Source organism: Rhamphochromis longiceps, linkage group LG6 (genome assembly GCF_057381845.1).
Source record: "Rhamphochromis longiceps isolate RC_006_pf linkage group LG6, R_longiceps_female_GT1.1, whole genome shotgun sequence".
In the NCBI taxonomy this organism is placed as follows: Eukaryota; Metazoa; Chordata; class Actinopteri; order Cichliformes; family Cichlidae; genus Rhamphochromis; species Rhamphochromis longiceps.
This window is the reverse complement of record NC_140562.1, coordinates 32947197-33091375: the sequence shown is the minus strand read 5'-3', so window position 1 is coordinate 33091375 and position 144179 is coordinate 32947197. Positions and strand designations below refer to the sequence as shown.

The window sequence follows — 144179 nt, the reverse complement described above, 5'->3', positions numbered from 1 at the left end:
CTGTGCCTTCTCGGCTGACTCTGTATGGCTACAAGTGTTTTTGTTGTGCTGCATCTCTTTCCCCACTGCGCTCTACCGGGGCGGAGTCATGACGGCTCCAGCCCCTGGCTCGGACACCTGCAAACAATCATCTCATCCACTTCTTAAGGCGGCTGCTGAGAGTGCTTCTTCGCTGGATTATTGTGTAACACTCGTCAGTGTCATCGCCAATCTGAGCTTTTTCCCGAGTTTCTTTCGTGCCGCAACTTACCTGTTTTTCCTCCCTGTGTCAGATTTCTCGCCAGCCTGAGGACCGCCGTTTGGTGAGCTAAAAGCCGGAGTCCGAGCTACCTGAGCTTCAGTGAAGGATTGTGTACATAGCCATCCCCTTCCCGTGCCTGTGTTCCCCGGAGACCCTCTTCCTGTGCCCCCTCACCTGTATATATCCGCACCTGGTGTCTGTGTGTAAATAAATTGTGAACTTAAGTGACGGTCTGCCTCCGAGTCTCTCCTGATCCTGACACGTGGGGAGATGGGGAAATAGGACCCAACCGCCGGACTATTCAGTGCAACAGTGTTTATTTACAAGGTGGTGAAGTAAACAACAATAAATCCCCAGTTTCCCAGACTCCCGTGTAGTGTCTTCTTCCCAAAAGTCCCCGTGTAGTGCTCTCTGCCCCAGTGTCCCTGCACTCCCCGTGCTCACTGCTCCTTCTCGTCCCACACTCCTCCTGAGGGGAAAACAATAGAGGCAGCCGTTACACACTTGTCCCAGCGGGCATACACTCACACTTGACTATGCTTGAAGATTGACGTGTAGTCAAACGCAATAATCCAGCGTCGGTGGAAGCTCCATCGCTCATCTAAATAGCTCCCCCGATGAGCCCAGATGAGGAGCAGGTGTGCGGCAAGAACTTCGGGTGTGGCCAGCCCTCAAGTCAGGCCACGCCCCCAGGGCTGAAGGTGCCTGTAACTTGGCCACAGAAGAAAGGCAACACACACACACACCTGCCTACATACAGATGTGCACAGGGGCAGTGCAGACAACACACCAAATAATAATAACAACAACAATAATAATAATAATAATAATAATAATAACAACAACAACAACAACAACAGTCATAGTCCCCACTGCCCACGGACCCCGAGTCCCCAGAGCCGGGTCCGTGACACTTGCACAAAGTTTAGGGGTGTGTCTGTGGGAATTTTTGATCATTCTTCCAGAAGTGCATTTGTGAGGTCAGACACAGAGATATTGAACGAGAAGGCATCATTTGAACAGGTTTTCAGTTATTTTTTGTTGTTTTTTAGTTATATTCCTTTAGTTTCATTTAATTTTACCAGAAAAGATCAGCTTATCCTTACAGGAAAAATCAGCACATGCCAATGTCGTGGCATTTTCACTCAAATGCGCAGCAGGAGAGAGCGCCGGAGCTCGGCGAGCCGCAGCAGGAGAGAGCGCCGAACTGAGACTGGATTGACTGGAGAGATCGGGCAACCTCTGGACATTGCAGTGTCAGCAACAGCGAGGAAAACGCCCACAACGGTGAACGGAGCAAGTGAGACAGCAAACTAAATGGGGCCTAAGAGAACACCGACCGCTGAGGAAATTGAGGACATCAAAAAGTCACTGGACTTTTTAACTGAAGAAACATCAGCTATCAAGCTACAGCAGAAATATATCCTGGACATTGTCGAGGAGATAAGGTCGCTTCGCAATCAGAATGCAGAGAAGCAGAAACGGATTGTCTATCTGGAGAGCAGGGTCGTGGACCTGGAGCAATACACCAGAATGAACGATGTGATCATCACAGGGCTACAAATAAAACCCCAGTCATATGCTCGGGCTGTGACTGCTGACAGCAAAGAGGAGCATGGAGAACTGGATGTTAGCTCTGCAGAGCAACAGGTAGCTGGTTTCTTGCAGTCAAAAGGGATCGACCTGGACTGTAATAACATCGAGGCATGCCACCCTTTGCCCAGGAGAAACGCTAGTGATAAACCAGCTGTCATCATAAGATTTGTAAACAGGAAACACAAGAATGCACTGCTGAAGCAGGGGAGAAAACTAAAGGGATCGAACGTCTACATGAATGACCATCTAACCAAATACAACGCTGACATGGCTAAGAAAGCACGACACCTAAAGAAACTGGATAAAATTCAAAATACCTGGACTGCAAACTGTAAAATATTTATTAAACTCAACGGCACACCGGAGGAAGCCAAAGTGCTGGTCATCAAATGCATCCAGGATCTGGAAAAATATTAACAAGTCACATGACTACAAATGCAAGGAGCTGAACAAACAATCTACATCCATCAAAGCAGGTAATAGAAGATAACAACGGAAGCTAAAGCACAACATATTAAATCATGAAACAATCAATTAATTTAACATCTGGGAATTATACACTGCTATCACAGAGGATTGCTAATCATGAGAATCTGGAGTTAAATTCACCACAAAACACGGAATACAATACACACTTCACAGAGCAGGACATTGATCCAGAATTGAACTTTTTTAACATCAGAAACACCTGCTGCTATTATACTGAAGAACAATTCAATAAAACTGTCAAGGCTGACTGCAAAATGTCCATAATCCACTTTAACAGTAGAAGTTTATATGCCAATTTTCACAAAATAAGGGAATATTTAAGCAAATTTGCACATCCATTCAGTGTGATTGCAGTATCTGAGACGTGGATTAATATGGAGAAAGGAGTGGACTTTGAAATAGACGGATATGAATTAAATTTTATGAACAGAAAGAATAAGAATGGTGGGGGTGTGGCTTTGTTTGTGGACAAAAATTTAAAATACAGGGTGGTGGGAAAAAATGATAACATATTAGGCTACGTTCACACTGCAGGCGAAAGCGCATCAAATCCGATTTTTTTGACCCTATGCGACCCATATCCGATCATGCTATGACAGTGTGAACGGCGCAAATCCGATATTTTCAAATCCGATCTGGGTCACTTTCGTATATGGTACTGAATCCGATACATATCCGATGTTTTAGAAAGCGACTGCTGTTTGAACGGTCAAGTCGCATTAAATCCGCCTTTTACGTCACCGACACAAGACTGAAGCCAATTATCAGCGCCAGAGAAGCGCCCGAGAAGACATCGTGAACGCTTCCTGGCCATCCAGTGTAGATGTCAGTGAAACTGTTGGGAAGACAACGTAAACATTTTATTTGTACTGTATAATCTGCAGATTCTGACAGAAATCTGCAGCTATCCTTTGAAGCACCGCTCCTCTCTTAAACAGCAATAAGGATCATTATTAGGTTATTTACATTATTATGTAAATAACAAAATAACTTAAAGCAAAAATTGGGAAACGTGAAGTCCAAAGTCTTTATATTAAGGGCCATCAGTCAAACAATACTGTTGCTCTGGGTCTAAACAGAGCGCGTTGTGTGTGACATCTTCTTTTGCGCATGCGGGCCGCTTTGAGCGTTCACACTAGAGCGCGTTTGCTGTCGCATTTTATTTGTAGTGTGAACGAGCAGGCAAAAAAATCGGATTTGATCAAAAAATCGGAATTGAGCATTAAGACCTGCAGTGTGAACGCAGCCTTAGAGTGTGTAACTGTAGTGTTTTCAACGAGGATGTTGGTGACACCGAGTTAAACCACAAATGAAGACCCTGGAGTTTAGTTGCAGCTTGTTTAATTGTCTCCATGAACATGTGGTGAAAACTGAAATGACAGAAAATAAACTCCATCTCAACAGACAGAAGCATGTTTACATCAATAAAGTGCATTACTCTCACTAAAACATTCATGTTAGCAAAATATACATTAATATCCAAAGTTATCTATATAAACTGTCATATAAAGTAACTTACGGCGTTCCACCCTGATAATTCGGAGAAGATGGCATTTGATTACATCTCCATACTGCCTTTAGCATGAGGAGCCTGTTTCTCAGCAAAACCGAGCGCTTGACCAAAACCGGAAGTGCTTGACCGGAAACGGAAGTGCCCCGCCAGAACAGGAAATACATTTTAGCGATATTTTCCTTTTAACTAAAACGTATGTAAAGCATGAATTATTCATTTTAACAACACATATTAATTTTTTAATGGCAAATCTTTTTAGAATTATTTATTTCAAACTTATGAACCCACTTATTCAGAGAAATGCCTTAAGGGCAACACAGTAACAATAGAAATTAGTATGGAAAAAAAGAAAAATGTCATTGTAAGTTGTATATGTAGAACACCAGGTTCTAATATTGAAATATTTAAGGAGTGGGTAGATAAAACATTTATTAGGACAAATCAAAAAGTTATGTTCATTTGTGGGGATTTCAACATAGACCTATTAAATCCAAACAAACATACTATGACAGATGAGTTTATTAATACAAAGTATAGCATGGGACTCTGTCCAGTGATCACTAAACCCAGCAGGATTACAGCACAGTCAGTAACCTTAATAGACAATATATTTACTAATGAAATAGAAAACAGATCTATAAGTGGTCTCCTAATTAATGACATCAGTGATCATCTACCTGTTTTTGTAGTGTATAACAGCAATTACAGGAAGGTCAAACAGGAAAATACAACAAAATACAAACGAGTGAGAACAGAGGAGTCCATAAATGCATTTAAAAGTGATTTACTTAAGCAAGAATGGGAGATGCTGTATAAGGAAAAAAATATTGATAAAGCTTATGAGATTTTTTTAGGAAAATTTAAACTGTTATATGATAGTCGTTACCCAGTAAAGAAATATAGTAAAAAACAAAAATATGCAGCGTGCCCATGGATCACAAAAGGATTACAAAATGCATGTAAAAAGAAAAATACCTTATATAGAGAATTTATAACGAACAGAAGTACAGAAGTTGAAAATAAATACAAGAAATATAAAAATAAATTAACTAGTATTTTGAGGTCATGTAAAAAGGAATATTATGAGAAATTATTAAATATGAATAAAAATAATATTAAAGGGATTTGGAAAACATTAAATACCATCATTAAAAATGGTTCTAGGCAGTCAAATTATCCTTCGTATTTCGCTAATAATGATAGAAATATTACTAACATGAGTGATGTGGTTAATGAGTTCAATAAATTATTTGTAAGTGTTGGGCCAGACTTGGCTGATACAATTCCTGATATAACAGATTCTGCAGAGAAAGAAACTAAACTCATTGACTGTAATCCTCATTCAATGTTTTTAACGGTGGTAGAAGAAAAGGAAATCATTGATATTTTTGGGAAATTACAAACAAAAAATTCTACAGACTCTAATGACATTGATATGGAAATCGTTAAGAAAGTGATAGATGGCATCTCCAAACCCTTAAAACACATTTGCAATTTGTCTCTACAAACTGGTGCATTCCCAACACAAATGAAAACAGCTAAAGTAATACCACTGTTTAAAAATGGAGATAGACACCAATTCACAAATTATAGGCCTGTTTCTCTACTTTCACAATTTTCAAAAATACTGGAAAAAGTTTTCATTAATAGACTTGACAAATTTATAGATAAACACAAAATAATAATGGACAGTCAGTATGGTTTCAGAACAAATAGATCAACATCTATGGCATTAATGGAACTAATTGAAAATATCACCAACAATATAGATCAAAGACAAAGCATAGTTAGTGTTTTCATTGACCTAAAAAAAGCTTTTGACACAATTAATCATGAAATATTACTTGATAAACTGGAGTACTATGGCATTAGAGGAGTGGTGCTAGAGTGGGTCAGGAGTTATTTGAGAGACAGGCAACAATTTGTGAAGATTGGTGAATATCAATCAGAGTGCCTGGACATTGTTTGCGGAGTTCCACAGGGGTCAGTATTGGGACCAAAGCTGTTTATCCTCTACATCAATGATATATGTAAAACATCTGATATATTACAGTTTATTTTATTTGCAGATGATACAAATATTTTTTGTGCTGGAGAGGATTCACAGCAGTTTTTGGAAATTGTCACACAAGAAATGATTAAACTGAAAACATGGTTTGACAGAAACACGTTATCACTAAATTTGAAAAAAAAAATACATTTATGTTATTTGGAAATTGTAAAAAAGATGCCGGAGCAAAATTGTTAATAAACAATGTTGAAGTAGAGCAAGTTTCTGATACAAAATTTCTGGGTGTGATAATAGATAACAAAATCTGCTGGAAACCTCACATAAAGCATATACAAGCTAAACTGTCAAGAAGCATCTCTGTACTGAGTAAAGTTAAAAAATTTTTGCCTTCCAAATCACTCCGGGTACTTTACTGTTCACTTATATTGCCATTTTTGGAATACTGTGTGGAAATCTGGGGAAATACATACAAAACTTCACTTCAACCACTATGTAAAATTCAGAAAAAAGCAATCAGGATGATTACTAAAGCAGGATTTAGAGACCATACTAACATCATGTTCTTGAAATTAAAAATTCTGAAGTTTATGGATCTCATAAAATATAAAACTGCAAAAATTATGTACAAAGCCAGATACAATATGTTACCAGGAAATGTACAGAGGATGTTTTTTTGACAGAGAAGGGGACTATGAATTGAGGGGAAAATTAAATCTGAAGACTCTTAAAGCACGGCCAAAGGTTAAAACCTTTTGTGTTACTATTTATGGGGTACTGTGGACCTACAGCAATGTTCAAGCATTAGTCAGTTTATAAAGATGTTTCGAAAACTGCTTTTGGAAGAATATGAAACTGATAAAGTTGATCACCCATTGTATATATAACTATACTAAATTGTATCTAAATTATATCTATCACTGTAGCTATGTTTATACATGTTCTCCTTGTTTATTGTGTGGGGTAAGTGATGATGGGAATTAGGTGAATAGTGGGATTCAATAGAATGTTGAGCATGGGGTAGGGATTAATAAGTATGTTATACTTCTTCCTACTCCATTTCAGACCTAATAATTGTCATTTCATGTCATTTAGACTTTGTTTTATTTTATTTATTTTATTTTTTGTTGTTTTATCTGAGCACATACGTGTGTGTATTTACATATATATTCGTATTTGTAAATGCAAGTATGTGTACTTGTGTATATATTGGTTTTTTCTGTATATGTCTGAAATAAAGATACAATACAATACAATACAATTTCACTCAAATTAATGGCCAAACACATTAACAGATATTAAAAGTAAAAATTTCTTACATAAAACACAAGATACATACATTTCTTTTTTTACAGTGATTATGGCTTCTTTTTTTCCTGGTATTTACTTTACATTTTACGGTCAGTTCTTTACGACATGTGATTCCAAGCTTATTGTTTCTTTTCTGTTGGCATGTTTTGCTCATAATTGCACCTTTCAAAAATTGCCAAAGAAGGTTTTGCACACCTTAGCCATATGCATGTTTTCTGCATGTGTTTCTGCAGTGTTTTCAAACACAATAAAACGTGAAATATTTTATGATTAACTTATTTAGCTTAATACTATGTACATTGTTTCCTCTCACCCTGACTTATACTCCTATGGTTGCTAGAGGCCATTTTCTCAGTAACCTTATTGTTGTGATGTGGTTTAGTACAGGTGTTGTTATGGATTCAAATATTGGGGATGGATACAAGAGGAAAAACCACAATAACAACACTGGTCCGGCCGGGTTGAGTCAAACAATGATTTTAATGATCACACGCGTGGGAGATGGACACCGTACGCAGACAGCATCAGATCTCAAAATGGTGGAGCATTGATCAACCTCTTATAGCCTCTAGTGGCCCCCACCTAATCATAAAAGCCTAAACATTCACATTCTTTCTCTCACACGGCGCCTAAGCTACGACCTTGGCTCCCTGTTTATCTGCTCCTGCTGAGATGGGGCAGAAAACTCCAGTATGTTCTGTTCTCTTCTAATCAGACAAATAAGGCAATGACTTTCTGCGAACAGTATTTCTTATAACTCAGCAGTATAATGCATCATAAAACAATATCATTCATTCACAATAAATCAGCAGTCTAATGTAATGCAAATCAGTTTAACAAATGCAATAGTTATCACCTTCTAATTCAGGAGAATAATGCAAACTAAAACCACATAATAATTCACAATCTTTAATTAGGGGTCTAACATGGCATAAAATAATATTATAATCCCACAGTGTTCAACAGTCTACCAAACAGGTTGTTATTTTATTGGAGTGTTTTTTCTGCTATTTTCTTACTAGTTTATAATGGTATGCAGTCATAAAAGTTGACGGCATGTTTTTCTCTGTACTTTCTGAGATGCCTAGAAATTTACTGGATGCTTGTTCTTATCTGAACTTCGGAACAACTAAACAATTTAATTTAATGGCACTACCGCACGCTGTCCTACTTAATGATGCATCAATCATTTCATTGATCACTTTATTGATCACAATTAAAATAGAATCAAATTCAATAAAAGGACTAGATTTTATAATCCCTGATATTGCATTCCATCAAATGGAGAAAGTCTTGAGGGGCGGCTGCAATGAGAAAAGGCAGCCCGGAAGCTTTACAAGCAGGACGCATCATCAGTTGTGTGCCTAAACTTCACAGGGTGTTTTGGCCTTTTATCACAAATTATTCTACCAATTTTTATTTTCAATTTCTTTTTAAATTCCTTGGTTAGGTAGATTAGAAATCTGATCGAGATTATAATATTTAATTCAAATATAAAACTTTTAAAGACGCATCATCAGTAGTGGACCTTGGATTCATTGTGTCACAGCCAGACCGTATGGAGCGTGAGTTGAAGAAATGAAAGCAGACACAGGAGAACAGAATTTGAACAAACAAAAAGCAAGCCTTTATTGGGCTGAAACACAAGAAACAAAAACAATGTGAGATGCCCGTGGGGCGAAACTAAACTAAACATAAGCTGGGCAAAGCCAAATACGTGACAAAGCAGTGACTAGAGTGTGAGACTGTGAAACAAGTAAGATTGCCATGATAGCTATGAGGCTATGACGATAACTATGACACTATGAGAGCTGAGACAAGAGGTACCAAAACTGGGTGATAAGAACAGAATTCCTGACAACGACTGAATGACAACACATATACTAAATACACACACAGGAGGTGATCAGGGGCAGTGGAAACACATGGGAAAACAGCTGACACAAATGAACGTCATGACACCTTGGGGAACGTGAAACTAAAACAATAAACATAGAACACAAGACCTCTTCGAAATAAAATAGGAAACAAGGAGAGATGTAGACATGACCCAGGCTTGACAACATGGAAACACACAGATAGGAAATCCATGACCTGACACAGAAGACCTAGGAGAAACATAAACTAAACTCAAGTTCTAGCCTTAACATCCTTTCACATGAGAAATCACAAATACAGAAAGGAACACATTAGGGTGTTTCGGCCATTATCACTAGACACCCTCATCCAAAGATAACCCTGTTGAGGTTGATCAGACTCTGCAGTTTGTCTCTGGCATATGTAAAATATTCTTATTAATCAATTTTTATTAGTATTATTAAACTTTTATTCCTTTTTAAATTTCCTTTTATATTTGTCTTTTGTTTTCTATTTCAAAGCGATAGAAAAGGTGATAGACAGAAGCAAGAGAGAAAAGAGACAAGAGAGAGGAGAACCAGAAGGGGGGCATCTGATCTGGCATCCCACACCTCCCCACCAGATCGGGCTGTAAGCTCTACCTCCCCATTGCATTCCAGAAAAGGGAAAAAGAACAGAGGGGAGAAGAATAGAATTTTTTTCTTTTTACATTCCTCCATTAGGTTTCACTATCATGAGGTTAACTGCAAAAGTCCCCAGGAGACCCTGAGACAGCTGTATCAGTGAACCAGGGTTCTGGTTTTTCACTGTAAAAATTCTGGTGTTAGGTTTTCTACCCTTTTGACACCCTCTGCTGAGGCCAGCCCACCACATGTTGACTGCCTTAGTGGCCTAATGACAGTTATGAAACTATTTGTTTACACTGCAAGCCATTGTCAGTTAAATCGTATACAGGGAGTGCAGAATTATTAGGCAAATGAGTATTTTGTCCACATCATCCTCTTCATGCATGTTGTCTTACTCCAAGCTGTATAGGCTCGAAAGCCTACTACCAATTAAGCATATTAGGTGATGTGCATCTCTGTAATGAGAAGGGGTGTGGTCTAATGACATCAACACCCTATATCAGGTGTGCATAATTATTAGGCAACGTCCTTTCCTTTGGCAAAATGGGTCAAAAGAAGGGCTTGACAGGCTCAGAAAAGTCAAAAATAGTGAGATATCTTGCAGAGGGATGCAGCAGTCTCAAAATTGCAAAGCTTCTGAAGCGTGATCATCGAACAATCAAGCGTTTCATTCAAAATAGTCAACAGGGTCGCAAGAAGCGTGTGGAAAAACCAAGGCGCAAAATAACTGCCCACGAACTGAGAAAAGTCAAGCGTGCAGCTGCCAAGATGCCACTTGCCACCAGTTTGGCCATATTTCAGAGCTGCAACATGACTGGAGCGCCCAAAAGCACAAGGTGTGCAATACTCAGAGACATGGCCAAGGTAAGAAAGGCTGAAAGACGACCACCACTGAACAAGACACACAAGCTGAAATGTCAAGACTGGGCCAAGAAATATCTCAACACTGGTTTTTCTAAGGTTTTATGGACTGATGAAATGAGAGTGAGTCTTGATGGGCCAGATGGATGGGCCTGTGGCTGGATTGGTAAAGGGCAGAGAGCTCCAGTCCGACTCAGACGCCAGCAAGGTGGAGGTGGAGTACTGGTTTGGGGTGGTATCATCAAAGATGAGCTTGTGGGGCCTTTTCGGGTTGAGGATGGAGTCAAGCTCAACTCCCAGTCCTACTGCCAGTTTCTGGAAGACACCTTCTTCAAGCAGTGGTACAGGAAGAAGTCTGCATCCTTCAAGAAAAACATGATTTTCATGCAGGACAATGCTCCATCACACGCGTCCAAGTACTCCACAGCGTGGCTGGCAAGAAAGGGTATAAAAGAAGAAAAACTAATGACATGGCCACCTTGTTCACCTGATCTGAACCCCATTGAGAACCTGTGGTCCATCATCAAATGTGAGATTTACAAGGAGGGAAAACAGTACACCTCTCTGAACAGTGTCTGGGAGGCTGTGGTTGCTGCTGCACGCAATGTTGATGGTGAACAGATCAAAACACTGACAGAATCCATGGATGGCAGGCTTTTGAGTGTCCTTGCAAAGAAAGGTGGCTGTATTGGTCGCTGATTTGTTTTTGTTTGGTTTTTGAATGTCAGAAATGTATATTTGTGAATGTGGAGACGTTATATTGGTTTCACTGGTAAAAATAAATAATTGAAATGGGTATATATTTGTTTTTTGTTAAGTTGCCTAATAATTATGCACAGTAATAGTCACCTGCACACACAGATATCCCCCTAAAATAGCTAAAACTAAAAACAAACTAAAAACTACTTCCAAAAACATTCAGCTTTGATATTAATGTGTTTTTTGGGTTCATTGAGAACATGGTTGTTGTTCAATAATAAAATTATTCCTCAAAAATACAACTTGCCTAATAATTCTGCACTCCCTGTAGAAGTGTATCCATACAGTCTGAACATAGCAAATTTGATTACCTTTTAAATGTTGAGTATCTAACATAATCTGAAATAATAAGAAAAAGAAGAATAGCTATCATTAGTGTTAATTTATCAAGTTGTCTGTGAGGGCCTCCAGCTCGCACTGGAACAGTTCGCAGCCGAGTGTGAAGCAGCGGGAATGAGGATCAGCACCTCCAAATCTGAGGCCATGGTTCTCAGCCGGAAAAGGGTGGAGTGCCCACTCCGGGTCGGGGATGAGTTCCTGCCCCAAGTGGAGGAGTTCAAGTATCTCGGGGTCTTGTTCGCGAGTGATGGGAGAAGCGAGCCGGAGATCGACAGACAGATTGGGGCTGCAGCTGCAGTAATGCAGACGCTGCACTGGTCCGTCATTGTGAAGAGGGAGCTGAGTGTAAAAGCGAAGCTCTCAATTTACCGGTCGATCTACGTCCCTACCCTCACCTATGGCCACGAGCTGTGGGTAGTGACCGAAAGAACGAGATCGCGGATACAATCGGCAGAAATGACCTTCCTCCGAAGGGTGGCTGGCCTCTCCCTTAGAGATAGGGTGAGAAGTTCGGCCATCCGGGAGGGGCTCAGAGTAGAGCCGCTGCTGCTCCACATCGAAAGGAGCCAGTTGAGGTGGTTCGGGCATCTGACAAGGATGCCCCCTGGGCGCCTCCTGGGTGAGGTGTTCCAGGCATGTCCCACCGGGAGACCCAGGACACGCTGGAGAGATTATATCTCTCGGCTGGCCTGGGAACACCTTGGTGTTCCCCCGGATAAGCTGGAGGAGGTGGCTGGGGAGAGGGAGGTCTGGGCCTCTTTGCTTAGGCTGCTGCCCCCTTGACCCGGCCTCGGATAAAGCGGATGAAGATGGATGGATGGATGGATGTCTGTGAAGGTTCTCAGTCATCCAGGTCATTGTAGTCTAAGGAGCTTGGAAAGAAAGGCATCTGGACTTCTTTAAGTTTCAAGAAACTTAAAGAAGTTTTTTTTTTTATTATTTTTTAATTCACAGAAGTAAAACATTCTAACTATGCCAATGTCATGAGTTTAATAAATAAACATGTCAAAGAGCTTTAAGGGAAGAATGGAGACATAGACACATCCCATATATTAGCAAAGGAATTACAGTGATTTACAGCAAAAACACATGCCAAACATGCCATCATCAGCACAGTCAACGGTAAGTAACGTCTACATCACGTAAGCAAATGATCAAACACGTAAAAAAATACTTTAGGGAAAGAATGAGGATATAGAAGTGTTCCTTATAAAAGTAAGCCATCAAAGACAAACACACACTGATGCACACTGCACACGCAAACGTCTGCTACAGTCTTATTCAAGAAACTGGACTGGCTGCTACCAAAACAATCAAAACTCTGTGGTATGTGTTTAACAGTATTCTTTTGTATATAAAAAACATTAATTTATTGTTACTGTAATATTAAAAAAAAAAGATAATTAATAATCCATGGTAGTTAACAGATTAAATGTGGGAAAATGGTGAATTTGGCCAAACTATTAGTGACTTGTATTGGGCATCTTAGAGTAGTCTTAGAGTAAATTGGCACAATTACTGCTGGCTAACTGTTGTTTGAACCTTAAGAGCCCTTAGGTGCACATTTGGGAAACTAGGTGAAGGTTAAGTTTAAGATCTTCTTTCCCTTTTTATTGTTGTCTATTTGTTTGCATATGTCTTTTGTGTCTCTATTCAGGGTCTTGGGTTATTTTATATTATTTGTCTTCCTTTTTCTTTTTTCCTTTTTTTGCCTGGTTCCTCCAGGATTTTTTTTTTACTATACTTTATAATATTCTTTTTCTTCGTCCTTATGGATAATTAATAAAAAAAAACAAAAGGCAATGATACATTCATGTATGACAGTGACTCATTAATGTAATAAACTCATTAATTAATTAACCTATTAGTAGGGATGGGTATTGATAAGATTTTCACGATTCCGATTCCATTTTCGATTCTGTTTAACAGTTCGATTCTTTATTGATTCTCTTATCGATTCTTTTTTTAAAAAGGAGAACACTAAGGTCGATTAGCTTAGAACTTTGTTTTATATCTTCTCTTTGAACAAGATAGAAATTTAGGAGTAACATGGCCTTACAAACCCAGCAGTGATATCTTAAGAGATCCACAGCCTACGGCTCTTCAATGGGGTGTCACAGGGTCCCCAGGAAAAAAAAGTGTAACTGTAAAACAATAAAATAAATATTCTTCTGTAGCAATAACAAAGTATAACATAAATTATTCTGTAGCAATTACACAAGAATATCCAGTAATGTCCCTGCCTACAATTAAACACATTCACTTACCGAAAATCGGGGGCATCTGCTGTGGTAAATGGGTGCAAGCCTTTTACCACAAACTTAGTCACTGCTCGGTGACATTCGCCTATCCTAACATAATGTGCACTGTTAGTTGATTATTTACCTGCCGCATTAATGGGAGAGGACGTGCAAACGTTACCGCTGCTGGGTTGAGATTCACGAGTCCGGAGCGGAATTAAAAACACGATATTCATTTAAGGTCATCGTGTGTTTTGTGAGCAAATGCTTTTTGCATATTCGTAGTGTTTCCTCCCTTAAATGAAATATCTACTTTGCAAGTATTGCAAGTTGCCCTGTTGTCATCCGTTCTCGTGAAGTATAACCAAACTTTTGAGCGTTTGAGCCGCCATGTTTCCTCCCAGGTAAATGACACTCAGCAACGTGGTGACGTCATTCGGGGCGACTAGAATCGATAAGGAAATCGTTTGCAAAAATGGCAAACAATTCCAGGGAACTGAAACAGTGGGAACTGGTTCTCAACAAGAACCGGTTTTCGATACCCATCCCTACCTATTAGTCAGTTACTTCACAAATTAGTACATGCAAATAGATGCAGAAAATGTTGAGTTGTTGATAAACTAACTGTAACAGAGGGGGAGCAGATTAAAACTGAGAATAGGTGGATGGAATAAGATAAGAAAGAAAAACAAAAGAGGGTTCCTTAGGTGAGATGAATAAAAGCTAGTGGCTATAAAGATGATTTTTTTTTTTTTTAATAAATCAGAGTGTTCCTAAATTTGGTTAATTTTTACTTTTTACTCATAAAGTTTTAAACCAGCAGCTTGCAGTGACTTTTAAGGTGAGATGTTGGTTTAAGCAGTCACTCAGTTTCAGATTGAACATTTTAAATATCTGTTTGATAACTTGAGCATGCAGTTTGTCTATTGTTTCAGTTACATATAGCATTGCTTTGTTGCATTTCCACAGAGGACCGCACTTCAGTGATATTGTGGACGATGTTAACTTTATCAGTAACTGTATAAGTTGAATAAATACTCTGTGTGGATATCAAGTTATTTTAATTTTAAGAGAGCAAATTCACCCTATAGCTGTCAGCGATCATGCTCCTGTATCTTTAACACTAATGAACAAGAATAATACTATGCCAAGTAAAAACTGGATACATCACTACTTAAAGATGAAGACTTTATTAAATATTTTAAAAAAGAATGGACTTCATATTTAGACTATAATGACACTCCCGGAACATCAGCTTCTGTTCTATGGGAAGTAGGGAAAGCTGTGATGAGAGGTAAAATAATTTATTTCTCATCACATAAAAAGAAAGAAGAAAACAAAAATATTCTGGAATTAGAAAAAAACATCAAATCCCTAGAAGAAGCCTACGCGTAGAGCTGGGCGATATATCGAGTTTTTAAAAAATATCGATATATTTTCATACGAGATATAAGATGTGACAATATCGTTTATATCGATATAGTCTATGTTACGTTATAATTATACTTGTGGAGCCGCAAGTTTGCCTCTCTTTCGTCCATTTTTGTCTCTATGCTGCGTTACTGGGCCTCACCTCTCCTTCACTGAGCACAACTCCCCCTCCCCTATAGCTTCACCTGCAGGCAACGACAAGATGAACACGGCAAATCTCCGTTAATGAGTTACCGCGGATCGCCCCGTGCGTGGGGCTGGACGGCGTCGACGTGTTAGCGAGCTAACCACGCTAACGACCTAAAATCCTTTCATTTTCTCAAAACTCGACAGTGCACCTTATGTGCAATCTGTCAAAAAATGTTTTAGTACGACTTTGGTGAGCTACGGAGCCGCACCGCTTGATGGATTGTCGGAGCATTACGGCTACCGTAATGGAGCCTCGCGGAGTAATAAGTATTGTGCTTCAAGGTAATATTACTGTATTGTGTGTATATAAGGACCATAAATGGCACCTGTTAAGAGACACGGTTACAAAGAGGATTTCAAACTCCAGGCTGTCAGTCATGCAGTAGAACTTGGGAACAGAGCAGCCGTGAAATCTGTCTGTCTTTGTTATTATGCTCAGCGTCTTTTAGTTTACATTTTGACTGCACAATTGTGAGCTTTTTGTTGTGCACAAAAACAACATTGCGTTCTTTTATTTATGGAGCATTACTATTTAATAAATGCTAATAATTTATTTTTGAGTAATTTCTTCATGTACATCTATGCTATATGTTAATAAAAGTGCCTGATTGACATCTGGGACACAGCTTTGACTAAACTCTCTTTTTGTTCTTACCTTATGGCTTAAAAAAAAAAAAAAAATCGAGGTACATATCGTATATCGCCATCCAGCTAAAAAATATCGAGATATGAATTTTGGGTCATATCGCCCAGCTCTACCTACGCGTCCCACCAAGATCAGGAAACACTGAACAAAATACGCAAAACAAAACTAGAATTAAATGAGATAATTGATAAAAAACAAAATTCTTAGTACAAAGACCATGCTTACAAAATTATGAACATGGTAATAAATCCGGTAAATTTCTAGCAAACCAGCTAAAAATAAAGAAATAAAAAACAACTACAGGTGCTGTTCAAGATTCTGGGAACACAGTTGTACTGCCTCTGCTATGGTTGGGCCGTCAGCTAAACTCCTTCCCCACATCAAGACTCTGATGACACGATTTCCGGTTCACAGGTTTATTGACAGAGGGAAAGGTGAAACTGTAACAAACAGTACAAGGCATAATCACTGTATTTATTCACCATTTACATATATAACGATAAAAATATATTAACCCAGTTTTTTAATATGTCAACATGCAATGTTCATATGAATTACTTCCCTTTTTAACTCAAATACAAACATCAAATTATGATTTTAACAAGTCTTGCTATAATGAATGCCTCCAATTCGTTTGTCGTTCCCCTTTAACTAGCTCCATAAGCGATTGCTAGCATAAACCGCATAAGCTTGGTTTTATCATTAAACTTACAGAAAAATGAACTTATTTGAAAAAAAGTGGTCTATACATGCACATAAAATATAAAACAAGTCTATACATATCCACAATGCTACCAAAGGCATAGGATGTATGTGGATGCCACTGGATTTATCTGGCTAAGGCCACCATGCTGCGCATGCCTTCTCCTTAATTCACAGACTTACTTCCTGTTTACCGACAACATCATGTCCTATTACAGACTACAGGTTTTAAGGTGACACCACAGAGTTACAATTGCATATTTAAACATTTACCAAATCCAAGAAAACAGTCTACCTTAAAAACTTTTGATATCAGAACAACAGTATATGACAAATAAACAACATTTTCAGGGATTTCTATAAAACGTCGTATTCACCACAAATAAATCCATCTAAAAGGGAAATTGATCAGTTTTTAGACAACATAACTCTTCCAAAATTATTAGACACTCAAGCAATGGCACTGGATTCGCCACTGACATCAGGTGAACTCCAGGAAGCCCTGATAAGTATGCCCAATAATAAGGCTCCAGGTCCAGACGGCTTTCCTGCAGAATTCTACAAAGAATTCTGGACAATTCTAGCATCAGTTTTTTTCAGAACGTTGTTGGAAATCAAAGAAAAGGGAAGACTTCCATCAAATATGAATTCTGCAAACATTAATCTCCTGCTAAAACCAGGGAAAGACCCTGTATATCCCTCAAGATATCGTCCAATATCCCATATAAATGTAGACCTTAAAATAATCTGCAAAGCTCTCTCAAAGAGATTAGAGAAAATAACCCCCCTCTTAATTCATCCTGACCAAACTGGTTTCATAAAAGGTAGGCACTCATCAACAAATACACGCAGATTACTTAATTTGATAGACTACTCATACAGTAAAAACCTTGAAACTACAATATTTCTCTTAGGTTCTCTTAGATGAACCTTGGCTAGATGTAGAACAAGCACTTTGCAATAATCTAGAGATTTCAGATCTATCATTTATCAGCTCAAACATCCAACGACATGAATGCTTCAAAAGCATCAACATCAGCTCTTCTCTGACAGCATGGTGGGAGTTTCTAAAATTGACGGAGTCTTCATTAATCCCATGCAAACGTACACCTATCTGGAACAACCCTGACATAGTACAAAACAATAATATGATAAACTTTTCAGATTGGAGTGGTAAAGGAATAAAATATTTAGAACATATACTAGAAGGAACAGAATTTATTCCATTTGACAGACTAGTTACACAATATGGGATCAACAAAAAAAGCTTTTTAGAATATCAACAAATTAAATCCATAGTAAAAAAGAAATTCAAACCGGGTCAAGTTGAACTACAAACGCCACCAAGTGTGGTTCAATTTCTTACTCTTAAAACCCCCCAAATTACTTTCCAAAATTTACAGAATGCTTTCTAGAACAGATGAATCAATATCACTTCCTACTGCAAAATGAGAAGCGGATTTATCAGTTAACTTAGACCAAAACTTCTGGTCTCAGATTTGCTTAAAAACCTTTCATCTAATTAGAAATCCTAGTCTTCAATTAATTCAATACAAAATACTACATAGAGTGCACTATACAGGGCATCAGTTGTTCAAGATGGGTTATATGTCTACCAACAACTGCTCGCACTGCCAAACCAACTCACCAGACAATTATATCCACGCTCTTTGGTTCTGTCTACCAGTTCTGAAGTTTTGGCGCAAGATATGTGAAGACTTATCAAAGTGTCTGAAATGTAACATTCCAACTTCCCCTTTAGTGTGTTTGTTGGGCAGCTTAGATAATGTCACTACAGATAAGAATATAGCCCATATGGTTTTCACTGCCCTATGCATAGCCAAGAAAACAGTCCTCATGAACTGGAAAAATAAAAATAATCTTAATTCTAACCAATATAGAAATTATCTATTAGATTACATTAGTCTTGATACAGCCTCTGCCACCACATCAGATCAATTGCTCTGGGCTCCTTTGATCAGCTCCATCACCTAGTGTGGGTGGGGGGTCATAGTTTGGTCCCACCTTCGCTGTTGTGATTGGTGTGGGGGTAGGGACAGGCTTAGGGCGTCGGGGGGTTCCCCAGGAGCATCTTCCTTGGAGGGCTCAACCTGGGGTAGCGGTCATGGCCTATTAAGGGCTCTGTTGGCTCTTAGGTGACGGTTTCCTCGTGGCTGCGTGCAGCGGGGCTAGGGGAGGGTCTGTGCTGACGGACGTGGGTTACTGACCTGGTAGCCTGGCTGCCCCGGGGTGGGTCCGGGACGGGCGTGGGGTTGTGGGGGTGCTCCGTCTCCGGGCTGGGGCCCTGGCTGGGCCTCGGGGGCTTGGGTCCTGGTTGGTGTGTTGCCGGGGTTGTGAGCGGGTGGGTGTATGGGGGCCCAGCCCTGACGCAGGGTGCCGCCAGTGCATCGAGCCACCTGGGGGGCTCTTCGACTGGTGGGGGAGGTTGTTACATCTTGCAGGAGCTCTCCTCTCTTCAGGAACTCACTCTGTAGTCTGGAAGATGAGTGGGTGGGTGCAGTTTTCTCTGAGGTGGGGTCGGGTGGGCTGTCCCGGACTCTGTGGGGCCAGGCGGCGCTGCTATACTGGGCCCCGGTCCGGATGGGCCTGGGCCCCCTTTCCCTGGCGGGTTGCGGAGTATGGGGGTGCCTACTGGGGTCAGCGGGGGAGCTGGCCCCAGGGAGGGGTCACTTGCCCCTCCCTTCCTTCCCTCCCCATCTCCAGCTGCCTCCCTCTTCCCGCTCCACCACAATCACCCACACATGCAGGGCCTTGGGGTAAAGGTGTGTCACCAGGGTGCAGGGGAGGCATCCCCCCCCCCGTCCCCTTCTGGCTGCCTCTGCCTCAATTTTATCTCACAACTTAGACATTCACATTACTCACACTCTCATAACACATACATATAGGATCTTGGGGGTGGGCACGCTACACGGACGCTTGGGGAGTGTGATTGTGTGTACAGTGTCTCTCTATGTCTGTCTCCACGTTGGGTGAGTGTTGAGTAATCACATATGAGAGCATGAGGGTGGGAATGGATGTTTGTATCTGTGTGTGCCTGTTTGTCTGTGTCCATATGTCAGGTCGGGTATCACACACCACCTCTCTGGGGACATCTCAGGCCCTCCAAGTTATGGAGGCCTATCTCCCCCCACCACTTCCCCTGCCAGTGGCAGACGCCCTCAGACATCGGTGCGTTTGTGGGTCTTTGTGTCCGGGGATGGGCATCTAGGTACACACTGGCTCACTCCTTGGTGGCTGCTTATCGGGGCCTGGAGCCTGGGGCTCACTCGGGCCACTTCAGGGGTGGGGTGCCCTCGGCCTCAGTGGCGTGTCTAGAAAATTTTTGTTGGGCCAGGTAGGGGCACAGATTTGGAGAAGGGTGGCAGATGTAATTGGCAGATAATGTTAAAAACAATTCTACCAACCGTTAACCATAATTCAATAATCCTGTAAACCTAATAACCGAATGCGCTTTTAACTCTTATTAGAATGAGATTTTAACCACTACGGTGCAAAGTTTTTAGATACTGCATTGATAAAGTACAAGAGATACAATCAGTGCTTTGTCAGTGTTTACTCAGCATTCAAGGACAGCAATATTTGCATAGTATTTTTACTGACATGTAGTGCACATATGTTTTGGGCAAAAACAGTTTTGAATATTAAAATATGAACATTTTTAACATACAATTGACAAATTAGCCAATGCAAAACTTTATCTGTCTGTTAAAAAAAGAAGATAATCTTCTCACAAACTGGTGTTTGATTTTGAAACAGGAAAAAAGTGGAGAAACAAATGAAAAGACTAACATTTGAATAAAACCTGAAAGCAAGTAAATACTTTCTATGCTTCCTTATGGTAAACTTTGGTAATATTGATAAAGAACAACACTGGCTGATGATGAAATACAGTCAGCTGGCATGGTGACACTGCCAGTATTAACCTGCAGGGCTGGACTGGGACAGAAAATCGGGCATTTTCACTACAGACCGGCCCCCCAGGTATTAAAGCCATAAAGACTTTGAATGAAAACAAAGGCTGTTGTGACCCATATGGAAAAGAAATAGTAAAACTTATATGATTTACTCATGAAAGTGGCCACTTTCTCATTACTTTCATATATTGTTTTAGTAAGTATCCAAAACATACAAGATTCATTATATAATCTTTCAAGGGATCTTATATCTGTTTTTACTCTTGTATGCTTTTCATACAAGTTTCACACAAGACAGATACAAACTTTATAAGATTTATAAATATCTTTTCCATATGTACACTGTCTTGTTGGTATATGTATGATTTCTATACATTTTACGTCAGATAAAAACTTTGGTTGTAAGATTCAGATAATTATTTATTAAAAGTGAGATATTTTAAATGAGAATAAGAAAGAAAAGTATGTCTTTGTGCCCCCCTCTCCCTGTTAATGCCCTACCTGGCCCCCTGGCAACACTTTACTAGACCCGCCCCTGCACAGTTACCAGCTGTCAGCTGCTTAGAAAAGGATCCTGGTGTTATTTGTCTCTCAGAAACAGTTCATAACTTCAACTCATTCATGTGACCTAAAAGGTAAACCTGTTTCTCCATCACAGCTCTGATGATTCAGTAAGGACATCTCCTAGTTTCATCTTCATGTTTCCCTCTCACCACATATCCAAACCGACATCACGACCAGCAGCTTTACAGCTGTGGCTCCAGCAAACATCAGCTGATACTAGAAATTAATATTAAATAAATTCTAACAACAGCTGATCAAGCTTAAACGTGCTGCTGTTGTTTAGCGCGACATCCGCTGGTTTCCTGTAGAGATGGACCGATCCGATATTACGTATCGGTATCGGTCCGATACTGACCTAAATTACTGGATCGGATATCGGAGAAAAATAAAAAATGTAATCCGATCCATTAAATATCACGAAAGCACCTCGCAAAACTTGCAACACGCCGTAACTCACCTCAGAACGTTAGCACGTCGGAGCAGTATGCATCACGTGATAGAGCGGCTGTGGCATGCGGGACCTGTCGGTGGTCTGGATAGCATTTGGAGCTTCACTAGCAACCCGGCATTTCATCTCCGACAAAGTTATCCCCGAGAGAAGTAAAGCAAGTGTGTAAGTCCATCTCTAAATGTTTGTAAAGCATTCCTTAACAAGCGACTGCCTCTTCTTGCTGCTATCATCATGAAACTGCTTAATGATCAGCTGATCGGCTTTTCTGTCGCGAGTCCGTCTCTCTTGTTTGTTTTTGGCCCACTTTGCACCAGAAAGAGGAAACCAGCGGCTGAACAACAGCAGCACGTTTAACCTTCCTCTCGTGTTAGCTTTCTGTTATCATCTCTTATGTTAGCGGGTCGGTTTTGACCCGTGAATTAAATCAGCTATAAAATATACTAAAAACAATAAGTTATCATCCAATTTGTTTCTCATCTCTTGGTTACCTTGTTAGGCTTCCTTATCCATGAAAATGTTGGTTTTAATACTTTTGGTGTGGGCCTCTGGGTCTTTTTTTGTCACTATACCCCTCGATTTCAATTAAAAAAAAAAATTGTAAAATTAACCTCAAGAGAATCATATTAATAAATAAAAGGTTTCTGTGTTACCTGAGTATTACTGAGGGGTATAGGACACATCTCTTAAATAAATCTGTTTTATTGATTCTTTTCATTTTAAGATTAATAACTAAAATGACATCGATGGTGTTACGGGTCAATTTCGACCCATAGACATTTACATCAAGAAAAGACAAAAAAAGTTTGTTTTTTTTCAGCAGTAGACCTTTAATATAAACTGAAAAAAAGAAAAAGTCCTCTCCTCCTTTGTTTTGGTTATAGCCGTGGGTAATTGTGGGCTTTTTATCACTTCCCAATGATACAGCTTCACCTCAGTTTCCTTTGTGAAGTTCTTGTCCAAGGTCATATCTGGTAAAAAATAAAATAAAATAAAATATCACAGCTGATATTGTGATCCTGCAGTCCAGTGGTCATATGGAGGACCACACATTTTCATTGTTTCTTCTCAGGGGTGCCACTCGCAGCTTTGACTGTGAAAATCTGTACATTCCAGGCATAGTTGGTTTTTGCATCACAGGCTTCCCAGATTTTTCTGCCGTTTTTCCCTTGCTTACTGGGTATATATTGCCGGAAGGGGCATTTTCCTCAAAAAGTGGACAAGACATTCATCCACTGTCACTGGCCCTGGGATGAACATCAGTGGAAGAAGCTGCACCCATCTCTCCCAGACATCCCTGATGGGAGCAAGTTTGTCAGACCTCGGTCTGGTCTCTCTGTTGTCAAATCTGAGGACTCTTGAATCAAAATGATATCAAATGTGTGAAGTGACATCGTTGCCCAGAAAATGTTTCTGCCTGTCGATGCATCCCATAGACGATCAGTGGCCTCATTGCAGCATCTGTACACTCCAGCAAGAACAATGAAAGCATCCAGGTATTCCTCATCATGTCGCCATTGACTTTTTTTCCTTCAAGGTTTATCATAGTAATGATGATTCTTTCTAGTGACAATGGCATAAATATCTCAAAACATCTCTTGATGTCACTGACTTTGGTCAGAGCAAACCTTGTGATTCCAGGGGTCATTTTGATGACATTTGCAGCAGCTGCCCTGCCATGTACATCATGAGGTACTGAGCTCCAAAAGATCTTACCATTTTTGGACTTGAATCTTTCAGCAGGAGTAGCTTCAGCACCAGCGACCTCCACCTCTGATCAGATGTGTCTGTGTCTTCTGGATGATAGTCCACATTGTCTTCCTCCTTAGAAACCTGCCCATCTGAATCGCTATGCTGCTCTGTGTCCTCTCCTTCATTTTCACCAAAAATATGATCCAGAACTTAGCTCACTGTGAATCTTCTTCTCATTTTTTGTATGCTGCAAATTGTAAATGTGCACTCTGGAAGTCAAATGGCCACTCAAATAGTGAATTCACCTCACATGCCCGTGTTTATTTTGTTTTGTTTTTGTGCAGGTATACTGCAAAAAACATGCAAAATAAGAATCCCCTAAAGCTCATATGATTAGGAGAGGCGCTTGCTGTAAGTGTTTTAGCTGACAGTGCACTTATGATTTCAGTTTTGGCTTTAATTATTGCTTTATACTCATAATATTATACCTGGGTCGAAACCGACCCTAACAACACAAAGGTCATAATTTCAACTAGGGCATTTTATAATTTAGTGAAAATAATTTTTTTTATTTTATTTTGTAGAAATAGAGGTTCCTGACAAAGTCAAAAAGCCTTGATACAATAAACAAATGTATGTGATTTTTTTATGCATTTGAAATTTAAAATGGGTCGGTGCCGACCCTAACACGAGAGGAGGGTTAAGCTTGATCAGCTGTTGTTAGAATGTATTTAATATTACTTTCTACTCGAGGATCTTTTTCTACGTAGCTGACGGCTGGTAACTGTGCAGGGGCGGATCTAGCAAAGTTTAGCCAGGGGGGCCGATAGGGCATTAACAGGGAAAAGGGGGCACAAAGACATACTTTTCTTTCTTATTCTCATTTAAAATGTTTAGCTTTTAATAAATAATTATCTGACACCCAAAGTTTTAATTTGATGTAAAAGGAATAGAAGTCAATTACTGTATATAGTGACTATTAAGTCTAATATATATACCCTAGTAAGTTATAGTACTTTTTACTTTGGGAAGGTACCATCTGTGCAGTCTGCAGTTTTTTTGAAGAAAGATGTTGAATCTACTTAATATTTCTTGAAAAATAATTGATTTCTGTGCATTTTTTTTCACACTGCATCAAATTAAGGTTGATTACGTCGATTAAGCATCATGAGGTGGAGCGTGAGGGGTGGTTCCCTATTTTTTTATTTTTTTATTTTTGTTGTTGCTGGGAGTTGGAACCCTATTAGTTAGGTTGCTTAATATTAATAAGTACTCTTTAAAATACCAGAATAGGGAGGATGGTGTAGGTTTAAGTTTATTAGATTGATCAGTATTGCTGAACTATGAAATATTTTTTTTTTGCATACAGGTATAACAGAATAGCTTTAGTGTAGTTGTTGTTTTAAACTTGAGTATGAACTTATACAAAATGCAGCAAGATATTTAAAAAAACAGTTTTGTTGATTAAAAAACACTATATCGGATTCATATCGGTATCGGCAGATATCCAAATTTATGATATCGGTATCGGACATAAAAAAGTGGTATCGTGCCATCTCTAGTTTCCTGTTTCTGGCAAAGTGGGCGATAAACAAACAAGAGAGAAAAAAAGATCAGCTGATCACTGATCAGTTTCATGACTGAAGTAGAAACAGGAGAGAGAGGGGGGAGAATGAGAGAAGAAGAGGCAGCTGTGCAGCAAAGACACAGAATAACTCCAGCTTTGTGTCTTTTTCATTGTAGCTGAAGTCCGGGACAAACTGCTTTCCTTCTCAGCTCAATATGAAACGTGTAATATTTTCTCTGAATGAGGGACCATTCCATTTTTAAGGAGCCGTTGGAAACTCTACTAACTAACCTTATGAATAAAGTTCACTATCAGTAACATCATAGCACCACCCTGCTGTATAGAAACTCCGTCATGCTAGCTAGCACGCAGTACGAGTTATTGTAACTGACGGTAAAAAGTCAGCACAACGAAAATAAACTCCACTTAAACTTGGTTCATATCTGACCCAGATAGACTGCAGCTCATAACTTCTTACCTGAAGTTCACCTGACACTCGGACTGGTGGCTGCCTCGGGTCTCTCCTCCTGCCTCCCCTTCCCTCATCCACCTGTTGCCTCTGTGGAAGCTCCGCCACAGCCACCACCAAACAACTGAGTTATTTTTACACATCGACCTGCATCTGGCCAATCCACCACCTCTCATTGTTCATGCCGTTACAAAAAAATAAAAAATATGCCCGGTATGCCCGATGGCCAGTCCAGCTATGTTAACCTGCAACCAAATCTGCAGCTCCATACAGCAATGTTACGACTTAGATTATAACTCATAACTCATAACTCTTATGTTAGCTGCCCTCAGTAGCCTACTGTCTGAAATATTCGACGGCTGCAATAATTCTTTAAGTGTTATTCTTTCCTTGGGATTCTAATTTCACCGAAGTTTACTAAACTCAACAAACTTAATATTACTTACCGGGACATTTATTCTGTCCTCATTTTCTTTCACCGAAAAATTGTTTCCTGCAGTGCCTCTTTCGTGCTTGGCTCTCCTACCTTTGCTAACGTGATGCACATAGCGCAGAAGCCGATGCTGCATTCACTTACACTCGGATATCTGAGCTTCACCGTGAAAACATAATCGGACATTTGATATTTGATTGAATTTTATTGTTTTACCTTTGGGGTGGCACCTGGGGTGGCCAGTCTGGTTGGGGGGGTGGCCTGTGCCCCCCCAGGCCACCCCGCTGGACACGCCACTGCTCGGCCTGGGGCTCGGTCACTCTGGCGCAGCTGGCTGCCGGCGGAGCTCCCGGGCATGTCACTGAAACCCCCTCCGCGGCTGCTGAGTGACCCCTTATCTGGGATTCTCCTCGGCTCTTTCTGGGATAGTGGCGCGGCTACCCCTCTGTTGGTCTTCCTTGGTCTCTTGTGTTCTGAGGGCCTCTGGATGTCTGGAGCCTTGATCTCCTCCATACCTGCTTCATGCAGGCTCCCCTCACCCTCTAACAGATCATTACATGTAGGAACCTTTTAAAAACAAGCGCGTTCATGCTCACAGGTGTACACACGAGTGCTCACATACACAAACTACACCCTTTTTGGCTCCTACCTTAAAGCACACTGTGCGCTGTCGATCTTACGTGCTGCACAATAATGTTTAACATTTAGTATTTACTGTTATATTCCCTTTCTCTTGTTCCTTTAGTAAAACACTGTCCATCATGGCTGTCAAACACACAGTCATGCTCCTGGTGGCAGTTTGTCTCTACCTACCAGGTCTAACCCATGGATTTCAACCATCCTTCTCTGTTGATGAAACTCATCGTGACATCACCAGAAAGGCAGTTCTCAGAAAGACAGCTGAGGTTTGCCGAGACCTTGCCGCCGCTGATGGAAGAGACTTCAACTTGAATGTGGGCTCATTATCATTTAAAACAGGGTCACTGCTTATGCATTCATGTTTAGTCTAACATAACTGTGAAATTTAACATTTTGAGATTTTTCCAAATGTCCAGTTAAGCACTTGGCATTTCTTTGTCTCCAGATTGATGACAACCTTTCAGTTCAGGAGGTGCAAAAGGCCTGTTTCTCCTCATCTACCTCCACCGCTCCGCTCTCTACTGACATTTTCCAAACTGCCCTTAATGAGATCTACGGTAGCAACGAAAAAGTGTATTTCTCATTGGTCGATTTCCCTGAGTTCCATTTTCACAGTGAGACCTTCCTGGGAGGACGGGACATCATCACAAGAGGTACACTTTAAAGTCCTCAAAATTAAACATGTTTACGTTCAGTACAACACAGATAGTAGATTATTTTGAATTTTTAATTAATTTCTATTCCTATACACCAATTAAAAAACATTTAAATGATAGGTGCAACAAAAATCAGAATTTTGCTTCATTAGGTTTCACTTATACTGGATTCTTAAGGTTATATGTTTTGTTTGAGATATGTCTGCCATGAAGGCTAGTGTGAAGTCGGAGAATTTTGTTGCTGCAAGACAGGTACTTGGACAAATTTGTCACATAATTCAGGTGAGAGTGATAATTATTGTTTTTATTTAAACTTGATGATGTTAAGATTTTGGAAGTAGGAAGCAGTGATAGGATTGGAAATAATGTTAGATTTTCCATACATTAAGGACTTTTACAGCCACAGTAACTGGGTGGAGTTGGGGAAAACCACTCCTTACTCCGCTCTGATCAGACCAGATCAACCACTGCAGAACCTAGCAGGTAAAAGCCTTCCAGCAACTTTAATCACAGTAAGAAACACATTTGTCTCCACTTGTTTTAATTAATTTACCTGGTGGGGTGTGTACGGACACACACTTGCAATAAGGGAGATAAAGGGGATAAATAGGAAAGATATAATAGCCAAAATCATTTTACAAAAGCACAGTTCAAACCAAGTCTTATCGCCAAAGCATAGATGGCCCACCTTTAAATACTGTATGTCACAACCTGTTTCCAGATGGTTTTATGGATAACCTTTCTCTTGCTTTGCTCCAGGTCCATCTACTCCAACTTGTAATAGCTGTACAGGAGATGCCTGCACTGATAACATTTTGCCTGAAGTGCTGAAACAGGGGCTCCTGACCTCAGGCTACTTTAGCACATTCTCTTCTTCAAAGCCTACTGGTAACAATCACATTCATTTGTGTATAACAGCAAACTATTAGGATTTGTATTATTATTTTCTTTTGTTTGCTTGTTTCATAGCAAATGGACTGTTTATCAAACCAGCAGAATGAGTAAATTGTAATCAACACTGAAACTAAATTGGCTTCTGTAGTTTTGTTTGTTTTTGGTATTTGTTTTTTGATTAGAAAATGTAAACAGCATCTCACAGTAATGAATTCCCACAAGCTACAAATTTAAATATTACAACAAATAGATGTGTTGTCCCACCTTGAATTTAATTTAAAGATTACCTAAACTCACCTATTCATTGCCATACCCCAACTATAAAACTCTTTGGATGTTTTTTGTCTTATTGATCATTTATTCAGCTATTTATCTAGGTATAATTAAATGTAATTTGTTATTTTTTTGTCCAGGTAAATGTAGCCATGGTGGTCTACTTGACAAGACAAGAAAAAGGGACCCAGTTGGGGGCATCAATAAGGATTCTTTTACATCAGATCATGGCACGTTGCACAAAAAAGCAGCTAATCTGGCAGTGGATGCTACTATGGAGCTGCTGGAGGACATCAGACTAGCTGCTGGAGACAGGAACTTCTTGCGGTACGGGAAAAATTGATCAGAGACATTCTTGCACTCATGAAATGGTTACTAGAACTCTAATAAATTTGAAATTGAAACAGTTTATATTTATTTTCATGACACAGCTTTCAAGGAAAAAATAGTAAAAAGCCTTCCTCACAGAAGATAATATGTATCTTAAAAGTGATGCTTTTTATGATGCACATGTTTCTGCAAAGATACCTCGGCATCATTCTGAATGTAGAGAAATTGGGTTCCTTACAGAATAACAAAGGGATGATTTTGTTTTTTCACTTATGTTCCTCCAGGTTGATGGGCCTCTCCCAGTCCTATGCACTGTGTTTTGTCATTGACACTACAGGCAGTATGGCTGATGACATCGATGCAGCAAAACAAGTTGCCTTTAACATAATTGACAGTAACGCAGGAACGCTACAGGAACCCTCTCAGTACATACTGGTACCTTTCAATGACCCAGGTACTTCCACTTTTATGGATATTCCCCATGTTGCCAAAGAGAGCCAACAAACAAAGCACATATACAGTACAAAAATCTGCAAGTTCATGTATTTCTCTGTCCCCCAAAAAGAATTTGGACCCGTGATAAAGACAACTGACAAAAACTACTTCAAAAAGGAAATCAACAAGCTCACTGCATCCGGAGGAGGGGATGAACCAGAGATGAGCATGTCTGGACTGCGAGTGAGTGTACTTGTATTCTATCATTGGGATGTGTGCTTACACAGTAATTAGTGTGATGTGACTTATGAACTTTTAGGATGAAGAAATGGGGTATTTGCAGGTAGTGCAAAGGACATTGTTACGTTCCCCTGAGGGGTCTAGGCGGTGAGGGGAGAGTAACAAAAAGTGACCGGGTTAGAAAAAGGAGTCAAGGAGGCAAAAGGGTTAAATCAAAGAGTTTTATTAAAGTAGCTCAACTAAAAGAGACGGACAAGCAGCTATCACCATTTAAGAAAACAAACAAAACTCAGGCGTGGTCAATAAAGTAAAACGTAAGCCAAAAAGAAAGAGAGCAGCTCACTAGCTGCAAACCACAATAACACAGCTCACTAGCTGTAACCACTCACAAACACACTCAGCTCACTAGCTGTAACCACACTCATGGCACTCTGGCCCAGAGCTCACCTTTTCCTGGGCTTAAATACTTTTAATTACTGATGTGAGTCAGCTGTGTAACAGGGAAAGGTGACACCTCAGGCAGAAGAGGTGGTGGGACACGCCCACACAGGCACCTTCAGGAGGAGGCCCTGCTATTGCCGTAACAACATAGTTAGGAAATTAATATGAACCTACTGTGTCCTATTATGTAATAACAGAATGACTGTGTGCATGCATTATCAGAACTTGCTTTTTTGTTACTTTTTTAATCACTTTCTGAATTACAGTTTTGCACATCTGGTAAATCACAACAAATAATGTTTAATTCTTCTGTCATTTGTATAACTGACAGCTTGCGCTGACATCAGCTCCACCTTCCTCTAAAATCTATGTCTTCACTGATGCTTCAGCCAAAGATTCCCATCTAAAAAGCACCAACATTGCCCTTATAGAGAGAACCAAGACTGAGGTATGTGTGAGGATAAGTTGCATTCTTATTATTGTTGCACTTTATATGTTAGTTCAGCTGATGAAGAAATTGCCAAATAAAAACATGCAGAAAGGAAAGAGTATTCTTTGTTGAAATGTAAAAATAAATAAATTCTGAATTGTAATTCCAGCTTACAAAAATGTGTAAAAAAACAAACAAAAACAAAACAACAACAACAGAAAAAAAGGTTAATACTCTGGCGGAGCAAAGTACAGTGTGGCACAGTGGTGCCGTGTTTATTACTGTAGGATCACAGTAAGGAGGTTCTGGGTTTTAAACACTGGGTATCCAGGCCTGTTTGGAGTTTACATGTTCTTTCACCGCCTGTGTGTTTGCACAATTGTATACAAAATTCTGCATGGTGAATTAATTAATATTTTTTGAATTAGCTGTAGATATGAGTGAAACGTAGATAGCTGCTAAATAATTACTGGTGAAAAGGGTCAATATAGCTTGATGGCAACATAAATGCCAGTCCATTATCAAATTTTACAAAAGCTTTTTTTTTCTTTTTTCTTTTTTTTACAAAAAAGTCAGTTTTACTCAAGCTAGTCCAATCCTAGAGCAACACCTCAGTAAATAGTTTCATTTATCCATGTACTGAATGGTCACTTTAGGTCTCTTTGATACTTTAGATAGAACTTATCCAGTTTCCACTGAGCGTGATATATATAAACTGATGCATTTTTCTATCCCTACACTTTCAGGTGTCTTTCCTGTTGACAAACATTTTTTCCAGTCGGCGGCGCCGCAGTATTGATGGTCAAAATTTTTCACCTCGTGCAGTGAGGCTAACAAATGTCCAGCTATACAGAGACCTGGCCCAAGCTTCTGGAGGTCAGGCTATTGAAGTCAGGAAGTCAGATCTTTCCTTGGCCACTACTGTTATAAAAGATTCATCAGCTGGTGCTGTGGTGAGACACTGAGCATTAACAGGAATTACTTAACATGTTTACAAATTGTGAAGGACTACATTTTGATAAGTTGGGGCCAGATATTTAACAGATTTTCTTTCAAAATTGCTTTCTCACTGGAGCTTCTGTTTCTTTGTCTTTCAGGTGACAGTTTTCCAGGTAGTAATGGATCCGGGGCGACCTGATAATTTTAATTTTACTGTTGATTCATCAGTAAGCAACGTCATCATTTACATCACCGGAGTTTCATCTCTCACTTTCACACTCACCAGCTCAGCAGGTTCAGTTCAACGATATTTTTTGGACATCAGTTTTCTAAAACATAATATTTCACAAAGACAAGGCACTTCCCACCTTGTGTCAGCTTTGCTTTATTTCTTTGGCTCTCTGGAAGTTCCTCATCTGACCTGATCTCTGGTCTCTGCTTTTTGCCTTTTGATTTCTCCTGTGCAAATCTGTTGTTTGGGCAGTCAGGTGAAGGTTAAGAATGTACAGTAGTGGTACTAGTCATAATTTTACATTCTTATTTAGTAGTAACTGTGCAGGTGGATTGGAATTCATTTGCCTATTACAGAAGTGGAGTAATTTGCAAGTGTCTCACACCCATGAATTGCAGTAATAGCACAGTAGTAATAAAAACAACAACAGTCACAATTACAAATTTAGGAGGAGGAAGAAAATTCCATTGTCATGCTGGTAAATAATTCAGCCATTTTCCTCTTTTCAGGAGTGTCTCAGGAGTCAAGTCAGACCAGTGGTTCTCTGGCATCCATAACAACAGTGGGAAACCTACGCAGAATAAGGCTCAATGCTGGAAATCAAACGGGTTTTTGGCAAATCCACATCAACTCTAACAGTCCCTACTCTATTAAAGTCACAGGTCTGTAATATAATTAAGAAATAGTCTGTAGAAAATGTTTTCAGTGGTATAATATTTCTAACTTAGATGTGGTTTCTGTGTGCATAAGGTCAAAGTTCAGTGAACTTCATCTATAACCTTGTTGAATTACAAAAGGAAGGTGGAATCAGACCCAAGGAAGGCCGTCCTGCTACAGGTTGACTAAACAAAAATGTATCATTTGGTTTGTGGGAAACTGAGATGACCTAAATAGTCATGAAAAATGATTACATTGATTTATGTTTCTGGGTAGAAAACTTCCAACTTTTTTGTTTAGATAAACATAAACTTTTAAGTTTAAAGAAGATTCACGTACAGTCTAAGGATCTGTTGTAATAATACTCTTTTGTGGCTTGCTATCATTTTCAGGTGGTAATGTCACTCTCCTGGTCACTGTGACAGGAAGTGATACAGTAACAGTCACAAAGCTCACGCTCTTCGACAGTTCAGGGCCAAAGGAGTTGATTGGATCAATACAGGCATGTCATATTTTACACCTGATAAATGTAAAAGGTCAAAATTACAACTGAAACTACAACAGACCACAGCAAGCATTCCTAGACTTAGTCGCTTTTAGTCTGTGCTAACTGCACTGTCAAACATAGTGTTATAAACATAACTTTTGTAGTTCTACAACAGCTTAAGAAAACACCAAGAAGTAAAAGATACATAAATAACATTGGTCTTTGGTGGCTGCTTGTTTACTCTGATTACTGATTGTTGCCACCATCTAACAACTAACTTATGCATCTAAACATGCATAAGGTGCTCTCAGTTGCTATCTTTCTGTTTTCCACAGTCATTAGAAAACAGCAACTTTCTGGTAACATTCACTGAAGTCCCAGTAGGAGACTATGTAGTTCGACTGCAAGGTGAGGACACCAGCACCACATCCCGGTCTACCTCAGATACCTTCCAGAGACAAGCCTCCACCCGCATCACAACAGCTAGTCTCTCTGTTGCTGTGAGTAGTAGAGTCATATGTTGTTTTTTGAATTTCTAGAGCCAGTTTCTAAACATCTTATCTGCCTGGATAAACTCAACAACCACTGTCATGTTATTTTCTATGTCATTATATAAAAGAAAGAAGTGATTGTTTAACTTCAAATTTCCTGCCCTCTTCTATCGCTACTTTTCCAGGCACAAGCTGACAGTATCAACATAGAACCAGGCACTCGCATCATCATTCCTTTTACAGTGTCTTCGGATGTAACTGGGACATTCACAGTGCAAGTCAGTAATGACCGCAGCTTTGACTTCACCTCACCTGGAAATGTCAATATTGGTCCAAGCGATGGAGGCAAAGCCAATGGGACAATAACCTTAAGTGTTCCAGCCAGCACTAAATCAGGAACAGACGTGACCCTCACCATTCAGGCACAAAACGCTGCTGCCACTGACATCAACTATGCTGTCCTCCGATTTTCTGTGGCTGCCAAGGTAAAAGAAAAAAGACTTTAGGTGAAATGAGACTAAAAACAGTGTTTTACATTTAAAAAAACTAATAATCCAAACTAAATGTATCACTGTTCTGTATTGTCAAATGCCAAATGTTTCAGTTTACATAATACTTCAACTGTGATCTGAGGAGAGCTTTTAAAAGAATCAGCTCAGTGATGAATTAGTACTGCATATGTTCTAGTTCAAAATAAGAAAAAAAACATGATTCACTGCGTGGACAATGTAAAGGGTCATGCTACAAATTTCATCCAAGAAATCCATTGATTAATCTGTTAACTTTCTGATCATGATTGTATTAGTAAATCCAAAAACGAAATGTTCTTTTCCACAGCTGTTCAATGGTTTTTACAAACAATTTGTTATTTGGCATAGGGTCATTTGACCACTGTGCTAAATTCTTTTTGTCGCCCAGATTTGCTAAATTATTGAAACAGTAATACTACTATCGGGGTTGTACAAATTTTGTGAGTCATTTTGAATGAAACGTCTGGATTTATAACCCATAATATCAATTAAAGTGAGTTTTAATTCGGGACATAGGTTTTTTTGTAAACAATAATATCTCATTACTAGTGATGGGCCGGTCGCAAACGAACGTCGCTCTTAGAGCCGACTCTTTGAAGTGACCGATGCGAGCTGGCTCCTTATTGGGAGCCATGGGGGTTTTTTTTTCTTTGTCTTGCCCTCTCTTTCACTTTTTTTCGCTTCATGCTGCACGTCAGCCTTGTGTTTATGCTGAGCAGAGACGGGAGGGGCGAAAACGCAAGCCTCTGTTTGTGCCCCTGAGCAGAGGGGGCGGGGGCGGTAGTTACACTCATAACAGCAGTAGCACACAAAAAGAGCAGGAGGGCGAGAGAGACAAAGAGAGCCGGTATTCTGACAAACCGGCCTACTTTGGCAAAATGTCCTACCGTAAGACATTTATGCACATTTCTGCTGTCACAGAGTAATTCCAGCACAAATTTAAGTAGGAATGACGGTTTGCCACTTAACTTTGCCCATCAGAGTATGCTTGTAGGTAACATTCACAAAGGTAGCATGGTTTGGCACTTCATTTTACCCGACAGAGTATCCTTCTAGATCTTATTAACAAAGGTAGGATGATTTTCCACTTAATTTTAGCTGTTAAAGTATGCTTCTAGCTCATATTCACAAAGATAGGACGGTTCGCCACTTAATTTTGTGTTGTGCGCATGCGCATAAACAACAGGTAGGATGGTTTGTCAGGTAGGATGGATTCTCAGAACACCAGGGGCAACAACAAGAGACAACATCGTCACATTAGAAAGGTATGGTAAAGAAAATGAGTAACACCAAGAAAAGAAGCAAAATCTGGAACCATTTCAATTTTATAGACAATACAAAGGCAGAGTGGAGAATCTGCAAGAAGAGACTATCATATAGAGCTGGCTCCACAAATAAAATGCACAGGCACCTGAGAACTGTCCACCCATCAGTACAATGGAAAGATAAAACACAGTCAGTTTGATATTAATATTTCTAAATGCCAACCTTTCCCTTAATTAAAGATCTGGGCGTTCATTTTTTTGTTTTTGTTTTTTTTGCATATTTCAGGCAGTACGGTGTCACGGTGGTTAGCACTGTTGCTGCTGAGTTCAATTCTACCATCAGGCCAGGGTCTTTCTGTGTGGAGCTTGCATGTTGCAGGGAAGAATAATTTCACCTAGGGATCAATAAAGTATTCTGAATTTCCCTGTGTTTGTGTGGGTTCTCCCCGGGTATAGTCCAAAGACATGCAGTTAGTGGGGATAGGTTAATTGCCTGAGTGTGAATGGTTGTCTGTCTCTATGTGTTAGCCCTGAGACAGACTGGTGACCTGCCGCCTCTTGCCCTATGACAGCTTGGATAGGCTCCGGTGACCCTGAAGAGGATAATAATAATGGATTGCATTTATATAGCGCTTTTCTAGGCACCCAAAGCACTTTACAATTCCACTATTCATTTACTCTTACATTCACACACTGGAGCTGCCCTGGGGCAGACTGACAGAAGCGAGGCTGCCATATCGGGCCATCGGCCCCTCTGGCCAACACCAATAGGCGGTAGGGTAAAGTGTCTTGCCCAAGGACACAATGACTAGGACCAAGAGAATTGGGGGATCGAGCCGGCAACCTTCCGGTTACAGATGAGCTTCCCAACCACTTGAACCAAGGTCACCCCCCCCCGATAAGCCGGTTCTCTAAAAAGAGCCGGAATTCCCATCACTAGTCGTTTCATACACATTTTTTAAGTGATATTCAAAAACAAAAGAAAACGCTGAAAGTATGAAAGAACAGAGATATAAGGTAGCATCTATACCAAATTCTTTTTGTTCCTGTTCTTTTGCCTTTCTGACTACTTGATCTCCTTTCTCTCTCTTTTTTCAGGCCACAGATTTGTCCGGTCCAGTGTGCCATGTAGTTAATATATCAGGTATCTGTAATGTCTCTTCCATCCTCTGTGCATCATCTCAGTGGGAGTTCATTGCTAATCTCACTGACGGCATCAATGGGACTGGCATCGCAAGCATCACCCTCCGCGAAGGGAATGGTACCCTTGATACTAGCACAGCGGTTGGAGCAGGGGGCGAGAATATCACACTGGTGACCTACACTGCCTCCTGCTGTTCACAGAATGTGGTTCTAGCTGCTGTGGACAGGGCAGGAAACGTGGGGACATGTATGGGGCAAGCTAGAGTACTTGCCACGCCTGCTCCTATAACTACAACTACTCCAGTACCTGCAACTACTTCTCTGACTACAACTACACCAGTACCTACAACTATCCCAGTACCTACAACTGCTTCTCTGACTACAACTACACCAGTACCTACAACTATCCCAGTACCTACAACTACTTCTCTGACTACAACTACTCCAGTACCTGCAACTACTTCTCTGACTACAACTACACCAGTACCTACAACTATCCCAGTACCTACAACTGCTTCTCTGACTACAACTACACCAGTACCTACAACTATCCCAGTACCTACAACTGCTTCTCTGACTACAACTACACCAGTACCTACAACTATCCCAGTACCTACAACTACTTCTCTGACTACAACTACACCAGTACCTACAACTATCCCAGTACTTACAACTGCTTCTCTGACTACAACTACACCAGTACCTACAATTATCCCAGTACCTACAACTACCTCTCTGACTACAACTACACCAGTACCTACAACTACTCCTGTCCCTACAACCACTGCAGTGACTCCCTCGGTGACTACTGCTGCAGCTAACAGAGCATCCACTAGAGGTCATACAATGAGTGTAACACATTATGTCTGGATCAGCATTGCTTTTTCACTGCTTTTTAAGTAAGGTATATAAACAGAAATTTAACTAGAACTGAATCATCAAATCAAAATCTGTTTTAGAAAAGTAATACTTTTAACTCTTTTTAAAATATGAGCCATTGCATTTTTGTAAAGGTGTAATTGAGCATCTCATATTTTAATTTTTTTATTTTTTTGGGTGAAAATGGGAACGTGGTATAATAACGTACATTTTGTTTATTTGTTTTATCATTGCCTGCTAAAAAGGATCCAAGTAAACATTTATATTGAATTCACTACATAAATCAACATTAATACCCTCTCTTACAAAGTTATAGTTAATCTTTTCATAGATGAAATTGTAAAGTATTTGATTCATTTTAACCTGTGCACATAAAGTAGCAATTTCTTAGTGTCCAAAGCTGCATTTCATTCCCCAGTATAATGTAATAAGCAACTACTATCTGCTAAGGGAATGATGATTTAGACAACTTTTAGAAACAAAACTCCATTTGGAACATCCTGAAATGCCACCAGTGCCACCAGTCCAGACATCACTTCCGAATGAGACAGCTTGGATGCCTTTTGATGCTACTGTGGAAGATTTACAACAGGCTATTAATATATAATTTATATTTAAGAATTTTGTCAGAATCACAAAACAGTTTTAATGTGTTTAAGCAATAAATAAATGTGATTTCATTAGTTTATAACTGTCTCATTTTATTGTCTCATTCCTAAAGAGATTACCATCATGTGCTATACTTATAGGCTATTACAGTATTAGGTGACTGAATTTAATATTTTTCTTGCAGTTTCAGTTTGCCACATTGACTGATGATTAAACCTGCCTCCAGCACTATGTTGAGTTTATCCCTTTGACACTTTTGCTTCTGCAGTTTGGCTTTCCAGGAACTACTTGGCAACTGAAGGCACCGAGATTATACAACAAAGAAAAAACATGCAACAAAGAAAAACATAATTTAACCTTTGTTAGAAGCGTGTGCTCAGTTATTTTTAAGTGGTTTAACTTTCGTGGATAGAGAATAAGCAACAACTTCTAACTTTCCACAAGTACTCATTTATTTCAAATATCAAAAATAAAAGTGCTACCTCTACCACACATTACTTGAACGCACTTGTCCGCGTACACATGGAAGAATCCATTACAAAAAAGAACAAAAGGGGGGTGACCCACCAGTCATGAGACAGGAGGCACCACCATGCAGCAATACACTGTACTACAACAGCAACTGTTACATAGTCCCCACAGCTAAAGAAGCACACACCACACCTAACAGTACCCTGTACATAGAGGTTACAGCTAAGATCACAACACACACAGGGCAAAAGACCATTTAAAAATGAATTTGGCAAAAATAAAATGAAATGAATATGTACAGTGCAAAATCTGTTTTCTTTGTTTTTCAAAGAACGTGAACCATAACACACTAAAGAGCCATACAACTGGATTAAGAAGAGTGAACAGAAAAGTCTACACCTTCATGACTCAAAATTGCAGTGCACCAAGACAACATGAAATAGGTTTAATCAAAACATTTCACTTCAGATCAAGCCCAGTCATGTGAAAATCATTTGTCCATCTTTTGGGGGCAGGGTGGGCCTGAGGGTCAGTGTCCAGATCCTTTGTGGTCTCTCTGACAGCATGAGATGAAACAGAATGTTCCTTGGAAGTGAGAGAGTCCCAGTTATGGAACAGTTGCATGTTCACAACATGATAAACACCTGCATCCACACCGGAGTCCACCCAAGTGAGCCTGTAGTTAACATAACTGGGTCTCTGAGATACACACAATGGTCCCTCAAACAATGGTGCAAGTTTAACAGTAAAGTTAGACTGAGCGTCTGACCTTGCTTGTGTCCTAACTCTAACAAGGTCACCAAAACGAAATGTGGCATGTTGACGTCTCAAGTCATAGTAATGTTTTTGTCTGCCATGGCTATAGTCAAGATCCGCTCTGGTTTGGTTGTGAGTTCCCTGTGGGGAGGCTTTAAGAGTCTCAGGGTAAAGTACACCCGGTTCATCAACACCTGCTGTAAAAGGCTGAGTGATAAGGTCAAGTGGGGTGTCCAACTCACGACAAATCTGAAGGAGAAACTTGTCCCATGATGTGTGCTTATCACCTACATAAGAGCAGATTGCAGTCTTCAGAGTCCAGTAGAAGCGTTCAGTAGCATTTGTCTGAGGGTGATATGCCGTAGTGAGTCTGTGCACCGAGTCTAAAGCAGAAACAACCTGTTCAAAAAGCTCACTCACAAAAGGAGACCGTCTGTCAGAAATCAGGTAAGTGGGTGTATCGTGTCTAGCAAAAATGTCAGTAACAAATTTACCAGCTGCTACCTGAGATGTAGCTTCTTTGACAGCACTGGCTTCAACCCACTTATTTAAATAGTCAACAAACACAATCAAATATGCATTACCAGCGGGGGTGCAGGGCACTGGCCCAACAAAATCCACATAGCCTACTCTCAGGGTTTCTGGGGGACAATGGGAACCATAAGACCTGCTGCTTTTTTTCTGATTTGGTATGGTGAGTTGGCACACTGAGCATAAAGTCACATGGTGCTTCACATCAGTAATAAAGTCACACGGTGCTTCACATCAGCTGCCATTTTGGGCCAGAAAAACCTAAAGCACAGTCCAGCCAGTGTCCTAGAAACACCCAGGTGAACTGCTGTGGGGTGATCATGGTAATAGACTAGCAAGGCGCCTCTCATGGAAACAGGGGCAAACAGTATCAGCTCTTTCAAAGGGTGCAAAGCACATGTAGACTTGGGGTCTCTGTGATACAAAAGAGAGTCATACTGTAACGTGCGGTGGAGATGAAGTCAGCCGCGGAGGTGTGCAGGTGGATAGCGAATGAGCAACAGCTTCTGCCTCTCCACAAGTAGTCATTTATTTAAAATATCAAAAATAAAAGTGCTACCTCTACCACACATTACTCGAGGGCACACTAGTCCGCATACACACAAGAGCATCCATTACAGGGACAGTGCGAAGAAGAACAAAAAGGGGGTGACACACCAGTCATGAGCCAGGAGGCGCCACCATGTGGTGATACAATGCATTACAACAGCAACTGTTACAATACACAAAATACTGTAACAAGGTAGCACTGTCTTAGCTGTTCAGAGAGCTAAGAGTCCAAAGGTCCAGGCTGCCTATGACAGCGTGTTCTGTCGGCCTCTCACAAGTCAGAGGTAAACAGCGCATCTGGAACTTTGTTATGTGCGCCAAGTTTGTGCACTAGTGTGAAATCAAAGGCCTGCAGGTGAAGTGACCAGCGGGCGAGTCGGAGTGTTGGGTTTTGATGAGACATGAGCCACCTGAGACTGTTGTGGTCAGTGAACATAGTAACATGAATGCCTTCAACATATGGGTGAAAGTGTTCAAGGGCCCATATCACAGAAAGGCACTCCTCTGAAGTACAGTAGGGGAGTTCAGCTTTGTGAAGGGAGTTATACATCACTGGAGGTCAGGTCACTGAGGCAGTTAAACAATTCCTTGGTGGCATGGCCCCTGGGGTGGATGAGGTTCGCTCTGAGTTCCTTAAGGCTCTGGATGTTGTAGGTTTGTCTTGATTGGCACAGGTCTACAATGTCAGGTGGCAGTACCTGAGAACTGGTGGACTCGGGTGATGGTTCCCATCTTTAATAAGGGGAACCATTAGGTGTGCTCCAACTATAAGGAGATCACACTCCTCAGCCTCCCCATCAAAGTCTATGTCAGGGTGCTGGAAAGGTGAATCGCAGTCCATTAGATCCCATTGAGATCTGATATGTTTTGAGAATGTTCCTTTAATTTTTTGCAACAGTCCATTAATACAAAATCACCCATTTTTATTGTCATTCAAAAATTCTACTGCACCTATTTCCCCTCCTGCTAAGATCATTCTTGATGGTACATGTCTCCTGTTGTGCCATATATGATGACCCTGCTGACTTCCTGTTTACAGCATTACTGCATTTCTCTCATTTAGACAAATTACAGAATCATTATTTTTAATCATTTTATTGCATCTGTTAATCATAAATACTGCATTTTTTAAAATCACCGGTACTGTAATTTCATGTGTACATATTTTGGAATGCTGTACTTTATCAACTATCTTGGGGCTAGATATTAAGTCCCTCATTTAGACAGTGCTAGGTGGACGAGGCCTCTGGGTTTTCAAGCATACTTCATTATCTATCAAAAACAGTGGAGGTTATGTTATGGTAAAGCATGACTGTTTGACAGTGGAATCAGGTCATTAGTATTTATTGAAGCTATGACTGCTGATATAAGTAGCAGGATGAATTGTGAAGTATAAGCAAAGCAATCCAATAGTTTCTCAAGGCAAAGGAATGTAGTATACCTCAATTGCCAAGTCAGTTACCCAATCTCAACACAATAGAACTAAAAAGCTGCCTGAATATTTTTTAGTTCTTAAACACAAAACTACAGGCAGGAAAGCATTTCAAGCAAACAAGCAAGAACTGAAGATGATCACAGACAGCGTTTAACACAATAGTGCCCTGCAGACTGTTCACAAAGCTCAGGGATCTGGGACTTAACAGCCGTCTGTGTGCATGGGTGTTGGACTTCCTCACTGGCAGAACTCAGGTGGTGAGGGTGGGCAGGTGCTTCTCCAACAGCATCACCATCAACACAGGAGCACCTCAGGGATGTGTCCTCTCGCCACTGCTCTACTCCCTCTACACTTCAGACTGTGTGGCCACCCATGGCTCCAATACCATTGTGAAGTTTGCTGACGACACAGTGGTGTTGGGTGCCATCTCCAACAACGATGAGGCGGCCTACATGGATGAAGTGAAGAATCTGGCATCATGGTGCCAGGACAACCACCTCCAGCTGAACGTCGGCAAGACCAAGGAGCTGGTGGTGGACTTCAGAAGGGGTCAGCACAGAGACTACAAGCCCATTATCATCAATGGAGCTCCAGTGGAGAGGGTGCAGTCCTTCAAGTATCTTGGTGTTCACATCTCCTCAGACCTGACATGGGCTGCCCACATTCAGGTCCAGACCAAAAAGGCTAGGCAGCACCTGTATCACCTACGACAACTGAGGAAGTTCAGGGTCTCTCCAAAGATCCTCAGGATTTTCTATACAGGCGCTGTGGAGAGCATCCTCACACAGAACATGACATCGTGGTTTGGGAACAGCTGTGTGAAGGACCAAAAAGCTCTCCAGAGAGTGATCCATACAGCAGAACGCTGCTGCAAGATTGCTCTCCCCCCACTTCAGGACACCTACACCAGGAGATGCCGGACTAGAGCAGCGCAGATACTGAAGGACCCGTCCCATCCTGGCAACAAACTGTTCCAACTTCTGCAATCTGGTAGAAGGTTCCGCATCTTCCGGGCAAGGACAGAGAGACTCAAGAGGAGCTTCTATCCCCAAGCCATCCGTGCCCTAAACACACACACCCGCCCGCTCACATCATCTCACATCATCTCACATCATCTATAATTGACTGAGACAGGACTCTCTTCCAGACACTAAACCAAGGAACAATGTACATTTCAAATTCCTTTAATTTTAAACATGTTTATATTGTCTATCCTGTAAAATAGTCAGACGTCTATTCATATTAATGTACAGAATTCACCTGCTTGCTGCTACTACTGCACATTCACCCAATGTATATACTATATACAGTGGGGCAAAAAAGTATTTAGTCAGCCACCGATTGTGCAAGTTCCCCCACCTAAAATGATGACAGAGGTCAGTAATTTGCACCAGAGGTACACTTCAACTGTGAGAGACAGAATGTGAAAAAAAAAAATCCATGAATCCACATGGTAGGATTTGTAAAGAATTTATTCGTAAATCAGGGTGGAAAATAAGTATTTGGTCAATAACAAAAATACAACTCAATACTTTGTAACATAACCATTGTTGGCAATAACAGAGGTCAAATGTTTACTATAGGTCTTTACCAGGTTTGCACACACAGTAGCTGGTATTTTGGCCCATTCCTCCATGCAGATCTTCTCGAGAGCAGTGATGTTTTGGGGCTGTCGCCGAGCAACACAGACTTTCAACTCCCGCCACAGATTTTCTATGGGGTTGAGGTCTGGAGACTGGCTAGGCCACTCCAGGACCTTCAAATGCTTCTTACGGAGCCACTCCTTTGTTGCCCGGGTGGTGTGTTTTGGATCATTGTCATATTGGAAGACCCAGCCTCGTTTCATCTTCAAAGTTCTCACTGATGGAAGGAGGTTTTGGCTCAAAATCTCACGATACATGGCCCCATTCATTCTGTCCTTAACACGGATCAGTCGTCCTGTCCCCTTGGCAGAAAAACAGCCCCATAACATGATGTTTCCACCCCCATGCTTCACAGTAGGTATGGTGTTCTTGGGATGCAACTCAGAGTTTATACCAAAAAGTTCTACTTTGGTTTCATCTGACCACATGACATTCTCCCAATCCTCTGCTGTATCATCCATGTGCTCTCTGGCAAACTTCAGACGGGCCTGGACATGCACTGGCTTCAGCAGCGGAACACGTCTGGCACTGCGGGATTTGATTCCCTGCCGTTGTAGTGTGTTACTGATGGTGACCTTTGTTACTTTGGTCCCAGCTCTCTGCAGGTCATTCACCAGGTCCCCCCGTGTGGTTCTGGGATCTTTGCTCACCGTTCTCATGATCATTTTGACCCCACGGGATGAGATCTTGCGTGGAGCCCCAGATCGAGGGAGATTATCAGTGGTCTTGTATGTCTTCCATTTTCTGATGATTGCTCCCACAGTTGATTTCTTCACACCAAGCTGCTTGCCTATTGTAGATTCACTCTTCCCAGTCTGGTGCAGGTCTACAATACTTTTCCTGGTGTCCTTCGAAAGCTCTTTGGTGTTGGCCATGGCGGAGTTTGGAGTCTGACTGTTTGAGGTTGTGGACAGGTGTCTTTTATACAGATGATGAGTTCAAACAGGTGCCATTCATACAGGTAACGAGTGGGGGACAGAAAAGCTTCTTACAGAAGACGTTACAGGTCTGTGAGAGCCAGAGATTTTCCTTGTTTGAGGTGACCAAATACTTATTTTCCACCCTGATTTACGAATAAATTCTTTACAAATCCTACCATGTGAATTCATGGATTTTTTTTTCACATTCTGTCTCTCACAGTTGAAGTGTAGCTCTGGTGCAAATTACTGACCTCTGTCATCATTTTAAGTGGGGGAACTTGCACAATCGGTGGCTGACTAAATACTTTTTTGTCCCACTGTGTGTGTGTGTGTGTGTGTGTGTGTGTGTGTGTGTGTGTGTGTGTGTGTGTGTGTGTGTGTGTGTGTATATATATATATATATATATATATATATAAAATATGTTCTTCCTCTACAGCCCCCCCCCCCAATTTTTGCACATGTCAAGGAGTGTGTCAGGCTACATTTCACTGTGTGTTATACTTGTATAACTATGCATGTGACAAATAAAGAACCTTGAACCTTGAACCACAGAAAAGGGTTAGCAGAGATTTCCAAGAAAAAGAAAATGTGGTATGGACATCACCAAATGTTGATGTCCATGGGTTAATGTAAAAATCTTTGTAAAAACCCACTGCGTTAAAGTATGGAGAATCAAGGCTGAAAGCGTGATTGATTGTTTGATTTAAAAGGCACTGTGGTTGTGTGCAGAAACTAAACTACGAGAAATGTTACTCTACAAGTGGTCACTATCATATCCTTGTTCTTTTGCCATTTTCTGTTAATAGCATTCTTTCAGCGTCAGCATCTATTGTCAGAGCAAAGAAGTAAAAGCAAACGCAAAAATATGTCAGTTAGTGCACTACTGTCACTATAAACATAGGTTATCGAGATTCAAGATATTCAAGACAAAATATGACTTTGCTCAATCAACAGAAGGGAAGCTCATGAATGCCTTTGTGTGGGTTAGCAGGTCTTTTGTTTATTATTAAACTAGTGAGACTGTGAAAGCTTCCATCATGTCAACTGTTGTGACACACCCATTTGAAGTGCTGATAAATGTATTTGTCTTGAAAGTGGACAGTGGTATTACTATGTGTGGGGCAAGAGCTGTGTGGCCATTAGCACAAAGTCTCTGCACGATGTAGCTCACTGTCTTTTAGTATTTGGGAAGTATTTTATGTCTCTTTGTCGTTCTGTTTTTTCCCCTCTGCTTAAGAACCTTTTATACCTCTATTCATAACAGGTTTTAACTCTCACACAGTATTCTTTGTTTTGTTTTTTTTTGGGGGGGGGGGGGGGGGGGGGGGTTATTAGGTTTTATGGTCCAAAGTAAAGAACATGTTGTCTAAAACTTGCATTTAAAGTTAACATTCTGCATGTTCTGCTGTTAGTGTGTGGTTTAATACAACCTCAGAAAGTTAACAGTAAGTGTAAAGAAACTGTTAGGACTAAATCTTACATTTGGGTTCAGGCAGTGTCTACTTCTTAACTGATATCTTCTAATAACTTTAGGTAATATCAGTTATTGTTTTATGTGAATTAGCTTAAACTAGAAGTTAATTTAAAATCTTCTCTGACTGACAACAACATAAAAATGAACTTGTTCATGAGGGGAAATTGCCCCAAAAAAAGAAAGAAAGAGAAGAGAAGAGAAACATAAAACCATGTGTTTCTTTCCTTTCAAAGAAGAATATAATTCTAGTTCTAACAGGAACAGAAGACATCACCAAATGCTGATGTCGATGTAAAAATCATTGAAAAAATGCACTGAATGAAAGCTGATGTAAAATCATAGCTAAAAGGCTGCACTTCAATGCTGATTGTTTGGTTTAAAAGACACTGTGGCAGTGTGCAGAAATATGACTATAACAAATATGCCTGTCGAGCTGAAAAATGTTACTCTGTAAATTGTCACAATTCACACGTTGCTCTTTTTGTGATTTTCTATTGATAAAGTTCTAGAGCATTCTTTGAGTATTAGGCCCTTCTGTCAGACCAGAGAAGTAAAAACAGGTCAGCCAGTACACTATAGGCTACTGTTGCAAATAAAGAGAGATTATCTTGGCTATCTCGTTTTAGTTTGTACTCAATGATTCAGACCACAGTTAATACATGAAACAAAGATTCAAGACAAAATATGACATTGTGCAAGACTGTGAGGCTGAAATTGCACAGTGCAGATAAAATTCTTACTGAAAACCCGTCTGAAGGGTTCTTGTGCAATTATTTGTAAATGACTAAAAGTTGAGATTCCAAGTACATCGGGTTACAGTTTATTCACTTAGAGATTCATCATAGTTTCGTTGTGCATGTACAGTGGGGCAAAAAAGTATTTAGTCAGCCACCGATTGTGCAAGTTCCCCCACTTAAAATGATGACAGAGGTCAGTAATTTGCACCAGAGGTACACTTCAACTGTGAGAGACAGAATGTGAAAAAAAAAATCCATGAATTCACATGGTAGGATTTGTAAAGAATTTATTCGTAAATCAGGGTGGAAAATAAGTATTTGGTCACCTCAAACAAGGAAAATCTCTGGCTCTCACAGACCTGTAACGTCTTCTGTAAGAAGCTTTTCTGTCCCCCACTCGTTACCTGTATGAATGGCACCTGTTTGAACTCATCATCTGTATAAAAGACACCTGTCCACAGCCTCAAACAGTCAGACTCCAAACTCCGCCATGGCCAAGACCAAAGAGCTTTCGAAGGACACCAGGAAAAGTATTGTAGACCTGCACCAGACTGGGAAGAGTGAATCTACAATAGGCAAGCAGCATGGTGTGAAAAAATCAACTGTGGGAGCAATCATCAGAAAATGGAAGACATACAAGACCACTGATAATCTCCCTCGATCTGGGGCTCCACGCAAGATCTCATCCCGTGGGGTCAAAATGATCATGAGAACGGTGAGCAAAGATCCCAGAACCACATGGGGGGACCTGGTGAATGACCTGCAGAGAGCTGGGACCAAAGTAACAAAGGTCACCATCAGTAACACACTACAACGGCAGGGAATCAAATCCCGCAGTGCCAGACGTGTTCCGCTGCTGAAGCCAGTGCATGTCCAGGCCCGTCTGAAGTTTGCCAGAGAGCACATGGATGATACAGCAGAGGATTGGGAGAATGTCATGTGGTCAGATGAAACCAAAGTAGAACTTTTTGGTATAAACTCAACTCGTCGTGTTTGGAGGACGAAGAATACTGAGTTGCATCCCAAGAACACCATACCTACTGTGAAGCATGGGGGTGGAAACATCATGCTATGGGGCTGTTTTTCTGCCAAGGGGACAGGACGACTGATCCGTGTTAAGGACAGAATGAATGGGGCCATGTATCGTGAGATTTTGAGCCAAAACCTCCTTCCATCAGTGAGAACTTTGAAGATGAAATGAGGCTGGGTCTTCCAACATGACAATGATCCAAAACACACCGCCCGGGCAACAAAGGAGTGGCTCCGTAAGAAGCATTTGAAAGTCCTGGAGTGGCCTAGCCAGTCTCCAGACCTCAACCCCATAGAAAATCTGTGGCGGGAGTTGAAAGTCCGTGTTGCTCGGCGACAGCCCCAAAACATCACTGCTCTCGAGAAGATCTGCATGCAGGAATGGGCCAAAATACCAGCTACTGTGTGTGCAAACCTGGTAAAGACCTATAGTAAACGTTTGACCTCTGTTATTGCCAACAAAGGTTATGTTACAAAGTATTGAGTTGTATTTTTGTTATTGACCAAATACTTATTTTCCACCCTGATTTACGAATAAATTCTTTACAAATCCTACCATGTGGATTCATGGATTTTTTTTTCACATTCTGTCTCTCACAGTTGAAGTGTACCTCTGGTGCAAATTACTGACCTCTGTCATCATTTTAGGTGGGGGAACTTGCACAATCGGTGGCTGACTAAATACTTTTTTGCCCCACTGTACAATGAAAATCAAGGGCTATTTTATTCTATTCTGTATCTGATCAACTCAAAGCTTAGACTTCATTACCATCACAAAACAGCCGCACCATCACAGATGTAGCCGCGCCAAAAAGAAAAACAGTGAAAGTACACACATCAGGGACAAGACGAGAAAAAAAGAACTCTACTCGAACTGTGCGCCTAACTGGGAAACCAGCTTGAGGTCAGTAAAAAAAATACACCTCAGCACAAAAAAGCACACGAATATTCACATTTACACCATGTAAAGCACGTGACATGCATCGGAGGCATTTGGGGTGGGTGAGTGCGTATCTGTTTCAGTGTACATGCATGTGTATGTGTGTTCTATGTTCAGCATGAGAGAGTGTCCTTTCACCCAGTTAAGCGAAAGTTAACAGTACCCATCGTACCCTTGAAGGATTTTTTTTAGTGATAGATGACAGCGGAGTGTGATTAAAACAAAATGCAAAGGTCAGTTTCATATTCTGTGTGTCACAGACTTCTACGGCCACAGTAAGTGGGTGGGGCTGTGGAATAAAGCTTCATAGTAGTAGTATTTACTCGCCCCACTTTCTGTGTTCAGAAATTTCATTTCATTTCATTTATTTATTCGTTTATTTCACACTTGGTACAACAATTCAAACAAACCAACCACACTTTCTATCAAAAAGCACTACAACCATGTGTGAAAAGGAGCAGGAAGAAGAAAATATTCTTATTAAACCCTGCCCCCTATCTACAATCCAATTTATATTACAAGTTGGCACCAAAAATCAAGGAACAAACTAACATTAACATTTATCTCCGGTCCTAACCCAAACCAAACAACAAATTTACAATCAGAATATACCACTCCACGTAGTAACAAGGTAACAATGAAATGAGAGTTAGATTACTACATTCAACTCCATACTCAAACAACTTATACGCTGGAATATTCCTTTAACTGAAATTAGTATTCATAGATAAGTGACAGATTAGCAACCAGTACAATATGTGTCATTTTGTTATACATTTACTCATACTCTTGATGTCACACTAAGATGCACAGATGATAAAACAAAAGCAGTTTGTGTGGGTGTTCTTTGGAATTCATCAGCTTAAGGGAGGCACAAATATAAGAGGAATGATTCAGAGCACACACACACACACACCCAAAGCACACTCAGATGCAGCCTAGAATTGAAGCAGAAAACACACATCTGACTATAGACTATAATCTACTTGAGTAAACAAAGTCTCACACTGAAGAAGTTCTAAAGACTGAATCCTACAAAACTACCTAAGAACGACCTAAGAACGGTTCACACAGGTAAGATGGACAGTGAAACCTTTTTATAGTGTATCATAGAATTATTTTGGCATCTTAAACATATGTTGTACCATCTGTTTTTTTCCTGGTATCCCATTTGTTTTTTCTATATTATTTTCAATATTAATGAATGGAAGTAAATGACCAATGCATTTGTATCAATCGTTTATACATCTAAGTAAAATGTGAGGTCCAGTATAAAATTATCATATGATGTAGTGCTGATGTTAATAGCGTTAATCTGTTTAATAAAATATCAAACATGATCATTTCCACTTACTTTCAATGTGTAATAGTTGCACTGCTTTACATTAACTGCAAAGGCAGTCTCTGTGCTTGATCACATCCTTTTTGTCCCAAAAGGTTGATTCTGTTCAAATTGTCATGACCATTGATGAGAATAAACATTCATGGGGAGTTTCCATCAGGATTTCTTTTTCTTTCAGCATTACCATCCGGCCTACCTGCTCGACTATGACTACCAGGCAGTCAGTGATGCTTCTGGTGGTGCTGGTCCTCTCCCTCCCAGGTCTTATTCATAGCTTTAAACCACTCTTCAATTCGAATTCATTCACCCACCGTGAAATCACACGAACAGCAGTCCTTCGAAAGACAGCAGAGGTCTGCCGAGATATCGCTGCTTCTAAAGGACTGGACTTCAATCTGATTGTGAGTTAGACTTACAAAGAAACACAGCAAGAACAGTGATACATCTGTGCTTCGCTTAGTGTTTAACACTAACGAAAGAATATATGTTATTCTCATTCTAATGTTGTTGAGTGGAGAAATATATCAGTCAGCCACAACATGAATTACATTTTTCTTCGTACAGTTCAGTGTTGTGCTATAAAACCTCGTGTCCTACTATTCATGTTGGTGTCACTTTGATACATCCATCTGCATACATAATGACAAAGATTCTGTTGGATTGTGCTCAAGCAAGCCCAGTCAACAGAGGCCACACTGCTGCCAGTGGCCTCTTATCAAAATTAGCGGTGTCACCAGTGGGACCTGCACTTTATTACTATGTACTATATTACGCACAAACTACTTAGCTGGTCATAATTGCTGATGATGAGATAAGACTACTCTTACCTTTAGTGCAATAGTTAGTACTAATTTTGGTTAACATGCGAATAAGATACATAATACAAGGAGTTGTAATATACAAATTTATTGTCTCCAGATTGATAACAACTTGTCAGCTGGCGAGGTGCAAAGGGCCTGTTCGTCTATGGATACCTTCACATCTTTCGTTTCCACCATCAAGTTTGAAACTGCCATTGTTTCTATGTACCTCAGCAATGCAGAGGTGGATGGAGTTTTTTTCCTGAGTGCAGCGCGCCATTTTGACGATGAGACCTTCCAGGAAGGACGGGATATCATCACTGAAGGTACCTCAAAGCTTGTCAATAATAGTTTAATAATGAAAATAATAATGTTATACTATGTATAACTAACTCATGTGAATACAGATCTATAGAATTCAACGGCCTAATGAAGAAAGGTGTTTAGAATTAGGGTTTGGTAAATAACAGAAAATCAAAAAACAAAAACTGAAATCTAGAAAGAATTTTTGTAACATTTCTCATTTCAACAAGGTTTGTAGCAATTCCCACAAAAGTCTTACATACTTGAAAGTTCTATATCTAGGGAAGGAAAGTGATGTTACAGATTACTTCAGTACTCAACAAACAAGACTTGTTTGTCAGTTGGAACTGCCAACTTCAATCAGAAATCTTGCAGAATAACATCTTCAACATTCACACACACACACACACACACACACACACACACACACACACACACACACACACACTGTAACACTGCTTTGAGTGGATAAAGACTGGTGATGTAATGCTGTAATTCAGGTTTTGCAGCTTGTGTCTAATCTGTTGTATTTTAATAATAAGGTGCATCTGTGGTGAAGGCGCATGCTAAGAAAGAAAACTATATCCGAGGGAGGTTGTCTCTAGGGCAAATCTGTCACACTCTACAGGTACCGATACTTAATTTACTGCTAATTTGTTAAGACTGCTAGATGACAGCATTGTGTAATTAAAACAAAACGCAAAGGTGATATTCTAAATTTGTTTTCATTTTCTGTATATGAAGGACTTCTACAGCCACAGTAACTGGGTGGAGCTGGGAAATAAAGCTCCATACAGTGCTCTGATCAGACCTGACCAACCTCTTAAGAACTTGGCAGGTAGGAGTTGAGAATTTCCAGTTTAAATATGATCTAGATTAAATTTGTAGTAGTATTTGTAATGTTTACTTTCAAAATATAAATCAATATTTTTTTCTTTGTTATTTGATATTTCTGCAGGACAAAATACTCCAACTTGCAGAAGTTGCGTAGGAGAGAACTGTACCAACAACATTCTGCCTGATGTGCTGAACCAGGGACTTCTGACTTCAGGCTACTTTAGCCTAATCTCCTCATCAAAACCTACAGGTAACTTGGAGCAATCATCTCTTTTGATGTGTTATGATAAAGTCTTTGTATGTTTTCAATATCTCTTGACAAAATGATAAAATGTTATCCCTGTTCAAAGGTAAATGCAGTCACGGTGGATCTGCTGATCGCACAAGCAGGAGGGATCCAGTGGGCGGGATCAATAAGGATACACTTAATTCCAGTCATGGCTTCCGTCACAATGAAGCAGCTAATCTGGCTATTCGTGCCACCATGGAGCTTCTGGAGGACATCAGATTAGCAGCTGGAGACACAAACTTCACGAGGTAAAGCTAGCTCTCAAGTGTCACACAAGAGGAAACAAATGTGGGGAAAATGGAGCTGAAGCACATGATAAAAAATAAACATTTAAACATTCCTGCGCCTCTTGCTTTTTATTGAATTGATCATCATTTTTAGATTAGATTTAGATGTGCGGGATAAAAAAAAATGGTTTGTCTGAGGTATTTCTGTGCATGGAGCTATATTTTTCTGCATCTCAAATACAGACGTTGTAGACTGCCACCATTTCTGTTTCAGTTTCTAGTGGCCTTTTTATTAGCTTCAATCTTAGCTGACAGAGAAGTGTCAGTGCTGTGGTCTTCTGTTGCTTTAGATAGCCTACTTCAAGGTTAAAGGTGTTGTGCATTCAGAGATGGTCTTCTACATAGTGAGTGGTTATTTCTTTCTTATTCACCTAAAGCACTCTGGCCACTGGTGTCTTGTAACGTCTGACATCAACAAGACATTTTCACCCAGAGAACTGCAGCTCACTGGATATTACCATCTCCGTAAACACTGGAGATGGCTATGTGGCAAAATCAAAGTCGAACAGCAGTTTTCTGCAGCACTCAGACCAACTTGTCAGGCAGCAACAACTAAGCCACGTTCTAAGTCACTTAAATCTTCCTCTCCTTTTCTGATGCTCAGTTAAAACTTCAGATCATCTTGGACATGTTCACATGCCTAAATACATGGGGTTCATGCAATGTGACCTGATAGTTAGATAGTTGTGTTAACGAGGAGTTAAACAGGTGTTCCTAATAAGTGTATTTTTCCCTGCTAATGAATTAAGCATCAATGAAACCATAGTTTCATTAATGCTTGTGAAAAAAGAAAATGCATAGGCTTTGACAATCATCATACTCTTAAAGACTACTGCTTCATCATGCGTAGCTGCTGTTAGCACCACTCCAGTCTGTGTTCTCATCTCTGATTTTTTGCGGATGATGTGGTTCTGTTGGCTTCATCGGGTGGGGACCTCCAGCTCGCACTGGAACGGTTCGCAGCCGAGTGTGAAGCAGCGGGAATGAGGATCAGCCCCTCCAAATCTGAGGCCATGGTTCTCAGCCGGAAAAGTGTGGAGCGCCCACTCCGGTTCGGGGATGAGTTCCTTCCCCAAGTGGAGGAGTTCAAGTATCTCGGGTCTTGTTCGCGAGTGATGGGAGAAGGGAGCCGGAGATCGACAGACGGATTGGGGCTGCAGCTGCAGTAATGCGGATGCTGCACCGGTCCGTCGTGGTGAAGAGGGAGCTGAGTGTAAAAGCGAAGCTCTCAATTTACCGGTCGATCTACGTCCCTACCCTCACCTATGGCCACGAGCTGTGGGTAGTGACCGAAAGAACGAGATCGCGGATACAAGCGGCAGAAATGAGCTTCCTCCGAAGGGTGGCTGGCCTCTCCCTTAGAGATAGGGTGAGAAGTTCGGCCATCCGGGAGGGGCTCAGAGTAGAGCCGCTGCTGCTCCACATCGAAAGGAGCCAGCTGAGGTGGTTCGGGCATCTGACAAGGATGCCCCCTGGGCGCCTCCTAGGTGAGGTGTTCCGGGCATGTCCCACCGGGAGGAGGCCCCGGGGCAGACCCAGGACACGCTGGAGAGATTATATCTCTCGGCTGGCCTGGGAACGCCTTGGTATTCCCCCGGATAGGCTGGAGGAGGTGGCTGGGGAGAGGGAGGTCTGGGCCTCTCTGCTTAGGCTGCTGCCCCGCGACCCGGCCTCGGATAAAGCAGATAAAGATGGATGGATGGATGAAACCATAGTTTCAAAGAAATCAGATTAATAATATGAAAATATGTAATTTGTTGTTTTTTTTCTCATGTTTGTTTCTACAGACTGATGGGCCTCTCCCAGTCTCCTGTGTTGTGTTTTGTCATAGACACAACAGGAAGTATGAGTGATGACATTGATGAAGCAAAGAGGGTTTCTTTTGAGATCATTGACAGAAAAAGGGGAACAGGAGAGGAACCCTCTGGTTATATATTGGTACCTTTCAATGACCCAGGTAGATCATTTACAGGGTGAATTTGTGCTTTGTTATGTAGAAAAGATGTTGTTTGAAAAGAATATTGTAATAATAATTAATACATTATTATAGACTTAATTTGGGAGTCAATTTCTTTTGTTATTTAGTCTTCCATATGAATGAGAATATAATAGCAGCTGTGTTTGTAGCAAATCTTTAAAAGAGCAAATGTGTCACTTTGAACATTTTTTATTTTATTTTATGTATTCTATGTGCAGATTTTGGACCGATAGTTATGACATCTAATGCAGACATCTTCAAAGGAAAGATCAACAGTTTGACTGCGGATGGAGGAGGAGATACCCCAGAAATGGCCTTGTCTGGACTGCAGGTGCTAACAACATAACAAACTGTTTTCTACTTTAGACAAAAGTTTAAAAACATCATATTTGATTTGGGAGAAAAAAATGGTATAGAAAAAGTATAGACACAGTATTCTCAGAATGACCTTTTGTTATTAAACACGTGTAGTTGAGGTGGCCAGAAATGCCACTTTTCACTCAGACTGTATTTTTTTTATTATTAATTATTAATTGTTGATACTTTGTCCTGTCTTTCATACAAATAATATTGAAGCTTGCACTGACAGCAGCTCCACCCTTCTCTGAGATTTTTCTCTTCACTGATGCTCCAGCTAAAGACACCCACCTTAAAAACACCATTATTGCTCTTATAGAGAGCACCAAATCTCAGGTAAGAGTAAACTTTGTATCATCCTTGCTCTAAAAAATGTCATTTTTGGCATGTAACATCTGATAATTTGTATAACATTTGTCTTGAAATGAAGAACATTATCTGAAGTTCGGAGGGACCAAACTTTTTAAACAGGTTCCCCACACACCTGTATGTGTGTTTTTTTCTGTGCTCCAACCTCCTTTCCTTTGCATGTTTTTCATCGTCTGTCAAGGCTGCCAGGCCTGAAAGCTGCTGCCTCTGGCCTAGCTCATTGATTACCATTCATCTTTCATCTTCATTATCAATAAATGTTTTCCACTTAGGCTTGTGGTCCTAACTTTTAAGATTTTTTTCCTCATGCTTGCAGGTTACTTTCATGCTCACAGGCTTTGCAGCAGTTCGACGTCGCCGCAGAACCTCTCAGGGTGTGGCTCCACGTGTAATGGGTCGATCTGCTGTCCAATTATACCAAGACCTAGCTCAAGCTTCTGGAGGTCAGGCCATTCAGGTCACTAAGTCAGAACTCTCTCTGGCTACCAGTGTTATAGTAGACTCATCAGCCAGCGCTGTGGTAAGACATCAATCAAGAGAATCATATCTGACTGAAGATCACACTGTGTGAGTAAATGTGATGTTTCTCTCCTTTTTCTCTTAGGTGACAGTTTTTCAGGCATCAAGGAATCCTGGAAGGCCTGACAGTTTTAATTTTACTGTTGATAGCTCATTACAGAACATAACAGCTTACATCACAGGAGACTCAGCTCTCACCTTCAGCCTCACCAGCTCCACAGGTTTTGTCATCATGAATGTCTGTTTACCCTGTAGCAAATATGATAGAAATTTAAACTCATGTATGCAAATTGAATGCATATAGTATATTATTATACTATATTTAATATTTATAGTATATATACTGTATATATACATATTATTTATTTATTTTTAATTTAATGAGAAGGTTCACGAAACACATTTTCTGCCGAGTATTTCATGGTTCAGGCTTTTAATTCTAAGGCTCTATTTGATGCATTTGTTTTATTAAACTTCTACTTCTTACACTGTCATGTTGAAAACACCTTTATAATAGTTTGTCCCTCTCCCCCAGGTGTATCTCAGACTTCCAGTCAGTCCAGTGGGCCTTTGGCATTTGTCACCACAGCAGGAAACTTGCGTCGTTTAAGCCTCAACACTGATAATGAAACGGGCCTATGGCAACTCAGTGTTAGCTCAAGTAACCCTTACCTAGTTAAGGTTACAGGTCAGTATTATGGAAGCTTATTTTTAGGCTCTGAGTTACATGAAATGTTTTAGAAAAAATGTATTTACAAGGTCTGTTTCTACTTCTGAACATACGTATTCCATCCCTTCTGATCTATTTTGTGTATCAGGTCAAAGTTTAGTGGACTTCATTTATAACCTTGTCGAAGAGCACGAGGGAGCCCATGGGGACTTCAGTGTAAAAGAAGGACGTCCTCTCTCAGGTCAGGCTACTTTTATTGTGACTGTTTGTTCATTTTTATAGTTGTAAAGTTCTGTTGTGGTAGACAATTTTCTACACTGTCCAAAGAGTCATCTTTTAATCAACAGCAACAATTATTTGTCTTGAAAAAGTTACTCTGTGCCCCAAAGGTTTATGCTACATCATGTTATAGTCAGTACAGTTCAAACTTGACTATTCTGTCCTTTAGCTTACCTTTTTTATTTGTACAGGTTGTGTTTCGCTTTAAGGGCATGTCATACTGATACTCATTTAATTACCTTTTTTTCTTTACCTGTCTTTCAGGTGGTAATACCAGCTTCTTGGTCACTGTGACAGGAAGTGACACAGCAAAGGTCACAGAAGTCACACTGTTTGACAGCTCAGGTCCGACAGAGGTCAAAGGATCATTGCAGGTGTGAGGCCATCTATCTGACACATAAGGCTTAGTTGAAGTTGGAGTCATGCATTAATCCCAAGTGTCACCAGCAAATCTACAACGCAGTGACTGAAAAAGAAAAATAACATAGTGTTCATTGGTCCAGTAGAAATCACGAGCTGTGAATAAACCTCAGTGAAATGAAGAAGCATTTACTTGAAATGATAATATTACTACATACTACAGAGATATTGTTGGCATTTCAGAGCTTAATTAATATTGTGTGAATTTACAAGGCAGAAGTTTTAATTTTAATTAAATGAAGGCCGCTATTTTTTGCTACACTATTTAATAGCAGCCAATTTTCAAACCTTAAATACATGAATGTGCTGCAACATCCACAAATAGTCCTCGCACTCGCCCTACCCTGCCATAAGGATGTAGTCATATATTGTTTGGTTTGGTTACTGTTAATCTGTTGACAATGCATGTTGCTGCTTTTTCTCTCATGCAGTCATTAGGAAGCAACGATTTCCTGGTGACATTTAGTGGAATCCCAGCAGGTGAGTTTGTGCTTATCCTGAAAGGAGAGGCCAGCAGCTCCACTTCCAGGTCCACTTCAAGCAGCTTCCAGAGACAAGCGTCCACACAGATCAAGACCTCCAGCATCTCTGTCACTGTGAGAACAGTTAATGTGTGCTTTCTGAAGAATCCTTAACCTCACCATAAGTAAACTGAAACATTTTTACATTGATTTTTTTAACTTTATATAATTTGTAATAGCCAACTATGTAAATAAGTCTACAATCATAAACAACAGCCATTCCTACTGTGCTTCTTTCATTGTGAAGTCATGTCATTATGCATCAACATATTATTATCTACAATCTTTAAAAAAAAAATTCCCCTGCTCCTCTCTCTCTCTTCTTGTCCAGGCCCAAGCCAATAATACCAACATCGAGCCGGGCACCACTATCTCCATCCCCTTCTCAGTCGCCGCAACTGCTGATGGAGTTATAACTGACTCTGCAACTGAGACATTTACAGTGCGAGTCAGCAATGACCGCAGTTATACTTCCACTTCACCCAGCAGTGTTACTACTGTAGCAGGCAGTGGTGGTAAAGCCAATGGCACCGTGACCCTAACGGCTCCATCCAGTGCTGCATCAGGATCAGACGTGACCCTCACCATTGAGGCAGAAAACGCCGCTGCCACCGACATCAACTATGTAGTTCTCAGGTTTTCTGTGACTGCTAAGGTGAGTGATAATGGTTAGAATATTTTTCAACATTATTCTTAATTCTGTAATAATTAATGATCACGTACATAATATATCAAAAAGAAATTTTTGTTATTTTTATTTCAAATGAAAGATTAAATTTCACACGCAATTCGTTTTAATATTGTTGTCTTGCAGTTACAGTTAGGCTTTATGTGTCATACTTCTCTTGTGAATCATTATACATTAATTGAAACTGAATATGTTAAATTGTTTGTCATGGGTTGCTAGACAAGGACACAAATGCCAGACTGGCTGAAAAAAAATAAAACACACCTTTATGTATAAGAAAGACACGAGAAGCACATCACAAAAATGAAAAAGGGAGAACTGAGGATATTAATACTCAAATGATGATTAGGTGAATGTGGAACAAGTGGGTAAACAAACAAGTGCAAACAATCAAGGACGAGATAAAGAAAGTAAAACTAAATGCAAGACAAAAATAGTATTAAAATAAGACAGAAATGTGAGAGCAATCAGCACAAAGGCAAATACCCAACAAGAAAGACATGGGAGGCGGGATGAACTGAATCTAACTGACACGCAAAGATCTAATTAGTGTTCTTTTCTTTTTATCTTTAATAACTGGTGTGACACATACCCAACCACCCAGTACTTTTCATTCTTTTCATATTTCTGTCTCCAGGTGACAGATGTTAACCGCCCAGTTTGCCAGGTAGTCAACACATCAACCTGTGATTCCACTTCATTGCTTTGTGCTTCCTCCCAGTGGGAGTTCATTGCCAATTTCACTGATGGCATCAATGGAACTGGCATTGAGAGTGTAACCATCAGCCAAGGGAATGGTACTCTGAATATGAGCACAGTGGTTGAAGCAGGGGGTGAGAATATTACCCTGGTTACCTACACTGCCTCCTGCTGCTCACAGATTGTGGAGCTGACTGCTGTAGATAGTGTAGGAAATGTGGGGACATGTGTGGGACAGGCTAGAGTGCTTACCACACCTCCTCCAACGACAATGACCCCTGCAACTACAACGACCCCTGCAACTACAACGACCCCTGCAACTACAACGACCCCTGCAACTACAACGACCCCTGCAACTACATCTGCAGTTCAAACAACATCCACCGGAGGGTACACTTTGAACATATCAACCATTGTTTGGCTCACTGTTGTGTTCTCTGTACTTTGGAAGTAAAAGAGAACAAATGGAAATTGCACTGTATTTGTAATTTGTGACATATGAGCCAAGTGACCCATCTTTGATTGCTGAGCTGAAATGGCTATGAAGCAACACACTGAGAAAAGTATCTTTAAATACTAACACCTTCTATTACCCAGGCATGTTTTTGTGTTTAAATTGTAAACACTTTAAATACATCAACTTTTTGGCCTGTTAATTTCTGTAATTTCCTAGAATAAATTATTATGTAGTAAACAAGATTATAAAGTGATTCCACTACATAAAATCAGCATTAATGTTCTCTCTTATATTTCTACAGTCAGTCTTTGCATAGGTGGAAATAGAGTATCAAATTCTTTTCAACCTGTCCACTTAACGGAGCAATTTCCTAGTTTCGAAAGCTGCTTTTTCATTCCACAGTATCATGTAAACAGCCATTACTTCCTTTTCTTACCTGCTCCTGGTATCTCTTTCTTATCTCTGAGAAGTCACCAATCCAGACATCTCTTTCTTTGTGTGTTACCAATGAAGATTTGTAACAACCTACTGAAATACAACATTATATATATAAGAACACATACATATAAAAAAATGTTGACTTTAATTAAAACGTAAATAAATGTGATTTTAATCAATTTACAAGTATCACTTAATTGTCTCATTATTAAAGAGGTTACAGATTATAATGGTGTTCCTGCGGTCATTAATGGAGAATTATTTTATATTTTTCTTGCATTGAAAACACGAACAGATGTGAACTCATTATTTCTCACAGCTTTATTGACTAGATGAACCTTTTTGCAGTTTTCCAGAAACAGTTATTTCCCTAAAATAGAAATCTTTCTTGTAGAGGTTAGTTTTCCCAGGAACTACCTGGCAACTGGACTAAAGCACAGGAAAAAGTTCCAGTGACAAACCAGGGAAAGCATCTGGATTCTCACTGTAGCACCAAGAAAAAACACCATTTAATATGTTAGAAGTGTGCTAAATTATTCTTGAGTGGTTTAACTTTGCCTTTATATTTGGATTCCAAAGCATATTAATAATGTAGTTATTATTACTCAGCTGGAGACTGGAAGGTCATTTTACAATGACAGTTTCTTTCTTTTGAAAGTACTCTGCAATGTTTTGGTTATTCAACAATGCACCAATAAAGTTGAACAGTATGATTACACTATTACACTAACAACAATCTTACGCTAACATATTGCTGAGTAATTGTAATTCCATTACATAAATGGAGTCATGTGAAAAAGAAAGTGCTCAACTTTCAATTGTAATGTCAATCAAATGCATTTGATTAAATGCTCATCAGCGAGTGTGAGCACCTAAATGAAGAGCAGATGTTTTGGTAGTTTACCCATCTGGAGCATACAGGTGTGTGTTAACTGCCGCTACGCATCATGCACACCACACCAACATGTCAGGACAAACACTTCAGACAAAATGTCAAGCACGGTGGTGTAGGGCTGATGATTTGGGCCTTAGAACTAAAAAAAGAATAGATACACATTTGTAATAGCTAATAAAGTTTATTTCAGAAAAAAGTAAAACCATAATTACAACAAAGAACCAAATTAACCTTGAACTGCAATAAAAATATAGCAAATGCAATAATAGTATAAGTGGAAGAACTAAGAGCAACTTCCAGCAGCTAAACAAGAATGGCACTTCTGGGGCCTGTGTCACAAAGCACAATTAACGAAGAAAGTTTGATGAGCCAGAAACGTACACATGCTGCAGTACACTGAGCTGTGCTTTTACTCAGTGACAGATCCCAAATAACTCCATGACTCTGCTTTGTGACACAGGCCCCAAATATCAGGAGACAGCACGACAGCCTGGCCGAATGCAAACTGCATCAGGAAGAGGGGAGGAGGAGTGAAATGTTTGGTCCTCTTGACAAAAGAAATGGTGATAAACTCATTTTTAAAACCATTTTTCTCTGAACAATACATCATCACTAAATCAAAGTACAGCAGGTTTACTACATAAAGGAAAACAGAAGAGCCAATCAACCCTCAATAAACATGGCGAGTAAACATCAAAGCAGCCACACCACTAAAAAGAAACGCTTCATTTTGTTGTACGACTTGGAAAATAATATTGCCCCGCAGGGTCATCAAAAGCAACTGGAGTCAAAAGTGCACCACTACGATGAGGAACTTTGATACTTAACTGAGAAAAGTAAACATAACCAAATTCAGTATGCTCAATAGATGACAGCTTCATTGATTAGACACATATCAAGCCTAGATCTAGAATAAAACAGACATTTGAATCCATGTCTGTGAAAATGCCATCCTAATCACACAAACACAAAAGAGTAACCTTCTTTGTCTGCTTTAAGCACATTCATGTCACATCAGTAATGAAACTTTGAACAGGTTCAATATAAGAAATCTACTATATTAATCATTAACAACAGTATTTACAATACCTAATGTGTTACTCTTTTAAACAGAGCAGAGCTTAATGTTACACAGTTGGATATTTTGCATTTTATTAATAGCCCATGGTAGATCGAACATGTCCCTGGATCTCTTTGTTCCTGACAAGAGAGGTGGTCAATACCAGAGTTGTAAGTATGTATAAGCTTATACATAACAGATCAACAAAGGGCCAATAACCAGAATATAGCATTTGTATCCTCAGAAGGCAAAGACAAAAGCTACAGTTACAGATAAATGGCTACAGTTTTTTTTTCTGTTTTTTAACAAAAGCAAGTGAGAAACTGTACAAAATAGTAACAATATTGTAGGAGAAGACCATCGAGGATCTTCTCTTTGACCTTCTCTCTCTGAAGTTAATATGCTGTAATATGGGACTTTGGTCCAACAAACCCAACAAGACAGTAATGTAACACATTCCTTCATTGTCAAATAAGGTGTCAAAGACTGGAAAGTGCAAAATGCATTGCGCTGTAGGTTGGTAATCGCATAAGGAGGGGGGAAGCGAACAAATAATTTCTTTACTAAAACATAACAAGTTAGCCCTGTTACTTGAAAATCTGGTGGTGTCATTTGATATGATGGACTTGATCTGATTATGTTGCAATTCAGCTACTTTATGTGACGTTTTATCCCATTTTTATTCTTAAATGCAGCATTTGAGCCAGGAAAAAGCCGGGAAAGAAGAATGCAACAGCATTTTGTGTGTCTGTTGCTTAAATATAAGAGTTTGGTTTACACACATGTCGGTAATTATATAATTCTGCATGCAGAGGCACTGAGTTCAAAGAGTTTATAGGCCTACAGAGTATATTCTCTGGACATGCTTTCATTTCACTTCAAATTTGGATGTTATATTTTACAAAATGACTACAGACTTCAAATGTAAGCATTCGTTATTCTTACGCGGTTCAATCACCAAATATATCAAATCATCCATTTACATTATATCCATCTACTTCATATAATATGTGGTGTGAAAAATCCATGCAGCATATATAAAAACCTGTCTTTGATTAATACCATTTTTTTATTCCTTCACAGGACAAATTGTCATCCTGGCGGTTTTGGATGATAATAGCTCACTACAAATGACACTTCTGTTTTAAAACTGTTTTCTGCCAACACTGGTGAGACAAAAAAGTAAGCACTTCTGCAAATACTTTGCACCTAATGAGGCACATACTCAAGTCAGCTTGACGCACGTGCCCTTCTCCTCCAATCAAACACTGAGTTGCTGCTACCTCCACTATGCACAAAACAAAAAGAAAAACCTCCTCAAAAATGGCCTTGTTCCTGCATGTGACGTAAAAGTGACTCGCTGATTTGATCAAAAAGGATCACATTTATGTCACATGTGATGTCCAGCATTAGTTTCAGGCAACACTTGACTTGGTTGTAATGAAGTACTTTTGTTGTACTGACCTCTCAGTCAACTTCAGTAAGATATATGCAGTACCTTTCAACACTGCAACTGTCACGTTAAAACGACAAATGCAGTAATAACAACAGCTTATTCTGAACATGACTGCTAATATGCAAATGCTCCAAGGTTTCTGATGTGTAAACATTTCCAAGGGTTAGGCAGACTAGTATAGTACAATAGTTACTGTATTATGTCAGCGGAGGTACAAAATGCACGTGTTTGGCAATAACCAGGGAGAGAAACACACAGTACAATCCCTGTATTTGGAGTGCGTGCCAGATAGAGTTGGGGGAGACCTGAGGTGTTTACTCTATGATTGTACTGCTCTTGCATCACTTATATTAATGGAGTTCGGAAAACAAAGGAATGGGCAGAGTCTGATCCAACGACTAGTTTGGACGGCTCAAGAAACAGGAGCATCTTTTATGAGGGTTCTTGGCTGTCTTTTCATTTCAATGTATGATTTTTTAACAAATTACATCTACAGTGCTACTCTAGTGCATTTCAATGATTACATTTCTAATTGAATACACGACAGCCATTTTACAAATTCATTCATTTGCACATGTCGTCAAAACTATTAAACACCAATGGCTCTGTGGTGTTAAGGCAACTATTCAAAGTTCGATAGTTCATAGCCAGCCTTTATGGTTGACGATAACAACTAAGGAAACAATGCCAGGAATTTATTCCGATGAGTTAAAGAACTGCTGGTCAAAAAAATAAAATACAATTTGACAAGCTTTGCTTTAATTAAAGACCGTGGGTGGTTGTTAGATTAAATGTGGCTGGTTAGAGTCACAGGAAGAAGAAGCCTGCCACGTCACAGTGGCTTAGCCTACAGCTGCCCTGGATGGTATCAGTGACACTGATGAGGCTTCTAGAGTGATTGTTGTAGAGTGATTGTTGTTTTTTTTTTCAGGATTATGGCAATTCATTGGATATGGCTAAGGAACTTGACTGTCTTGGGCACTGGTGTTTGGAGGTTAGGCTAGTCTCATTTGGGCACATAAGACAACAGGTACTGGGAATAAGTAAAATAAGGGGTAGGGAAAGAGATTCCAAGTTCTTCTACTGGTCCTCCACTTCAGCAAGCTCAGAATTAGAGGGCGGTGTGGATGGTTGGAGGTGGTTTGAAGTGGGTAATGGGCTTACGGTTGAGCCCTGGGGGACGTCACTTGGAGCTGGGTCAGGAAGGGTCAGGGTTTCTGGGGCAGACTTTTTGCGGGGTCGGTCCTTGGGGACAGAGAGTGACTCAGGCGCATCGGTGCACATGGGTGTGGAGGGGGCGCTGGCAGGGCCAGTGAGGGCACAGGAGGACAGGGGTGTCTCACTGATAGAGATCGACGGGGGAAACATCCCAATCTTCTGGTTCGTGGCCTCCTGGATGGCGCGCTCAAACTCTCTCACCTCATCCATCGTCATGTCTGGATCAGAAATTTTATTTTATTAAGACCAGTGACAGAAAGGTGGACACAACTTTTTAAGCCTTTGTATGAATGTAGAAACGTTAAGCTGGAATGTGTTAACACAGCCACACCTAGAAAATGGTACATGGTCAGTAAAAGACTAAAAAACAAAACAAACCACATATTTACAAAAAAACGTGGATAACGTGAATTTTTTAGGAACCATTTTTTTTAGAATCATCATAACTGTTAGTTCAAATTAAATTTCGTTTTTTGGCTTTGTGTGTGAGTAGTTTGACTCAGAATAAGTCGATCCATGAGAACATGTAAAGTCAGCTGTGAACGCTTCAGAGGAGAGTCATCATCAGTTTAAATATAAGAAAAGAGGGGCAATGGAGTAAAAAAAACAATGAAAAAGACACATACGCTTGCTTTGTCATGGATCTCTATGTCATCCAGTGAAGATGCGTTTGTTGTGGAATGCTCTTGCTGTTCATGGCAAACTTTAATGTTGGTTTTCTCATGCATTTTTCTCTCGTAATCCCGCACATCATCCAAAGTCATATCTGGAAGAAGGGGGGAGGGGTGGAACGGGGGTCGAAATGTTGGTAACTCTCCTACAACGTTCTCCAATTGAGAGACAGGTGGGGGAGCGAGAGCGTTAGGTGGCAAAGGCAGGCTTTTTTTGAAGTTAAAGCTTTAGAGGTTAAGCTGCCAGCTTCCCAAGACCCAAAGAGTTTGTGGGATAAAACCAAACAAATCCGAGGCACACAAAGAGGAAAGGACTGATAAGGTCAAGGATGTTTCAAGACAAAGGAAAAGCATGGAGAGGCTGGATCATTGCAAGCATAAAAGAAACACCTGCAAAACCGATTCCACAGGCAAAAAAAAAAAAAATCTTTCCACAGTGAAAAGATTTTAGGAGTATTAAAAAAGTGCAGGCTGCAATGGTTAGTGGTTATAGAGAAGGGGAACATTTCAGGGCAAAGACAATGGGCTCATCTATGCACCCTACAGTTAATGTGCTGCAGCCACTTATACGAGCAAACAGAGCTGCTTCTTGCACAACCACAAAATCCACAGAAACAGACAAAGGTAGCTTTCATGTTTCAGTAAGGACCACACTCATCACCAAGGAATAAAGGAATAAGTGGCAATTTAACCACAACCAGCCAGTCAGATGCGCTGCACGCATTTTATTTTGCTGATACTTTGTTTCAGTTTTAGAATACTGTTTCTACTCTTTACATTTTTTTATTTTTTTTGTTGCATCAACTGGTACATATGAATGTCTCCATTATGAAACATGAAAGAATGTGGTTGAAATATATTTCTATTGTGCAGGTCTCAGTTGAAACAAACTTTGACCATGCTCAAAAAGCGTTTATTATTAGTGGGTTAGTTGTGAGAAGAGGTTCCATGCTGTAAGAGAATAAACAGGACTAGCAGTGGCCGGGTTTAGCTGGAGGCCGAATGACTGTTCATGCATGGCAATGAATGAGGCAGGAAGTAAACTACAGTGATCTACAATGCAAAGTACAAGAACATGTCAAATTCAAACATTTGTTAAACTATGGACGTGCTACCACTGCATGTAGCACTGTGTACTATTACTTAGACAAGAAAACTAAATACTTTAATGACATAAGTTCAGCAGTGACCTACCTATCCACTCATCCACCCAGGCAAAAGCCTGCCTGTGTCCCAGCAGCAGCACATCCCGAACCACCTGTAAAAAAATACAAAGACGGTCTGAAGTCCAGAAAAACTTTATAAACTAACACACAAATAATATAAATAGCCACGCCTTACAGTTTGTTAATATTCAACCCATTTACCAACCATAAGATGAACATGTGCTGTGATAAGTTGGAAACATTCACGTTTCAGTTGTAACTATGGAAATTTACTTCATCCAGTACTAGAATTTGAAATATGTATTTTATTAAGACTTGCGTCTGACGTCTCACCTTGTGGACAAACTGCTCAACTCGTGTCTGCAGACCCCACACCTCAAACTTTACTGAGACAAGTTTGTATGAGCACATGATGGGATCCTGCGTGTCCCTCCAGCCCTCCTGAAGAATCCCTCGTGACGTCTTCTCAGACTTGAAATATCGTAAGTCCTGCAATTGTGGAGTGATCACACATGTGACACTGTAACCCAAACTGGCATCGTGTCTGCAACAGACTTGGGAAATAATCAAAACTTTGAACTGAATGACAGTAAATAACACCTTTTCACATTAACCCTCGTCCTTGAGAAAATCTCAAGCTTTTATTAAACAGCTATGAAAAAAGATAGATGCCAGATAAAAATGTGTGAGATGGAAGAGTCATTTGAGGTAAGTGCAGCTCTGAAGTCCACATAATTTACACAACTGAACAGATAAAAATAAAATAAAATGTATTCCTATTTTCCATCTAGAAACAGAAGAACCTTTCCATTAGAAGTTATTTAATAAATGACACAGTTTTTACTACTGTTTCCACCAGTGTGTTTACACCTCTCCAGGGGCGTTTACTCCTATTAGCTAACAGCCTTCAAACACACACACACACCTACACAAACTCACCTCAGACTCTTTATAGTAGCGCTCCGGGATCTCATCGTAGGCGATGTCGATGAAGCAAACTTCCCTCTCCTGGTCCTTCAGCTCAGTGTCAAAGATCTGAAAACAGACGAGGTAGATTTGCCCGTCGTCACATAAATACATCTCAGAAAGGTACTTACTGGTCACTGCAAGAGTTGGAATAGAATCTTAACACTGCTTGACTTGTACCTTGTCACTCTAAAAGCAGAGGTGGGCAACTCCAGTGTATCGCAAAGTGTATTGCAAAGCCATAGCTCTACTTATGGTCTTACACTTTCTCTGTCATTCTGTCCAATGGCGAAGACACTGCTTATTTCTGCTTAACATTAACCAGCTGTAGGGCTGCTCGATTATGGCAAAAATGATAATCACGATTATTTTCACTGAAATTGAGATCGCGATTATTTGACGATATTTATTTAACCCTTTAAGACCTACTATAGAACCAAGTCCGCCAGAGCTCATATTATTTTTTTTACATGTTGTAGTGCCGTTTGTGGGAGCATTTCAATTTGCTATGCAACTGTTATAGCCCATATTTTAATAATATGTATGCATTAAGTCCATAGTAACTACATTAATTGCAAAAAAGTGCAATAAACTACAAAAAAATTGAAAATCGTTTTTGTTTTGTTTACATATATTTCTACTTGGAGAAATTTAAGAGGTTTATCCCTCAAAACTTTAAATACAAAAAAGTTGCAAAAAATAGTTTACAACAACAGGAAATTTATTTTGAGTGTCTTCATAGTTTTATTTTGGAGATACAGCAATTTTTATATACTGCAGGAAAAACGAAAAAACAATCCTATGATGCAAATTTGCAAAGAAAACAGCATGTGCATCAAAATAAACTATTTCCAGCAGTGCAATTTGAGTTCTAAGCATCCCAGCAACTATTCAGAAAGGTCAAACATGACCAGTATAGGCTTTTAAGGCCTACAAGTAAAAAACTACAATTTCCGCGAAAATGACGTCACTTCCGGTTTCGGCCAGGAAATGGCGGACATACAGTTCGCGCTGACGTCTGTTTCACTGTGGGAAGTGTTACGAACAGCTGATAGGATCGGCAAAGCGTGTTTCTGGAATATTGTGTTTTTGTTCCTGCAAGAGCTTTTTATGCAGTTTTTGCAAAGCTTTATGTGGAAGGAAACTGTGACCGAGGACAAGCTGATGGCATCAGATGTAAGTACAACTCCTCCGGTTTCATATGCAAAACAAATTATTGCGCTAGCTTACACGGTTCCGGTTCTACAGGGATTTAAAAATAGTTACACAACACGGAACGTGCTGCTCTGACCGGCTTTAAAGGGTTAACAATGACTTTAAAAAATAATATAAAATAGTGTGCAACACCACTGAAGTTTTTTTACCTCTCTTTTCAACCAGCGGCAGTCACTCTCCTCTCCAAATAACTTCTGCTTAGCTTTCCGGGCTTCCCTCGGGTCCTCTTAATCAGCGGTCTCCAACCTTTTTTGCGCCCGACAATATTTTCACGGACCGGCCTTTAAGGTGTCGCGGATAAATGAGGGAGGGGCTAATAATCGGCTCAGTCATTTTTAATGATCGTTGAAAGCCCAGATCGTAATCGTGATTAAAATTCGATTAATTGAGCAGCCCTAACCAGCTGTATTCTATTTTTCATGAGACTTTATGAGACATGAGCATGTTTCATTTGTTATAAGATGTGTTGTAACCTGGGCAATCCCAAAGTCTACATTCCTTGAGCTCAGCCCTGATTCAATCATATCTGTATCTTTTTTCTTTCTTTCTTTTTTTTTGTTGCATGATCTTATTATGGTTACAGTTTCCCTGTGTGAAACCTCTCATGCATTTTCTTTTACCACACCCTCAATTCAACGAGTGCATTCTGTCCAGGCACATCTACTCATTTCCTGTCCTTCTAACTTTCAAGATTCCTTGCTTTTCCTTTTTTGTTTCCATTCATGCTTCCTCCATATTCATGCAGTTGGCCTTCCTCTCTTTCACTATGTTTTACAGCTTAGTTTATAAACAACAAGCTGAGTGGACAAATGCAAGTTATGTCGTAAGATTGGACCAGGGCAGAGGTGGGCAACTCCAGGCCTCGACGGCCGGTGTCCTGCAGGTTTTAGATCTCACCCTGGGTCAACACACCTGAATCAAATGATTAGTTCGTTACCAGACCTCTGGGGAACTTCAAGACATGTTGAGGAGGTCATTTAGCCATTTAAATCAGCTGTGTTGGATCAAGGACACATCTAAAACCTGCAGGACGCCGGCCCTCGAGGCCTGGAGTTGCCCACCCCTGCTCTAAAGCCTCATCACTTGAACCACATGTTATTGTCTAAATAACCAGTAGGGGGCGCTCTCTCCCATGTTTTGCAGCACTGCCAGTGCTGACTCCAATAACTGCATCAAATGTTGAGAAGTCATCGGCCCTCCTTCATTCTTTGTGTTGCTTTCTTATTGCTGTCGGTCATTATTTCTCATGTTGAATAAAGGGATGTTGCAGTTAGTTTATAATACACTGCAATTTATGCATGCATCTACTTGTCGATTTATCAGTTCTTCTACAGTCAGAGCTTGTGAGCATCTTGCTGCAAAATTTGTGTGAAACAAAATCAAAAGCTTGATAAATAATGAGTTGACCTCTAGAAATAGTCCTTTCTACTACAACAGCAACACTGTGATACATCACAAACTAGACACTGTGGCACTTAAATAATTCCAAGGTTACAGTTACATTCTGAAACTGTTCTGATAATGACAGACAGGGAAAGCAATAAAAGAAGTGACAGGAAATTGATTTGTGTCAACAGATGAGAAGAAGGAAAAATAGCTGCACTTTGTCACTCTGCAAAATATAAACAAACATCTGCAGTAATGAATGAGTGAAATGTTTTGGGGTTTTTTTTTTTTTCACTCGATGCTGAATATTTTTAAAGATACTGATGCAGCACCAGCACCTAAAACTCTTAAGAGACCATTTCAATATAAACATAAGCAAGGAAAATACTCAAAATACTCTAATAAACTTAGGGTACGTCTTTAGCTATGAGAAAATAACATTTAATCTTTTTTTCTAGATACACTAACAAATGGTATTGAATGAAGACTTTTTACCTCTCATCTGAGACCCTTCTTTAGTTCTACAAGCTGATGAAGAGTCTCATGTATCAACTCGGACGTGGTCCTGAGAGTCATCAATGACTTGGATAAAAAAAACAACTTCACAAACATATAAAGAAGTCCAAATGAATTCAGTTCAATGACTTAAGACTCCTGTGACCTGAATGACTGGGAACCTACAGACCTATTTTTATGGGATTGTTTTGATAATATTAATAATGATAATAGCACAAGCCTTATCCATCAAGAATAAGGCTGGATTTTCAATTCAAATCATTAAGATGTGATTGAAGCTCAGGCTCTCAAGTTTAATTCCCTGGATTTTACAAATACATTACATTAACTGTTTGGGAAGTACAACCTTTTTAAATGTATAGTCTCCCATTTTCAGTGGATAAAAATAATTAGCATAATTACTGAATGTATATTTAGTACAGAAAGAGGGGGTAAGAGATGACAACAAACAGTAAATATATCACTGCCCAAGATTTAAGTGTATCGCAAAGCCATAGCTCTACTTATGGCCTTACACTTTCTCTGTCATTCTGTCCAATGGCGAAGACACTGCTTATTTCTGCTTAACATTAACCAGCTGTATTCTATTTTTCATGAGACTTTATGAGACATGAGCATGTTTCATTTGTTATAAGATGTGTTGTAACCTGGGCAATCCCAAAGTCTACATTCCTTGAGCTCAGCCCTGATTCAATCATATCTGTATCTTTTTTCTTTCTTTCTTTTTGTTGCATGATCTTATTATGGTTACAGTTTCCCTGTGTGAAACCTCTCATGCATTTTCTTTTACCACACCCTCAATTCAACGAGTGCATTCTGTCCAGGCACATCTACTCATTTCCTGTCCTTCTAACTTTCAAGATTCCTTGCTTTTCCTTTTTTGTTTCCATTCATGCTTCCTCCATATTCATGCAGTTGGCCTTCCTCTCTTTCACTATGTTTTCAGCTTAGTTTATAAACAACAAGCTGAGTGGACAAATGCAAGTTATGTCGTAAGATTGGACCAGGGCAGAGGTGGGCAACTCCAGGCCTCGACGGCCGGTGTCCTGCAGGTTTTAGATCTCACCCTGGGTCAACACACCTGAATCAAATGATTAGTTCATTACCAGACCTCTGGGGAACTTCAAGACATGTTGAGGAAGTAATTTAGCCATTTAAATCAGCTGTGTTGGATCAAGGACACATCTAAAACCTGCAGGACACCGGCCCTCGAGGCCTGGAGTTCCCCCACCCCTGGACTATGGGTGGGGGAAGGTTTGTTGAAGTCTTAAAAAAACACACACACACACACACACACACACACACACACACACACACACACACACACACACACACACCAAAGCAGCTGCATTCTTATCATTTCACAGCATCCTTTATAGAAACATACATAACTCAGACTGGTTACTGTTTGTCATAAAAAATGCAAAGCCCCTTGTTTACTTGCCTTAAAGACGTTATACAAAGTAGCAAAGCTGTTTTATTCCATTACTAAATCTAAGTGCTAAATCTGCGTGTGTGTCCGTGTGTGTCCACAGGCATTTCAAATTGAAACCAGATATTTATCCGACACAACTGTGATTTCTCTTAGTTTTCATCCACAAAGTGCACTTGCTGAAGGCGATTTCTGCTCTTTAGATTTCATTTAAAAACTCTTTGGTCTATCACTTTGTCTTGTCAGATGAAGCAAGCATCAGTCTAACGTTTCATGCATGCATCAATGAGCACTGACAGTCTGGTCATTTCCGTCTTCCTGCTTTAAGGGTACAAGTGTGGTTTGTCTCAGACACAAACAAAGCACTTGAAGCACTAGGAACCATCTTCTACGTATACATCGCAAAAACCACACATCATTTTAAAACTCGAGTGATCTTAACCTGCTTACCAGTAACCACAATACATTTAAAACTATCTGTATGTAGCACACCACTCCACGATTTCTTTTTCCTAATGTCTGAGCACTGGCAGCCTTTCATTTGATGATTAATACCCATATAAATGGGAATACAGAGAGTTAGCAATTCCAACAACCCAAATGAAATTAGGTGTCCAACAAGTGGAGCCGTTTTTTGGCAGACTCTTGAGGCTCATGCACTGTTGGCATTATTACATGATGGGATTGCACAGAAAGAGTCTTTGCTGCCAGATCTGCCTGGATAATTTTACTCATATAGCCTTTGTAGAGATCTTGTTTTTTATGTGCTATTTTATCTTAGACAGGGTTATCTTGCTTTACATATTTCTCTATGAGAAAGAGAGCAAACAGTCAGCAGTGTTACATTAAGCTGAAAGATTTGCGTGGGAGTGAGAGCCTGCCTGATTAACTGACTGGGCATATGGGCTGACAGCAGTATGGGTGTTCACTGGGAAACCACAAACAGTGCATTTCACGATAAAGATAAAACTAAAAGTTTCATTTTCTACTTTGTTCCATTGCGCTGCTTATGGGTCACCAAAGTGCATATGCTACAGTATTTATATCAGAACAGAAAGCCCAGAAGTAACGGAACACAAGGCCATTACTAATAACACATCATGAGGTCAAATCAATATAACTTGTATAGCCCAAAATCACAAGTTTGCCTCAAAAACACTTTAAAATCTCTGCAGCATGGAAAACTATTTGCCTTTAGACCATCTGGAGGAGGAACACAGGAGGCGTCCATCTGCTTGCAGAGACATTCATGCAACAGACTGCAGATGTACAGAGCAGTCATACTATACTGTGTTCCACTCAGCATGTGACTAAAAGGAAACACCCAAACCACAGTTCAAAGCTCCTATCACACCTGCACACCATGTACTTACATTGTCATTGCATCCTTTGTTGTCCTCATATTTTGTCTCTATGTGGATGGAAAACTTGGGCAGGAACGAGCACTGTGGATTAAGAAAGAAAAAAGATGCTTAATCACTTGTAAAGACAAATTCATCAACTAATGTCCTTAACAGAAGCGGTGTTGCTTTTATTATTCTTCTGCATTCCAAAGCTGAGCAAAAATAGAAGCAACGAGCTTATGAAGTCTGTTCTTCATGAGGCTAACATATTCATACGTGCCTTGCTGTAACACCTCAAGTGCTTTTATGAGCACCGTGTCTGAGTTGGGAAGGTTTTTTCTCCATTTGTATGTTTATCACTGTATAGTTTAAAATGAGCTGTAGCAGTGCAGTACTTAAATCTCCCTGTCAAAAGTGACAAAAACCAAGACAATTTTGCTAGCCTGCTTAAAAACTCATTTTGCATGGGTGTATTTGCACTGACTCATACATAAGCACAGTACGCTCCCACACATGCACATAGACAATATCGAGCATTCCTTCGCTGTCACAACATTGTCCTCTTTCCCCGTTTATCCCCACACCCAAAAGTGTCGTGACTCACGCTACTGACATTTCTCCCTCTGCATAACAGAAGCCCTATAGCTAAGCCTAATCACATTCATATGTTTTAAATTATGTATCAAGGTTAATCATGGGTCACAGAGGCCGTTCTGATTATTGGGGAAAACTTAGTGCGTGTGTGTGTGTGTTTGTGTGTGTGGTTGCTATGTAAGTTGTTTTGATCATTGCAGAGACTAACAAACCCTTCTGACAGAACTCAGCTGCCACCACTGTACTGCGGCTACGCTGCATACAGCAGAAGACTGCATAATCAGTAATCGGAAAATTCTTTAATATGTAAATTCTGGCATTTTTCTACAATTTGACATGTTACAAGCAGTCAGATGTTTGAAATGAAAGACGAGCAGACACAATTTAGAGAAGGGATGTCAAAGTCATTTCACACTGTGGGCCGCATACAGCTCACTTTGATCTTGAGTGGACCAGACTTCACGAGTAAAACTATGTAATAAATTGCTAAAGCTACTAAAAAAAGTGCTGAAATTTTTGTTAACTCTGGGAAAATGCTTCCCCCTGTGAACTCACTGTAAAATACAAACAAACAATCAAATTATTGTCATTGTTTATGTATTACTTATTTACTTTGGTCTAGTATGAATTTCAGTGGCAGGGAGAGGTCTAAATCAATAGGAAAAGGGAAAAATCTATGCAATTCTTCACAATTTCTAAAGCTCAAAGGGCCAGAGTTGAGTCTCTGCTGGGCCTATTATTAAGTACACAATACTTAATAATCAATTTTTCTATGTGCTATTAATTAAAAGAAATGGAGAAAAAAGATCTTTGTTTGAAATCTACCGGTGAGGTAAACATAAATGTTTGCCCCTTCTATGATATTCAATTAGCTCCTAATATTTCCACAATAATATTCCACAATGATTGAGGATACTTACAGTGTATTCTTCAGAACAATGCATGAGGTGACATCGGGTCAAAGCCATGGGAGAACACAAAAGAAAGCAAAATCAGTTACACAACATCAAAGAATATAAGTGAAGGCTACAACATATAAAAAATGTCTGTCAAATATCTGAAAACCCAAATCATCCCTCCTCACTAGAGTGTGTGTTTTCATTCCCTTTAATCTGTCCTCATCATCTTGTAACACCGCTTTTTAATGATCAGAATCATTAAAGCATCACAGAAATGTTCTGTTCTGGCCACTGTGCCTCTGATCTTTGGACTCCTGATTACTGCTTGCTCGTAATATTGGTAATATTGGCTTATTCCACCGCTGTGCTCAATGCGCATAAAAAGCACTGGCGGCTGTAAGCATGTAACTATATGCAGATTTAAACGTGGTCACCCGTGAATGAGTGACACGTTCATACTTTTTTACATAGTTTTGTGTTTTGCTACCAAACTGAAACACTGGCAACCAGAAAGCTGCAACGCTGTCACTGATGTAACATCCCATTCTGGTTGACCTTGAATGTTGCGTGGAGGCATTAAGGGCACTCAGGAACTTACAATGTCTGCAGTTTGCTTTTTGACTGAAGATGCTGTCCCATGTAAATGCCTTCACCTTTTATAGAGTTTAAGATTGCACTTTATTGATCAACACTGAAAATCCTCCCTCATCTTTCATCTATGGCAGTCACCGACCTTTAACACTGAATTAGCATTTTGCTCAAGTTGCTATAAAAGCGCTTATTTCCAAAGTCACTGCATCCAGCTCATGATCACTGTGCCCAAATCTGCTATAAGCCTTAATGTGGTGAAACCTCCAAATGTCCTTCAGAGATTACACATGGAGCTGCTGGAATCTGACCATAAATTACGAGTTAGGTTGCATAGTAACTTTGATGGCTCTGACCACTTATTCGCTTTTTCTTACAGTGCTGTGCAAAAGTCTTGATCCAACTCTCATTTCTTTATATATTGTAAGGAAAATGGGAAATAGGTACAGTTGCCAGAGTTCAAAGAGAAAATCCACACAACCACACATGCATGGGATTAGGTTACGTAGGTATTCTAAATTGGCAATGAGTGTGAATGATTGCCCTGCGATAGAGCCACAGTGTGCCCCACCTCTCACCATATGGCAGCTGGGATATGCCAGCACCTGATGAATGGAAGGTAAAAAGAGAGTTTCTACAATTCTAATTAGCTTGAAATGCGATATTTGGTATAACCACAGCACAGCCTGAACTCTCTTAGGTAGGTTTTCTTGTAATTTCTTTAAGTAGTCTTCAAAAAAAGTCCTCCTGGCTTCTTGACAGCCATTCAAATCTCTCCTTTGGATGTTTCTGCCTTTAGTTCTGTTTTCTGTTAAGCTGATCCCACACTGCTTCAATAATGTTGAGGTCCAGGCTAATTTCTTTGCCTCAAACTTCAACTTTTCAGGGGACTTTTTATGAATCTGTAACAAACCACTAACCTGCGATTTTAATGAAAGTCTCCTGGCTGCAGATTTTAACTGGCACTGCTGCCTCAGACTGTGTTACATCTACAGCGGTTCATATAATCTTTCACAACTAATTAACAGATCAAGTCATCCAAATCTCGAATACTCAGAAAAATTGCTGCTTTAAACTTATACGCTGCATGAACATGTCTTTATTGGTCTTTCTGGAAATTGTGTCAGTCAGAATGGAAAAAGAAGGCTTTTAAATATGCTGCTCCCTTTTTCTGGAATAATCCGCAGACGGACCTGAAACTGTTAGAGTTGGTTATGACGGATAAGTTTGAGTCCAATAAAAATTTAAGGCAAGAAATTATTTAAATAATGTGTTAATGCAAATGAATTGGATGTTTGTGTTCACCTGCACTGAATATCGGTTGTATTTGTTTCTTTACTTATGTTACTTTTGCTGTAATTTCAGCTTTCTTTGGGCTCTCAGTGACTTTTACCTACATTAAAAAAAAGGATATATGCTTTTGCACAATCTATTAAAACTGTCCATTAAAGAGTCACAATCTGGGACCAGATTTTATCTCCAAGCTTCTTAAACCTTTATATCTTCTTTTCACACTCCTCCAGTTCACTTAAAACATGCAGCCAAGTGTTTATAGTAGCTGGCGAGTCCTGAGAAGCTGACCTTTAAAAGAAATATTGTGCTTACAATCTGACTGTAGTTCTAGGCTTTAAACACAGAGTATTAAGAAGGCAAAAGTAGGCCTCCTTCAGTTACAACAGCTAACTCAATTCTTGATATAGCATGAGCTGTGAACAGCATGACATCCTGAGAAATACTTTTAGACGGTTTACTTACCGGTTATGGTGTAAGGGTAGTAGTTCCATGCCTTCTCTGTTACATAGAAGATTTTAGGAACCACTGCTCGAGCCCAGCTGGGTAATTTACTGCAGAGAGGCATTGAGAGAGACAAAGACAGATGTGGAGCGCAACTGTGAGCTTGTGTTAGTGAAGGAGGTTGAAAGATTGAAACTGCTTCCTTTGGCACAGCAATCATCAAAAACTTGTTTTACGCATGAAAGGAAAATGGACTCGCAGAATAAAACAGTTGAATAAAAGAGTGCTTCTGTAAAGCTTTGATTGAGGGGAGTACAAATGGCAGCTTAGGATTTTCAGCCACTCTAATGTAATAAATGAAACCAAAAGACCAACAAAAGAACATACGGACAAAAAAAAAAGTTATAACAATTTATGCTGCTGATATAAATGTGGTCTATAAAGGAGCGCTCTCTCTTTTTTTTTATATATATATACACACAGTTAAACACATTCATTCCAAGGATGGCTGAAGCAGTTGGGCTTTAAGGACCTAAAGGGACCAAAAGACACATTAATGGCAGCAATGAGGAAAAAACAAGTGGTGCCTTCCCTTTTTCTCGTGAGCTGTGCAGCAACATAATTTTACAACATAATAATTTTATTTCATGACATTTCAACAATTCAAATCCTCGACACTGACGGATAACTTATTCCGACTTGAAACATCTCACAGCTTTGTTTCACTAATGTATTAATCTGAGTTAATAAAGCTACTTCTGGCTTTCCCCCCTTTTTCACAAGGAATCAGCAGGATGCTTCTAATGCAGGTTAAATTATGTCAAGGTAGTGTCATACTTATCCCACAAACAAAATAGTCATATAAACTCTCAAAAATTTATTAAATATCGCACTATTTATCAGTTGTAGCGGCAGACATATGAGTTTTCTGAGCCTGAAAGCACTTTGTTGAAACTTTTAATCTCGGTATCATCCAGCATGAGGTCACTGTTTCAGTACTCTACCAATATGTGTATTCAGGAGACTTATTAATGCATGTCTGTGCTTGACATTCACTTTTCTTCGATTATGTACTTTGGAAAGCCGCCACATACTTTGACTGACATACTCTCCAAAACAGGACAAAAATGGCACTCCGTGAAATACGTGACTGCTGTGAATAAAAATTTGTGAATGCTGCCAGATATTCTCTCTCTCTTCCAACAAAGAGACTGACACCCCTCCTACACCTCCATCTGTTGAGTTCTCCTATTCCCTCCTTCTTCTTCTTGTAAAGATCTTTGCCAGCCCATGTTGCCAAACGTGCGAGCGTAATGGATGTCTGCTTTATTTTATTTATTTTTTTAAAAAAGCATCCCGGTTTATCTGAACGCATCTGAGGAATGGTAACAATTGTTCATAATCAATCAACTTTAACAATAGTAATAGTAATAACAATAATAATAATGATAATAAACAAGGAAAACAGTATTCATGAGATGAGATCAGGCCAAATAGTAAAGTACTGTGTGAAGCAGATTGTGAGGGCTAATGAGGCGGTTAAAGTGTGACAGATTGGCAGCTTGATTCCCTGCTGGTGACTTAAAGTTAATGTTTACTTGTTGCAGCTCCAGATGGATGACCAGTTAAGGTAAACAGAACAGTAGTTAACTATAGTAAAGTTATGTTGTTGATTCTATACAAGCCTAACTTCCATCCATGCAGTTTCTTCTTGCCACGCTTACCACGTTTATACAAAGAACATCATTAAAATATAACAATATTACTTGTGGATTAGTTTTTTTTATGTCTTCTGGTCAATTTGATATCTCAAGAACGCCTGAAGGGAATTTTATTGCATTTGGTAGTAGAGCCAAACCAAAACACAAACAGACTTCCCCAACAATGGTTTTGTTTACTTATTTATTTACATGTTTACACTGTTGGGTTCTGCTGATATTACCCAGGTTTGTGTGTTTGTTTGTTTTAAGGCAATAAATTAAGAATGCCATTTCACTTCATGTGAAAGCACATCAGTTGTTTTCCATGATTATGCACCATCTAGTAAGAATTCCTTGATCATTTTTTCACTACAAATATTGTAAGACAGAGATATAAAAGGCAGCTTGAGTGGTTGACAGAGGAACGCAGCTGTTATTTCCATTGAGAAGTGAGGGTTTCGAATTAAACCACAGGGATGTTCATCATCAATATGTGGAGCTTTTGAATTCTGCCAAACACAGACACACATTTACGCACTCATACATTTCACTCCATCAAAATGTCAGCTGCTGTGGAAAGGTTAGTGTTTTCTAGATCTCCATCTAACTGCAAATGCAAACATCCATCAAAGCTGAGAGTTTAAGTGTTTAGAATACAATTCTGTCCCTCTTTTTTCTCCTTGCCTGAATGACAATTTTGTTGGTGCGCATGAATGAACTGCTCTGAAATGAGTAAATATCGCTCCTTAGATATTGGCAAAATTTCACAAAAATTTCACAGAACTGCTCCACCTTACAGTGTGAATGAAGATTATAGCCTAAGGTCTTTTTTTTGTACAAAGCAACTGTTGCCTTTCATTTCTGTTTAAACAAAGCTCCAAGCAAGTGTCTTCCTGAACACTGTTGCTCAAAATACTCAATTTATCTATATAAATTTCTAGTTCAATACAAAGCAAACCGACTGAAAATATCTGAATGGAGATCCAGACGATCTCTGTATGCTGCCTTTGCCTTCTTCATTTCCTCTGCAGAGCAGAGGTGTGCTGACTCAACATAATTAGTTCCCTGGCATAGCGAATGCTGACACGGGTATTTGTGCTCAGACAAATGGCCTACAGCATCTCTGCCTTCTTCCATTTTCTCTCTCTTGACCTCGTTTAGGCTCTGTCATATTTTTTCCGCAAAAAAATTTCCACCTTTTCATTTTTTAATAATGTATTTCTTGCTAACTTTCATTTTAATTCGTAATAATAATTATATATATTTAAATGACAATTCATTATAACAAATAAGTAATTAATCATTCATTAAAATAAAAAAATTAACAACAATACTGCCAGTCTTGTCATTAAACAACCAAAGATACAATGAATGGACTTGATGCTTCTCGATGCTTCTCGATGCAGAGGCCATTGTGATTAGATTGTACATCTTTGCCTCAGACAAACAAGAACAATTTTAGGTCTAATCATTTTTTACCAAATTACCTGAAATTACCACATCCTGCAAGCACTCGTGTCATCGGGAAGAAATGCTGTAAATATAAGCAAATAGTTCATCACCAGGAAACACTGCAAGCGGTGTTTAGGCAATTTGAAGTATTTCTTGTTAAACTATATCACGATTTTAACCCCTGCATTGCTTTTTTTTGGATTGACTGCATTTAGGAACAGGGAATTAGGTCCCAGGTGGCGAGAATAGCCTTTAAAACAACAATCCCACAAGCATTTGGCTTTCTGGTAAACTTCTACAGAGTTTAGTTCTGCCAGTCAGTGTGGGAAGTTTTTGATTCATTTTGATTCATTGCATTCACTGAGTAGTCTTTTCTGTAAATATTCAACCATAGGGATTGAATTTGTTCGTTCCATTTCTGAAACAAACAAACAAAATATGTTCTGTGGGCAAGAAGATTCTGCCAGAGAAAGACAGCAAACAGAAATGTTCAGGAACTGGTTGGAGACCAAATGAAAATTAGATTAGATTAATGGTGGCCAGCATATAAAAGTAGCCCACACACTACTAATTAATCACATGTCGGGCATTCAACTAGCAGGAGAATATTCCACTGACCTGTTGAGGTAGACTCGTTTCTCTGTGTACTGTCCTTGGCCATGTGCCGGGTCTTCATACGGTTCGTTCTGGACAACCTCCACCCCTTCCCCTCGATCGCTCTGCTCATGGCTGTGTTTACTGATCATGTACAGCTGCCCAATCCGGTACTAAAAGACAAAACGCACAGACAGGGTGAGTTCACACTCCGAAGCAACCAAAACTGTGACAGAATCAGAAAGAAACACTGATAACAAAAGATTTCACCGAAAAAGTTCATCCACAGTTAAATTACAAATGAAAAGGTGCGCCAGTCGTACTTTATTTTTTATTTCTAAAAGCAAATATCCAGTTGATAATGTCATAACACCATTACCAGAATCTAATAACACTAACAAAAAGTACAAGAAAAAAAATCCACAGTTTGTGATTCACTAATGACACCTAAAAAAGAGCCTCGAACTGTGCTTCACTAACTGCACCCTTGACTCAGTCTAATTTGCTGTTATCACTGCAGCCACAGAGAAGCATATGCCAAAAGCAGTTATGGTCACCTTCCTTTTAGTCAGCGATTACATATGTAGAGCTTAAGAGAAATAGAATCAAAGGGAACTCAGCAGGGCATCAAAGCACCCATGCTAACAGCAAACTTGGCTTATACACTTCTACACCTTTTGATGCACAAGTTACCTCAGTAATACGTGCATGGTACTTTTTTTCCTGTGGAGTTTAGCACTGTAGATCACCTCAGAGAAATGTTACAAGATGAAGCAGATAAATACATTCTCTTAATCCATTAGCCTTAACATTTGAATTTTTAATTTTATAACTAATTAATAGCACATGCTATAGTATTGTGTGGTCTGTGATTTCAGTCCGTTGCCAGGTGGCTGATAGGCAACATGAGGACATCCTAATATCTGATCTAGATAAGAACCTTCAGGGCCTAAGATGTAGCTACGTACCAATTTGGGTTGCTCAACTCCTGCTCATGTGGGACTTTCTGGGCAAACAACCAGACAGGGACTGTGTTCTAGTAAGATGACGTCAAGAATTTCTACAAAGCTAAAATTATAAAAGAGTAATTAAACTGTGACTGAAGAGACACTTTAGTCAATCACGAAGTAAAAATTATATGTTTATGCAACAATGAATTCCACCTGCTTATCTTGCAGTCAACAATCATTGTGTATTTACTGCATTTAATGTTACTCCTGATTTCACTGAAAGCAAACATAGAAAACAAAATGAAGTCTCAGATGCTTCTTCTGCAATAATGGATCTCTGTACAAAGGTAAAAATTGCTGTTGTATGGCAAAGGAACTTCTGTTCTATAGAACAGCGGTCTCCAACCATTTTTGCACCGCGGACCGGTTTATGCCCGACAATATTTTCATGGACCGGCCTTTAATGTGTCACGGATAAATACAACAAAATAAAACTAGTACCAGTACCGAAAAAAAGAAAATTTATTCATAACACGCGTGAAAAGACCAAGGAAAACCGAGTAAACGATAACAAAATAACGCTGAAAACCGATTAAAACCCTGAAAACTATACATTTCACACCTGAGCCTCAACTCTCGCGACCCGGTACCAAACGACTCACGGACCGGTACCGGTCCGAGACCCGGGGGTTGGGGACCGCTGCTATAGAACATGTCTCTGCAGCACACTGGAACGTTTTCAATTAACCAAATAAGTGTAGCTATGCATAAATCCAAAGCATTGTTCTGTGTAAAAAGACAAAAAAGGAGAAAGACTGATTTTTAAAGAGGAGGTCAAGAGCTGAGTGTGAGAGAAAGACTGAAGAGGATCAAAGGATGGCAAATCAAAGAGATACAGAGGATACAGACAACTGTAAATTCTAGAGTGATTATAATTAAATGAATAAGGAAACATAAAGGTGAGGCATAAACAGTCTGAGCTCTTCACTAAGAGATACTAGCTTCACAAAAGATTAAAAAACCAGGAAAGTTTGCCCTGGTAAATCAAATTAACCATATTTCTGTGGATTCAGCTGACCTTTTCCAGCCTCAGCTGTTAGCTAAGCTGTGATGTCCTGTCGAGGGAAAATGAGAGGTGCTCAGATAGTCGCCCAAACAAACTCCCAGCAGGCCTCTAAATTTTCTTTCTTTCTGTTTTTTTAATAAACAGGCATAAAATAAAACGACATGAAACGGTTAAAGCAGAGATTTCATCATGGAGGCTTTGCGTGTGTGGTTTTTAGAAAGTTAACTTTATCACTCGCGTGATGAATATTTAACACGGAAGATTTTCTAGTTCGTTATTTCCAGGCCGCCATATTTAGTCAAATACAGTACATATGTACTTGCACACAATACCTCAAAGTAGCTGCATGGGGGTCAAATAATATACATACAACCTATTATGTTAGTGTGAGTGTATATTTCTGACTTAATTAGCCCAATTAACTAATAGTCTGGTGAAAACATAAAATACAACACCGTGTTATTATCGCTTTACAAACATGTTAATTCCCTGAAACTAATAAGTCTAAGTGTCCTGCTGAGGAGAGGTGATGGTGATTGTTATGCTTAACAGAGCTTTCAGTGGCCAACAGAGCCTCAGGGACAAGAGTGTAATCATTTGAAAAATACACACTCCCACCAGAGCAGGACACATACACAGAGTAGGACACAGATGATGAATTAGTATAGCTTTTGATTAGTTCTGATTAAGCATGGGCCACGAGGAAAGAAAAAATCCTCCCTTTTGAATTTTAAACACCTGAAACCCTCATGTAATGCTATCGATTTAATGAAAAGAAGACTCTGTCTAAGATCATGATACATGATGTCGTCAACAGGGGCAGAAAGCCACATAAATATACGCAAAACATGTAGGCACATAGGTAAGGCACACAATAAGCCTATTTTACATACATTTTCTGTTATGACACCAAAGCAACAATTAAATAGAGTGCTTTTGTTGAATGAAACCTGACATAATGTGTTTCCCGTGCTTACATTCCTTAGCTATATCACTTTCCCCCCCCATGCATTCATGCAATCTATGCATTAAAGGTCACAGGCACAGCTGCATCACCTTGGCTCTGCATCCTCTGTGGTGGACTAGTTTCACTGTGAAAGTAACACAATGACTCAAATCCTTTGTGGCTGTTTGGCCCACACACTGCTCTGGGCAATGATATGTATTCGTTGTTTCACACAGATAGAAACATGCATGCATGCACGTACATTACATCCGTGAACACACACACACACCATGCACACATACCCACTAACCATAAAGATAGTTGTCTAAGCACAACACTAGCAGAGTGGAGATCTGGAAGCAGAAGCAGGCTACAGTGAAAAATTAAGACGTACGGGCATTCTCCCTCCTTCCACTGGTCAAATAAAAGCCAAAATGAAGTGAATTTTATTTTAGCAAAAAAACAAAAAACCCAAACCTCTGTATTCAACATAACACACACTGGCTCAGACGGATGGTTTTGGTTAAACACTCTAACCTAGACTACAGTTTAAGATTCCTCATAAAAACTTGAAACGAGATGAAGCTAAGTTTAAAAAAGTATTCCAACCACTACTACTGCAGCACTGATAAACAGTAAGAAAAAAAATGCCTTGTACTGCGTTGCTCTCACATTAAAGCCAAAACAGTAATAATTGTGTATAAATCATAGTTTCACAAAAAAAACCCTTCCTCTCCAACATCTCAATTTACAATAATACCACATTTCACATTTCAATTCGCTTTCAATTTTCAAAGTACTGGTACTGCACAGTTTTTGAATTTCAGTGAGCCATGAGGAGAGACAGGCCAAGCAGTGAACCAAACACCATGTGACATTTAATTCATTACATAACATACTATGGTCAATGCCTCAGATACAGCTCACGTAATTAGTGTTAAATGGACTGGCATTTAGATAGCACATTTCTAGTCTTGCTGACCACTCAGAACTCTTTTACACTACAAGTCCTTTTCATACACATTAACACAGGATTGCATTTTATGACATTTTTAAGTCATAAAAAACTGGTTCAACACTTGCTGAAGAACAGCAGATATGTTGAGGTTGGTGGGATTGAACCGCCAACATTCCAACATTCTGATTAGTAGGCTATCTGCTCTTACCTCCCGAGTCACCGTCGCTCATTTGGAGTTGGGTTTCTGGTTACCTACTGAAAATTACAGCCAATATTAAATCTCTTTTTAGCTCTGGAAATATATGATTCTAACTGTTCATGCAGCTCAGCACTAACAGCTGCACGATGTCCATCAAATAGCCAAAGTTGCTTTCAACTGACAACAGTATACATATAGTGAGTGTAATGTAATGAAACAAACAAAAACTAAGCTGATAATAATCACAACACGTAGCCATTTTAACAGCCACTTACGTCTAAAAAGCACCACTGCTGCTAAGCCCACTTTAGCAGCAGCAGTGCAGAACCCACTAAAAAGTTCAGTGAAGTTCAATGAAGTTCAGTGAGTTCAGTCTAGCACAGGGCTGTCATGTTGCAAGATTATGAAATTCATCAGGCATAGGACATTTTCTGCACTCACAGCATACCTTCAGGACATTTTGACATCAGGCTTAGTCCTGAAATAACCCGTGTACAGTGTAGTGCTCTGTACTGCACAACCTCTGAAGTCCTGAAATGCATAGCCAACCTTCAAGTTTTATGCAAGGGCAGGCCTATTCAATCTTATGTAAACAGTACTTAGGCATTTATTTCCTTGGTTATAACACTTAAACGAGTCAATGGTTTCATTTACTCTGCTTGTAATATGTTGACTTTCAGATAGCTCAATCACAGACAATAAATCTGTCATGGACCATATGTATACACCGTGATAGACTAGCTACCTGTCCAGGCTGTACCCTGGCTCTTACTCTATGACATCTGGGAAAGACTCCAGCAACCCTGAATTGGTTAAGCAATGAGAAAACAGCTGACTAGATGGAATGTCCATGAGATCAGCAGTGACAATGGACACTATATGAGTTTTTGGGCTATAGAATACTTTTTACAAAAATAAAAAGGTTTGTGTTAACTTATTATTACAGCATATACCCAAAGCTGAATCATCTAAAGTTATTAATTACATTAAGTTCTTACATCACTGTCAAGAAGCCATTACAGTAACATCCAGGGCAAAATGCATGTTATTTTTGCATCATATCAGTTTTGTCTCTCCTAATCTGAGTCATGGCCTGCTTTATTAATAAAAGCTCACCTCTTCAATGAAGTCTCAAAAGCTTCTAAAAACAGCTCTGGGCTGTGGAAGAGATCCAGCCTGATAAGCTAAGAGCTACTGTAAATAATGCATATGCACTCCATTGCTTTCCTGTGCGCCACACAAAAACCAGTGAGGTGAGTAGTGTCAACTGAAAGACACTGCAGTGGCAGAGGACAAAGTAAGGGGAGCGTCACAAAGATATCTGGAGTTTTGTGAGTAATGACAAATTAAATGCAAGTGAGGTACTGTCACCTTGAAATAAAAGCTTTGAACACAAGTGTGACATCATCTTAATTCACTATTCATTTAGACAAGACGTGTCCTCGTCCATTCATTTTGACATTGATGAGTTGTAGTGGCCTTTAAAAATATCAAGGACTAGCATACGTCATCTTGCCCTCTTTTGTGGGTCAGTGTGATGATTTTAAAATATTAAAAAAACACCCCACCATTAATATCCTCAATCACGAAGAAGCCAAAAAGAGGCTACCCAGTACACCGAAAGGTTTGAACAGCAACAAAAACAGAATAAAAAAGTCTTGTACTGATTAGTTCAGTAACCTGCTATTTTCTCCCTTTGGAGTAATCACTTCTGTGAAAGCTGTTCTGTTGAGTTACACTCATTCTTTCCCTTTTCTGGAAATCTTCACAGCGTGATCAATCATTTAGCTTTATGACACAGCTGGCCAGTGCTTGCCTTGCCTTTATTTGATTTTTCTGATAACAAGGCACTCTGGTTTGTTGTTGCTCATTAATCAATAATAATAAACTAGAGTGTGTTGTCATCATCGCCCCCAATTACGAGGTCCTGGGCTAGTTCACTGAAACCCAAACTCACAAACTAAGATGACTACATTCTTACGGACGTGAGATGAGCCAACTACGGCATCTTGCTTGAGTGCCTGTATGTGCAAACTGCATAATCATCCCTAAATTTCCATGTAAGGCAAATAATCTAATTTAATCTCAATTATTTAGCATTCTACAATTAAATGAACATGATCGACCAATATTGGAAATCTGCCAATAAAAAATCACTACCTGAAGAAGTGCCCGCATGTGCTATTTACAAATGTCCCCTTGAAGTTTCCTGAATGTCGTATGAACACTACATCACAAAAACGGATAGTCAACAAATGATACCACTTAATTATGAATCATTATTAATTAATGTCTTTTGTCCCTTCTCCCTCCACTCAACCCAACCAGTTGTAGCATATTTCGTCCTGTTAAAAGGGAGTTTTTCCTTCCCACTGTTGCAAAAGTGCTCACTCAAATGGTGGTTGTCTGATTGTTGGGTTTCACTGTATTATTGTAGGGTTATTACCTTACAGTGTCCTCGGGATTCCCATATGCTTGTTTGCCATTCACCTAGGGACCATCTTTGATCCGAGGACACCACAAGGGTTACGGGCCTCAAGGTAACTGTTGTTGTGATTTGGCACTATATAAATAAAACTGAATTGAATTGAAATTGAATAACGTACCATCGACACGAAAACCAAATGTCTGGCATAGCAGATAGCAGAGACTTTGTCCCTTGAACTTGATCGACGTTACTGGAAAGTTAGTTGTGTTTGCACCACAAAGCAACACAACTAACTCATTCAACTACCTGTAAACAGACCACAAAATGGCACTATAATGAAGACCAAAACAAACAATACAAAGGCTGCTAACATGAATCAATCCAACATCAGCTCAAGTGTCCATAAAAGCAAGCCTGTAGAGCACGTCAGCGTATCCATCAAGACGCACTGAAGTCACCGATGCAACTGCATTCCATATAGTGACCAATGAAGGAAAAATAGTCAACAAAATGGGCAAAAGTTATGTTATATCTTAATGGATATATTATAACTTTTGAAAAGTAGTGATATCTGCACTGAACATAGTAGGAGACATATAGAAGTATATACAGCCATTGAATACTTTGCTATGAGTTTTATTTACATCCATAAGCTACAAAGAATGGAGTGACAGACATTATTTTGCTGGTTCTTTCATCTAATGTAAAAGAATAATAACACAAATATCTAGAGGGGAATCATTGCTGTGAAATAATAAAATCACTGTCATTGATATGAAGTTCTTAATTATAAAATATGAGGAGTCATTTAGCCCTAAAACATCTAGCGCTAATTTGCATTCAGCATGTCTGAGCTCACCCTCAGAAAAATACTATTATCACTTGATTATCACATAATTTCAAATATGCATTCTTCTTTTTTTTTTCCTCCCTTTCCCCCCCATCTTACTTATGCTTCACTTTTCTTCTGCCAACCTATTGCCTTAAAGAAATAACAAAAGCTTTGTCCAAAGTTGCAATATCTAAAGACACCATAAACAGAAATCCCTCATTAACCAAAAAAGGAGTACTACTGCTACCAGTCCTAACGGCTTAGTGTCTAGACTCAGACATGCTTCTGCAGTGGCAATACTGATAAAATGGTTGATCCTTGTATCGTCTGTTGCTGAGAGCGATTGGGAGTGGACATCGGATAATGAGGGAGAAAGATAAAAGAGAAGAAGAGGGAAAAAGGGGAGGGATTATTGAAGTAAGGGACAGGGAAGGGATAGGGAGACAGCAGAAAAGGAGAGAGGGGGTATGATTAGCAGTGTATGTCACTCTGTTTCCAGGCCTCTGCATACAGAGTAGAGGGAACTGAAATGAACGAGAGCAATAAATAAAGGCCGACCAGAATGGATTGGGGAAAATATAGAATTATTAACTGTCTGAGAGATTATCCCCCTCCTGTGTGACAACATCTCTCATCAAAGACGTGGAGGTCTTGAGTACTTTGGCTCCGCTTGCACCCTCAGAACGACACAGTGATGAAAGATCTTGAACTTAGCTTTTCATTAAAGATAAGACTTAGGCTGTAGCACTTAAACAAAAGACCCACTGATTCAATTTAGCATGAAAGTTAAGTCTAATGTTGCTGTTAAGAATTAGTTTTAATTGTGCTAAAAAAAAAAAAAAAAAAGACTAAGTGTAAGAGTAGCAAAAACATCACAGAAAATTGTTTGTCATTTTCTTTGGCCTTTTGAAAACAAATGTTCAGCAAAAGGTCAACAGTTGGATTTCGAGTATCTTCAAAGCTCTTGCAGATATAGCAGAAATAAATAAATAGCTTGATATTATGATTTTGATGTCCAGTCAACATCACCATTGGCACAAAATAATGTTACAGTATAAACCCTGATTCATTCATACCACACATATCAAATTTCCAAATATGTGATTAATAAAGTTGACAATTCATTTAAAGGTGTGCTTAAAATAAAAAAAAAGACAATTAACTTAATATACTAATATTACATTACATATAATGTAATTAAAGTATCAATATCCCTTACTATGTAATAAATACTCAGTCCACCTTTGCAAACCTGATTTTGTATGATGAAGCTTACAAAATGCTATTATCAAGCAGTTTACTTACCCAGACAGGATTTCATTTATTCCATGATTCGTTTAACTGTAATAAAACTAGGCACACGCTACAGTATCAAGATCAGTATCAAGCTTGCTCTATTGAGTTGGCTTAAAGAGCCTGACAAATGAGACAAGTTTAAATCTACAGCACACTTTACCATCGTTGCGTAATTAAGATGAATCCCATTATTCAATTGAACCACATAATACGCTAGTTTGAATTATACTTTGCTTTCCAAGCGCAGATTACTGGTTAATCTGATGTAGTGCAAATTATGTTTTGCAGAGAAAATGAAATTTGCCTTCACTTATGAGACACACGGTGATTTATCATTAGCTGAGTAAGATAGAAAGATGTAAGATGGAAATATGTAGCCTTTCCAAACACCAGACTCCCATCAGATTGAGACAACAATAACTCGAGAAACTTCTCATTAATAACACAAGGTCGCACTCGTTAAAATGAGACGACTTTTTGTTACATTTAGAAATCTATAAATCTTTTAGATGTTTTTTTTTCCCAGAGCAAGTAAAATAAATGACCTTCCACAGAGAGCTTCTGACATTAGCCAAATACTCTTCTAAATGAGTATGGAATCAGTGAGCACATAATTAACCTGCAGTTTAACAAGGCTGCTCCTCGGTAACAGTCTACACTAAAAGCTCTGATAATCACTGTGCTCCACTTGCACAGGGCCACGTTAATGCCCTCTGGGAGTACTGTGGCAGCCAAAACTGAGAGACCATTTTGTGCTTGGCAGGTACTACAACACTGACAACTTGTACGAGCAACTTTAAAAGTAGGGTTGTGAGCTGATTCGCTCAGTGTGTTTCTCTTAGCTGCAGGGTGAAAGAGCCTGTGAGGAGAAGTGTACGTGTAAAATAGTGACTGCATATTAAAGACCTGTGATTATGTAGGCTTCAATGTGGGTTACTCACTTTGTGAATACTATTGGGATCTCGACAAAAACTAAGAGTTTAGTGTAAGTCCCGTAATTAGTGATGCACTGGCTGCAGCTTTCTTGGCTGTTTTCCAATTTTTTTGTAAGCATGAGCTGCAGACGTTTATTTTTCCTGATTCAAATTTTCAAAAGTACGTGCAAACAAAAATCAACTATTCAATTGCTCATAATCCCAACATTTTTTTTAAATATGCTGGAATCCACAGAAGTCATTCACATTTGTCCGGTATTTCATTGCTCCATTTTTACACAATAAACAAAAAAAAGGTTTTTTCTTCCTTCTGTTTTTCAGCTTTGCAATTCAGCACATTTAGATAATTCTGCTCTGGGCTTCAAAATAGTTTAATTTAGTTTTCCAGTTTTCTTAACCCGTAAGAGAAAATGTCATTGTACAGAAAAATCACTAAGACGACACATACATCTGGTACACACACATAGAAATACATACATCCACAATCCTATACTGATGCCACACCCACAGGGCCGTTTCATTACCTATCATGGCAAATATACACAAACAAACTCACATTGAGCGACAGACACATGCAGCCCTTCTTGCCCTGTTCTGTGCGCATTTAATCAACTGGGTGGCAGTGTGCACTGCTCTGAGCTGCACTCTCCAGATAAGATTATCCTTTAGCTGTAGGCCTGACAGTCAATAGGTTAGACAAGGGGCATAATTAGTGTTTGTGTGTGTGTATGTGTATTAGGCCAAGGGAGAGAGGGTAAATGAACAACACAGATAAAGATGGTAAAGATAGAAATTGAGTGAATAAGAGAGAAAAGCACAAAGACAAGTTATCAGTGTTGCCCAGCAGAGCACTATAAACATGAGAAATCAATGTGAAGGATGCAAACACATCTGCAGTGCCATCTATGCTTCTGCTTCTCCTACCTTCTCTGCTCCCTGTTAAGTGGGCACACGGAGAATGTGTACTGTGTGTCTTTGTTGGTAAGAAGTCATTTTTTTCTGCACTTGCACTTGTTTACAAAAAGGGTTTAACAAAGGGGTTAACTCGCAAAATTGATCAAAAGTATGAAATGAATTTTCGAATCCGTTTGTTTTGAGTTCGAAGTTTCCTGGAGGCAGTTGGTAAATGTTCTCGATGTGTGCCGAAGTTAGAACAGCGGTGTTCTTATTTCGTTTTCAGACTATACGCTGTTTGCCTGACAACCTCAGTCATCAGTCAAAACAGAATGAGTCACAATCAATTTAATGCCATAAACAAGGCGCAACATCCATCTATGTGAAAATGTTGACATTTTTCACATTGGCTGAAGTGCACAGATGGAATATTAAACTATAGAAAACAGGAAGAACGGAACAAATGCCAATTCCATTAAACCCTCCTGAATTATCATTAGCATTTAAAAAGTAATTATTTAAAAATGTTTCAGTTGTTGTGCATTGCTTTCGAAGGCTACTGCCTTGACCTTTAAGTAAAACAAACTGAGCTGAGGTGTCCACCTGTGACTTAACCTGATACCTGTCAGCTCCAAGTTCCCGCTAATGTGGGATAAAGTGCTGTCCAGCTGAGGCAAAGGAACAGGATGCACGTCTTGCTGCAGACAGTATGATTAATCACCCAACCTATTATTATTCATCATATCATCACCTAAGCAGACAGGCCTTAGCACCCACATGATGCACTGTAACATTTATACACACAAATCCAATGCCAGAGACAGTTAGATGGCTGCTTTTGCTGTGGCTTAGATGATGGCTCTGACACAATAAAGAAAATGAAGAGTCATGGAAAGTGCAGGACCAGGAAATGTTGTCGACTAGTATTTTTAGATAATTGTTTTTTCCAGAAACAGAGCCTGAAGCATTAAAGAGATGCCGGATATTTTGGCTGATATTTCCACATTAAAATGTCCCTAATTCAAATGCTGGATTTCCTAGATAATATTACAGCTGGACAGAAAAAAGTTCAATATATTAAGGAAAGTTGAGTCGAATCTCGAGATGGGCAGGGTGAAGGTCATGGTAGTGTGCCATGAACTGCACTATTTTCCTGTCACATGAAAATAGTGCACTGCAGTCTCTAAGGTCACTGCTTTGAACACTGCTGTTCATTTGACTGTGTGTCTGTATCTGTGTGTGTATGTGTGGTAGGAACGTCATATTTTGGCAGATTAGGGCAAAATATTTTCACTGTGTTTACTATATTTAAGTGTACTCGACTCACTGTTCGGTTGGGTTAAGGCAAAACTTAGGAACTACTTTTTTAGGTTTTAGTTAAAAATTCACCCTTACAAAGCATTACCACATGCATAGGAGATTTATTTTCTTGGTGATTTGATTCGGGGGGGGGTTAATCAGGACAGTGCATGTTGCTAAATATCAATATAAAAATACGATAGAGATATTTAGCAACACTGCAAATTTATATCTGTGACCTGCCTGTGGGTAACATAACAAAAATGTCGAATGTCGTGATAAAAGGGATGATAAAACAGCAGAACCTAGTAAGTTAAGCGAGAGTGTATATTACTTAAAATTATTAGCAGAAATTCTAAATTAAATGCGTTATCAGTCATTCTGTCTACGGGTGATTTATACCAGAAAAAGGTTGGCCGTTGTCTGTGCCTGTTCTAAGACCAGAAGACATCAGCAAAACATCAAAATAAACTTCTTCTGTGCTGTTTTCGGTCCCACAGAGATGTCTGTCATTCTTAATTGCAAAAATGTAATTACTGACTATTCTGAACTGGCCTAAATAAAATACATTTAATATTAGCTTGCAATTTGCATGTCATAATACGGTACTCTATCCCTTTACTGCACGTTAATCGCACTCCTGTAAATACTGGGGTAGAGAATTGAAGATTATCACTGGAGCAACACAATGTCAATATTGTATTGTGGTTGCTGATTGGCCAACTCTTTGGAGCATAATGTTTTGTGTCTTAGCCAATAACAGATTAGAATGACAAAAGTAAGTAGACTCAATTGATGTTAAAGGTTACACTGGGTGCCGGTTTAGCTCAGTGGGTAAGGAGACCACCACATGCTGCATGGCAGGAAAGCAGGAAGGGAGATGGGGCGACACGCAGCAAAGGGCTGCAGATTGAAGTCCGACCGACTCCTCTCTATCCTGTCTATCTTCACTTACTGTGCAATAAAGGCAATAAGCCAAAAAATAATAAGAAAAAAAGGAGGACCTTACCCCTTTGCACGGCTTTCAACTCTGTTGAGATATTTAATCAGAGTCTCAATAACAGATTCTTCAAAAAAGGCAGGAAAAAGCCTCATCTCATGTGGAGAGAGAGGGGGGAACTGAGGAGAAGCATAAATCACGATGGAGGAAGAGGATGCAGATAAGGAAAACTGTTCTTGATTCAATGGATCCTCCCTCCTTGTCCTTTCTGGCCAACATAGGGACTGTAAATCCCCCCCGAAACTTGAGAGGATGTAAACAAACCCTTAGCTCTGTTTCAAACCTGTGCTTTTGCTGGGAGACACTGTCACCTCACAACAAGTTTATGTTAGCTTAATTGGTGAGTCCAAATTGGTTGTAGGTGTAAATGTGTCTGCCTCTCTGTGTTAGCCGTGTGACAGACTTACGAACTGTGCAAAGCGCTCTAGATCCCTCCCCATTGGACAAGTGGTAAGATGGATGATTATCAACCAAATCAAATTCTCAATTGTATATATCCAGAATCTTGCAAAAGAGCTTTGTAGAATCTACACGATTCATCAGAGTTACTAAGATTGATGTTGTTTTAACCATAAATATCTCAAGTTCAGAAGCAATCCATCCCACAGTTTTAAATAAAGCAGTGTATTTACAGCTCCTGATATACATATACCACTCGTAAGTAAGATTACCAACAGCGCCAGAGGACTTTATACCATGAGAATAGCAAAAAAAAAATGTGGATTGGCTTCAACACTGAACTTGGCTTTAACCAGTACAGCACTTCTGGCGAAATACGAATTTTTAGGGTTAAATATATTAGGAGAATGTATACAAATGCTTCCCTACCCTAAAGGCATCTGTTCTCTATAAACAATTTAAGAAATGATATTATGTTGTAGAAATTACATTAGAAAGCATCTAACTTCTTGAAATGTGCAGTATTTTATCATTATTCCAACTACAAACGCATTTCTTGGACAAGAACAAAAAGCTGTGATTCTAACGACGTCACGGACAGTTGCCATGAGAGGGCATCGAATCCAATTTTAGGGGGCATGAAGCCTGTGTGGGAGTAGATGAGGTGCTGACCAGGACACCCTTGGTGTCATCTGAGCTTGTCAGTAACTATAAGCTAAAACTAAAACTATATATAGTTTATATAGTCTATCTCTATAACTTACTATAATCATATCATCGGTCTTCTGTCACTTCATTCACTCCACTAATATGTCTTTTCACCACTGCCCTATAATCTAATTCGATTCACTTCCATGTCAGTGAAACTCTGAATCTGTTTTTCATTTTCACAAATCGGTGCTTTGCTCTTCACACTGTCACTGTGCAGATGGTCAAGAGTTCTTGGAGTTGTGAGAACTTCCTGAACATGGAGAATAATAGTTCATCTTGACATGTTTATTTTTACTCTCCAGACTAAAAGAGCTAAACGTAATGTATGAGCTGCAAAAACACATAAATGTATGCATGTGTGAAAGTACTTCCTCTTCACTGCTCAGAGACATTGCACACAGTAGCCAAAGAGGTACTACTGCAGACTGACGACAGCAGCTAGACAAAGCTACAAAGTGACAGCTCACTGCAGAACAAAGGTTTAGAGGGTTACCTGCTTGTAATGTCTTTTTTCCACTTATAACAATACTTCTTACATATAATTATCTTTATGTAATTAACCTTGTAAAATGCCATAGTTTTACCTGAGATTTACTTCTGATTTACAACTTACCGCTGGTGTTTCAACCCTCTATGCACTAAGTCTCACTGAGTGCACCTTAGAATTAGTAACGACAAGTGAAAAATAATAAGTGAATTGTGACTGTAATATTGTTACCGTAACAATCCAAAGCAGATTTTGAAGCGATACAACAAACATAAATAGAGTTAGACAGAGTGTGAGTGCAAGCACCCAAGACAGAAAGAAGCTGAGAGTGAAAGTGTCATCGCATACTGATATAGCCTTGTTCTACCTGGTTCTGCTGGAGGTTTCTTCCTGTTAAAAGAGAGTTTTTCCTTCTGGCTGTTGCCAAAGTGCATACTCGTCTGATTGTTGGGGTCTGTCTGTATTATTGTAGGGTCTTTACCTTAAAATATTAAGTGCCGTAAGGCGACTGTTGATGTGATTTGGCGTTATATAGATAAAACTGAAACTGAAATTAAAATGTAAAGACAGTAAGCAGAGAAAATCTGCCAGCTGGGCACTTTTCAAAGGGAATCATTTCTGCCAATCAGCACCTGTAAATCCAGAAACATCATACTAATGACAATCCTTCATTGCTGACAGTGGTGTTAATCATAACATCTATCTCCAAGAAAGATAACATGTATATTTTATTATTTCCCCAAGTGCAATAGAACTTCTTTAAAGAGAGACTTTTTCCTTTGGAGTGCAAAATGTGTGTATGTAAATTAAAGTCACTGTGAAGTAATATTTTTACTGCCAGACAAGACGAGAAGTTCAACAGCTTACGAAATAAGCATTATATTTCGAGCATTTGCAGATGTCCAAAAGGGCCCATATTATGTTTATTTTCAACTTCATACTTGTGTTCTTGGACTAGCGTCTTTGCATGAGTCACAGTTCAATTGAGTGATTTTTTTTTTATATCCTATGCTGGGCCTCGAATAACTGTTCTAACAGAAATCATGCAGAGTAGAAACAATGTGTAAAACTGAGCCTAGATATAGACACATAAACACACACACACACACACACACACACACAGTTTCTATAATAGCCCTAAAGTGATGGCGATGGCTGAAACGTTAAATTTTTCAAAATGAATTATCAACTTGAAGCAACAAAGAATCCCCTGGGGCTTCACTGTTCTCTCCCATTTCCTTGGCTATACATTGCAGAGTGGGCTGTGTGCTCATTTAAGATAATTTGCCACTTTGCTTTCTCTTTATTTAAGCATTGTCATTGCAGTTTACTACATGTTGAGGGAACTAATATAAAAGCAACTCAACTGTATTTTCAAAGAACAAGTCCGCTGTGGAAAACAGTAAATCACAGGCCTCCGGCATATAGGCAGGGTATGAATAAAAGAATAGCAAGAAGCCTGTGTGTGATTGCTTTTGTGTCTGAATCCGTTAGTGTTTATGAATGTAGTGGCTGGGTGTAGGAGTGCAGGTGAATGGTTTGTATTGCACGGGGAGGTTGTAAATATGAATGGTGGATTGAGAGAGTGAACAAACATAACTTAAATGAAAAGGTCAGGATGGCAGATAGCAGCTTTGATGGGAATCCCCACTGGGGGGGGGGGGGTGTGTGTGTGTGTGTGTGTGTGTGTGTGTGTGTGTGATATCAGCAGGGCCACTCACTGTACTATTTTTAACCTTGCTTGTTGAGGTTTTACTTCATCATTGGGGACTAAAGACAATCAATTTCAGCCTCCTCCACTTTCCTTTTCCTTCGTCTTCCTCTATTCTTCATCTCACAATTTTTCTCCATATTTACCTCCATCTCTAAGACTTAAAAAAAGTAATCTTAACCCTGTTAAAAAACTGTTAAGTATATGTAAAAAAAAAAGAAGTCTTAACATTAGAGCCAGTTTCTCTAGCTTAAGAAAGGAAAACAAAAAATGACTATTAAGCTGATAACATCTCAACTAACAGCTGATTAGATTAATTAAGCTGTTAAATGTCTGATTAAGTCTGAATGAGATGCTCTGAAAATCTGACAGCGAATAAAATCTAAATAACAGTCCTTTGCCAGGATGAGCTTATTGATTTCTATGAATGAAATCAGGAAATTTATTGGCACTTTAGCAAAGGCATTTATCCCTTTAAAGGTAAGAATAGGTCTTTATGGATATTGTTTCTTTCCACTTGTGGGTTAGTCACAGAGCAAAAATAGCACAGCAACCTCCTTCCCACTAAATTTGGTGGTTGCCCAATGATTGCAAAGAATTTCTTTAGCATTTGGCAACCAGTTGCAAGCAGCTTGCCATACAGAGGTTGCACATACATTTTTAGACATAAGTTGTAACGGCCGCCTTTTTATTTGTGCTGCAGGGAAAAGCCTGTTCTAACGTTTGAGTCTAAGGTTTATTTTTAGCACCTGGCGGCTTTTTTACTTCTCATCCGTAAACAATTTGCTCTTTCACGTGATTCAGTTTATTTTGAAAAGTCTCAACAGGATCTTGAGCTTTATTGTGAAAGGTTTATGTGGAACATAAACAAGCGGACATGCGAAGGTGTTACCGTCGTTGTTGCTAACGACAACGCATAAAAACAGGCGCTTGTCCGTCAGTAGTGTGGTTATATTACATATAAGAGAAAGAGAGAACTTTAAGAAATTAATATAGCCACTACAGTGACCATCAGAACGATGAAAAAAATATTGCCGTAAACAGTTTATTTTGCGACACCACGAAATAAACGATAGCGTAAAATGAAACAATAGACGTCATCCGATATATATCGTTATATCGAACAGCCTAATTGCATGAAATTGCTATTCGGATCCATCGAAAACAACCAAGCCATCTGCTACAAATAAGATCGAGTAAAATGTATTCATGATCAGACGATAAGCTTTTTAGTTGGGATTGATTGCAACTGAAATTTCTGACACATCATCCAACTGTAGTGGCTGCTGTATAAATGAGTGAATGAAAGGGTTTATTCTGAAAGAAGAAAATTGTGTAAAGCTTCTGTGAACTGTTTCTCATCTGTGTCACTCTCATTCATCATGAAACTGATCTTTCCAGTTGCTTTGTAACATCCTGAAAGTTTACACTAGTTCACAAACTGTGCTGCACTGCATTATCCACCAGTGCAGGGAGAGTAACGCAGTGAAACTTTGCTACAAATCTTATTTCTGTTGCCGATGTTTGTTCACCAAAAATCAAATCAAAGTATGCCCATCAAATAAAAATCCCGGTCTTCCGTTTCTACAATAAGCAGACAAATTACACTGGAGAGACAGATTTACTTAAGAGACCACTGCACTGGCTGATGGAGGCTTTCAGGTCAAATCTAATGAAAAACAGACAGTCCATGTCTTTGGAAACAAACTGCTGCATTCAAATCCTTTTCAAGAGTAAAGATTCACATTCACTGCCTCATTCATGCCAACAGACTGCTCAACACTGATGACTCTCAAATGTTGCTCAATATTTATTATTCATTTTACACACTGACTTTGCTGATGAGCTTATGACAGATTTAGCAGGGTGTGATTAAAACAGGATGAAACAAAACTATTAATGGTAACATTTAATTCTTTAAGACTTAAGTATTTAAGACTTTTAGACATTTAGCACACAGCTTTTGGCATTTTACCACAGAATAGGATTTAGGAAACGATAAACCCTGCTTCCATATAGTGCGGATACAGCCATGTGAAAACACTTTTACCAACTTCTCTCCTGACTTTAACGTCACCTCTTATCTGTTTAATGTGATATTGCAATAACAATAACCCCCCCCCCCCCCCCCCCCCACCACCACCACCCCCACCCCCCCATTTATATTGCTATATTCCACCCCCTACCATCTCCATGCCTCATACTTTCATCATGCATTAATGCATATGGCACCTCACGTGACCCGCGCATTACTGATTCAGTGTACTTGTGAGTGGCATGCTGGGCTATTGCATAATGATGGTTCAGATAGCATTACTGTCCATGGTGGTGTAATTCTACACACGTTAATGATTCCCAATGCAGCATGACGGCATAGCAAGTAAGCCGAGGTGGATTTCTCGCCACCCATGTTCACTTACTCCTCGGTCATCAAAGACATTGTTTTCAAAAAGAGAAAGGGAAAAGAAATTGCCTTTCATTAATGTACTTTCTACCAATGCTTTATTTATTTATAAACCACATTAACTACCTGTACTTCAGATTTATTTTCAGTGCAAATGTAGAAGATTTTGGTATTTTAATTCTCACCACCTCAAAATATTAACTCAACTGTAATGGAAGAGTTCATAATGCTTCATATCTGTTTGATGCCATGCCAAATCTACCACACAATAAGATCTTTTAGCTGTGAAAGGCCAGTCAGGACTTCCGTCTCCATTTTTAATTGTGCACTTTCCATCCTAACCACTTTAAACCAGCAATGTGACCAGGTGAGAGAATGAGTGTTAACAACTACACCATTCCAAATTATGTCCAAATCTATCGATGGATATAATTTTGTGCTCACATAAAACATTCTGTACATGGTTCAGTCTCCAGTCACACTGGTGTGTTAGTGCAAACCAGCATTTATAAACAGTTTCCATTCCCACAAGTAGCAAAATTATAGGAGAGTAATCTGGCAACCGGTCGTCCTGGCATCAGAAGGGAACGTCAAAACAAATCTGACTCCAGTTACTGTAACTTAAAGTAAACACACTGACTTGTCTCGCCTGTACTCTGTCGTTAATATTATGTCCGTGTTAATCCCAGGAAGGAACATAGCAGAGGCTCTGTGCAGTTTGCCTTTTTTTTGTATTGTGCTCATCTTTCCAAGCCTAAGAAACTGCTAGCATGCTTTAATACTAGTCTCGAGACACCTACAAAACCCTGCATGTCAGATTGGATAAGAGTTTTTTTCTTAATGAATGCACTGTGGCTCTCTTGGATGAGGACCAGATCCTTTCAGGTGCTTTATTTGAGTAAAGTGACACCAGAGTTTAACTGGCACTACTCCCAATAACCTTGGAAGGTTGTGAAAGTGCAAATAAACTGCTACAAATATTACTGATGTGAATTCACTCTGTATCTACTCCAATTGCTGAAATTGCTCAAACAACTCCCAGAAAAAACATTTCCTTAATTAATCAATCCAGTTTCATCTTTCTGCTGTTGTTAACATGAGCATCACGTGCTACCCCGAGAGCAGCCCTCTGTGCATTACAGGCTTGCTTGGCTTAGTCCCTCATGCCACATATATATGTAAGCACGCTGCTGAACAATAAGGGGAAAATGCCACAGCGCACTTGTTAAGGCAAATCCGCTCACACATTCACACACAGCCACAGTCACAAGGACTTTGTGGCGTTACCAAGGCAACCAAAACACAAGAGCTAATTATAGTTACAGCTATAGACTCTGGGATAAAACTCAGGCACACTTACACGGACAAGCACACAAACCAGCTGTCAATACATCCCAGTCCTTACAGGTTTTAAGTCAACAGGCATAGTGCTTATGTGAAAATGAACACAGCTGCTCAACCTCATACTATAACGAGTCACATATACATGTGTACAGACGATTTTAATGATTGCAAGTACACATGTACAATGCTTTCAACATATTCTCAAAGTATTTTATTTTACTTGCAGAAGTTTCTCCTAGAACACAAGCACACATCTGAATATTCCTTTTGTATATTCTAATAAATGAGCTGTACTGTGTAATGTGGTATTTTTGGTAATTAGGAGCCATCTGTGGCAATCCAAGCGCATGTAACTGTTAAATTCTCTGATAATATGCTAATGAGCATCCTATATTTCTTCTACATGAACAGCTTAAGGAACAAGTCACTAAAAAATAAGTCACGTATCCTCGCTGAGCTGTACTGAAGGCATTTCATAGATGGAAATGGATATAAATAGCATCAAAATACAAAGAAATACGAAGACATGTAAGACAGGGTCCAGAAGGACTGGAAAAAAAAACACAAAACAGTTCCATATGTTTAAACTATGGACGTTTTTTGTATATACTGCAGCCTCAGTACTAGAATGTGGCAACAATATCAATCCCATCCCAAGTATATAGCCAAATAATTTCACAACAAGTGACTCTGATGAATCAGAGTGTGTAATTGAGTTTTTTTACCCCCAGGGCAGCTGTGGCTACAACCGTAGCTTGCCTCCACCAGTGTGTGAATGAATAGTGGCATTGTAAAGCGCTTTGGGTGCCTTGAAAAGCGCTATATAAATCCAATCCATTATTATTATGACATTATTAAAAGATTCAATAATGTAAAAATACTTAAATGCAGATTTCTGACAAAATATGCCGGAGGTGCGTTAAACTACATCGGGGTGGGCAACTCCAGGCCTCCAGGGCCGGTGTCCTGCAGGTTTTTGATGTGTCCTTGATCCAACACAGCTGATTCAAATGGCTAAATGACCGCCTCAACATGTCTTGAAGTTCTCCAGAGGCCTGGTAATGAACTAAACTAATCATGTGATTCAGGTGTGTTGACCCAGGGTGATATCTAAAACCTGCAGGACACTGGCCCTCGAGGCGTGGAGTTGCCTACCCCTGAACTACATAAACAATCAGCATTTCACAGCAGCCACAAAAATATTCCAATCATCCAACTTCTGCTTGTAAATTTCAGGAAATATTCTTTTGGGTGCTCAACATACATAATACATGTTTATTACATTTAAATATCACATTTTTAGTCTTTACTGCAATGGGCCTCTACCTTATGGCACATGGATCGCCTGTTTAACCTACATTGGCACCCCAAGAAGAAAGTAAATATTAAATCCACAAAGTAAGTATTAAAATAAATAAAGCAGCTGGAAGATTTCTAAAATTTCTCTACTTCTTATTTTCTGCTGAAGCACACATTACCCGTGGTTACTGCTGACAGAAATACACTAATCAATGTTGAAAAAGGAAGTGCAGGGATTGGATTAAGCACAGCAGACCTTCAGACCCTTTCTGCCTTTAATATCCTCCAACCAGCCAGAGCAGCTGGACGTAACACTGTAAGAGGTGCGATCAACCCACAAAGAGAAAAAGAGAGCTGGCATAAGAGTTACGCTAAATCAGTTTGGACCCAAGGCAAGAAATAAGGCTATTTCCTCTGACCAGCCTATTTCTGCTCACTGTTATCCAACCTCTGTGGTGCTTTTCCTCAATTTGCATCTTGAAGAATGTAATCAGCAGTAGCTCAAGACAAACCACATGGCCAACATTTTATCTCTGAAAACTGCACATCTAGTAAACACTTCCCCATCTTGCTGCATAACAGCAGAGCTTAAGTTCAGTCAGCATGGAAACTGGAACAGTGAAATACTTTGATCTAGGTTCTTTTGATAGATTTTAAAGCTTGAATTCTTAAAGTTGAGCATCTGGTGAACATTTCAAAAGTATCAATTTTTAATTATTTTTTTTTAAACTTTTCATTTTATTTTCATTGCTTCTTCTTGTGCTTTTCCTCTTTTTTAATCTTTGTTTTCTGAAAGAGCTGCATTATGCCACAAAACATCCCCTTTTCACATTTCATTACATACCCAGTGTGCAACTTTTTCACCCTAAGCCAGAGTGTATGCTGGTTGTCCTATGTCTCAGTTGGTCTCATATGGCTGAGGTATGCTTTTCACTAAATAGAAAATAAGGACTGCGGGAAGGAATGTGAAAGGCTAGTCCATGCAGAGATAGATACACATACACATTTTTTTCAGACAGACAGACAGACAGACAGACAGACAGACAGACAGATAGATAGATAGATAGATAGATAGATAGATAATGGTGCAGTCAAAAAAAGTACAATAGTTTTTAAATTTAAATTTAAAACAAAATAAAAACATAACAACGATCATCACATAACACTGTTGATTGGCTGGAGGTTCTCAGTTTATACTACAAGGATCTGAGTGTGCCTGTGTTTGTGTTTGTGTGCGTGCGTGCGTACCAACCCCTTGGGCTGTAAACACAGTTCAGTACCGTGGACAGCTACCATTATCTTCTGGTGGAAAAGTGGGTGCAGTCATCCATAGCCATCTTCAACAAAAACCTCTTCGCTTTATATAAACTGGCATCTGCGCAGAATTCAAACTTGTTTTTTAACTTTTAAATAAATCCATTGCCTTGCCAGATACAGATGCAAAGTGTGATCTACTACTTAGGGGAGCCAGAGTTTCAGTATTCCAGCCACTGCTCAAAGCTCAAAATGGTACAGGGATGCATTTACACATATACGCACAGTGATGGCACAATATGTTGCTCAGCCTTAAAAAGGCACACTTCTGCCTTTTTGTGTCTATTTGAGCGCACTGCTATTATGGGAATTATAAAAATTCTAAGTGGACCGAAAACCACTAGGTAATTTGTTTAGATTTGATATGGCAGATGCCTAGTGGATTACAGCTGTGGATGGATGAATAATAATTAAAATTACTGAGCCCACTATGGTGAATCTAACCCTGTTTAAATTGGACTCACGGATGAGAGTCTCCTCATGGAAGTGCAGCCAAACAGCACTTTGATAAGTCCATATATAGAGTCTGAACATAAGAAATGAATGGTTATGTTATATTCTCTATTTCATTTATTGACGTTCATAATCTTTCATTCCTCTTAGGGCTACACTACTCAGCGTAATGTAGCCCTAAGAGGAATGCTCCCACTACTTTGCTTAGCTTTGCATTCGCTATTTTATTAGCTTAGTTTTCAAGTACTTTACTCACTGGTTAAGTTTATGTATCAAAGGGTACTTGTTTAGATTAAGGAATGAAAAACTACTTCTGAAAAGTGCACTGGGACATTAATCAGTCCCAATAATTTAGGTTACCCTGTGTTTAAAAGTGTAAGTGTGAGATCTGTCTCACTATTAACTCAGAGTATCACAGAGCGAGCACTGTAGGACACCTTCAGTATGCTGTGGGATGCCAGTGGGTTTGACAAAACAGCAGATATGTAACCCCCATAACACACGTATTAATATAACAGTACTGAGAGAGTTTATTCATTTCTCAGGAAACTTAATTAACAATCTGTTACCTGTTTCAGTCGGGTTGGTAAAAAATTCAACTTTAGCCTCTCAAGTATGAAAACTCACAGCTCTTCTCAGTTTTATGTTTTACATTTCAACAAAAATAATAATAATAATAAGCTAATTAATGAAGTAAAAGTAATAAAAGAAAACATTCACTGGGACCTTACAGATAAATATTTTAAAATGCTTCATCGCAAACAGTCCCAGCATGCACTGGTGCTGACCTTATCAAATAAATAAAAAGCTGTACCTTCTAGAGTTGGGGTGTGCCATTATATCTTCAAAATTAGATTAGAAGGACATTTGTAATAACCATATTTATAACAATATTTTTTTTCATTAACGAGGTTTCATTGGAGGTTGTAGTTTGCTGGCAGCAGCTTTTATTAGCACAAACAAAATGAACGTAATTTCCCATTCCTTTCCAATAACCCACTGTCTTTGATTACACCTAATTCCCACTTTGAATTAACCTAATTCAAAGTGAGAATCTATTGCCACACGGGAGTAGCAGCAGAAATGCTATAGTGACACAGCATACAGTGATACAGCATAGTGACACAGCTACTGCTTAACACCCTATTTTAACAATAATAATCACTGAAGTATCTCTTTAGTGAGAAGTAACTTGCTGCACAATATTGTCATATAATAAATTTGTAATTGAAAAATATTTTCTGTTGTTTTGGGCTGGGTTTTTAAACAAGCTACTGAAAGCCCTCTTTTGGCACCGTGTAACTACATCAGTTACTTCCAGCCACTATATTTCCACCTTAAGCAGGAGCAGTTTCTTGCATCTTTTGTAAAGCTGTGTGCTTAGTTGGAGGTTACTGTGGAAGTAGCTCGCCTTTAAGGTACTAAATCATCATCGGAGGCTGAGACGTTGCAATGCTGCTCTTGGTCTCAGACATGTCTGGGCTTATGTTATTGTAGAGCACCATAGGGAATGGATGACACTATATCACTGATAATGCAATATTACACTTTTACATCACATCAAAATTACTGTGGACAGTAGGATATGGCACAGCCCTAGCAAAAATACCATGAACTGATCCAGTGCCAATATTAAAATAAAAAGAAATAATAAGAAAGTGTGGATTATTCTTAAATGTATAAGGCAACAACTGACTCAAGCTTATTTTTAAAGTAGCAAATGAATCAACCTTAATGCATACATTAAGTGAAAAGGGTATTTTACACAACAAACATAATTATTATTGAAGGTCATTTTAGCTGAGTGAGTCATTAGGCTACTGCATACTGATGTCATTTAGAGCTGCCCTAGTTTACTTTTTTCCCTGTAGTGTCACTGTGAATTGTCCTCATGCACATGCATGGTGGATGAAGAAAGTGGTGAGCATACCAGTGTCTTCTTAAAGCATCAAAGTGACACCGGCTTTGCAGAGATCTGTAATTTTGGCCATTAGCTTTGATTGGAAGTTAAAGGATTTGTATTTAGGTGAATTTATGCACAGCTAATGATTGTGAGCAGCCATGTGGTGCCAGAGCAGCTTCAATTTCTTTGATTTTTGATATGTCTGTAAACTTTACCTGAGGGATGGAAAAAATATATTTTCTTTAAAGTACTGTCTTATCACACTCATGAAATTCACAGCACTGGACTTTTGGGAGATGGATGTTGTCCGATGTAGGATTCTAGCTGTCTTCTTTGTGGCATTTTCCTTTCATGACGTACCGCACGTTTTTTGTTAAAGATCGGGACTGCAGGCAGGAGGGTTCAGCATCTAGACTCCTTTACTATGGAACAGATTCAGTATGCAGTTTATCATTTTCTTGCAGAAATATGCAAGTCCTTCACTAAAAAAAAAAAGTCATCTGGATGGAATCATATGTTGCTTTAAAACCTGTATACATCTTACTACATGGATGATATTTTCCAGATGTGCAAGGTGCCACTTCCATAGGCACTAATGCTCCTCCATACCATCAGAGATGTAGGCTTTTGAACTGAGTGCTGCTAACAAGCTACATGGTCTCGCTCCTCTTTAGCACAGAGACTACAATGTTCATTGTTTTATAAAAAGAATTTCAAATTTCAATTCACCAGACCACAGAACAGATTTCCCACTTTTAGATGAGACATTCAAAGTCTTTGGAATTTTAAGTTGGAGAACATTATTCTGAATTGTTCCACTATTTGCAGGCAGTTTTGGTGAACTTCTGCTTATCTTTAATTCTAAGAAAATCTGCCTCTCTAAGATGCTCTTTTAATACCTAATCATGTCACTGACCCGCTGCTAATCCAGTCTTTTGTTTCCCCCGTACCAACTTTTCTCAGACGTGTTGCTGCCATGAACTTGAAAATAAGCTAATATTTTTCTTAAAACAGTTCAAACATTCTGTGTTCAAATCATTTTTTTTAATGTATATTTCACACTGTGTCCTAACTTTTTCAGAATTAGGTTTAGGTTTTCCTATATTAGTGGTACCAGCTGTTTTGTATTTCTTCTGACTCACCAACACCGCACATAATGCAGCAGGAAAAGGAGGCAGAGACCAAGCCAGCCAAAGTCTTTTCAGAAATAGTTCTTTTAACGCCTACATTTTGTCAGGATCCTGGGTCTCCTGACCCAGCGTTTTTAGTTCTTTGTGATTCTTGTATTTGTGTGATTTATTCTATGGTTTCTTGTTTTGATCCCTTGCCCTTCATGTTTCTCTGTGCCCCCTCTGTTCTGTGTACGTCTGTGTCTTTGCATGTTTGAGCTTCTTGTTTTCTATTGTGAATTATGTTCTCATGCTGGTCTTTTGTTACTCCCTCTAGTCTAGTTTCTTGTGTTCCAAGCTTAGTATTTCCCTCTGTGTATTTTGGTTCTCAGAGTCCTCTGCCTTATGGTTTATGTCTGTGTTTCTTAGTTGCTGTCTCCACCATGTCAAGTTCACGTCTCTGTGTTATACTTCCTGTTTTACTTTGAAGGTCCGTGTCTTATGTGAATGTGTCCTGCTTTGCTTCCTTGTCTCGTCAGTTCTGATTTCTCCCAGCTGTGCCCTCCTTCTGTGTCTCATTCCCCTCGTTACTTCCCAGTGTATTTAAACCCTGTTTTTCTCTGAGTCAGTGTCACGTTGTCCCTCAAGCTATGTGTTTCCTTGTGTGCCTCGCTGTAAAGTGTGAGTTTATATTTTCCCAGTTTAGTTTAGTTTTGTATGCTTTTCCCCTGTCAGCAAATAAAGCTGAGTTTTTTGAGTTCATCCCTCGAGTCTGAGTGCCTGCATCTTGGGTCCAACTCCTGCCTGCCACACAGCGATTCATGACACATTTCCACTGACAACCAACTAAACTCCAAACTTTTTGAGCTTCACAGGACCCACTGCCTGGGTAACTGAGCTACAAAAAAAAGAGAGCACAAAAATCCCCGCCAATGAAAGACGAATAACCAGCCCTGAAAACCGAGGAACAGTGAAAGCACAGAAATGAGCTCAGCTGGCGGTGTATCAACATGGGAACCAGAGCGTTTCCAAATCGCCCTTCTTTCTTTCCCTTGGAGCACTACAGAGCTTTCTGGGAAGCAATGAATGACCTGATTTTCCCAGAACTGCTAATTGGAGGTTTATGCCGATTGCCATGGTAATGGGTGAAGGTCAGAGGTGAGGAAAGGTGCCACAATGTATGAGTGAAATCAAAGTGAGGATGCAGAAAAATGGGACAGTAGCTTTACAGGATATAACTCTATATAAGAATAACAGCAAAAAACTGAAGTATGCACGCCAATCAAAGCCTATATAGGCACAAAGCCCATTCAGTAATGCCAGTCAGCAGGGTTAAGGTATGCTGGGAATCTTGGAAAACAAGATCATTTTGAGACATGCACTCCTCCTCTCCCTTCCCTGTTTTAAAGATTTCTCGATTTAAATCAAGACATGTTTTTCTTAAATGAAACTTTAATTAAGAGAAAAACAAAATTACAATTGGCTGGAGACTGTCTTGGAACATAGCAGAATGTAATGAATAGTAGCAGCACATGATTTCAGTCAGTCAGTCAATGCACCATGACAACAGCCTCAGTGTCAGTCACTAGATGATGCTGTACACGGCTCAGGAGTGTGTACGACAGGCCGACACAAAGTGAGACTTTGTTATTAAAGCAGTAATGGGGTCTCTTTTACCTCCCCACCAGCAGGTAGATCAATAGAGCTCTCCTCATTGAGTGTCCACTGTAGTGGCTCCCTGAGGGGCAGTGATCACGTGTGAGGGAGGATAAGAAAGGCAGAATCTTTGTGCGTTTCTGGGATACGAGTCCACACATCTCTCTATTTTAGAGTCTAAACTGATGCAACAAGAGCAACAGATATTTCTGTAATGGACTAGAAAGAGCATAAAGTGCCTCTGACATTATGCTGAGTAACAGAAAAATATAATTTGCAAATCTGTCTCCATTCCAAGCTGACCAGTGATTCCCCAGTGACTCACAGTGGGTAAGCCACTGATGCTGCATTTTTATCATTTGACACTGCCGTTTTCCACTCACGAGACACCCGTTAGGTTTTTATGAATGGAATTTAACTATTTAAGGTCCACAGCAATACTTGCGTGCATTTAAATAACTGCTTCAAACTTATGGGATCGTTATTACATGAAATTTTAGAAGAAGTTTGAATATGCACATCAGATCAGAACTGAAACCAAAAACAGGACAAATAATGTACATTTTCATATCTGCTGTTTGTGAATATTCTATCAGCATTTTCCATAAAATGAACATCTTTCAACTTGTATTGAGATTCTGCTGCCAACTACAGGTACTGACTGAAAAATCATTAATGCCGACAACTTTGCTGCCTTCCAAAGAGCAGAGGGCTTCTCCATGTTAACCTTCCACAAAGAGTGACATTTCATACAATAACATTAATAACAGTCCTGCTGTGATTTAGTCTATATATGGAGCAGAACGAAACAGTGAGAGCTGGAGAGGGAGAGAAATGCGACATGGGCATAAGCAGACTGTTGGAATCCAAGAATTACGAGTGTAATGGACTCTATCTATGAACCAAAATGAATTAAATAAATGCATCAATTAATAATTCAAATAGGAAATATACATGTGTGTGTGTTTGTGTGCATGCATGTCTGTCTGAGAGGACAAAATTGAAAGTTATAGTGGCATGAAAGGCATGAGGTCATGTGATCAGAAAGGCCATCAGCTGTTAATTGCTGATTGTGTCATCAAAGACAGTAATAGCCTGGAATCACAAAAGGAGTAAAGACTTCAGTAATCTTGTGTGAGAAGAGAGGCTGGAATACTTTACCAACTAAATCCTGAACAAAAGGGTTTATTGTTAATGTTATAAACAGGAAGTGACAGGCCCAGTTCCCCATTACAGCGTCTGTAGCCAGTTACATGGGGAACAGTGCTGAGTGTTACGCTTTACTATAATCACATTACATTTTTCTGTAATGTCATAATGCAACTAAATTCAGTAATCCCATTACAATTCTTAATCACAAAGTTATCCTGTTACTTGGGTTACATAAGTTCCTTAATCATCTGCAAACTGGGTACACAGAAAAAAAAGTAGCTGATTTTTCCCATGCACCTAGCACTACAGTCAGATGATTTCAGTTTGTGTGGAGGAGGAAAAAGATGGCAGAGTGGCAGACGCTACTTTTAATTTGTCTTTTTACACAAAGCACAAGAATGTGACGGTTAAGTGGTTAAGTGCAAACTGCACCCAAGCCAGAAACAAGTGTGCGTTACTGCTAACGTGGCAACTCTTTGAAAGCATCTGGAAAGACAGTGATAACACAGAGCTAGTAGGAAAGAATCCCAAATGTCGACTCAAGCCAAGCAGACAAAGCTGCCAACATTTTTAACACGAAACAAAAGCAGCCAGACTTGTAGCAGTGTAGCCTCCATTTCTGTTTCTAGAGTTTTATCTCTATGGCCACAACACTTTTTTCTGTGGACTGCTCTTTCGTCTTGCTTTCAACTTCGCTGTCAATTTAGTGTTAAGACTTAAGAACGAAACAAAAGAGCCCGTGCATCCTCACTGGGCCACAACTGGTAATTATAAGAAATGAATCTCAAACCATGTTGCAGAGAGATGCAAAAGTAATCTGAAGAGTAGTTAAACAAATTACTATATACGGAGAATAATTAGGTCATTTCATTTGCATTACATAAACATATGTAACTACACTATGCTGTACATTTGGTTGAACGTACAAAAAGTCATGCAAGCACTAAAAAAACTAACTTACTCACTAAAAAAGCTTATTCACCTCCACATTTACTTCTGGATGTAGGTGAATGTAAAGTACAGTAACACCAAAGAAATGTTTGGAAGATGTTGACAGCACTAGACCACGGGAGAGGTACTTCAGTTGCAGCATACAGGTGCTTTCAGAGAGTCAATATCCGGTCGTTAAGTGATGACGTGACGAATCCTACTTCCAGGCCTAAAGTAGTCTGCGTTTAATATGGCTTTTGTGTTGTTAACATGTTTAATGTTTTGTATTTTCTTCTATTAAAATCAAAAAGCTCCTAAAACAGTCAGTGATCACTGTTGACCTCCCTCAGCTTTTATTACCACTAATCATTTATTTAAGCTCAGTTTTTAAAACCTTAGGATGTAACTACAGCCCATCCCATGCAGCAGTATATGAATGACTAACCTCGTATTGTGAATGGATTATCTCAGTTGTTCTCCTGGCTGAAGTTTGGTGCTTTTACAGCATCCTGCCATGTGCCAACCACATTTGTTCCTGACCACCGAGAGCGCTCACTTTAACTTTTATCGAGTGGGAAAAAAGTTAGCTTGTTTATATTATGCTAACATAGCTGTGTCGCTAGCGGTCACGTAGCACATCATTATATACCAGCTAGCCCAACTTCAGTAACCCTACAAACGTCACTGCTGTTTAGTTTTCTGTCTTCATTTATGTTGGAAGTGATAAAAGAGCTGTACGTTTTAATTTGCTTCCAAAACCCCACAGTCAGGACATGCTATATTGTATTTAGATAGAAGCTAGCGAGCTAACTTCCTGCTAACTTCTAACTCTGTTAAATGTCATAAATTCCGTTTTCATGGATGCCTGGATGTTAAACTCAGTTGTTACACCTGGTAGAGCAGAACGCTGATCATTTTATTAAAGATGAAAGACTTTAGACATTTTTTCAACTCTCAGTAATGCCATAGTGATCGTTTGATATATGGACCTGCAGCGGAGTTTAGGCCCAGACACGGCTAGTGACGTCAGACTTAACGACCGGATAGCATAAAAGCAAACGCAATGGAGTCTCATGTTTCCCCCCGAAAGTGAAATGCAACACATTTGGTTTTTGGGGGGTTTTGCACACACACACACACACACACACACAAAGCTAATTGCAGAAACTTTGGCTACTGATTCTACTACATCAGCAGGAAGCCATGTACAGAAATCAATATATCTCCAGCACTACTGTATCTATTATAGCAAGAACTACTAACCAGCATCAGTGATTATTTTTTGAATTTTTATAAGACTCCCTGCTTTGTTTGGTCAGCAAGCAGAAAGAAGCTGCCTCATGAAGATATTTGATTCTTCAGCAGCAAAAATGTCTGACAAACAGCTGCTGGTAAAGTGTGGTGACTGACTTAAAAGCTTTCTGTCCACTGGCCTCGACCTTCTGTCTGTTGATTTTTTATCTGTCAAGCTAACCATGTTTCCATAACAGTGTTGCTAACCAGGGCCATTGTTCCAAGGTCAAAAACACTAAGGAGGAAGAGCGTAAGAAACAGGCAGTTAAGAAGTCCAAAAATATTTTTAGAAAAGAAATAGAGCAGGTTGACCGTGTGCAATGTCTACACCCTCGGGCCTGCACACTTTTGTGGTAATATATAGTTTGTCAAAATATGTGATTAAACGTAAACTAAAGCCTGTGTTCATCGTTCAAAGCAACAAACTGTGTTTCAGCAAAACACTGGCTTAGGCTGTGATCTTTGTTTGCTCGAAATAAAAGGAAATCCTAAGAAAATAATTTTTACCACAAACCAACATTCATTTCCCTACCAGTAGGACTAAAATAGAGACCAAGATTCCAGTGTCTACAGTGTGTTTCTTGTGGTTTAAGGAAATGTGTTTACAGCAGGCTATGCAAGAATGATGTTTATATAACGTTTAGAACAAGCAGAGAGGTCTTCAATCTTAGACCACATTAATAATTCTGAGACAGAGTTCATTCTTATGTGACTATGAAACTGCTACAGGGCAACAATGTGTTTAAACATTGTCGTGTTTAAACAGGTTTACAAAAGTTCCTTGCCATTAATCGCATCTCGTTTATCCAAGTCGCATTAATAGTTGATAACGTGCAAGTCACCAGCTCACTCTCTCAAAATTACATGACAGCTTTACATCCCTAAAGGCAATTCCTGAATATGCCCACCCTCGTGTGCTCCCCTAAATGATTTTCCATGATGCTGAATTAGTGGCTTCATAAATTGGATTGTTATTTCACACAGATCATCGAGGCCTTGTGGCCATTGCTTCAGCTTTCGCTGTGTGACGACAGGCCAATAACCACAAACCACACACATAAACAATTATTGCTCAATGCACGTATCTCATCTCTCCATTAAGTATTGGCGTCATGAAGGTGGCGAAAATAATCTTCTGGCAGTCACAAATCCAAGCATCACTTCCTTCTTCTCAAAACCCAGAGCCCACAAACTTAAACTAACCCCAAACTTGAGGAAATCATGGGCAAATGCAAAAAACAAATCATGTCACAAGAAGAGAACTGTCAGTAAAGAAAGAAAGCATGCTTTAAGACCTTAAAGTGGGGTTGATCATTTTCCAAGTAATCAAGCCCAAAGTAGAAACTCAGGGTAATCATTTAAGTGAAACACTAACAACCTCCTACAAAACCCTTCAAAAAACGGTTTCCTTTTTTGCTTTCTTTCTCTTCACAAATTCCCCCCCCCCCCAATAACTTCACACTGACCAGCAAGAAAACAAACCCCAAAAAACAAAAAAACAGAAAAGGGAGCTTGACATTCAGAGTAAGCACTCTGGCACACTTCCATAACCAACTGCTTGCGTCATCCTCCGCAAATGCAATGCGACTGTGCTTTGTACCACAACACAGTCTGTGAAATGACGACCTCAAAGTTAATATAAATCCATCTACTTTTGTATGTAATGTTATTTAGGTACACAAGACAGTCAGACAAAATTCTGGATGCAGGATCCTCGACCAAATCTACTTTTATCAGTTAAAACTTCATATCAGTGTGAAGTTAATAACTGACTAAATTAAACTTGATGGCTACTGCAATGTGTTCAAAAGACAAACAAATGTCACTTTAACTACAGGTTTATTAAGTTATAATGAAACTGTTACCTCACATCGTGAACTTTACGTTTGCAGTTCAAGTGCTTAATTTCAAGTGCTGTTTTTACACTTTTGGAATTCTGTACAATCCATTCATAACAACGCTTATCAAGTGCTTGACAAAAATACTGGAAACAGTAACAGGAAAAAAAGAGAATCCAATGGATCATCCACTGAGGCCTCTGGGTCCAGTTTTCAGAAATGCGTATCGGAGTCCAATTTCACCTCCCACTGACGTCAAGTCCCTGCTAAGGCCAAAACAGCCCAGCAGCAATGCTTCTCTTCCCTTCTGTATTTCGAGGAAATTACTCAGCTTTTTCCAAAGTATCTGCACTGTTGATCCTTGGCCAGCATGTGTGAGCATGTGAGTTTGGATGTGTGTGTTTAGCTGCGTGTGGCTCTTTGCAGTGACATCAATGGGGGTGCAAAGGGGAAGGAAGTTAGAAAATGTTTGGAGTTGGAGAAAAGACAGAGCCGATCTTTGTAATCACAGAGCAACAGTCTCAGAGTGAGCTTAAATGATGGCTTGACTCAGTTTTATTGCCTCTGCATATCTCAAACTGGTGCTAGAACCAGTACCGAATTATTAATACTAATATCTTGGAAGACATTACTGTGTTATGCAATACATCATACTACAATTTATGTTAAGAAGATCAGGTTCAGCAGGAACTTGACTGTATTACCACACCACAAAGTAAACTCCAAAAAAAGCATGGTTAAAAATGATTTCTCGAGCAAAAACAAAACCTCATCAATTAGTCTCAGACGTTCCCCTCTTGTGTTTCCCTACTTTCGAGCTGATAAAATCACTGTTGTGTCTCTCCTCCCAAAACGGAGCAGATTTCGACTTGACGTCCATCATGTAGGACTACAGCTGGCAAGAACAGCATTTGTCCTCAGATGTAAAGGTTCAGTTTAACCAAAATCTGCAGGAAGCAGAGAACTAGCTCATATGCTGCTACACTGAGCTCACCGAGGCTGCAGGGCATAACAAAGACTGCCGTCGTTAACTGCTCTCCAAGACTGTTCAGTTGCCGTCCTCATGGAGAGACAGCTCATTATTGCTCTGTTGTTTAGTTTTAACAACATGGGCCCACCTGTATTATTTATTCACCCTTTTAAGAAAGGACCACAAATAGAAACCAATTCTGGATTCTCCATGAATAATGCATGGGTAGCATTGTCAGGAACATGACCTCAGTAATAGGTTACTGTTATTTTGTTTAAAAAAACAGGCTGATAAGAAAGATCTCAACGCCACAGTCTTATATTTCTTCAGCAACTTCTTCTGACTAATTGCAACAGTAGCAGTTAATTTGTGATCAATATTTATAACACTGATCCTGCTTTTCAACAGAACTCCCACATTTCCAAAAGAAGCAACACACCAACTTATATTCTCATGTAACTAAAACAACATTTGATTAGTGCCTAACAGTGTCTGCATGTGTATCACCTCTGTTTTCAGCTACCTTTCTAACCTGATAGTGCAAAACACAGCCCAAACACTGTGTGAACACTGTGAAGCAAAACACAAAGGACATTTGCTGTTATGTAGTGTTTTTAGAGATTTAGCTCAATACAAACTGAAGAAATGAAGACCATTCTGAGTTAGGCTCACTGGTATCTCTTAGATGTAGTCCTTTATTTGTATCATTAGAAGGAATGCCCACACACATTCCCACAGAAACACAGAGGAAAGCCTTTGTGATCATTATTAAGCATGTAGAAGATGAACTGGCAGCTCGATAGTCAACATCCTTTGTCCAATATATCCACTATCCCTCCTCTGCACATGTCAAAATCATCTCAGCCTTGCCTCTAACTTTGTCTCCAAACCGCTCAAGCTGAGCTGCCCCTCTAATCTACTCCTTTTGAATCCAGCTCCTCCCAGTTACTCCCAATGAAATCTTAATATCTTCAACTTTGGCTCAGAATCCTGTAGTTTTGCCAGTGTCACTGCCTCCAACTCATAGATCATAGCAAGATTTAACTACAACCTTGTAAACCTCCCTTTAACTCTTGCTCACCCCTGACACTTGTCTCCAGCCACCCCACCCTGTCTCCACTCTCTCCTTTACCGTCCTTTACCCTGGATGGCTGACCCCAGGCATTTAAACTCACCTACCTTTACTGTCTCTCCTCCTTGCAAGTTTACAGTTCCACCCGTCTCCCTATCACTCACACATATACTCTGTCTCACTCCCACCGACTTTCATTCTTTTCCACTCCAGTGCATACCTCCACCTCTCCAGGCTCTCTTCCACCTGCTCTCTACTCTCACAACAGATCACAATGTCATCTGCAAATAAGAGCCTCCTGCCTGACTCATCTGTCAACCTGTCCATCACCATGGCAAACAAGACAGGGCTCAAAGTAGATCCCTAATGTAATCCCACCCCCGCATTGAACGCATCTGTCACTCCTGCCGCACACCTCATCACTGTCTCTCTGTCCTTTGCATGTCCTGCACCACCGTCACATACTCCTCTGCCACTCCTGACTCCCACCTACAGTACAAGAGCTCCTCTCTTGCCACCCTACCATATGCTGTCTCTAAATCCACAAAGATAGTGAAGCCTCTGACCTTTTCTAAACTTCACCCTCAACACTCTCAAACTAAACATCATATCACTAGTGTGCTTCCTCTGGATAAAGTCTTACTGCTGCTCACTGATTGTCACCTCTCTTCCTAACCTAGTTTCTGCAACTCCTTCCCATTTCTTCATGGTATGGCTCATCAGCTTTATCCCTCTGTGGATACTGCAGCTCTGCACATCACCAATACCAGTACACTTCTTCTCCATTCCTCTTCATCCCTTCACTCCTCAAAATCATGTTAACATGTCCACTGCCCTCTCTCCTAGTCATCTGGATCAACTGCCTTCCCAGTTCGTCCTCTTCACAGCTGCCCTCACTTCCTCCTTACTAATCCTCTGCATTTCCTGATTCACTAACTATCCTCCATCCATCCTCTTTTCTCTCTCATTTTCTGCATTCATCAGCTTCTTAAAGTAATCCTTACATCTTCTCAGCACACTCTCTTCACTGGTTAGCACATTTCCATATTCTGTCTTCAATCACCCTTAATGCACATCCTTATGACCTGTTTATAACCTGCTGTACATCTTCTCTGTGTTTGTATATATGGAATTTATACACCTGTCAGCATGGAGATTTAAATATACCAGTATTCATGCATACTACCGTGTGGGTTTCTCTATATAGTATTTTATGTTTTCTATACTTTCAAACACCAGAAAAAAATCTAAACTTGCCTTTCTTTCCCTTCCCTGTTGAATTCTGGGATTGTGGTAGTGGACTTTGAAAAGGGGTTGTCCTTTGAGGAGAAGGATGTGGGATGAGAGTGAGTCATGCACATACAAACACATACGAGCGCGCACACCGAGAAAAGAAATGTGTGGGAAGTGATCAGCAGATGTGTTAGCACCAAACAAACGCTACACTTTGGGGGCCAGAACGCAACAAGCGAGAGAGTCAAAAATTAGCACAGGTTGATCAATATGAGATGAATCATCCCAGGAGCCGGTGAGTCCATGTAACCTCTATAAGTCCTCAAAAAAGACTCAGGACTGAAACCACGGAGACTTAAAGCAGCAAGAACTGGAAACGCTGTGTAAAAATAGATCAAGGATGTGACATATGCCATATAAACCTTTACCTAGCAGGCTGAATCTACTTTGTAGTAGACCTGCCCTTCCCACACTGCTGGCTTGTTCAATCAGTATTAGAAGTTCACACTTGCGCTTCAGTGTTTGGACTTTGTGGGCATTACGTACATGCTGGTTTTTGTATTTACACCAAATCAATCACTTCTCTGCTTGTAGCAACAATTATATTTCCTTAGAAATGGCACCAGCTGCTCTACAGCAGACAGATAACAGGTGTACTAGAAGTTATGGTATTAAAAAGGGAAAATAAAGTAAACAGAGAATAAATTACAGCAACTGAGGGGTTTGTGGAATTTCTGAGGGGCCATAAGGGGCAACCAGACTTTAACAAGAGCCAGAGCTAAGTAGCCTGCTTTTTAAGGCCTCTTTAGGTCTATTTAAAGAGCCTGCACATCTGCCCCCTGTTTGCCTTTCTGGGGCTGTAAAGCCTGGAAAAAGAAAGGAGAGTAAATGGTGATAGAAGAGAAGGGAGATAGTCTTTATGAGATGCACACTTGGATGGCTTGAACCAACAACATCAAATGAACAGAGTGACTTGGGCATACAAATCAAACTTCCCCAGTATTTTTTATTTTTTTCATTTTCACCAGGTGCTACACTGAAGGAGGCTGAACAGAAAAACTGCAGTGTTGTTATGGAAATTCAAATAAGAACGAAAATGAAAAGCACACAGTAGACAACTTAAAGCAGCATTATGTAATTTTTATATGTTAGTGATCCCAAACAGCAGCTGTTTGAAACAGGAGGACATCTCTGCAAACAAAGCTGGTAGTTACCCCTTTTTAAACCATTATGGAATCATTTATTTAAGAAAATGATATTTAATGTCGAGATTTTTTTGGTTCTGGTTTTTGTTTTGGTTTGTTTGGGGTTTTTTTCTTTATACTGAACAGCTTCCCCTCCATTGGATGTTCATAGTGACCTATACCAGTCTCCAAAATGAACCGAAACCACCAACATGTACACTGTACAGTGGTGTTTACTGTATCACTTCCATTTCTTATCAGTAATTCTGATTCTGTGTATAGGTGTATGGTAACATTGCTGGTCATGATGTTTGCTATATTTTTCAGCAAAAATTCAAATTTCAAATTAAAACCTCGACGTATAGATGTTCTCTGTGTCTAGGGTGGTGGTGTTTGGTTTAGGTTCTATCAAGCTACATCCAGACTGGAAGCTTTGAAGCTGATGCCCAGTCGTTTGCAGACGTTCCAGGCTTTAGTTTCCTAGGTAACCCTGTCGTGCATATACTATCAGGTCATATGTCAATCAGCGGTATCCTGTGCTGGTAGCTGCTTCGATTGCTCACCTTCAAGGTGAGAAACGTTCATTTCAAGTTGTGCCCACATGTCCATGCCAGCAGTTATTTTCCCTGGAATCACTTTTAGTCACCGTACGTCTGTCGCTTGTCTTGGTCTTTGGTCGCCACATTGCTTTGAATCACTTCCAGTGTGGACGCAACTTTAGATTGAAAGCAGTTAATTCATTGTGCATTGCTTTGAAGCTGACAGCTGGTTACTTGTCAACATTCTAGGATCAGGTTGCCAAACCAACTAATGTATTTACTACCAGGTCATACGTCAATTAACAGGACACTGTGCTCTCACTGGTGATTATTGCAAACGCTCGTCTGGAAGCTGAGAAAAGATTATTTCAGGTCCCGCCCCTTGAGGTCAAATGTCTCTGGTCACCACATTGCTGCAAATCTCTTGCAGTGTGGACACAGCTTTATAATTCAACCGTAAGAATTTCTCTTTGCATGGGCAATTAAAATTCTTGTTGCCATCTATCATGCCATATAATTGTTGAACAACTACTTCTAGGATTTTTCTTTTTTTTAAATCTGAAGTTTAGCAGAGACAAAAAAAAATCCTTAGAATCATTGTCTATGAGAATGCTCAAAAAATATGAGTTTTTAAAACATGATTTAACCGTATATCAATGTTGTTGCAAACAGAAAAGTCTAAAAGGGAACATAAAAGTCTGTGAGAATTACTCTGTGGCTACGTCCATTTGTAGTGTAATGTAGAAATTATTCAAACTAAACAACAATAAAAAATAACACGTTTTTTAAAGCTTGAAACAAACAGACAACAGTCTTCTTGAACCCTACTTAACTTTCCTACATATACAAAAATAAATCTTGTCCGCGTTCCTTAGTAATCCCTTGAGAAATGTTACACAGTATTGCTATAATTGCATTCCTAGGGGTGGGGGTAGGGTCTCTTTGGGTCATTTAGCTTCAGCTGCCATGTACAGTCCTCATCACTGATTATCCTAGCTGGGCCGAGTCTGGTGATTTTACCATTGCAGAACTTTACAACCCTGTCGTAGCACTTTCATCCATGCAGGGCCTCCACGGGGGCCACCAGCAGGTAAAATATTAAATTCCTAATCCTGCCAATTATAAAACATACTGGATGAGTTGGCACAAAAACTGGTATGACCTCAAAGGACCCACCTGGGGAAATTGCACTACTTCAACAAGCTCAGCTGGTTAGCGCCAGTTAGCGAGCATTAGCAGGCTAATGTTAGCAAGTAGCTCCAAACCACTGCTATACCCATGTACAGTTTCACAGAACCACTAACATGGTTCTGATTTGCTACAGACTACAGTCTCTTTAAAATGTTACAAAACAAGCCACTTATAGGGTTTCCAACAGGCAAGATGACCCCTTTTTAGGATAAAAGCTACAACTGTTAGATTAGCTAATGTATCTTATTAGCCCACCGTTGCCATTAACTGTTTTTACACATATAATTAAAAAAAAAAAACAGGTCAAAAGTCTAATTTCTTTCCTTACTGGGATTCCATTATCATTTTTTTTCTGTTTGTTGTCAGAAAGGAGAAAAAAACATAGAAATATTTATTTAACCAGGAGCGTGACCTTCACACATAAAAAAAACTAAAACAAAATGAATACTAAGTGTTTAAAACACAATCAGAATGACAAAAAAGAGAAAACAACTTCTTAAACCAACAATTGCCAGCTTTACAGAAGAGCCATGCTTTCAAATATTAAATGCAAATATATAAATAAAAATAAAAATCATTATTCTTATTATCTGTTCTTTACCCACATCTTTTTATAAAACTGCACAGAGAAGCACATGTGCTCAGTTTCTAATTAAAAACATCGATTTCCTTTTGTACTTTCCTACAAGCTGACTGCCAACTATCAATGTGATCAACCATTCTGTTATCTAAATGATTAGACAAGCACATCTCTCTACTTGCTCCTCCAAACATTATCCCCTTCATCCCCCTACTCTCAACCATGTAGCTTCCATGTATGCACGCACACACACACACACACACACACACGGTCAATGCATCTTAGCTGGCATTTTCGCTGCTTAATCCTGCAAATCACACAGCAAATCAACCGTGGTCAGGGCTGACTCGGTGGAAGAGGACACTAAAACAGGGAAAATTTACACACACACACGCACCTGCACCAGTGAGGGAAGAAATCAATACCTACTCTTCTTTTTCAAAGGAGGAGTTCAAAACATGACCTACCTTTACAATTACGTGGGGAATTGTAACTCGGTGTGGAAAATAATTTGCCCTCTCTCTCACACTCAGGCAGTCCCTTGCAGAGATTGCCTGAGCGTCATTGTGAGCCCATTAAGATAAGACATGAAGTTTATTAGCTTTATTCAGCAAGTGATCTCTGTGTTCCTTCATCAGAATTCCTTCATGCAGAGGCGGCAGGGGAAATACTGGCCTTACATCTAGCCCAGGTTAGTACAAGACAGCACTCCCTTAAAAATCTTGTACCCAAGGAGAGCTCAGCGTACTTGGACAAGGCTCATTTTCAAGTTGAGAAGTTCAAAATGTGCACCTGAATAGCAGTTATTGTGCTGAAATATTCAATCAATTATAAAACAAACTGCAGAAGTTGTTCGATGCAGAGATGATGGTAAATATCAAGCCTTCATTATAATCACTTAAAGGCTATGTAAGCTTTTATTTCACATCCAGATAAAAGCTCTTACCATCTGAAAGCTTGTTTTACTCCTGTGGCATTTCTTGTCAGCTGGTTAAATAAAGAATCATCTCTTGCAAGTAAAATCTAGTGTCGGAGTATTGCAATGTCATTCAATCAGTCCAACACTTTGGATGCATCTAGGATTTCTACCAGTTTAATCACAAGCGGGAGGACCCCCAGCAAGCCCAAAAGCCTTTTAGCACAAAAATATTGATTCGTTCATGTATCTTAGCCCACTGTTCTCATTAACAGTTTTCATGCACATTAACAACCACTTGAACGTCTCATTTCTTTCCTCACTGGGGCTCCGTCATGCGTTGTCTTTTTGTTGTCAGAAAAGAGAAAGAAGCTTATGACATTTCATGGTTCATTTAAATTTTGCTGCGTTTAGAGGTATGTGCTGGATTGAATATACACCCTGCTGAAACATAACATAAACAAATGCTTAAAAAAAATAGCAGAGCCTATTAACCTTGGCATCAATGTGTCTAAGCTGAAATTATCCACACTGCAAGCAAGTGATTGGTGCTAAATCCCAGGTTTGGGGTAAAGTAAGACTCATTCAACTGCCTCATTATTTGACAGTTATCCTAGGGATAGCCTTACACCATAATCACTATAATCCAGTCCGCGATCAGGGTAATGGTAGGGAAGGATGGTGCTGGTTACCATAGAAACCAGAGACGATAATGAAGCGTGTCAGCATATAGCTATCTATAGCCTGTCTAATTTGTGTGCGTGTGTGTATGTATGTGCGTGTGTAGGCTGAGATGATAGTTCTTCCAAAGATGCGTTGCACCTGTGTGTGGGCTGCAGGCGTAGCAGCACAGCATGATGACCAGTGTGCGCAAGTGTATTCTTATCCCGAGTGTAAAAGCAGCTCAGTTACACATGGCGGGAGCAAGCTGAAACTTTTCTAAAAGCGATAGAAATAGATTCACTCATAGCCTCATTAATGCCAAATGCGTTTTTGCACACACATGGACAATGACGCACCTGAGAAATTAAGCCTTACTTATTTCAGAAGACGGCAAAGTAACTGACGGAAGTTTGCAAAGTGCAAAAAAACAAAAAAACAAAGCACATTATATTGGTAAAACACTCTTAAAGCTGCTATAATTTCAGTGTCAGGCAGTGAAATCATCCTAATGTAGCAGCAAGCAGCACTAAACCAAAGATGACTTTTTAAACGTATCCTTCCTTCTCCATATTTCATGCAAGTACACCATCTCAGTCTATCTTTGTTCTCCCCCTTCTTCCTCTTATTTGCATGTATTTTACTGAATGAAAGCCTCTGGTGAACCTCCACTTTCCATCTCCATCTTAATACCCTAACCTCATCTTGGTAAATCTTTCCTTCTCGCCTCTTCATGCACTAATGGAGAAAAAAAAGGCAGAAAAAAAAAGAGGGAGCGGGGAGGGGTTGTGGATTTATATTTTCCATTTCTCTGTAATCCTCTGTTGCACTTTCTGTCTAAGTATCTCTGTGGAGAGACAGCAGGGACCAGCAGCTACTGTACAAATACAGGTTCAGCTCTATGCCTGTATACACATACACAAATACAAAATACACACGCACAACATGTGAAACTACAGACGGTGAAAGAGGACCACCGGAACATTAAATTGAATCAGATGGCAACTCACTCTTCATAGATTATAGAGCTAAAGGCTATTCAAGAAAGAAAGGCCAAAGACCTAATCAGGGCAGAACACACAGAACACAGTAAATAGCCAGCCACAAACAGTGTAGCCGAACAAGCACGAGGCCACTTTAAAGCCACTTTCATACTAAAGGTGATAGCGTTATCAGTTTGGCATTTGCTTAAGTATTGAAGATATAAGCCTAAATCAAGCTTTAAGCACCTTGTTGTATTTATTTGGAACTTGTGATAGAACTTTCCCTCTTGCCTCTCAAAACCAGAGCACTACAGTTCAAAAGGAAGTGATTAAAAACATCATTTAACATGTTATGTGATGCCGTCATTTTTATTTTGCGCTCTTCTGCAGCAAAACACCAGTCTGTGCTGTAACAGGTCTTAGCTGTCGACAGCAACCAACGCTAGTCTATGGTCATGTGAATTTAGACTCATTATCCACAATATCACAGTACAAGTGCAAAGTCTATATTTGAGTTGCTAAAGTGTGTTTGTACATATTCAGTGGACCGTGAACAAATTCAAATCTGACAGCAGAGGCCACAAGTCAATAGAGGTAACCTTCCCAGATAGCAGTTTACTTCATGTAAACAGACAGTTACATTTGTATAAAGTTAATGCTGGCATGTTATAATTCTTGTATAAATAAGCACTTGTGGAATATAACTGATTTGAAGACATTGCGTGATCTTGAAATTCAAAACAGATTGTTCACTCGGATAATTTTACTCTCAAAAGATGGGACAGCAAGTCTGTTAATAGTATAATGTTAGATCAGCATCACAACTGGATTTAGCACCATGTAGCACTACAAAACACATTAAGGAGCTTCCTAAAAGGGAAATCAAATCACCCTTGAAATTTAACAGTGCTAATAATTGTCCTCTCAGAATCACTTTCAGCGTCACAGCCAGAATCTAGTTTCCTGTGTGCGTTTGTAGGATCATAATTTCCAACACTTTACTCAGACAGAAGTGATGTGTTTACTCTGTTTATCACGTTAACCCCCCCAACCACTCAACCCCTCTATCCCCCACCCTGCACACCCACACACACCCCTCTGCTTTTGGCAGGAATCTACTCAATAATTCATAAAACACAAAAAGGGGGTGTGGAAATTCGGTTGTGGCAAGATAAATAATAGAGCGTGCACGAGCTTGGTTAAAGTGATCATTGGGAAATGCAGGGGTTGCTGTGGAGAGCAGAACCCCACTGACAGCTCAGACATAAGCGCATGTGCGCGATATGACTCTGACACTGCCGTACAATCAATCAGTTTTAATCACCCATTCCCTCATATCGCCTTAACATCGAAGCGAGAGCGACAAAGTTGATGTCTTTTGAATGAATGGGGATGTTTTTGGCACCGATGGTAAGACAGGGGGGGACATTAAATGGCGCCAACTCGAGTGCAGGAAAAAAATTAATGGGAATTTTCCACTGTTCGCACAAATGATTTGGAAAAATGGACAGATTTACTAATGAAGTAATATTGAGTGTCTGCCCTAAAATCTATTATTAATAAATACCACATATTGTGTGTTTTGGGTAGTCTCTCGGGACACTCTAGAGGCTCCACAAAGTTCTCTGCTACACCTAAGATATAACAAAAAAAAAAACAGAGCTGAGCTACATCATATCGTCTTTAATAATGTAGGTATACATTTTTACGTGATATAAAAAATGTCATACTGTGATATTGTTGCTATAGCAATGTGATGCATTTACTTCCTGCAGTGCATGCAATAATGAGATAAGCCCAGGCACGTCTGGAAGCAAGAGCCACATCTCGTGCTTCGACGACAATTTACTACCAAAGAAAGGAGCCAATTTGGGCACCAGTTTAGCTCTTGGGGTGAGCGGGCGACCATAAACTGTTCCCCTTAAAGGTTTCAATTTCAAATTAGTTTAACCACTGGGGCAACAACCTCCGAGTAAAACCAGGCTACGAAGAAGAAGATATTAGCAGCTGGTGATGTGCAAACAAATGGCTCAACCAAGAATCGCTAGCTTCATCCCACATGACAGGAAGAGCAAACGGTGGATGGAAATTACTGACGTGTTGGAAAAACAGGATTCTAAGCAGCTGTTTAAAAACTCGACCCAAATGCAACATCCCAAAACGATTCTTTAGTTTTTTCAGTTTTCAGTTTGTGACATGCAGCTCCTCAAGACTTACAAAGTTAAGTTGCTCAAGCTATTGTTAAAATAAGCTGCGTTAGGCAATTATGTCATACTTTTATTTAAAATTTGCAGCCAGAACACTATCAGGGCTACTTTTGCTCTTACATCTGACTTGTGCTGTGTCACTGCTTTTGCACTGTAATTGACACTGATGGCAGCTTATTGGAAAAGGACAATTTAAATGCCCTTTATTTACTTATCGATGCTGCTATGTGCAAGCTGCAAGCATCAACAAAATGCTGTTCAGTTTTGGGGGGTTTCTGTACTACATTAAATATCGCTATCACAAATTCTTTCTGAAATGTTGTGGTATAGTTTTGAGGCTACATTGTCCACTCCCAATAAAGAGAAACTAAAAAGGAGATCTTCACATACGTCAGCTGCTGCTATAGTGCTTCTATGTGTATGCATATCACTTCACGACGATGAATGCACACACTCCACGCGACTACATTTGCGTTCCCCATGTCTCCATGCGTTATTAGTAGTACACATCATGCATATCAACACTACATCATCATCAGCTCGCCTCTCATCCTTAATTTGTCATACATTACTTCTCTGATGCCCTTGCTGTCTGCTACTGGCACTGACTAATTCATTCACGCAGACCATTCCATGTAATTCCTGTCATCTTTCCTGCAAAATCTCTTCAACCACACCCCTGCGAAAGCTCTCTCGATAAACAACAACGAAAATCTGCGCAAACCCACTTGAGAGCAGCAAATGAATGCCTGTAATGTCAAGTGCTGTAAAGAGTCTGTGTATACTACAGTTTTTTCTGATTGCTTAAGCACATTTTTTGTAACTATTGGCTAATTTTGCAAAACTCTTCACACAAATAAGAAAACCTGTCACCCAATAATCAAAACATTGTAGTTCTCTTGCAAAAGCAAACACAGCTAGATTAACTCTTCACACCTTCGTAAAAATGGTGTTTCCGTATCAAACAGTACACACAAGCCATCATCTACTAAGCACACAATGCGCCAACTGCACACTGATGGTATGAATACAAAACACATCTGGCCTTTGCTTTCTCTGTGCACAAGGTAGGCTATGTCAGTTTGAGCTCATACTTCTGTCATAGATCCATAAGCATAGAGGGATCCAAACTTCAAGTACTGGTGTTTATTCACACACATCAAAACAAACACAAGTGTTTATTTCCAAGTATAGGATTATTTGCAATCGCCATAATGACTCTATGGGTTACTTGGTCTGCAGTGAACATGCTTCCTCTGTCCCAGCATCTGGTCATCTAGCAATTCTCTAAAGTAACAATTTCAGTATTTTTACATCAATGGTATTGGTGTGTTTCTCACTGGCATATGGCAGTGCTACAAATCTTTGTGCGAAGTGACTGTACTAACCGATTCTCATTTCAAGATGTCCTTATGGTACTTGCTACAGTGTAGCGGCTCGAGTTAGGCTGGACCCGTTGGCCAGCTACCCTCAGGGTCACTCCACGGTTAATTACATGGTCCACTATTGTAGCTCTGATGTCATCAGCAATTCTATTTCTTACTCTTCCTACCCTTCCTCTCCCCCCTCCTCATCTTCCTCTCCCCCCTCCTCGTCTTCCTCTTGCTCCTCCTTGTCCTTGTCGTCCTCTTCATCCTACTTCTTCACCTCCACGTCCTCTTCCTCGGCCTCCTCTATTTCTCACTCTTCCTGCTCCCTCCATTGTACTCCGCACACACAGCTTACCTGTATTATAGTGCTTAGGCTGATTGCAAAGTGAACTAATTATCTAAAAAAGTTTTCACATGTGAAAGTGTGCCAGACAGTTGGCAAATTAGTGTTAATGATAGCCATACATGTGTATACTTTTGCTAGGAGTGTGTTGGAAATTTGGTAATTGAGTGTTGTGCAGTGAATTGTGCCTACAGTCTTGCAAAGTGTGTGTTACAAAATTGCAAACTGAGTGCAAAGCAGTTTTTGTGCTTTTAGTTTTGCAAACTCAGTGAGTGGTTTTGCTATAAGTCTGAATAGTTTTAGAGATTGTGCTACAGGAATCACAGTTAGGGTTTAAGCATTCAGAAAAAACTGTAATTTACACTCATCTTCTATCTAGACTCTAGCCTCTCATCCTTGTATCACATTTGTGCATATTTTGGTGATTTTATACAAGGCAGCATTCGCAATTACACTGAGGGCCAAAGAGAAGAGCAACCCTTTCAACTCTTGTAGCAGGATGTAGAGCAAACAATAAAAAGGAAGTTTACATTTTATTCTAATCTCAGCATGTTTTTTTTTTCTTTTTATAAAGCATCTCCGAGACACGGCATTAGCATATGCACCCAAAGTAGCAAACAGTAAGCATTTTCAGTGACATTTCCCAAATTGAACACAGCAAGAAAGTTGCTTTGGTGTAAAGAATCAGCTGCTTTGTCTCTATTTATAGCCACATTTTACAGATTTAGCAGCCGCCTTCTAACTGTGGCTGCAAGTAGAAAACGTCTCTTATCCCTCCTGTGTGATTTGCTAGCGCGTTGGAAGAAATCCTTTTTTTCTCCATGGTGACACGAGGTTGTTTTATGCCAAGGCTTGATCAAAAAGAGCCTGCGCTGCTCTCATTTAACTCCATTACTTATTTTTATGTGACTTTATGGGAAAACAGAAAATGATTAAGCAATACTCCTAATGATATCCGAGTGGGGTTTTTGTGTGTCGTGCAAATTTCCAATAAGTGATCACTGGGTTTTCACTCTCTCTCAAAACGTTGGGAACTGCTGTCCATCATTTTGAGCTCATTATCAGTCTCGCATAAGTGTCTCAGGCTTCGAGTGCTTGATGCTGCTATAGAGCACAGATCACTGAAGAGCTTGCAATGATCATGTGCCTTACTGTTGAAAACAAAAAAGAGGCACAAATACACTCGTTCCAACTAAAAGTATGGAACATAAAGGAGAGGATCGGTCCAGACGAGGCTGTCAGTGTTGCATGACGACATCATGGAGCTCTTATGTTATGAAAAGACCTTTGTCTCAATACAATCCAGATACACTACCACACCGGCACACAAACACACACACACACAGCCATTTAGGAAATGAGAATAGTCTTCATCCGAGGATAATGGTCCGTCACAACCCATGATGGTTTCCTCTAGAAGAGTAAATGGCAGTAAATGAGACGCTGATTGAATCATAGCATTGTCATGTATACCAGATGGCAAAAAGGTCTTGCACCTTACCACGAAACCAACTAAATAAACAGCATGTAATGGGCCCTGTTTCCCAAACAAACTCTGGGGTGGTCTGGAGGGATCTAACAATGAAGTGCGAAAACAATATACTGAGTAAATGTGCAGCTCTGCTTTTGAATTAAATACTGGTGTTTTGATACAGGGATATCATGGAGCTTTGGGGTCATCTTGAGGTTACGTTAATATACTACGGAAGGCACCTCACTCATCTAACAAGCGCAAAAAGAGAAGTTCCCTACAGCAATCACCAATATCTCACTTTGCAACTTTATTACATTATCCATTCAAACCACAGGAACACCAAAGAAGCATTGCTGTTTTCATTCAGCCATAACAGATTTGTTCTTACATATTTTCTGCCTTTCATCCTGTGGACACATGGAAAATAACTGCTAGTGTCATAAAAATTTGCTCTGGGCCAAAGTATCACTTGACAATGGCAGCCAATCAAGTTAAAGAGACTGATCTTTTTCTGTTCCTCCAACACAAATTAGATATCCTGGGGAAACAGACAATATTTCCAACACATGTAACCCTTTACTGTCTATAGAACAGTTTTACTGAGATAAAATTAGTACATCAAGCGATGGAAGCCAGTGTTGCGTGAAATTGTTCAAACTGCCAAGCTCGAGGGCTCATACAATGTCAGAACAATATGAATGCTTCCATGTGCATTTACAACTGATATTCATCAGTCACAAAATGACTCAGCAATTCAAAATCCTATCATGGTGCTTTGTAAATATCCGCTACATTACAGCTAACAGATGCTAACTGCACTTCTGTGTCCAAGTTGCTTTTAGTCAGCAACATCAATGGTAATCTCAGCTGTGTCGAAGCAGAGCAGGTGTTCAGCTGAAATTAAGCTATGCAAACATAAATTACACTACAGTAAGGTATGCAGGTTTCCTTTGGCAAGTATGTGGGCATGCTACATCAGGATATGCATTCTGTAATGAATTTATACAAAACTGGTAATTGCAAACATATGAATACCACGAAAAAATGTCGAGTTAGAAAACCACCTAGGTTTCCTTTGAACCTACCATCCAGACATCCCTTCAAGCAGTCAGCCAACCCTAAGTCTTCTCATTTATTAAGTCACCCTTCTATATATCAAGCCATCCATTCTCTCTAGCACCTAAAAAAAAAAGCAGTTTCTGCAAAATCTGGCTTTACTACTCCCTCCAAATGATAAACATGGCGGTCAATAATGGATATACCTCTGGGTTTCCTCTAAATGTGTCATTCTTTTCCCAAAAAAGCTGTTATCCCAGCTCAAGTCTTTCAGGAGATTACAGCATTTCACAATCAGATGCTGTCATAATCCTTCAGTTACTGCCAGCGCTAACACCCCATCAAACAGGCATTCAGCCAAAGGCTACTACTGTCTGTCGACTACACCAAACAGACTAAAAACTCATGGATATTCAGTTAATTCAGTTTTGAGAGGGTGTGTTTTTCACTATCCTCTGCTGAATGTCATTATCCTCTGAGTCACTACAGTTAATAAGGAAAAAAGAGGCAATGAGGCCCTGCATCATTTTGTCTTTTCCCTTGAAAACATCGTGCGCTCTTGTGACAACCTTATTCAAATGATACGGTCTAGGTCTACATCTGAGCACAATTCAAAGAGATTCTCCGGTTCCCTTTTCATGACACAGATAAAGCTATTACAGTGTGAAATTGTACTCGCAATGAAAACTTTAAATTCATCCACCAGGGCTACGATCTCAAACAACTGTGCCGATGGTGCCACATAGAGACTCGGGTTAGCCAAAGGTTGACCAAAAATACATATCAAACAAAGACACTGAGGCACAAGTGAGAGCTGCTGCAGAAGGAAAAATATATAATGACAGACAGACAGAAAGAGGAGAAGGAGGAATACATCCATCTGTGTCCTATCCTTTACTGGAAAGGATAGAGAGGTGGCTGATGAATTGTCGAGCGCCACGGTGGCTGATGAATGGCTCAGCTCGTAGGAGAAGAGAGCAGATTTATTCCCAAGGCACTTAAAAGGGAAAATGATTATTTCTTGGCTAAGTGGTTCTGGTTAGTATTACATGTAAATCTTCTGAGATGGAACTTTAAACCAAAACAGAGAAGCAACGCTATGAGTGAACTGCTTCAAAGGCTTGAGTTACACCGAGTCATCCTGGCCGTTATTATTACACTGACAAAATTAAAGTTAATATTAGAGATGGCACGATACCACTTTTTTATGTCCGATACCGATACCGATATCATAAATTTGGATATCTGCCGATACCGATATGAATCCGATATAGTGTTTTTTAATCAACAAAACTGTTTTTTTAAATATCTTGCTGCATTTTGTATAAGTTCATACTCAAGTTTAAAACAACAACTACACTAAAGCTATTCTGTTATACCTGTATGCAAAAAAAAATATTTCATAGTTCAGCAATACTGATCAATCTAATAAACTTAAACCTACACCATCCTCCCTATTCTGGTATTTTAAAGAGTACTTAGCATAAATATTAAGCAACCTAACTAATAGGGTTCCAACTCCCAGCAACAACAAAAATAAATAAATAAAAAATAGGGAACCACCCCTCACGCTCCACCTCATGATGCTTAATCGACGTAATCAACCTTAATTTGATGCAGTGTGAAAAAAAAATGCACAGAAATCAATTCTTTTTCAAGAAATATTAAATAGATTCAACATTTTTCTTCAACAAAATTGCAGACTGCACAGATGGTACCTTCCCAAAGGAAAAAGTACTATAGCTTACTAGGGTATATATATTAGACTTAATAGTTACTATATACAGTAATTGACTTCTATTCATTTTACATCAAATTAAAACTTTGGGTGTCAGATAATTATTTATTAAAAGCTAGACATTTTAAATGAGAATAAGAAAGAAAAGTATGTCTTTGTGCCCCCTTTTCCCTGTTAATGCCCTATCGGCCCCCCTGGCTAAACTTTGCTAGATCCGCCCCTGCACAGTTACCAGCGTCAGCTACGTAGAAAAAGATCCTGGAGTAGAAAGTAATATTAAATAAATTCTAACAACAGCTGATCAAACTTAAACGTGCTGCTGTTGTTCAGCCGCTGGTTTCCTCTTTCTGGTGCAAAGTGGGCCAAAAACAAACTAGAGACACGGACTCGCGACAGAAAAGCCGATCAGCTGATCGTTAAGCAGTTTCATGATTGAAGTAGCAGCAAGAAGAGGCAGTCGTTTGTTAAGCTTAACGCAGGAATGCTTTACAAACATTCAGAGATGGACTTACACACTTGCTTTACTTCTCTCGGGATAACTTTGTCGGAGATGAAATGCCGGGTTGCTAGCGAAGCTCCACATGCTATCCAGACCATCGACAGGTCCCGCATGCCACAGCCGCTCTATCACGTGATGCATACTGCTCCGACGTGCTAACGTTCTGAGGTGAGTTACGGCGTGTTGCAAGTTTTGTGAGGTGCTTTCGTGATATTTAATGGATCGGATTACATTTTTTATTTTTCTCCGATATCCGATCCAGTAATTTAGGTCAGTATCGGACCGATACCGATACGTAATATCGGATCGGTCCATCTCTAGTTAATATGAGCAAATCTTTTCATTTGCTAGGTGAGTCCAATCTACAACAAGGCTTGTGAGCATTTAGGTGGAAACTTTTGCCACTGCAATTTCAAGACTTATGAATACTTACTTATAAAATCTAAGTTTGAGGCTAAAATGAGCTCATCTCTGAAGCAAATCTAACAATATTACCACTTGGAATGTGTATAAATCCAAGCCTGTGATAAACACAGTTCTCTCTTTCTGCCCTGACTTGTCCACGCCACATGTTTCACTTTGTTTGTCCATCGGCTATTCAGTCCACTGACTAATACATGGTGCCTGACTTTAATCTCCTCTAACATCACGACGCTCTTGTCTTCCAAAAAGACCCTCTTTCTGTCTATGGCTATTGCTGACAAAAACCGTAATTTATCATAAAATTATACAAGGGATTGGTCTGTACTATAAATGTATGTAGACTGACTTCACTTAGCTACATAACACAAAGCAGTAACAAGAACCTGGATATCAAGATATCCTTTTTCAGGAAATAAGATACTGCTTTCAAGAGAACTGACTGGACAACATGTATTTTTATGTGTCATTTTCTTACCTCGAAAATAACCTGCACCAAAGAAGTTTAGGTTTACAGAATAAGTTACTATGGGCGTGTAACCAAATAAACTAAGTTACCTCACCAAGACTGAAAACCCCGTGCAAAAACCTTCCACTAACAAAGCTTCATAGTACAGGCCTTGGGTGTTAACATCTAGATGAGAAGCAGCAGCTAGTGTGACTGATCATAAATACTGAAATGTCTAGTTAAAGTTCAGCTAGTATAGCCAACCCGCCGTCTGGTAATGTCTATTTCTTGGCTGAGAGTTGTGACATCATCTGCTGCCTGCCACTCAAATGTGTGGTCAAAAGATTAGATTTGAACAGAGAAAATAATCTCCTATAAGACCATGATGTGCTGTGTTTACACTTCATATTTGAGATTTTAAAAAATGGTAAAGATTGGAAATTAGTGAGCTTTAAAGGTTCTGTGCAAACTGGATTTCTTTCCTTTCTCTCTAATCTTTAAGCTAAGCACAGGAAAATGTTCGCGTGAACATAATAAGGTGTTCTCTGTGTGGTTTCTTTTTTTCTAGTTTCGTGTCCAAAGAAATTGGGAAGACCACTTTCCTCTGTTTAAAGTTGGAAAAAAGAATGAGAAAGGCAGAATATGGATGGAAAAATGCTGCAGCAGTAATACGTCAGGAACACACCCAGACAGGCATCTTAATCATCACCCAGAGATGATTAAGAGGAAAGAGAACTGAGCCTCACAGAGCAGCTCATACACTCTGGTATTGCTAAATGATTCCTTCAGTGCGCATGATGTTTGTTAAACTTGTATAAACACAGCACGGATAACCAGTCCAACCTCAGTAGTAGGGCTCGAATGACGCAACACAGCAAGCAGCAGACAGTGATCTCTTCCCAGAGACGACACACAGAAAGATGTGACCTTACATGTCCCCACGACTCTAAGAATCTAAGTGCACGTACGTACGCAGTATCGGTTTATGACACAAGGGAGCTTATAAGGGGAAAAAAGATCTCCCAGAACTTCCCCCATTACCCCCACTCCACTCCACTCCACTCTTCTTGTCCTCTCTGCCATCCTTTCCCTTCTGCTCAGCACATCAACCGGCAGCACAACGCGGTTTGTCCTTATGCCTCATCTGTCTACTCTACCCTTCCGTCTTTCATTATCTTAATCCATCCTTCCTATCCCTTTGGACTGGCAGGAAACTGGATTTTCAGGAGCGAGGGGACGACACTCAGCTCAATGTGTGCAGGCTTGATAAGAATAGTAAGAACAAACAGGCCAAACTACAGCCTAATATGTTTTTCCCCCAGATCATTAAGGAGGTTCCTTTCTGTAACAGGACTGTCAGCAAACAATGGTGCCCTGCTTCCTGTGTTTCATCCAAACATGGATTTATCTTCACAAATAAAAAAAGAAGCAAAGCGCGGGGCCTGTGTGAGCAGTAGTGGATGACCACTCTCCTCCTTGTTTGCTGAAAAGTAAGAGTAATGTCTCCATCCCTGTTTTCTTTTTAACTATCAGATTCTGAGTACAGTACAAAAGCATCAGTGTTTTTGAGCATTTTGGTCCATATTATTTTTTTCTTCACCTTTAACTACATACACGCTACACTCCTTATACTTCCAATTTTACTGTATTTCTAAGAGTATATTTAAGTATTTTGTTTAGCTTCATTGCACCTCATCATACAAACCTCAATAAGGGTTTTAAAGCTTGACAATAACCATAAATAGCAGGGTTTGGGGTTTTTTAAGTTCACTCTGAGTTTACGTGTGCTTTTCATAGTTTGGGTCTAGCCCGACTGCAGAGGAAGGAAAAAATAGCAACAGGAAGTTAAAACAGCAGGTGCCAAAAAGTCAAGCCTCACTGTAACAGCATTTTTGAAAGTACGAACTGGTAAATTAAAGTGTCATTGGCTCAGCATATTCTCATAAATATACACATAAGCGGTTGTCAGGTGCTCCCACGTATCAGCAGACTTGTAAATAAAGGAAAAAACAGCAGCATCCAATGTGGTGCTTTGAATTTTTCGTGCTAGGGTGACCCTCTTGTTGAAAACGCGATTGCAGATTGAGCCTTTGATTACACTGTTCTTGCTTCTCATAACTACCATCTGTTCACAAGTTAAACCGACGTGACAAGAAAGTGCTCGCTATTCCTCTAAGCTTATAAAATGTTCACAGGAAAGGCTGCTTTACTGAATGGAAAAAAAAGCATGTGTGAACGCTAAGACGCATTATCACCGCACACACACACACCACCACAAAGGTGTTTAAGAACACAGGCATGAGCACACTGTCCCTGTAACACCCTTGTGCAAGAAAATGACTTCTCCCTTTTAACCGCAGGTCTCTACATGAATTGTTGGTGTGAAACTTTGCGTAGTCTCTGTGTTGAGAAAACTGCTGCTGACCATGGCAAGAAAAGTGAACTTATTACATGCGGCAAGATTTTCCCAGTGAATCTAAAATTACTGTGTAAGGCTGTACATGTAAACGGGAGATGCGTGTAACTGCACTTCAGTGCAAAAATCCTCTCTTCCTGCATCTCTAATCATGATTTCCTCAAATCCTGAAGGTGTCAGAAAACAAGAATATAATGAGGGTTACACACATTTGCTGTTGGAGAACTCAATCACCACATCCATGTATGAATCAGAGAGCAAAAATGAGGAAAATATGAATGAATAAGTTCCCCGTAAAAGGCCTGACAAAAAAATGGTCTCATTATCTGCTCACGCTTTACAATACTTGTTTCTTTCCTCAGAGATGACCAAGTCTCATGTGGATTTTACTCTTAAAGTCTGGGGTTGAGGAGATGCCACTGGAAAGCATTGTTCCACGTGACTATACCAGCCCCCAGCCATAAGAACACCACCCCCTATACCCACACATCACAACGACAAGAGGGATGGAGATGAATGAGAAAAACAAAGGCCTGGGTGACAATTGATAAACATGCTGTTGTGCTGTACAGCAAGCATGCCAGGACAAGAGAGCAGCGATCGTCTTCACCTTCTAATTTTAGACTGTGTCACGGGACCAAACAGACAAATAGGTTGAATACAGACAATGGACAATTCTTTCTGACATCGCCGCGTGCGGCACAAGTGCATGCAGGTATCAGTGTGCCGACCCCTGCTCTGCATTGTGTTAGTGTCATCGTGTGCAGCATTACATCAATGCAATGTAATATGCATGTAATTGCCTGCATGTGAGCAAGTTAGAGTGTGCGGCCGTAAGAGGAAGAGTGAGAGCACACTGCCACTGTACGCAATTCTACCACCAGCTGATCAAACAATCGGATCTATGATTGGTTTTATATTTGATGGAAGCGTTTTACGAGCTGTGCAAAGGCACCTGCTTGTATTGGGAGTTCTTTGTGTTGCTATGCGTTATCAGACAAAAAGTAGTGATTTAAAGTGCGAGTAGAAAAGTGCCGATAAAGGCGGAGAAGTGTGCATAAAGCGCAGATAATAGATTAGTCTCCAGTGAAGTTAACCTGAACGCATTTCTCACTTCATATGACCTCCTGCCACATGTCTGGGACAAGCAAACCCATGGCGTTAGCCGCTAAGGTCGTCCGAACAGCACTGAACCCCGCTCGTGATTTAAAAAAATAACAAAAGAAACAAGTGGTGGAGAACTTACCTCCTCTACTGTGAGGGGCATGCATATCCTGTACTCCTTCATCAGCATCTTCCCCCCTCTTTTCTGTTTATTCACAATGTGTCAAACCAGCCGAGTAAAGGTTCCCTCCGCCGACCGACAGGATGTGTGTACAGTCTGGAGACGTGTCAGAGCATGTGAGGGGACGCGTAGCCCGAGTTATAAAACGCTCCCGGAGTTCCGGCTCACTACTTTCATCAGAACCAGAGGACGCAGTCTTAGGCGCTGAACGTGAGAGGAGAAGTGAACTCGGTTCTGGGTTGTTCCCTCCCAACACACTGATGACGCGTCAAGTTGAAGCAAATGACGCTGGACACAACCGGAAGTGAGCATATGGACCATTAAAATAAGAGCAGAAGTGTGCGACTGCAATTTGAATTGATCCCGTTTTCTACACATACACATCATTGTTGTTGTTTGGCGACATATTTTTCACTTAACTATTTATACTTTATTCTATTTTGTATTGCCAGAAAGTGGAACGCCATATTCCAAAGGGTCAAAAGGCACAGGTTACTTTTTTTGCAAGTTTCAATTGGAAGTGAGTTTGAGGACAACATTAGGAAAGGTGGCTTGGGCATGTGCAGAGGAGGGACCGTGGATATACTGGACCACGGATGTTAACCATGGGGCTGTCAGGCAGCAGAGGGGGGAGTCCACAGAGAAGATGAAAGTAGTGAAGAGTTGATGTTGGTTTCACAGAGGAGGATATTTTATTAAGAATAACAATTTTTTAAGAACTTGCATCACTATGGTGTTACATGAAAATGTTGCCCTGTGTGTGGCTTCTTCTTCTTCTTCTTCAGGCTGCTCCTTTTATGGGTCACCACTCACCACAGTAGACCATCTGCCTCCATCTCACCCTGTCACTAGCATCTACCTTCACTACCTCTGCTCCTTGCATCTTCACTGTTTCACCCGTCTTCCTCTCAATCACACACATGTATTCTGTATCTGATGCCTGATGTAATGCCACCCCCACTGTCACTCCTACTGCACACTCACCACTGTCTCACCGTGCTCATATGTATGCTTCACCAACCCTTACATCTTTCTCTGCCACTCCCGGCTTCCTCATACAGTACCACAGTTCCTCTCCTTGCACCCTATCGTGCTTTTTTTTCTAGATCCATTAAAACATAGTGCAACTCCTTCCTCCTTAATGCCTTTAATTTTTAGTCTGAATGTGTTTATATTATGCGAGTTGTTTAATAATTCTGTTCATCATCAAACTGCCAAAACTAATTATATCTGTGGGCATCAAACACTGGTCGAACTTAACTTTCAGTTAATTTGTAAATGACTAAGTACAAAGATGCAAAAGCAAATTTCTTATTTGCACTAAAAACAAAAGATCTTTAATTTATATTTTTAAAGAAAAAGAAAAAAGTGATTATTCAAGATTTAGTGGATTACATTTTATTTCCATTAAATAAAAACCTGCTTTAAAGTTTAGGGTGCGATTATTTAAGCTATTATTTTGAAAAAGCTAATTCACCGGATGTGGCATTGCCTTTTGCATGCTGGCTGCACAGCTTTCTGTTGGGGATGCCACAAGAAGTAAAAAGCTAAACTGCTGACGAGTAAAGCTGAAGGCTTCTTAAAGCAGCGTTTGTTAAGCAGCCTTCAGCTTGTAGGCAGTAAAACTGCGGTTTAAACGAGTACTTCAGTCAGATGAGAACGAGGCCCTCTGCAACCCCCTCCGCCCCCCGGACACAAACACTCACACTTGTAAAAACAGCTCGCAGGGGTATCGGAAAATGTAAGCACTTAGCAGCAGTCTAGGCCCCCCTTCTTTCCTCTGCTTGGCCGGTTGAAATACGAAGCGGCTTGCTGGAAACATCGGTCTGCTCAACCACAGCACAGGAAACATCAGCTCACTGCTGCACTCCCCCCAACCTCCTCTCACACGTCTACATAGTGCTTTTGCTTCTCGATCAAAGACGCATTTAGCACATATGCACACAGACCACTGAGAGTGAGCTATAAAGAGTTTTAGATAGTTTCAGCAGGGTGAGTATGATGGGAACATTTTGAGAGGATCAGACACTACAGCATTTTAAAATGAGTTAGGGGTTATGCTGTGTACTGCGTTCTTAGTCCAGATGGCTTCAGATAAGATAAGATAAGATAAGATAAGATAGAACTTTATTAATCCCTCGGGTGGGTTCCTCTGGGAAATTCGATTTCCAAAAAAGCACAGCACCGACAGAAGTTACAGAGTTATACACACACACATATATATAAATACAGAGACAATATAAATAAAATATACGAAGGGGATAAATAGAATAAATAGGAATAAAAATAAAAATACAAGTGAATTGCACATTTCAAGTATTGAGTCTATTGCACCGTTGACTATTTACAAAAGTATTGCACAAAAGGTATTGCACAGTGAGGTGAAGAGGCACTACAGCTTAGTTGTTCCCTCCTTTGTCCTCCTGTTTCCCCTCCCTCTCCCCTCCAGAGAGGAGTTAAACAGTCTGATGGCGTGTGGGACAAAGGAGTTTTTAAGTCTGTTAGTTCTTGTCTTTGGGAGAAGCAACCTGTCACTGAACAGACTCTTCTGGTTGTTAATGGCCGTGTGCAGAGGATGCCTGGCATTGTCCATAATGTCCATCAGTTTCTTTAATGTCCTTTTCTCTGCCACTGTCACCAGAGTGTCCAGCTTCATGCCGACCACAGAGCTAGCCCTCCTGATCAGTTTCTCCAGCCTGGATGAGTCCTTCTTTGCTGTGCTGCTCCCCCAGCACACCACAGCATAGAAAAGTACTCCAGCAACCACCGACTGGTAAAACATCCTCAGGAGCTTCCTGCAGATGTTAAAAGACCTCAGCCTCCTGAGGAAGTACAGTCGGCTTTGGGCTTTTTTATACAGGTGCTCTGTGTTGCATGACCAGTCCAGTTTATTGTCCACCCACAGCCCGAGGTACTTGTTGACCACCTCCACCTCCTCCCCCTCTATCTGAACCGGCAGTGGACCTGCTCTAGACCTCCCGAAGTCCACAACCAGTTCCTTAGTCTTTGAGGTGTTGAGTTGCAGGTGGTTTGTGTGACTCCATGCGACAAAGTTCCTCACCAGACTTCTGTACTCCTCTTCCTGATCATCCCAGATACACCCCATGATGGCTGTGTCGTCTGCAAACTTCTGAATGTGATAGCTGGAGAGGAACTAAGGAGAAGCTAAATACAAGGGTTATGGTTCATTTGTTGTTTTCAGTAGGACCATCACGATACCTGAGAGCCAAGACAGCAAACATGTGTCCTATAAACTGCAGCTACTAATGTTGGCCTTTCAGTGGGATGTAAACGAACTGTACAGTTTGCACAATTCACCCATTAAAAACACACAGGTTTCACAACATATCTGAAGAGAGGAAGTCAGGATTGTTAACTCACTTGACCAAACATTTGGCCTAAAGGATCTGGGAACTATTATTATACTGTTCCATAACCTTCATTTATTATTTTAACATTGACAGCCAGTGCCCTCTTTTAACACACGCACAGATCTTTGTCTCATCCTAAGTAAGGGTTGAAGGGAAAAACTTTGCAAGACCTTCAGAATATTGGTGCTAATATTTCTGACTCCAGTAGAGTTCAGTAAGTACCTTCTGGTACTTGTATAACACTCTGTATTTGTAATTGGATTTCTGTAGTTTGTGAGTTCCTTTTGAAAACAAGACATTTTGTCAGTGACAGTAATGCTGCTGTCCATTAGTGTCAGCTACGCCTGCTAGAATCCGCCATACTTTAACACAGAGAATAAATTCAAATAGATGTCGTACATTATTTTAAAAAAAATGTTACAGCATTGTAAGAATATAAAAAAATTGCAAATGTGACCAGTTTGTGCATGACTGTGGCCTCGTTAATGTTAAAGTACAGATCACACACCTAATAGCTAAAACATTTAATGCTCTTAAAGGCATTGCTTTAAGAGCTCTGAATGGTTTAGGACCAAAATACATCAATGACCTCCTGACCCAGTATGAACCATCCAGATCCCTCAGGTCATCTGGATCCGGTCTTTTATCAGTTCCCAGAGTCAGAACCAGACACGGAGAAGCTGCATTCAGCTTTTATGCTCCTTATATCTGGAACAAACTCCCAGAAAGCCTCAGATCAGCTGAAACACTCAGTTTATTTAAATCCAGGTTGAAGACTCACCTGTTCTCAGCTGCATTTGAATAAAGCACCAAATCCACACTTTAAGCTTAAATTTCAAAACTTACATTTAACTACTGATTTTATCTACTGTTCTGATTTTATCTGTTTTGATTTTATATACTGTTGTTTGTTTGTTTGTTTGTTTGTTTGTTTGTTTGTTAATTAGTTAGTTAGTTTATTTGCTTGTTTTATTCAATTTTAAATCATGCTTTTTATTTGTTCTTGTTTCTAATGTCTCTGTAAAGCACTTTGAATCACCTTGTTGTTGAATTGTGCTATACAAATAAACTTGCCTTGCCTTGCCTTACAGTGATACATTATTAAGTGATCAGTTAACATTAACTCAAAATATCTGGTGGCACAGTTGCTACAGAAGAGCTATATGAAAACAAGCATCATGTAATGTGAGTTTCCTCACAGCAATGTAAGTTTTTACACCATATATTGGGAATAACAAAAGATAACTTTAACACAAAGCTTGAGCTCCTCATCAACTCAACTCATCTTTCTTAATAAACTTAACTGAATGAAGATTCAAGTGATTAACATTGATTCAAAACACTTTTTTGAGAGAAATGTTTACAGTTTTCCTTGTTGTGTTCTAGTTAATGGTCTAACATTAAGTAGCACCATTTTACTTGGGCCTTATGAACAAAATGAGTCACATTTTCAAAGAAAGAACTTGCATAATACAGCACTCAAGAAAATTAACCCCGCTGGCACAGCAATAAAGCATGTGCCACTTCTTTGTGAACCTCGGGAAGCTGCAAATATTAATTTAAGTGCTAAATTTACCTGAGCTTGCACTGAAAAGAACGTCTTATAAAATACACCGTGATTCAATGTAACTGTGTTCACATATTTGGCTTTCAAACAGCCCAGTAAGGTAAAGGATTATTAAACCCAAAGCACAGAAACACATCCACGGCTGCTATATTAATAATGGATTGCATTGACATAGTGTATTTCGAGACCCTCAAAGCGCTTTACAACTCCACTATTCATTCACTCTCACACACTGGTGGTAGGCATAGCTGGCCTGGGGCAGACTGACAGAAGCGAGGCTGCTATGTCACGCCATCGGCCCCTCTGGCCATCACTAGTAGGTGGTAGGTGAAGTGTCTTGCCCGAGGACACAATGACCAAGACAAACAGTGCTGGGGATCGAACCGGCAACCTTCCAGTTACAAGATGAGCTTCCCAACCCCCTGAACCACGGTCCACAGTACTATAGTACACTAAATTGAATTTAATCATTGCTGTATTCGAATTCTGTTACCACTCCAGAGATGCATGGGTGGTATTGTTTTTTTTTTTTTTTATGGATTTCAAAGGGGAATACCAAAAATGTGCTTCATGCCTCCATTAAAAAGAAGCCTAAGATACAACTGTGCAACCGTTTTATAGCCATGTCCTGGGTAAATATGACATTCTTTTAAATGCCTCAAAACCATATGATAAGACATGTCTTAAGACAGGTCCTAAGATATCACAACACACATTCATTGCATGAAGCACAGTCACACAAAGGTTTCATTCATTAGTCAGTGACACATAAAACAAGGAAGAGCTTCTTAAAATCCAAAGACTGTATTTAATTTCTGACAGTCTGTGTTTATCTTAAACACACACACACACACACACACACACACACACACACACACACACACACCCCCGGCTGTCGAACAGTGATGGTCTTTCGCGTAACTACTTGACCTAAAGACGGCCCAAAAATTTCAATAACGTCTGTGTTGATTAGAAAAGAGATAAGCGCTCGATGTCATCTGATCTACAGATGACATCAGGCGCTGCATTATTAACACAAAAATAAATAAATAAAAATGTGAGCTTGGAAAAAAGGCAAACCCCTGTTGAACCTTTTAGCAGAAAATCACAACTTAACTTAAATTTTGAAATGCATCTGTTTAGAATGTATAAATAGCACAAAACCCATAAGGTTTTAATTGTGTTTCACTGGAAGTGAAAATAGCAAGAAAATTCTAGAAGTGTATAACCACTGCAAATATTAAAAGTTGTCCTCACTTCTGTGTTAGAAAAAAATCATCATAATGTCTATTTATAATTATCAGTATTATTTTAATAAGAATTAACAGTTAGAGCACAAATTTTACTCACTGCAAACTAGTCTGTGCATTCAAAGCAGTGGCAGGAAAACTTGCGTGTGTGGGATTTGGACGTTTCCAAGACATTTAAATGGCAGCACAGGTGCTTTTATAATCTTATGATCCCTCTAAAACTCTCTTTTGATCTCTGTTTTAATCTCAGTTCAGGTTGTTTTGAATTTGCTTACTTTTACAGGTTTTCTTATATTTTGGGTATTTGTGCCTGCAGGTTCACAACAACAGAATAGTTTTACTGACCATTTAAAAGGCTTCCGACTGCAAGTTACACTTTAATTACACAATTCAAGAACCTCACATCCACAGCCAGTTTAGAATCACCAATTAGCCTTACGTGTATGTCTTTGGTCTTTAGTAGGAAGCCAGAGTAACCACAGGACACCCACTTGAAGTACACTGGAGCATGCCACCCCATTTCAGAGCCTTTCAGTACCTTTGTCAATGCGCCCTCTGGCCTCTGTATGGGCTCTGTTCTTCATGTGCACCACATATGATCACTTCTGCTGTTTTACTGTTACAGTGTTTAGAGAATCTCCCACGATCCTTTAAAGACCAGCAGATGCCTGTCTCTGTGGGATCGTGGGCAAGTATGGTGGGAATACAGTTCTCATTACAGTGTCAAGGTACCCACTGAACTCTGTAATCACTGTCCTATAAAAATTATACACAGGCATACCGTCTAAAGTTTCACAGTTTCAAGATTCCTTAAAAATACAATTTTCCTTGATTTGACCCACACTGTTGGATCTAAAATCCTTCTCAGTAGATAACGATGAACTCTGATCCACAAAAATATTTTGCACTTGTACAACAGTATGAAATGTTAAAATCGTCAAATGTCTGGCTAAAATAATGACATTTACGACATTTTTGTTGCTGACTGTACTGATGATCACAATAATGATGAGACCATCTGAAGCTCAATCTCACGCTGAGCTCTTCCTGATGGTTTTGAAGTCTGGAAAGTATGCTGAGATTGTTTTTATGCCTTCGCAATCAGAGTTCTTGTTCCATATTTGATCTTTCTCTCAACAGAGCCGAGTCATGTTCAGTTTACCAGGCCTCCGAGGTCTATGCTGACTGAGCCTGCCCGGGGATCAAACTGATTCTAGTTCAGGGCTTAGGGGCTTTCTCTGCCAGGAGGAAGAAAATCACTGACCCACATTGGCTCTATTTACTGGGAGCCTTTCAAAGCACACATCAACGCACACATTAAAAGGACACCTCCTGGTGGACTGCTGCAATTACACGATGTGTTCATTCAATCAAATCCTGTCCATTCACAAAGTTCTTCACTCACCTTGACCATTTGATTGATGATTGCCAAGCACGTGAGGCACGTTTATTCTGTGAATGGTAAAATAATGTGTCTGTTCCATTTCAGTCTTCACCACCGACATGATTTCCACTATTATTCTTTAAAGTATGGCTTCTTATTTCCTCTAAGCTATGTGGTCAGTGGTGATTCCACCAAAACGCTCAACCATTACTCTTAGCCTTGTCACCATTATAGTCCTCGTGTCTAAGAGCAAATTAAGTAAAATATATGAACAGCAATGTAAAACAGCATAGTCTTACTGCCACAGGAGTGTTTTTTTGTTTGTTTTTTTGTTTGATTGATTGTTTTGCTTTGTTTTTACTGTGGAGGGAAAGCCATACCAGGCAGTTCATATCCACTATACTTTTTTCACTTGATGCCAGCGGCGGACAGATATGGCAGTCTCTTTCAGTCGGCCACATAACAAATATACTGAGCATGTCAAACATATATGAGCAGGCTTTTTGCAATATCTATGAAATAAAGACTGATTAGTTTTACTAGTATGTATGCCAATATGTGAGTATGTTCTTCAGTTAAAGCAACAGCAAGCAGCTCATCATAAGGAACTATTCAATCACATGAAGCCAAATATTTAAACGGTAACAATAAGGTTTTAATGGAGCGTCCGGAATAAGTAATTAGTGCAGCGACAGGTCGCCTACACCCAACTACACCATACAAACACTTATGTCCCAATTTAAGCACGTTTGGCTTCATCATTAATGTAATAAACTCGAACTCACTCAAGATGTTATTTTGCGGTTTGCTTTGAGTAATGAATTGAGCTATAAAATGGTGAATCAGCACATCCTGCTGGTGATGCATGGTTATATCGTCTTTTTTAATGTCAAAAGAACAGCTTAGACAGATTAAAATGACCGTCTGAGTAAACGTATTTGAATTTAAATTGTATTATTAATATTATTCCGAGAAGGTCGTTGGTCTAAATCTAATCTGGTGCCTTTCTGTGTAGTGTTTACATGTTTTTTCTGGGTACTCTGTCCTCCTCCTTCAGGCATGGGTTTAAGCTAATTGTTGACTCTAATTTGACCATAGGTGTTAATG

At 39.7% G+C, this 144179-nt stretch overlaps 4 protein-coding genes across 7 annotated transcripts; 3 read left to right on the top strand and 1 right to left on the bottom strand.

Moving 5' to 3' along the window:
- Nucleotides 1-1558: 1558 nt before the first annotated feature.
- LOC146668398 (uncharacterized) lies at nt 1559-2254 on the top strand. The gene has a single exon (XM_085408843.1). The coding sequence runs from the start codon at nt 1559-1561 to the stop codon at nt 2252-2254; it is 696 nt and encodes a 231-aa protein (XP_085264969.1).
- Nucleotides 2255-26677: 24423 nt separating this feature from the next.
- On the top strand, nt 26678-37508 carry LOC146668397 (von Willebrand factor A domain-containing protein 7-like). 4 transcript variants are annotated; one of them, XM_085408671.1, is made up of 18 exons: nt 26678-26869; nt 27001-27208; nt 27408-27493; nt 27601-27694; nt 27971-28099; nt 28519-28705; nt 28993-29162; nt 29274-29386; nt 30156-30272; nt 31001-31207; nt 31352-31487; nt 31935-32087; nt 32176-32262; nt 32475-32584; nt 32905-33069; nt 33246-33545; nt 35954-36257; nt 36732-37508. In XM_085408671.1, exons 1-18 carry the CDS (start codon nt 26678-26680, stop codon nt 36899-36901), a joined length of 2928 nt encoding a protein of 975 aa, XP_085264797.1. In that variant the 3' UTR covers nt 36902-37508. The 4 variants fall into 4 exon arrangements, with proteins under 4 accessions (XP_085264797.1, XP_085264796.1, XP_085264795.1 ...); XM_085408670.1 differs by having other exon boundaries at nt 35954-36275; XM_085408669.1 differs by having other exon boundaries at nt 35954-36294; nt 36712-37508.
- Nucleotides 37509-49520: 12012 nt separating this feature from the next.
- LOC146668396 (von Willebrand factor A domain-containing protein 7-like) lies at nt 49521-59090 on the top strand. Its single transcript, XM_085408666.1, has 17 exons — nt 49521-49715; nt 50233-50440; nt 50960-51045; nt 51162-51255; nt 51376-51504; nt 51605-51791; nt 53618-53787; nt 54027-54139; nt 54385-54501; nt 54851-55054; nt 55139-55274; nt 55589-55741; nt 55872-55964; nt 56267-56376; nt 56854-57018; nt 57275-57598; nt 58269-59090. The coding sequence occupies exons 1-17, from the start codon at nt 49521-49523 to the stop codon at nt 58782-58784; spliced, it is 3000 nt and encodes a 999-aa protein (XP_085264792.1). The 3' UTR covers nt 58785-59090.
- A 1210-nt stretch (nt 59091-60300) lies between these two features.
- On the bottom strand, nt 60301-135752 carry LOC146668395 (cytoplasmic phosphatidylinositol transfer protein 1-like). The gene is made up of 9 exons (XM_085410301.1): nt 135462-135752; nt 80135-80283; nt 76386-76474; nt 74064-74071; nt 72580-72651; nt 66631-66726; nt 66025-66180; nt 65720-65783; nt 60301-64072 (listed from the first exon to the last, which is right to left on the bottom strand). The coding sequence occupies exons 1-9, from the start codon at nt 135507-135509 to the stop codon at nt 63717-63719; spliced, it is 1038 nt and encodes a 345-aa protein (XP_085266427.1). The 5' UTR covers nt 135510-135752; the 3' UTR covers nt 60301-63716.
- Nucleotides 135753-144179: the final 8427 nt, after the last annotated feature.

Coding starts and splice junctions, on each gene's coding strand:
- LOC146668398 (XM_085408843.1), top strand. CDS start 1,559: ATGGGGCCTAAGAGAACACCGACCGCTGAGGAAATTGAGGACATCAAA.
- LOC146668397 (XM_085408667.1), top strand. CDS start 26,678: ATGGCTGTCAAACACACAGTCATGCTCCTGGTGGCAGTTTGTCTCTAC. Junction 30,273..31,000: donor TAGAGAGAACCAAGACTGAG/GTATGTGTGAGG, acceptor CTACACTTTCAG/GTGTCTTTCCTGTTGACAAA. Junction 32,585..32,904: donor AGTTGATTGGATCAATACAG/GCATGTCATATT, acceptor TGTTTTCCACAG/TCATTAGAAAACAGCAACTT.
- LOC146668396 (XM_085408666.1), top strand. CDS start 49,521: ATGACTACCAGGCAGTCAGTGATGCTTCTGGTGGTGCTGGTCCTCTCC. Junction 55,275..55,588: donor CAGCCTCACCAGCTCCACAG/GTTTTGTCATCA, acceptor CCTCTCCCCCAG/GTGTATCTCAGACTTCCAGT. Junction 56,377..56,853: donor AGGTCAAAGGATCATTGCAG/GTGTGAGGCCAT, acceptor TCTCTCATGCAG/TCATTAGGAAGCAACGATTT.
- LOC146668395 (XM_085410301.1), bottom strand. CDS start 135,509: ATGCTGATGAAGGAGTACAGGATATGCATGCCCCTCACAGTAGAGGAG. Junction 66,727..72,579: donor ACAAAGGATGCAATGACAAT/GTAAGTACATGG, acceptor GTCTGTTTTCAG/ATCTTTGACACTGAGCTGAA. Junction 66,181..66,630: donor GCTACTATAAAGAGTCTGAG/GTGAGTTTGTGT, acceptor CCACAATTGCAG/GACTTACGATATTTCAAGTC.